Source organism: Sus scrofa, chromosome 6, assembly GCF_000003025.6.
Source record: "Sus scrofa isolate TJ Tabasco breed Duroc chromosome 6, Sscrofa11.1, whole genome shotgun sequence".
Lineage (NCBI taxonomy): Eukaryota > Metazoa > Chordata > Mammalia > Artiodactyla > Suidae > Sus > Sus scrofa.
Genome location: NC_010448.4, coordinates 168099587 through 168243765, shown reverse-complemented (window position 1 = coordinate 168243765; position 144179 = coordinate 168099587). Strand labels below are relative to the sequence as shown.

Sequence of the window (144179 nt, the reverse complement as noted above, 5' to 3'; positions counted from 1 at the left end):
AGACCAAATGAAAACATACTTTGGAAAGAGAGACGTATACCCAGTGTTCAGAGCAAGAACGACTTACAATAGCCACAGAACGCAGCAACCAAGTGTTCCATCAGCGGCGAATGGATCAAGAAGATGTGGTATCATACGATGAAAATTCTACCAACAATAAAAATGAGAAAGAAAATTCTTCCGTTTCCCAGCCGTGGGGAGGACCTGAGAAATAGTTATGCTTCGTGAGTAGATCAGACAAAGATAACCACTGTAGATTTTACTTATATGTAGAATCTAAAAAGAATATAAATTAAAGATATGCAAAAGAAGAAAGACTCGCAGATGTAGGAAAATGAACTTGTTTCCATGAGAAGCGGGGAAGGGCAAAATTCCGATTGGATAAGAAGATACAAACCACTATGATAAAATAGATAGAACAAAAGGATATTCGCAACAGCACAGGAAATGATAGCATTATCTTTGCAGTAATTTTATTGGAGATAACTGTAAAACGCTTGAAGTCACTATCTACGCTCTAAAACTAATATACTGGAAATCACTATACTTCAGTTTTTAAAAATCGTGAAAGGTTGCTTCAATCATTTTGGCAATGAGGACACTAATTATAGAAACTTCGTATGTGATTAAATCCCCAAAAGCCCACTAATTGCACCAGAGATTAAATGGGTGATGTAAAAAGTGGAACAACGACTTCTAGAAAGAAAGAAGTAGAAAAAAAAGAATAAAATGAGCCTGGCCGGTGGTGAGTCAAGTCAAGTTGCTAAGCCCCAAAGCACAAGCTCCACTGTTACCAGGCCCGCTTTGTTCATGCACCACCGGAGCAGTGACAGCGTGCTGGGGACAAGAAGCCACCTGTTACACAGGGAAAGACCAGCCCATACACTCAACCCTAAAATCCTTTCGGCTGAGGCCACGCTGGTGCCACTATGGAAAACAGATGAGCTCCCCCAAAATTAAAGTAAGAACTACCAAACCCTCAGATCCCACCCTTGAGTATTATCTGAAAATAAAAAAACACTAATAGAAAATAGTTCGCACCCCCATTCATGCACATGTTACAAAGCCAAGACATGGAACCACACAAGCAATAGATGAATAGGTAAAGCTGATTGGATATATAGGATATATACATACGCACACACAGATATCCATACATAATGGAACATATTCAGCCATTAAAAATGAAATCTTGCCATTTATGACAACATGGATGGACCTACATGGTACTATGCTAAGTGAAGCAAGTCAGATGGAGAAAGACGAATACTGTATAATCTCATTTGTAACGGGAACCAAAAGAAAATTGACAAACCTAACACTACAGAAGCACTTATAGGTGCAAGAACAAAAGAAGGCCGGAGGGAGAGGGTTGGGGAGGAGGAAAGAATGGGAGGGATTTAAGAGGCAAAACTTTCAGTTACCAAATAAGTAAGTTACAGTTATGAAATGACCAATGTGGGAAATGAAGTCAGTTACTATGTAAATCTCTGTGCAATGATATGTTGTAACTATGGTGATCATTTTGAAATGTATGTAAATATTGGTGCACTATGTTGTCTAATAGGAACCAAGGTAAAGTTGTGGGCCACTTATACTCCAAAAATAGAGAAAGAGATCAGGTTTGTGGTTACCAGAGGTGGGAGGGGAGAGGGAATTGGATAAGACAGTCAAAAGGTGCAAACTTCAAGGTCGCAAGGTAAATAAGCGCTCGGGTTGTAATGTACAACACAATAAATATAATAACATGCTTTATGTATATGTAAAGTTACTAAGAGAATAATTCCTAAGCGTTCTCATCAACAAGGAAAATGTTATTTCCATTTCTTTACTTTTGGACTCACGCCTTTGCTACATTATTCTTAAAGCTAGAACAAAAAAGTGATATCCTGATGCCATTATGGCACGATACTAAAGATGCCTTAGCATGCAGAAATGTTACATCCGACCAGCACAGCTTGTGCAGCCACACCAAATAGAGTGAAATAACCAGCTTGTCAGCCCTGCCCTGCTGGGACCCTCCTTGTCCTTGCAGGTAACCAACCGAGGGGGCCCCCAGATCACTCGTCACTATAGAGTTGCAGAGGGTCTGGAAATGTGCCAAGCTTGTTCATCATTATAAACCTGGGGATGAGACCATAGATGGTGCTGCGAAACTAATATATTTTGAGCCAATTATACTCAAAAAATTTTTTAAATAAAAAAAATCTTATGTTCTCATTAAAAAAAAAACAAGCAAAAGCCCAGAAAACGTTAGATCCAGAGGTTGTGTGACCATAAAAGGGAATTAAGCTGGAATTTCAGAGTGACGTGGTGGAGGTGGAAGAGGCTTGATCAGCCCCAACTTAACTTAGGGCTCTGTAATCCCCTCGCAGGACCTTCCCTTGCACAGGGAAAACCCCTAAACTGGGACACTGTGGAAACCACACTCCATGGATACCACTCTGCCTCTGGTCTCCTGGCAACATTTACTGAAAGATTATCCTTTAAGTTAATTGCACAGTGTAGCTTCTGTGAGATGGATCTCAGGGTTCATTTCTATGTAACTCCTTCAACGACATCCATTCTTTCATTCAACAAATAAGTGCAAAGTTGAAGGGTGTGCTGCATGCTGTTCCAGGTACTGGGGATACAGGCGCAGCAGCACTTACCCGCATGGAGCTTCCATGCCAGGGGGCCAGGGTCCATAGGCCTCCACTATAGGCAGCAGGAAAGGACAGTGCAGCAGGGCCTGATTCAAGTCCAGGTCCCTACAAGCCCAGGTCTTCCCCCTTCTCCACAGGCTTCTTTCTCATGCCTGCACCCTCCTCTCTAGGTCAGCCTGGAATGTGAAGACCACAGGGGCATGCGATGACATCACTCCACACGAGGCTAAAATGTGATCGCTGCAAGTATCACATCCACTGAGCAATGCTGGCAGTCCTTGTCTGGAATGCCCAAGGTGTGTGCCGCCCACATAAACAAAGAGATGTCAAAGCCTAGCTCTGACATATCCTATCCTGAGTCTCATATTTCTCCCTCCTGCCCAAGTTCGCTGATCAGACTCTTAATCCTGTAAACTAGTGGTAGAATTACAGTTAAAAATGGCAGACTAAAGGCCTACCATATCTCCTCGGAATCCAGACCCCAATTAAGGATAATCAATGAATTTGTAAAAGGTACAAATCCTCAACAGAGAAAACAGGAGAGAAGCATGAGCAACCAAGAAACTGGAAGACGTGTTTAGAAGCTGGAGGAACCACAAGGTGAGCCACTGGGGCACCACTAGGCAGAGAGCCCCACCTCCCAGAACTCTGGAGGGAGGTCAGGACACCGGACAGAGTGGGGTGGATGCAGGGTACTGAAATGGGCACTGGGAATAGGGCTGCAGAAAGTCTCAACCACACACCCCAGCACCAGCCATGTAACATCTGCCATGCTGGGGGCTTACTCTTGGAGAAGTGGGAGAAGCCCAGAACTCAGGGACACTAAATAAGACACAGGATAGGAGTGAGGTGTGAGACTGAAGACAATCAATAGACATCTGGGAAACGAAGGATGAACCCCTCAACCACACATGCTTCCTCCTTATCCTGGACTGAAGCTGGAGGGTTCCTTACATTAAAACACCTCTAAAGAAGAGACCCCTACATGGCACTGTTTGAAGAAAGAGCCAGGGAAAGAAAGAGCCAGGGAACCTCCAGCCTGGGGAACACTCAGAGGTGCCTGGGGTGTCACTTGCCCAGGAAAGGCAAGGATGCTCCATGCACCCGCCCTCATGCCCTCTGCTCTGTATCTCTTCCATCTGACTGTTACTGAGTTATGTTTTGAAGGGTGAAGCCCCTTCTGCTCAGGTCACTCTTGCTTTAGAACCTGGCAAGACTGAATGGAAGCCTAGAAACACAAGTGGACATCTAATGACCTCTCACCATAAATGCCTTTCTCCTGGCTCTTTGCTTGGGTGACTCTTTCTCATCCTCAGATATCAGCTAAATCCTATTCATCACCAAGACCTTACCTGTCAGCCCTTGGTAAGCAGGTTTCCCCCTCCACTTTTCTTTATCACAGTGCATGGTTTTCTGAGGGTTCTGCAACTTCATCTCGCAGTGACTAAACCTAATTTCTATTTCAACCTACCATTCCACGGTGGGTGGGAGGAATACTCTCAAGCTTCTTTTGGTTTCCCTCTCCCTCTCCCAGACTCTGAGCTCTGGAGAGCTTCCAAAGTGCTGAGGTACACAGTGAATGGGAGTGGGGGAGGTTTAGCTTGGTCCTCTGCGTCCGGCACTCACGGAGAGATCTCCCTCCCATGAGGCCATCATTCCCACAGGTCATTACGGCATCTACTTGGGTTGTGCTGGTATAATTTCATGACTGTAAATCTTTCCACGTACCTGTCTTGAGTCCACAGTGCCTGATAGTGGTTGGGCTTAACGGATGCTCAAGAAATACTGGAATTGAATTGACTCATCTCCAAGACAAGGCAATCAGTGAGGTCTGAAAGAAAGCTGGAAGCCCATGCTAACTCTGAGACTCTACGCCAGAGTTCTCAGCCAGCCTCATATGTCATTTAGGTCCCTTGAAAGAATAAAAGGCCCTGGTGTGTGTGCTGCCTCTTTTGGTTTACAAATGGGCAGTGCATACACAACTTTTTTAGTCTTCCCTGGTTCCCTTATTCATCTTAGGGTTCACAGAAGATTCACAAGTTTATTACCCTTGAGTTTCATGCACTCCACCCACCGTGACATAGAATTTTAGAGATACAGAGGTCCCGGAGACCATTCAGTTTGAGGCAGTCATTCCACAGATGAGTAAGATCCAGGGGAAGAAAGTAAATTGCCCAAAGCCCCAAAACAAGTTAGCATGGTTGGGACTAGAACCCAGGCCACTCAGGGTCAGGTTTCGGGGTCTTTCCACAAGACCGTGCAGAATACACCACGTCAGCCCCGTGAACCACACTGGTTCCACGCACCACGTCAGGTCTGTGGGTTAAACTGGTTCCATGCATTGGCTCAGGTTTTAATGGTGGCTACAGATCTGTATTGATGGCATGTACCACTATGATTGCCTACATCGCCTTGACCGTCAACGGTGTCCGCATACCATGTCACTTACAGTTACCATATACCCTATGGGTTACATGTATTCTATTGGTTCCAGTGCCACAGTGGTAGATTATATTGTCACCTTCATTACTGGCTGCTCTCACTGTGGAGGGAATACACACCCACACTCATCACCATGTGACCTGCATTCCTTTTCCATGGGAAGAAAACACGTGCTGCCCTTTTACCATCAGGCTTGACCATAGGACCTACTTTGGCCAAAAGGACGTGAGCAAAGAGTTGTGTGTCACTTCTGAGCAGAAGCTTTAAGAGTCTTCATGTATTTTGGTCACTGCTCCTTTCTCTCTGTCCCAAGACTGCCATGTTCCAGACAGGGCCTCCTCCTTCAGGCTGCATCCAAGAATCCAATGGCAGAAAGCTACCTACGACTGACATAGAACATGAGCGATACATGAACTTTCGCTGTGTAAGCCACTGAGGCTATGGAGTTGTTCCTCAGTGCACACAATATAGCAAGTTGATCAAGACAGCCGTGTTGGTTCCATGGACCACCTTTGTTCCACTGGCCAAGCGCTACGGTGGTTCAAATGTATGCTGTCCCCCTTTCACAGGACTGGATGTTCTACCCCAGGCCCCTCCTGTCTCCCAGTTCACCAGGCCACTCTACCCCTTCCCATCACTTTGAAGAAAGCCCCCTTGATGTCCTTGTTCCTCAGACTGTAGACCACGGGGTTGAGCAGGGCCGTGAAGACATTGTAAAAGAGTGAGATCTGCTTGTCTCGCTCAGGGGAGTAGCTGGAGTTGGGCCTCATGTAGATGTAGGTGGCTGGAGCATAGAAGAATGTGACCACCGTCAGGTGGGAAGCACAGGTAGAGAAAGCCTTGCAGCGGGCCTGCGTGGACTTGATCTTGAGAATGGCCTGGACAATGCTGATGTAGGAAGCCAGAATGAGGGAGAGGGGACAACAACCATGAAGACGCTGATGACCAGGTCCACCATCGCAATGAGGTGGGTGTCCGTGCAAGCCAAGCTTCGCACTGAGGGACCTTCGCAGAAGTAGTGGTTGACCACGTTGGGCCCACAGTATGGCAGCCGCATGGTGGAAAAAGTATGGATCAGAGAGGAGAAGAAACCGCAGGCCCAGGTCCCAGCAGCCAGCCGTGTACACAGGCCCCAGCTGAGGAGGACAGTGTAATGCAGGGGGTAGCAAATGGCCACATACCGATCATACGCCATGACCACAAACAAAAGGCACTCGGTCAGACCCAAGGCACCAAACACATACATTTGTAGCCAGCAGCCAGCAAAGGCGATGGTCTGAGATTGAGCGAGAAGATGCACCAACATCTGGGGCACGGTGGTGGTGACACAGCCCACATCCAGCAGGGAGAGGATGCAGAGGAAAAAGTACATGGGCGTGTGGAGATTCACGTCCAGACATATCAGGATGACGATGAGCCCATTGCCAAGGACTGAGCTCAGGTAGAGGAGAAGAAAGGCAATGAAGAGGATCCTGTTGGACATGGGGTCACAGGAAAAGCCACGCAGGATAAATTCAGAAACCCAGCTTTGGTTCTGCCCTGGAGGCATCCACATGGCTGGCCTATGAGAGAGTCACATTCGTTTAAATGTCATCTAACGTTCATAGTCCAGTAAGGGCTGGAGGCAGACAGGCTAGGGTTCTAATTCTGGGCCCACCGCTCACCTACTACTGTGGATCAGCTACTTCTCTGAGCCTCGGTCTCCTCATCCATAAAACGTGGCTAAGAGTATTCACCTCTCAGGGTTTCTATGGAGTTGGGGCAATGTATGTGAAGCGTCGTACACAAGGCCTTCAAACACCAAAGAGCAGGAAAATGCTCATATACAGTCTCCCCCCTCTTATTCCCCACCCCTCAGTGGACAAACAGGTCACTCGTGTGTCTAGCAACAATCAGTCACCACATCAGCACCTGCCCGCAAACCTGCAGAGGTGGCCTTCCCCTCTGCCGTGGAGTTTGTCCGAGGATGCTACAAACACCTCCTCACCCTGTAAGCATTTCTCCTCAGCAGCTGACAGTGTGAAGCATTATCAGTAAGGGGCGACAGAGGGGCATTGTGAGGATTGCAGCAGGAAGGCACTTGCGCTGGGTCTTCAGTCCTCTTGGCCTGAGAGCCAATGGGCTGTGTAGAAGGGCAGTAGACCCATCACACTGACCTCAGTGGACCAACCACAGTCACACTCAGACCACACCCACTCTTGCCACCTCGTGGCCACTTCTATGCGAGCTCTGGCTTGTGCTCTTCCCCGACCACCAGCCACCACCAATACTCCCCCCCCGCCCCCACCGCAAACCATGTTTGAAAAAGTCTGAGCTCCGTCTTTTTTTGGGAGGGGTGGGAGGGGAGAGCGTGTCAGGACTGGGGAGATGTAGGGAGGGAAGTACTTCCTAAATCCTTAGTCCCTTCAATGTGTGTGCTGTTCTTCAACCATGAGGCAGTAGCTGCCTTCCCTCCCCCACCTCACTTGCTACCTCTGGATCTGTTAGAGTTCTTTTTCTTTTTTTCTTCTCCTTTTAGCAGTTATCCACTTTTCACTAGTTAGCAATTCTGTATATTAATCTTCTCCATCTACATTACTGGTGTGTTCTGTGTCCTGCCAGGATCCTGACCAATACAGATGCTAAATCTATGGGGGAAGGAATAGATAAGGAACAGAATGTTACATAGTTACAAGCTATCCATCCATAAAGTAATTAGAAATTACAGAAGTAAATAGTAGCTATCAGCAGAGAAACTGGACAACATCTTAACTGAGTCAATGAACATTACCAACAAGGAACAGGTGGACCCAACGTGTTTCCATAGTGAAATCCTAACAATGTATCACCTATATATTATTTCAGGCAAAAAATGCAAAGTCTGAATCTAATCATGAGGAAACATCAAAGACACCTAAACTGAGGAGTATTCTGTAAAGTAACTACCTTCTAATCTTCAAAAAATGTCTATATGAAAAACAAGCAAAGGCTAAGAATCTACAAGAGACGCAAGGAGACTGAAAAAAATATACCAACCAAAGTAAGATATAATCCGGGGGGGGGGATATTATAAAAGACATTCATCTGACGATTCCTAAAACTAGAATATGAGTTAGATTAGTTTAGACAAGTGTGTCCGTATTAAATTTCCTGAATTTGATAACTGCTATAGAAGAGAATTACCTTATTCTCTTAAGTCTTAAGAACAATTTTCTGACCTATTAAAGGGTAAAGGAACATGATATTTGTAAATTATTCTGAAATAGTTCTGGAAATTATAATAACAATTATGCTAAAAATAATAAATCTAGGTATGGAACATATAGGATTTCTCTGTAATATTCTTTCCGCTTTTCTGAGGGTTTTTCAGTTATTTCCAAAAGAAGTTTTTGAAAAATATTTTTAATGTGAAATAAACACTTTTTCAGACAAACAAAAGTGAGATTGTTTCAGGGGAATTCTCCAGGCAGCAAGAAAGTGACAGAAACACAAAAATGCAAAAGGAATGAAGAGACCCTCATGGAAAGGATAAGTATAAATAACGAATGAAAGCCATTAATAGAGTTTTATGGGACTTAAGTGAAAAACAAAAGATTATGGCAACAATAGAATAAGAAATGCAGCGTGATCTAAATAAAGTCAGTATTCTAAATATTTAGCATACTTGGAAAAGCGCTAAAAATGATCACTTGCAGTAGACTGTGACAGGCCAAAGATACACGTTATAATATCCAGGAAAATCAATAAAAGAATAAAAAATGTATAGCCAACAACCTGAAACAGGAGAAAATGAACTAAAAAATGTTCATTAATCTAAAATAACGCTCTTTTGAAAGAGGAAAAAAGTCGAACATAAGATAGTCAAATGGGAGTTCCCGTCGTGAATCCGACTAGGAACCATGAGGTTGCGGGTTCCATACCTGGCCTCGTGCAGTGGGTTAACGATCCAGCATTGCCGTGAGCTGTGGTGTAGGTCACAGACACGGGCTCAGATCCCACATTGCTGTGTCTGTGGTGCAGGCTGGTGGCTACAGCTCTGACTCAACCCCTAGCCTGGGAACCTCCATATGCTGTGTGGCTGCGGCCCTAGAAAATGCAAAAAGACAAAAAAAAAAAAAAAAAAAAAGTCAGATGAATAGAAAATAAGTGGAGAGATGGTATGAACTTATATAGGTAATTACTTTAAATGCAAAAGGACTAAATATTCTAATAAAAGTCATATTTTCAAATGAGTTTTTTTAAAAACCCTACATATTATTCACAAGAAACACCCCTTACTCATGCTGCAATATATGAATACATCAAATCAATACACTGTTTACTCACACTTACCCAATGTTACATCAATTATATCTCAACAAACTTTGGGGAAAAAAGAAATACACTTTTATGTAAGGTCATAGACATGCTAGGGGAAAAATACACCATTTAAATACTAACCAAAAGAAACAGTGTAGCTTCATGAAACATTTGTCAGAACTGACCATATGCTGCATCATAAATGTAAGCTCAAGAAAGTCCAAGGGATGCAAGTCATTTAGTGTATACTCTCTAAACTACTAAACTGGCTAGAAATCCATTTCAAAATAAATATAATGGGGAAGTACCCAACTCCTTTGAAATTAGCATACACTTCTAAATAATTTATGGGACAAATTAAAATAAAAATGGAAATTAGTATATATTAAAGTAAGTGTTGATAAAATAAACATTATAAGTGCTTAGGGGGAAATTTAAAGCCTTAAATGTGTATATTAGAATACAAAAAGGCTAAAAATTAATCAACTGAACTTTCACCTCAAGAAGCTAGAAAAGGAGCTACAAAACACACCCCAAAAGGTGTGGAAGGAAATAAATCATGAAGATAAGCACAAAAAACAATGAAATGGTAGACAAACTTATAATGGAGAAAAATCAACAGAGCCAAAAATTCATTCTCTGAAATAGCATATAATCCTTAGCAAGTCCTTAGCAAGACTGATAACGAAAAATAACACCTGAAACTAATACAATGTTGTAAATCATAAAAGAAGAAAAAAAAAAGAAAGAAAAAGAAAGAAAACACAAATTACCAACATCAGGAATGAAAAGGGGGACATTCCTATAGATCCTATAGCCATTTAAAAGCTGATTTAAAAATTACAAACACTTTATACCAATAAATTTGACAATTAAACAAAATGAACAAATACCTTAGAAAACAGAAATTACCAAAACTGACAAATAAGAACTAAAAGTCAGAAGAGTCTACTGTCTTTCCAAAAAAAATTGAATCTATAAATTAAAACTTTCCTAGAAAGAAAACTCTAGGCCCAGACAGCTTTACTGGTGAATTCCTCCAACGTTTATGAGAGGAATAATTCCAATGGTAACAAACCCTTTCTAAGCATAGAAAAAGAAGGAACATTTCCCAACTCATTTTATGAGACCAGCATAAAATCAAAACCAGAAAGGAACAAAATTACAAGAAGGAAAACTCATAAGTGAATCTCTTTCATAGGCATTATTGCAAAGCTCCTTAACAATATATTAATGATATATTTTAAAAGATAATACGTCACAATCAAATTGGGTTATGACAATAATTCAAGGCTGGTTTAGCACTGGATAAGTAAACAATGTAATTCATCTGATTAATGGAAGTAAGGGAGAAAACATATGATTAACTTAAACAGAAAAAGCATCTGTTAAAAAATCAACAGTGAAGATTAGAAATAATCCTCCCAGTCCAGGAGAAATAGAAGGGAACTTTCCTAATGTGATAAATATTATCCCCAATAAAAGAAGAAGCAACCTACAGCAGGTGTCATACTACATGGTGAAATACTGATAACTTACTCCCTAACACTGAAAGTGAAGCAAAAATGTTCACTATTGCCAAGTCTAGTAGTCCTAGCCAGTGAAATAAGTCAAGAGGAAGAAATAAAAGGCCAAAGGGTTAGGAAGGAAGATACAAAACTGTTGTTATTTGCAGAACACCTGATTGTATAGGTAGAAAATTTGAAAGAACTTAAAGACAAACTGGTCTTGTTAATTAAGGACACCAAACTCCAACATATTTCTCTATACCAGCAACTAGAAACAATTCATAAGAGGATTTTTAAAAACCAAACATGCAGCAATAACTCTAATAAACTGTGTGTGGGAAACATTACTTAGAGAAATTAATGGAGACCAAATAAATGGAGGAACATGCCATGTTCATACATGGGTTGGGCAATTCGACATTGCAGAGACCTGAAACTGATTTACAGACTCAATACGATTCCAGTCAAAACCCTGGTGGTTTTTTTCCTATATAAACTGACAAGCTGGTTATAATACTTATAAGGAAATTTTGAAGAAAGGAGCCAAAGCTAGAGGACTTACCAGATATTAGGACTCACTATAAAGCACTATAGTTAACAAGTATGAAATTAGCATAACAGCAAAAAAGTAGATCAATGGAGGAGAATAAAGTCTAGAACAGACCTGTGAATATGTAGTCACCTAACTTCTGACAAAATTGATCCCCTAATGCAATGGGAAAGCATGTTCTTTTCAATAAATTCTGCTGGATCTTGTGGCTATTCACACAGGGAAAAATAATTTTAATCCTACCTCAACACAGTACACAAAAGTCAATCACAGATATTTTATAGATTTAAGTGGTAAAGACAGAATAACAACATTTTGAGAAGCAAACACAGAAAACTATTTGTCACCTTGTAATAGGCATAGATTTCTTAAACAGGAAAGAAAAAGCACCAGCCATAGAGAAACACAAATGATAAACTATATGGTTATATATAAATTACATACACAGATAATTATATATAATGACATAATTATATACACAGATGACATTAAAATGAAGAATTTAAAATTTGTATCCAGAATAAAGAACTCTTACAAATTAACAAAGTAACAAAGACTGCCCAAGAGAATAATGGGCAAAATCTTTTAAAAGACACGTCACAAAAGAGGCAGCTAAATGTCGTTAATCAAGTGAAAAGGCATTCAACATCATTAATCAGCCAGGAATTACAAATTAAGACCACAGCACACCACCACTCCACACACCAGAATGGGTCAAGTGAAATATACGTGGTATTGGCAAGAGTAACTGGAACTTTCTTACACTGATGATGAGAGACTAAATTTGCACAATCCCTCTGGAGAACTTTTGATGGCATCTCTTAAAGTTGAACACATGCACTCCACATTTCTCAGCAATCCTATGCCTAACTATATCCCCATTTACTTATATACACACACATATGTGTGTATAAGAAGGAAAGACATGCACAAAAATATTCAAAACACTAGTCAAAATAACCCCAAACAGGGGACTGCCCAAGTTTCAATCAACAGTATAATGGATTTAAGGAAAAAAACAAACTGTGGTATGTTTGTATAGAAGTTACCTTCGATGAGGGTAAGAAACTCGGGGGAGACATCAGGCCATCCTCGACCTCACCACCCCACCCCACCTCCTCACCTGACCGATGGACCACCTGCATGTCCCTCAAAGCCACCCCTTCCTTTGCCCTGGATCAGGAGCCCATTGTTTCTCACCCACAATCCCACACAAGCCCCTCCTTAGTCTCCCTGCCTCTGCACTTTTCCTTGAAGGCATTCTCCATATGGGCCACTGCAAGTGATTGCTCAAAACACGACCCTGGTCCTGCCTGTCTGCTGTTTAAAACCCTTTAAGAGTTCCCTCAAGTCCCAGCCCAAGAGGTTGGATGTACAGTGATGTACGGTGGGACCTCACTGTTTATCCGATCAAATGTAGTAGGACACGATGGAAGACAGTGTGATGAAAAGAGTACACACACACACACAAACACACAACATGACTAGGTCACTATGCTGAAATTGATATAACACTATAAATCAACTATAACAGAAAGTAAAAGAAGAAAAACAAGGACTTCCCAGTGCCCAATCACTTTAGACAGATGCACAGACCATTCCTAAAGGATCTGCCCCCAAAGGCTTTTCAGCCTCAGTGCCCAGCTCTGTCTCCCACCCCATCTTTTTCACATACGCATAATCTCCATATGAGTATGCCCAGTTTTGTGCATATCCTTACCTCTGTCACACCTTCAGAGCTTTGCTCAGGTCTCTAGCATAGAAGAGCACCAGTGCCTGCATCCCCACTGCCCACACATGCTCTGTTACACATCCAACTTTATTCCCAGCTGAGGACTCAGCTCAGCGATCACCCCCACCAGGAAGCCTTCCCAGGTCTATCCTACCATCTCCCACTCCTACATCTTGACTAGATGCTTTCTCTCTCTATGTCTCATAGCCCCTAGTGCCTATTGGTAAGCTATAACCCTAGTAATCCTAGAGGGCTCTGATATAAAGTTTAAGAACTAATATCTCAGGAGAACGTTCTCCCCCTCATGTTAACTTCATTTCATCTTAACTATCTATATCTACATAGATGCAGTTAGAATATCTGTAATAAAGTATGGACATAGGAGTGAGTTTATAACCTTCTTTCAGGGTGGCTCTGCGGCACAATGGACTTGTAGGTTTATAACCTTCTTTTCAGTAGTAACAATAGCTAATGAACAATTTCTGCAGGCCAGGCATCGCCACTCATCCTCACAACATCTCACCGAGGTAAGCACCATTACTTCCATTTTTGCAGAGGAAAATCAACTAGAGCACAGAGAGAGCAAATGATTCGCTCCAAACTGTAATTTACATGATGGACCCAGGATCTGAACCAAGGCAGGTTGGCTTTGGAGCCAACTCTTAATCATTACCTTCTTCGGCTCAGGCAAATAAGCTCTAAGTGGAACGGGTAAAGAATGCCGCCTTCCTCCACCTGCACCTCAGTTGAGCTTGTTGAGGTTTGGCACGAGACACTATAGAATCGTGACCTCATGAGGTACAGCCACCAGACAAGACAGGATCAGGCCCCTTCTAGGACAAAGGACTAAAGTGGCAGCCACAGACTCTTTCGCGTGATAACGTTTCCTCTGCATGCTCCCATCACTTGGTCGTGAGAAGCCATGGGGTTGCCCCGGAAGCAGAGGAAATGGATGGGAGGTGACATAGGCAGTGATCGCCATTCTGGAACCAGCAAGTCTTTCTAAAGGCCTCTCTCTCTGAGTCGACCTTGCTTTCAGTGGGAATGGGGATGCTATTTAGCCGGGGGCAGGGGAGGGGGAGTCTCCTAAGATTCCATTAGCCCAGAAGTTTCTGTCTTAATTTGCAATAGCCCAGGCCTCTAGCGAGCAGGGGTGGTGGGTCCTAATTAGTGCAGTCACTGATGTCACTGCTGAAGGCTTCCTCCCGGCATAACCATCATTGTCCTCTCATGATGTCTCTTAGCTGGACCTGGACACCTTGAGTTCAGGAAATGTTATTATTCATTGGCTGTTTTTAGCTCCTAGAACACGGCTTGGCACAGAGGAATGATCAATATACACTGATGAAACGAATAAACAGAAGAAGGACGGAGGTCTAGGAAGAAGGAATGGGAGGGGACCGAGGTGTGGGGCGGTAAGGAAAGGAGTGCGGAGGGAGGAAAGGGGGCTAGAGGGATGTTGGGACGTAAGCCTGGAGAGGACCCCGTGACCAGGTGACCTGGCTTCCTTTGACCTCCAGCCCCGTAGATGTCTGGATTCTGCATCTCGCCCCAAACCCAAAGACCATCTCACCGCTCAGGTATCCACAGAGACAAGTCATGGGGAGACAGTCACTTGTTCTTAAAGGAAAGAGACTGAATAGGAAGTGCCCACGGCACCTGAGCCCCAGGAGCCAGGATTCCAGACAACCCAATCTCGAGAAAAGCACTAGGTTTCTGAGAGGTCGGAGGCAGAACCCCGTGCCTTCTCTCCATCGTGCAGCCCTCTGCACCCGGCCAGGCCAGCCCTGGCTCCTGAAGACCTTGCCTGTCAGGTCCTCCGGTGCAGATGGAGAGAGCCTTGGCCATCCCCAGCTTCTCCCATTGGGCCAAGCTGCAGAGGCTTTATGGTCCTGCCTCCTTACCAGGTTTCCTGGGAGAGCGGGGGAAGGGCCGCCCCCTTGCTTCCTGCCACCACCGTCCCTGTCCCTGGTGGGGATGCCAAGATGAATTCCCTGAATGTTGTCAACAAGAACCCCACAGGAAGATGCCCTTGGGGACAGAGCAAGAGCAAACCACACCCAGGCTGGGGAGGCGAAGTCACCTGTCTTCTCTTCCAGCTTACTGGGGCATAGGACCAGCCCAGGAGAGAGGCAGTTGGCACCTGGTCACCCTGTGGAAAGGTCAAGAACTGAAGGCCACATGCTGATGCCCCTCGTACCCCCCAGACGCCCCCTTGCTATTTAAACCCCGTTTGAGTCACACCTCTATTCCTTACTGAGCTACCTTGGGCACATCAAATCCTTCCATTTCCCACCAGAAAACACCTTGGACATGATGATGACGATAAGCTGACCACGGAACACCAACCTTATACAGATGTTGAGCCAGGTCCTAGCAAGCAGCACCTGGAAAGTAAGTATCAGCTGCAGGTTAACATGCAAGGAAGCTGAGGCCCAGTGGACACAGAAACTTGCCCAAGGGCTCCCATCTACTAAAGGCAGAGCCTGAATTTTTTTTTCTTCTGCTTTTTAGGGCTACACTCATGCCATATGGAGGTGCCCAGGCTAGGGGTCGAATGGGAGCTACAGCTGCTGGCCTATGCCACAGCGATAGCAAGGCAGAATCCAAGCCACGTCTGCAGTCTACACCACAGCTCACAGCAATGCCAGATCCCTAACCCACTGAGTGAGGCCAGGGATCGACCCTGCATCTTCATGGATACCAGTCAGGTTCGCTTCCAGTGTGCCACAACAGGAATTCCCCAGAACCTGAATTTGAATCAAGAGCTATCACCTTCTAGGGCCTGCTCTCTTTAACTCTGATTTTCGGCCTCAGTTTTCTCCCCTGTAAAATGGTAACTATAGTATCTTAATCCCTCCAACCTTCCGGGTTGCTGGGAGAATTCAGTGAGGTAATGTGTTGAGAGCCCAGCGCAGGTCCTGGCCACGCCGTCCGTGGTTGTGAGTTCCCGTGTCTGCTTTCTGTCCGGGCCTGCGTTCCGCTTCCATTCAGGCAAAGGCGGTCTCTCCTGTCAGCCACAGGTCACCCGAGCCAACCACTTTGCAGAAACGTTGTGAGGTGGTGTTCAATGAGGTCATTCGCAAAGAGAAAGTTTGTAACTATAGTGAAATTACTTATGTTAATTAAAAACAAGGGTCAAGGAAGCTTGAAGGCATTATGCTAAGTGGAATAAGCTAGGCAGAGAAAGCCAAACACCGCAGGATCTCACTTACAAGTGGGATCTAAAACCACCGAATGCAAAGCAACAGCACAGAGAGTAGCGTGTAGCTGCGCGGGGCTGGGGGTGGGAAAGCAGAGAGAGGCTGGTGCCAGGGTACAAACTCTCAGGTACAAGACAGCACCTCTGGGGATCGGGTGCACAGCGTGGTGACGACAGCTAACAACACGGCAACTCACGAGGTGCCGTGAGAGCAAAGCTTCAACCTTCTCACCAACAGCAGCAGCAAGATGGCAATTATGTGACGGGGAGAACAAGTAAACGAACTTTGTTGGGGTAACTCTTTCACGACACATACCGGTATCAGTTCATCACATTGTGTACCTTGAACTTACCGCAATGTTACAGTAATGAACATTGTTAATTAAGTCTCAATAATTTGGGGTGAGAGAGAAAAGAAAAATCAGTTTATAAAGTGCAAAACAAAACCCAAAGCTCAAAATTCTTCACACCCTCATCGTTCTACTACTACAATGCATGCGCCTGTTCTCCGTGTTCTGGAAGTTGTTTGCATCTGCTGCGTTTGTACTGTGAAAATACTTTGAAAATGATGTGCTCTGTAGGTCTCTGAGCCACGCTGGGTTCGGTGACTTTATGTTCCCTTGAAATTTGGCCATTATGGGGATATTGACCCAAAACAGAAATCAGCAAACAATACAAATCCGAACTCCTTCCCCCTCCAGGACTGCTTGTTAAACATTTACATTGAAAACCCTAAGGACTCAACCCAACACTACTTGAACTGATTAATAAATTCAGCAAAGTGGCAGGCTATAAGATTAACATTCAAAAGTCAGTCACATTTCTGTATACCAGCAATGAAATATTAGAAGAGGAATACAAAAATACAATACCCTTTAAAATTGCACCTCACAAAATCAAATACCTCTGAATACACCTGACCAAGGAGGTAAAGGACCTATATGCCGAGAACTATAAAACTTTAATCAAAGAAATCAAAGAAGATGTAAAGAAGTGGAAAGATATTCCATGTTCCTGGATTGAGAAAATCAATATTGTAAAAATGGCCATACTACCCAAAGCAATCTACTGATTCAATGCAATCCCTATCAAATTACCCATGACATTTTCCGCAGTACCAGAACAAACAACCCAAACATTTATATGGAACCACAAAAGACCCAGAATCGCCAAAGCAATCCTGAGAAGCAAAAACCAAGCAGGAGGCATAACTCTCCCAGACTTCAAGAAATACTACAAAGCCACAGTCATCAAAACAGTGTGGTACTGGTACCAAAACAGACAGACAGACCAATGGAACAGAATAGAGAATCCGGAAATAAACCCTGACACCTATGGTCAATTAATCTTTGACAAGGGAAGCAAGAACATAAAATGGGAAAAAGAAAGTCTATTCAGCAAGCATTGCTGGGAAACCTGGACGGCTGCATGCAAAGAAATGAAACTAGAACACACCCTCACACCATGCACCAAAATAAACTCCAAATGGCTGAAAGACTTAAATATACGACAGGACACCATCAAACTCCTAGAAGAGAACATAGGCAAAACACTCTCTGACATCAACATCAGGAATATTTTCTCAGGTCAGTCTCCCAAAGCAATAGAAATTAGAGCAAAATTAAACCCATGGGACCTCATCAAACTGAAAAGCTTTTGCACAGCAAAGGAAACCAAAAAGAAAACAAAAAGACAACTTTCAGAATGGGAGAAAATAGTTTCAAATGATGCAACTGATAAGGGCTTAATCTCTAGAATATATAAACAACTTATACAACCCAACAGCAAAAAAGCCAATCAATTAATGGAAAAATGGGCAAAAGACCTGAATAGACATTTCTCCAAAGAAGATATACAGATGGCCAACAAACACATGAAAAAAATGCTCAACGTCACTGATTATAAGAGAAATGCAAATCAAAACTACCATGAGATACCACCTCACACCAGTCAGAATGGCCATCATTAATAAAGCCACAAATAACAAGTGCTGGAGGGGCTGTGGAGAAAAGGGAACCCTCCTGCACTGCTGGTGGGAATGGAAACTGGTACAGCCACTATGGAGAACAATTTGGAGATACCTTAGAAATCTATACATAGAACTTCCATATGACCCCGCAATCCCACTCTTGGGCATCTATCAGGACAAAACTCTCCTTAAAAGAGACACGTGCACCCGCATGTTCATTGCAGCACTATTCACAATAGCCACGACATGGAAACAACCCAAATGTCCATCGACAGATGATTGGATTCGGAAGAGGTGGTGTGGTATATATACACAATGGAATACTACTCAGCCATAAAAAAGAATGACATAATGCCATTTGAAGCAACATGGATGGAACTAGAGAATCTCATACTGAGTGAAATGAGCCAGAAAGACAAAGACAAATACCATATGATATCACTTATAACTGGAATCTAATATCCAGCACAAATGAACATCTCCTCAGAAAAGAAAATCATGGACTTGGAGAAGAGACGAGTGGCTGCCTGATGGGAGGGGGAGGGAGTGGGAGGGATCGGGAGCTTGGGCTTATCAGACACAACTTAGAATAGATTTACAAGGAGATCCTGCTGAATAGCATTGAGAACTATGTCTAGATACTCATGTTGCAACAGAACAAAGGGTGGGGAAAAAATGTAATTGTAATGTATACATGTAAGGATAACCTGACCCCCTTGCTGTACAGTGGGAAAATAAAAAAAAATATTAAAAAAAAAAAACAAAAAGCATTTACCAGCACAGGCATTTCCATTGTGGCTCAGCAGGTTAAGAACCCAAGAAAGTGTCTGTGAGGATGTGGGCTCGATCCCTGGCCATGCTCAGTGGACGCAGGATCCAGTGTTGCCCCAAGCTATGGCACAGGTGGCAGGTGCGGCCTTGGCATGTGCCAGCAGCTGATTTGACCCCTAGCCTGGGAACTTCCATGTGCCACAGGTGTGGGATACAAAGGGAAAAAAATTGAAAGAAAAAATGTACCAGCACACCACTGCTTCCAGTCCTGAGTCCTGAGAACTTCGACAGCTCAGAACAACCTAATGCTGGAGGCATCCTGCTCAAATGTTGGGGGAGCCTGCAATGAACCCTCATCCAGGAGAAGCCCAGCCCAGCAGCTCAGTCCCTCTCAGCCCTGTTCTCCTTGCCCTAACCCAGAGAGAGTGACAGAGCCCCTGGCACTTGCCTCTGGACCCTCGCCAGCCCCCTCGCAAACCTCAGCAGGGCCGGCCAGGGTTGAGGGCTTCTGAGGCAAAACACACAGCAGAGCAGCTCTGCCGTCAGGGAGCTCCCAGGCCCCACAGGCTCCCACCTCTAGGGACAAAGGCCAAGGGCACTCAAAGCCTACTTTGTACAGGCCTTGGGAGGCAGAGGTTTGACAGGTGAGAAAACAGCATCAGAAAGGGTATGAACTTGTCCAGGGTCACAGGCTGAAAACAGGAGGAACCCAGGAGCAAATGGAGGCCACTGCTACCCCCACCAGGCCGTGTCTTCCGAGGCAAGTTTCCACCTCCCGAAAATGAGGAAAATGAGAACGACTCTTACTTCTCTAGCAGGTTCTGATAAAGATGTAGAGATGGCACGCATGGGTGTTGGAGCCCAAGGCTTAGCACAGCGTAACCACTTAATAAAGGTAAATCGCATGCCTGCGTCTACTTCATGATGCCCGCTCTCCGACTCCCTCAAATTGCACTTTGCAGGGAGGGGACACATCCCCTCCCTCATGGCATCTCTGGGGCTTGATCCAGTGCGTCCCTGAACTTCCTCCAGGGAGAGGAGCACCCAGGGATTCCATCTGGGTACTTCATGGTCCCTTGGGAGGGGCAGGGCCAGGGGACTTGGATCCCAAGGCTCCCTCCAACCCTCAGCTCTTTCTCAGACTCAGCTCCAGCCTCAGAGGACAGCTCTGTGGAAATATGCTCCTGTACACACCTCCCTCTACACACACATCCTTCTGGACCAGCTCAGCGGGCCCAGAGATCCAGGGAGGAGGCAGGAGTCTGGGCCCAGGACTCAGGACAGAGGAAAACTCGTCAGCCCCTTTCTTCGGAACCATGACAGAAACGATAACCATCCTGTGCTCTGAGCCAAGGCCCTGACTCCTCTCGCACAGGTTACCGGCCCGCACTTCAGCTCTGAAGAGGCTCTCCCGGCAGGATCCATCTGCCCCCTAGACGCGGGAAGAGACCGTGGCCCAGGGAGACGCAGTGGCTTGCCCACAGCCAGAGCAATCTAGAATCACAGATAGGATGAAACTTGGGCCCCCTCGATGTTTTAAATGACAGAATTAAAGCGTGCCAAGCCTAGTCCTGCCCTTCGTATTCCAGATACATGGTATGTGACCAGAAAGGGATCAGTGGTTTGGCCGAGACCACGCTGCTGGATAATGATAGAGCCAGCACCAGAACCCTGCACTCGCCTCTTGGGCTGGGTCGACAATGTCATGTGCTTCAGTGCTGGAGGCTAAACTGACGGCCGCGCCAGAACACTAACTGAGGCGTTCCCACTGTGACTTAGTGGGTTAAGAACCTGACATAGTGGCCGTGAGCATGCAGGCTCAATCCCTGGCCTCACTTAGTGGGTTAAGGATCCAGTGTTGCTGCAAGCTGTGGCACAGGTCTCAGATGAAGCTCGGATTCAGGGTTGCCATGGCTGTGGTGTAGGCCAGCCCTGAGGCTCTGATTGAACCCTCAGCCCAGAACTTCCATATGCCACACATGCAGCCCTAAAAAGAAAGAGAAAGAACTCTAACGGAAATCCTTCCTGCTGGCGTGATCGCCACTGGGGTTGGGCCAGCTGAGGAGTCGACATGAGGTAGAAGACTGGACTCTGGATGCTGAATCTGAGCCACACGGGCGCGCAGGCCTCAAGGAGAAGAGGGAGGGCTGTCAGTAGGGGAAAAGCTGGGCCTGCCCCAACCCTAACAACAGGGGACTCTGTAATTGGCTCCAGGCTGAGAAGGCCTCTGGGAGGGACTCTGCGGGAATTAGCTCTCATTTGCTAAGACAGGCGCCCTAGAGGGTCTTCTGGGTCTGTGTCTGGGGAGGGAGCTGAGGGCAGTGGTGGGAGGTGGCGACAGTACTGACGGTCAAGAGCATCCTAAGGGTCCTTCAGGACGGCCGCACATAGCGAGTCCTTCTTGTACGTTTTCCCCCCACGTCTTCCCGGCACTCCTGGGAGGGAGGTGTTGTGGTTCCTGTTTTCCAAATGGTGACAATGATGGCGACAGATACTCACTGAGCCCTTGTCATGGGCCAAGTCCTGAGGGAGTCACTGGTGCTGGTTTTGGTCACGTCACTGCTCTCCAAGTCAGAAGAGCCTTCACGGTCAACATGTCCAGGTCCCTTCTCTGATTTTTTGCAGCATGGAAATTAAAACTCAGAGAAGGGATGTCACTGGGTTTCATGAGTTAGTGCCGATGGCTAGAACCTAGAAGTCCTGTCTCCCAGACACAGAACCCTGCCGTTGACCCCAGGCTCGATTCTCTGCTCTGTTCTCTAGGAACCTGGAGAAAGAACTGTCCATCTGCCCAGTAATAAGGAATTGCAGGTTTCTTTTCATGCATGCCCTCAGCATCTTGATTCCTGGATGTTTGTGTCCCCCCAGGCTGTAAATCCTGTGTGAACCAGTGAAAGGACACATAGGTCAGACAGACTAAGAGGACAGCAATAATAATGATAACAAAAATGATGATGATGCTGCAATGACAACAACGGCAAAATCCTATGGGTGGGGCTTATTATTTGCTTTACTTACAACAACCCGTTTAACATTCAGAACCTCCCTATGAGTTACTATCCAAAATCTATAGACAGCTCATACGACTCACTATCAAAAAAACAAGCAACCCAATCAAAAAGGAGCAGCTCTGAGTAGACATTTTTCCAAAGAACACATACAGACAGCTAGTGGGCACAGGAAAAGATGCTCAATCATCACTAATTGTCAGAGAAATGAAAATCAAAACATCAACAAGGTACCACCTCACACCTGTCAGAATGGATATCACCAAAAAGTCTACAAATAACAAGTGTTGGAGACAATATGGAGAAAAGGGAACCCTTGCACACCGTTGGTGGGATGGAAACTGGTGCATCCACTACGAGAAACAGTCTGGAGGCTCCTCAAAAACTAAAAATAGACCTACCGTATGAGTCAGCAATTCCAGTCCTTGGTATATCTCCAGACCAAATGAAAACACTACTTTGAAGAGAGACGTATACCCAGTGTTCAGAGCAGAACTACTTACAATAGCCAAGACACGGCAGCAACCAAGTGTCCATCAGCAGGCGAATGGATCAAGAAGATGTGGTGTATACATACGATGAAATGTTACTCAACCATAAAAAATGAGAATGAAATTCTTCCGTTTGCAGCCGTGGGGATGGACCTGGAGAATATTATGCTTCGTGAAGTAAGTCAGACAAAGATAAACACTGTATGATTTTACTTATATGTAGAATCTAAAAAAGAATATAAATTAAAGGATATGCAAAAGAGAAATAGACTCGCAGATGTAGAAAATGAACTTGTTTTCCATGGAGAAGCGGGGGAAGGGCAAATTCGCGATTTGGGATTAAGAGATACAAACCACTATGTATAAAATAGATAAGTAACAAGGATATATCGCACAGCACAGGAAATGATAGCCATTATCTTTCAGTAATTTTTATTGGAGTATAATCTGTAAAACGCTGAATCACTATGCTTTACGCTCTAAACTAATATACTGGAAATCAACTATACTTCAGTTTTTAAAATTTCTGTGAACTAGTGTTGTCTTCATCATTTTGCAGATGAGGACACTAAGTTATAGAAACTTCGTAATGTGATTAAATCTCCCAAAGCCACTAATTGGCAGCCTAGGATTTTTAAATGGGTGATGTAAAAAGTGGAACAACGAACTGTCTAGAAAGAAAGAAGAGAAAAAAAGAATAAATTGAGCCTGGCCTGGTTGGTGAGTCAAAGTGCAAGTTGCTAAGCCCCAAAGCACAAGCTCCACCTGTTACCAGGGCCGCTTTGTTCATGCACCCACCGAGCAGTGACAGCGTGGCTGGGGACAGAAGCCAGCTGGTTTACACAGGACAGACCAGCCCATACACTCAACCGCTAAAATCCTTTTCGGCTGAGGCCACGCCCTGGTGAGCGTGCACAGGAATATCATCACCGTCTTCGCTAAGTCAAAGAAGACTCCTCAGCTCTCTTCCCCAGACCTTGTTCTCGCCAGTTTTTCTAATCATGTTCCTTCAAGTCTCTGGCCATCCAGCCAAACCATTGGCCACAGTCCATCAATTATATAGATTCTTGGAGATCATGCAGTGGCCAATAGGCACATGAAAAGATGCTCAACCTCACCAATTATTAGAGAAATTCAAATCAAAACTGCAAGGAGGTACCACCTCGCACTGCTCAGATTGGCTGTCCCTAACAAGTCTGCAAATAACAGATGCTAGAGAGGGTTCGGAGTACAGGGAATCCTTCTGTACTGTTGGTGGGAATGTAAACTGGTACAAACACTATGGAAAGCCATGTGGAGCTTACTCAGAAAACTAAATACAGAACTACTATATGATCTAGCAATCCCGCTTCTGGGCACATATCCAGACAAAACTTACATTCAAAAAGATACATGCACCCCTACGTTCAGTGCAGCACTATGCTCAATAGCCAAGACATGGAAACAACCTAAATGTCCGTCGACAGATGGACAGTTAAGATGATGTGGTATATATATATACAATGGAATATTACTCAGCCATAAAAAGAATGAAATAATGCCATCTGCAGCAATGTGGATGCAACTAGAAATTCTCATACAAAGGGAAGTAGGTCAGAAAGAGAAATACAAATACCATGTGATATCACTTATATGTGGCATCTAATATATGGCACAGATGAAGCTATCTGCAAAACAGATACAGGCTCACAGACATAGAGAACAGACTTGTGGTTATGTGTGAGTGGGATGGACTGGGAGTTTGGGGTTAGTAGATGCAAACTGTTACATTTAGAATGGATAAGCAATGAGGTCCTACTATATAGCACAGGGAACTGTATCAGGTCTCTTGCAATGGAAAATGATGGAAGATAATACGAAAAAAAAGAATGTATATACATGTATGGCATATAAAAGAATGTGGGTTGCTTTGCTCTATAGCAGAAATTGGGAAACACTGTAAAGTAATTACACTTTAATTTTAAGAGTGAAAACAATGAAAGCAAAAAACATAGATTCTTACCTCTGGTCATTTTTCCTTCTAGATAAATGGACAGCCAAGCTCCCTACTTGGTGTTCTGCCTCCTAGAAGGATTTCTCTTCAGCACTGTCCTTCGAGGATGTCCAGGGAAGGAGCTGTAATATGATCGTACAGCTGTCGACTTCCAGGTGGTGCTTGCATATCCTGCAGGGCCGTCTGTAAACCAGACCTGACTTTTCTCTTCCTCATCAGCCGACCATAGGGAGGGAACTCCCCACGAGAGGGTAGGTGCAGACTATGGGGGTCATGTATCAGGAACAAGGAATTTGGGCCACTTCCTCATGTAACCTGTGTGCCTTCACGGACTGATGAGTCCAGTCTGTGCACATACCACTTCCGTTTGACCATGGAGTTAGTGCAACCACGTGAGCCAACTTCGTCTCTCGGCAAGTCAGGCAACATCAAGTTGATGATGAGAGTTCAAGTCGCATGGTATTTTCATAGCTTATGGTTAAGTGTTCTGTCGCAACCAAATGCTATTTCTCAAAATGAGGCTGGTTGTCCTCAGAGAATAGCAAGATTTCCTCCAATATCCTAAGGGTCTGTGCTGGGATTCACCTATACGTGCTGCCAAAGTCTCCAAACAACACCTCCACCTGCTGCTGACACTTCAAGATCCATCAGATCTGCTGGGTCACAGGGTCCAAATGCAAGAGCAGCCTGGACCTGAAGAACCGTCTCTTTTTTTTTTTTTTCCAGGCTTTATATAACACTAGAGGCTTTTCCTGTCACTCAGTAAATACACCAGAATGGCACACCCAAAGGAGGAATATGTTCCATCCATCCGAAAACCAAACCCATGTATAACCTCCATCCCTGCCACCAGTACACATCACCCTTTTCTTAGCGCAGGAAGGGGCCAGATGCAACAACTTATCCTTCACTTTAGAAGGGATAGCTCAACCTGCCCGCCACCACTGGACCCCTAGAAATTTCACTGGAGTGGAAGTCCTCTATATTTTTGTCGGATTCATTTTCCTCTTCTGACATGCAAATGTCTCACATAATGCCTAGCATAGTGGCAACTTCCTGCTCACCAGGTTCAAGCGCATCACAGTATCAATGCAGTAGACTAGCGTGACATCTTTTGGAAATGGAAAGGCCATCAAGATGCCTGAGACAAAATAATGACCTAGGGCAGAGTGTAAACAGTGAAAGAGAACAGTGAAAAGTGCATTACTGACATTACCAGCTGAAAGCAAACTACTTCTGGGGTCCTTACTAAGAAGTATTGGGAAAAAAGCATTTGCTAGATTGATGGCTACATACCAGGTACAAGAGAGTAGGTTCATTTGCTCAAGCATCCAAATCACATCTGGAAACACAGCTGCAATTGGAGTCACCACCTGGCGAAGCTTACGAGAATCAGCTGTCATTCTCCAAGATCCATCTGTTTTCTGAAAAAGCATAATAGGTGAGCTGAATGGGAATACGGTGCAATCATCACCCCTGCATCCTTCAAGCCTTGACGGCAGAAATCTATAATCCCTCCGGGAATGCGGTATTGCTTTTGGTTTGCTATTTTATATTAGGGGAAATTCTGATGGCTTCTCATTGGCCTTTCCTACCATAATAGCCCTGACGTCACAGGCCAGGGGTCCAATGGGGCTCTGCTGGCTCCTGAATGTCTACCCCAATTGTGCATTCTAGAGCTGGAGAGATAACCACAGATGGGGCTCAAGGGCGCACGTGCACGGAAGGTCAGCCAGACCCAAGGTAACTGCATGAACTACTAACCTCCATAAGCCCTACTCTGACTGGTGGGTCACAGTGACATGTGGGGTCTCTAGCAATTAGGGTCAGCTCAGGACCAGTATCCAGGAATGCCTGAAATCCTGATTATGTCCTTTTCCCCAATGCAGTCACCCTGGTAGAATTCCCACACCCAGTCCTTCCTTGCTGGCACAGTCCTCGTGGCACAATCATATGCTCGGGGAAGAGACCTCCTCCCTAGCCCCCCGGGCTGAATCCTGATTGGCCAAAGGCCAGTAGTGGTGTTCTTCCTTTTGCCATCAGCTGGTTTTGACAGGCATGCGATCTGATTCCAACTTGTGGGAAGACTGCTAGGGGCCTCTGGGAAAGGCTCTCCTCACTTGTAAAAAGAAACACATGAGGAAAAAAAAGTCCTCTTCTGTTCGATGGCATCATGTGGGCACATGGTGCCCACGACTGGTTCAATCATCATGTGGGCACAAAGAGTCACATGTGATCACCAGTATTCTGAGATTGGCAGCTAGGAAGTTGGGCCAAGGGATTTTTTTATGAATGTAAGTTTAAAACTGTATATCATTTCAACCAAGTCTTCCCCATAGGATGTGCCTTGCCCTACCCCTGAGAGTTAATACGTCTGAGTTCCTGTAAGGGTATATATGATTGTAATTACAATTTTTTCTTTCAACTTCACTGATATAACTGGCATACAGCACTGTGCAAGTTTAAGATGTAGAGCATAATGATCTGACTCACATGCCTCGTGAAATGATGACCACAATAAGTTTGGTGAGCATCCATCATCTCATACACATACAAAATTAAAGAAATAGAAAACTAAGTATTTTTCCCTGTGATGAGAACTCTTCAGATTTATTCTACTAACAACTTTCACATATAACGCAGAGCGGTGTTGATTATGTTTCTCACGTTGTACACGACATCCCTAGTACTCATTTCTCTTATAACTGGAATTGTCTACATTTTAACTGCCTTCATCCAATCCCCCCTTCCACCCCATCTCTGGCAACTGCACATCTGATCTCTTTTTTCTGAGTTTTTGTGCTTTTGAAGTATAATTTACCCACAAAACTATATTCATTTCTAGTACCCAATACAGTGATTTGATATTTGTATACATTGCAAAATGTTAAGTCTATTTATCACCTGTCACCCTACAAAGATATTACATCATTATTGACTACATTCTCTACACTATGCATCTCATACCCATGACTCATTTATTTTGTAACTAAAATTCTGTACCTTTCAATCTCCTTCACCTGTTTCTCTCCTTCCCCAGCTCCCTCCTTTGGAAACCAACCATTTGTTCTCTGAGTCCACCCCTCCGTTTCTGCTGAGTTACGTTGGTTCATTTGTTTTGCCTTTTAGATTCCACAAATGAGTGAACTCATGAAGCATTTGTCTTTCCTTATCTAGCTTCTTTCACCCTGCATAATACCTTCCAGGTCTATCCATGCTATTGCAAATGCAGTATTTCGTTATTTTATGGCTCAGCGATATTCCACTGTGTATGAGATCACATTTCCTTTATCTACGCATCTGCTGATGGGAACTTAGGTGGCTCCTGTATCTCAGCCATTGGAAATAACATTGCAGTCAACACTGAGGTGCATATATGGTTTCTTCTTGGGGTTTCTGTTTTCTTTTAGATAAAATGCCCAGAAGCAGAATTGCTAGATCACAGAATAGTTCTATTTCTAAATGTCTGAGGAACCTCCATACTGTTTTCCACAGTGGCTGCACCAATTTACATCCCCACCGACAGGGCACGAGTGTTCCCTTTTTTCCACGCCCTTGCCAATATTTGCTATTTGCTTTCCTTTTGATAATAGCCACTCTGACAGGCATGAGGTAGCATCTCATTGTGGTTTGGATTTGCATTTCCCTGATAACTAGTGATGTTTAGTGTCTATTCAGATGACTGTTGGCCATCTAAATGTCTTCTTTGGAAAAATATCTATTCAGGTCCTCCGTCCATTTTTAATTGTTTGTTTTTTTTGATGCTGAGTTATACGAGTTCTTTATATATTATAGATGTTAATCTCTTATCAGATATATCATTTGCAAATATCCTCTCCCATTCAGTAAGTGATTTTTTTCATTTTGTTGACAGTCTCCCTCACTGTCAAAGCACAAGTTTTTAGTTTGAGGTAGTCCATTTGTTTATTTTTGCTTTTTGTTTTCCTTGCCTGAGGAGACATATCCCAAAAATGATTACTCCTCCTTGCCTGCCTGCTTGCATCTCTCACAAGCATCCTATCTTAATAAATCTATTTCTTGCCTATCAAAAAAAGCATACTTTTTATAGTTTCAGGTCTTACATTTAAGTCTTTAGTCCATTTCTAATTTATTTTTGTATGTGGTGTGAGAAAGTTTGATTCCATTTCATGTAGCTGTTCAGTTTTTCCAACACCATTCCAGTACCAGTGGGGCTATCCCATTACATACTCTCAACACATTTATTGTGGATTAATTGCCCATATAAGTGGGTTATTTCTGGGTTTTTATTCTGTTCAATTTATCTATGTGTCTGTTTTTATGCCAGTATAATACTACTTTGATATACCATACCTCTGTAGTATAGTCAAAATCAGGGATCATTATACCCCCAGTTTAGAACAGACTTATGGTTGCCAAGGGGGAGAGGGAAGGGGAGGGAATGGGATGGACTGGGATTTGGAGGCTAATATATGCAAACTATTGCATTTGGAGTGGATAAGCAATGAGGTCCTGCTGTATACTGGATGGAATTACATCCAATCACTTGTGATGGAATATTATAGAACAAAATATGAGAGAAAGAATATATATACCTGGGTCACTTTGCCGTACAGGAGAAATTCACAGAAAATTGTAACTCAACTGTAATAAAAAATTTTTCTAAAAGTTTTTTAAAAAATTATTTTGGCTATTTTGGGTCTTCCATGTTTCCACCCAAATTTTGGAATTATTTGCTCTGTTTCTGCGAAAAATTGCCATTGGTCTTATGACAGGGATTGCATTGACTCTGTAGATTGTCTTGCAGTATGTCATTGCAGTATGGTCATTTTAACAGTATTAATTCTAATCCATGAACGTGCTGCATCTTTCCATCTGTGTCATCGTCAATTTCATCTCTTTAATTAGATTTATTCCTAGATATTTTTATTTTGATGCAATTGTAAATGGGATTGTTTTCTTAATATTTCTTTCTGATAGTTCATTGTTAGTTTATAGAAATGCAACAGATCTCTGTATATTAATTTTGTATCCTGCAACTTTACCTGTAAACAGTGACAGTGTTACTTCTTCTTTTCCAATTTGGATTCCTTTTAGTTTTTTTTCTTATCTGATTGCTGTGGCTTGGACTCCAAATACTATGTTGAATTAAAGTGGCAAGTGTTGGCATCTTTGTCTACTGAGGAAAGCTTTCAACATTTCACTGTTGACTATGATGTTAGCTATAGGCTTGTCATATATGGCCTCTTATTGAGCTATTTTACACCAATATTAACTTCATTGAGAGTTTTTATCATAAATTGAATTTTGAATTTTTTCCAAAGATTTTTCTGCATCTATTGAGATGCTCATATGATTTTTAATCTTTTATTTGCTAATGTGGTACATCACATCAAGTGATTTGTGGACACTGAGCCACCCTTGCATCCCTGGGATAAATCCCAGCTCATCGTGGCATATGATTCTTTTAATGTACTGTTTAATTTGGGTTGCTAAAATTTTGTTGAGAATTTTTGCATCTATGTTCACCAGTGATATTGGCCTGTAATTTTCTTTTTTTATGGTATCTTTGTCTGGTTTTGGTATCAGGATGATGCTGCCCTTGTAGAATAAGTTCAAAAGCATTCCTTCCTCAGCAATTTTTTTGAATGGTTTGAGTACCACAGGTGTTAACTCTTCTCTGAATGTTTGGAAGAATTGACCAGTGAAGTCATTTGATCCTAGAGTTTTGTTTGTTGGGGATTTTTCATCACTGACTCAATTTCCTTACTGGTAATTGGCCAGTTCATATTTTCTATTTCTTCCTGATTCAGTGTTGGAGATCGTACATTTATAGGAATTGGTCAATACCTTATAGGTTGTCTATTTTATTGGCATTTAATTGCTTGTAGTAATTTCTTATAATCCTTCACAGACCAATTTAATGAAAATATAGTCCTATTCCTGATTTTCCTCTACGACACATTTGTCTTAAGTCAAGTGTTCATATATATATGAATCTGTTTCTGGAATCTATTGTATGCCGTTCACCTATTTGTCTATGTTTGCACCAGTATTACACTACCTTAATGACCATACTTTTTTAATAAGTTCTGATTTTGACAGGGAAAGTGTTCTGACCAATTCTTGGCTATTCTTGGTCCTTTGTATAGCCATACAAATAACTTTTCAAATTCCCCCAAAAATGCATTAGGATTTTTTTTTGTCTTTTGTCTTTCTCGGGCTGTACCTGCGGCATATGGAGGTTCCCAGGCTAGGGGTCTAGTAAGAGCTGTTGTTGCCGGCCTATGCCAGAGCCACAGCAATGACAGATCCAAGCTGCGTCTGTGACCTACATCACAGCCCTCAGCAATACTGTATCCTTAACCCACTGAGCGAGGCCAGGGCTTGATCCCACAACCTCATGGTTCCTAGTCGGATTCGTTTCTGCTGCGCCAAGATGGGAACTCCATGTTAGGATTTTGATCCGCATCTGAAGAGACTGATAGGATGAGGACGAGGTTTACAAAATGCAGATAGAAGTGAGATAAACAGTGTCTGTACATGGCTGAAAACACTGTCACAGAAAAGGAGTCTCGTAAGGAACCGAGCTCACCTTCAAGCTGAATGTTGCTTGGCCATCACCTTGAATTCTCCATGTCAACTCGGTAAAACGTCTGGGAATCCACATTCCTGGCAATTCTGAAGTGTACCCATATCCGTTCCAATAATAGAGAAACCACCTTCCCAGGATGAGATACCAAATCATCAGATCTGATTGGGCGTGGCTGGAGTGTTGGTGAGGGACAGAGCCTAAAGGTCTATAAGGAAGGGCTTGAAGGGGGAGTGGGAATAAAGGATTAACACCATAGGGGAGCAAGACAAACAGGGCTGCAGGTGGATGGTCTAGACGGGAAAGGGGAAAAGCTGGACATGGAAGTTATGAAGGTAGGGTGGAAGGAAAGAAAGAAATTAGTCAGAGGAGGAAAATGGGCATGGCTGAAGTCTGAAGGAGGTGGGTAGAGCTTGGGGCTAGTCTGAGGGCTGAAAGATTGAGCAGACAGGGAAGGAAGGTGTGTTGGACCATGAGAGCAAGAAGGAACAGAGAGAGGAGGTGGAGGTTAGGGTTGAGATGTGGAAATTGGAGGTATCTTTCTTGTCATTTTTCCAACTGGCATATAGTTAGTTACCTATCTGGTGAAAATGAGAAATTGGAAGCTCACACCTGCTACAGTAGTTATCTGACACATGACCATTTGAAACACCCCATGTCAGAATGCCCATTATGGAGCATATATATTCCTCCCTCTGGAGCCAACAAGGCGGCCCTATCATTCAGAGCAACGGTCCCAGTTTCTAGGTTGAGAAGTGGTGATAGTGAAAGGCAAAGAGAAGGAATGGAGTCCAATAGCAGTCCTTATTCCTTGGCATAACACACAGTTTTGCCCCAGCATACAGACACTGATCCAAAGCCTAGGGGAGCGGCGAAGGTTGGGGTCAAGGGGAATGGATCTGAAGCAGAGATGGCCAGAGTGGGGAGAAGTCAATGCTTCCATCTATTTAACTTGTTACATTTCTAAAGCTCTTTTGCATCATTCACGTCCCTCCGCAAAGATGAGGTACTCAGAAGAGATATTATGTCCATTTTACCAATATTGCTGATGAAGGCCAGACAGGGAACTGTCTAAGCAGGCAGTAGGTGACAAGGCAGGTACAACTAGAACGTGGGCCAAAAGTCACAGAGGAAGGGGCATGCAGGAGGGAGCACAAAATGACACGGAGCCCTGACAAGTCAGCATGACTCCCTCCACATTTCTGGTCAAGATCCCACATGGTACTTCATATCTGAAGTTTATAGCATAGATTTCCTCTTGATCCCTGCGGTCCATGAATATTTTGAATGACCCTTATCTGGAAGCAGAAACACAGGGCCAAATCGGATAGGAGGGTCGGCCACTCCTGAATGCCTAATGACTAGCTTGGGACGTTCCTGTCCACTACCTGAGAGGTCCAATGCCATGGCAGATGATTTAGGAGGCCACTGCATCCTCTCTTCTTCCTCTGGCTGTTTTTAAAATCACTTCTCCCTTTTTATCCGTCCAGATGCCTTATATCGCCACTCAAATCATAAGCCCACTTGGTTCCCTGTTATGTCCTGTATTCTTCCCACCATCGTATTTTGATTTTCTCCCTTGACCCCCCAATACCTTTGACTCCCCTGTTTCACACACCTTTTCTTTGTACCCTCTGGACGTCCATCCTCATGGCTAGAAAACCTCCCTATTTCCTTAGACTGCTTCTTCATTGACTGTGATTGGCATGTGAAATGGAGGGTGGTCTTGTGGTATTGAGCCTTTATCCCGTGGCACTGGATGCTATCTCTGAGTGGAATGACAGAACGCCCAGGTGGCGTTGAAGCACTGCTTGGTGATGTGGAGAATCCCTCTCCACCCACCCCTACACACAAACATTGGAATTTGGTGATCAGAACAATTGACTGTGAAGTAAATGTCAAGAGGCATGGAGAACAGAATTTTAAAATCCAGCATATGTCTAATAAGAGTACAAAAGGAGAAACTAGAGAGAATGCAGAAGAGGAAATAGTTGAAGTATTAACAAATGAGCTTCTTTTACAAATCAATCATTAGACAAGAACACACAATGAATTCTTTAAAAAAAAAAGCAAATCTACATCTGGATATAACAGAGTGAATTGTAAACATGAAAGAGAAAGAGATCTTAAAATCCATAGAAGAGAATAGACAGGTTGTTCATAAAAATTCAACTAAAAGGAGAATTCTTATTGAAAAAGAGAATACAGTTGAATGTTATATTCTAATTGCTAAGAAAAAAGAACTATATTAATTTAGCATTTCATACCCAGCCAAATTCTCATTCAAGAGCAATTACTAGGACAGGGATCAAGATGGCAGAATAGGATGTGGAGCTCACCTCGCCCCAGAAACATATAGGAAATACATCTACATGGGGAGCAATTCTCACGGAAAACTAACTGGAAACTATGAGAAGAACCTCATACAACCAAAGCTGCAAGGAAGATCACATAACCAGGTATGACCAAAAAGAAAAAGGAAGGAAAAAGTCATCCGGTCTGGACCTGCACACCTCGGAGGGATCTGCTAGGAAGAGCAAGGCCACAGGAGTGGGTCCTTCCCTCTGGGGAGTAAGCATGGTGAACCACAATCTGGGCATCCAGTCATGGGGTCCTGCGCAGAGGGGACAAGTTCCCCTGACTGCTGGGGAATCCTCTAAGACAGAAGGGCTGGAGAAGCCTAGGCTCTCCTCGTGAGGAGAGCGTTCATGCTGGCTTGCTAAAAACAATGGCAGAGAGACCCTTACACTGGTGGTTGCTACCTTACCATACTTCTCAGCCTGAAGGAGCCAACACTCTGGGCCCATTCAGTATACTCTACAGCTTTGTGCAAGATCAGGGCAAAGACTTGGTCCAGCTACACAGAGAAAGACCAGGGTCCCTGATGTATGCTAGAGAAAGAGCTACAGAGAATATTGTCAGTGCATGCATGGGGGTGGTTGAATCTATCCAGGAAGACACTGTCAGCTCATGCATGGGAAAGTGCCATTAAAACATGCAGTGGCTAAGCACCGAGTCCTTGGCAAATAGAATGGGGCAGGCATGTGCAGTGATTCATTTCCCAGTAAGATGCCCCAGCTCTGCCCACTCCATGCCTGGACTTAGCACTAGATCTGGGGCAGACAGGTCCTTGAAGATGTCGGTCCCAGAGGCAACCCAGATCTCAGGTGATAGCACAGCTGCATCGATTCCTGCAACCACAATGCCCCAACCACCAGCCCCAGCTACAGCCTACTCCAAATCACAGCTTTGCACTCGATCTGTGATGAACACAGCAGAGAAAGGGATGGGACTTTTTCCTCCTTCTGAGTGGAACCATGGGCTCCTACGTAGGCAGGGCATATGTCTGTTGTGACCAAACAGGCCTCCCTTGCTTCAGCAATCATCTCGTTTGGGGCAGAGCATACACTCAAGAGCAATGGGGACTGACCACACCTGGCTGTCAGGGCTTCTCCTCTATCAACTGGGAGCGAACCCCAGCCCTGACAGGGTTGTAATAGCCATGGAGCAGAGAGGAAGCCCCACTTCACATCCAGCACAACCTCTAGACACTACAACGCCAACAACACAGCCAATCAAGGGGATAATGGCCAGCACACTCGGAGGAAAGACGTGGCTGGCATCCATACCAAACCAGCCCTTTTACCAAAAATACTGGACACACAGTCTACACAGGGATACTCCCACATAAAAATACTGCTTCGAGACCACAGTAAATAACTGTTTCTCCTAAATTCATGGAGACAAAGAAAGTGAAGTAAAATGCAAAGGCAGAGGGTCTACTCCCAATTAAAAGCACACCAAAAAATCCCCTGAAAGAACCGATAATGAAGCAGACCGCACCAGTCTACTAGAACCTGAGTTCAAAAAGAAGGAAATAAAAATGCTAACTGGATTAAGAAAGATTATTGATAGAAACAGATACAGATAGAGCACTGTAGTAAGGAACAAGAAACTATAAAGATGAAACAATCCAAAATAGACAATTCAATGTCAAGATAAAAACAAATCTAGAAGCAAGGAGTAGCAGATGAAAGGTCACCGAAGAATGGATAAGTGATCTGAAACATAGGATAATGGAAACCAGCCAATCAGAATAGCAGACAGAAAGACAAATGAAAGCAACATAGGAGAATTGTGGAATAATATAAAGCATGCCAACCTACACATAACAGGGCTTCATGAAGAAGAAAAAGAGAGAGAATGGGATCAAAGATGATGTATGTGAAGAAATGCTGGCTGAAAAAGTCCCCAAACCTAAAGAAGGAAAGACATTCAGATACAGGGAGTACAGAGGGTCCCAAAAAGATGAACCCAAACAGACCCATACATATCCCAACAGACCCAAGACATGTCATAGTTAAAATGGGAAAAGTTAAAGAAAGGATTCTAAAGGCAGCAAGGGAAAAACAAAAATTCAGTCACAAAGGAAGCCCTATAAGGTGATCAGCTGATTTCTTTGAAGAAATTTTACAGGCCAGAAGGAAGTGGTATGATATATTCAAAGTCCTGTAAGGGGAAATGTTCAGTTCAGGATATCCTACCCAGCAGGACTGTCACTTAGAATAGAAGGAGAGATAGAGAATTTCTCAGAAAAGCAAAAACTAAAAGAATTCAGTAATGTTACACCTACCCTAAAAGAAATTTTGGAGGGTTGTCTCTAAATAGAAAAGAAGCAAGAATCTATAGGAAAGGGAAAGTCACAAAAGGAAAGGAAAATTTATAAAAGGGCTGAGATTACTTAAATAAGCCAGTACATAGATTTTAAAAAATAAAAAGTCCTCAAAACAATCATAAATACAATAATCAGTAAAAGGATAAACATGAAGAGAGAAAGTAGGAAATCAAACCCCACAAATTTGCAGGAAGGCAGTAAAAAATATATCTCTTGGAATGATTTAAACTTGTATGATTATCGGTTTAAAGTAAGTACATACAGTTGTAGGTCAACATTCTTCAACTCTCTGGTAACCACAAATCCAAAACATACCACAGAGTAAGATAGGCTTGAGCATGTATTGTACAATATGGCCAATCTAGCCAATATTTTGTAACAACCGTAAGTGGAAAATTATCCTTATATATAAATTGAAAATTTTCAATTACCAAAAAAGCATACAACAGATTCACAAAAACCCAAAAGAGGAATTCAAACATACTACAAAAGAAAACATCAAACCACAAAAAGAAAAGCAAAAAGAAGAGAAAGAAAAAAGAAATAACAACTGGAAAACAAGGTTTAAAATGGCAATAAGCACATACCTATAAATAATTACTTTAAATATTACTGGATTAAATTCTCCAATCAAAAGCACAGAATGGCATATCAGATTCAAATATCCAAGAAAGGAGTTCCGGTCATGGCTCAGGGGGTAACGAATCCGACTTGGAACCATGGGGTTGTGGGTTCAATCCCTCACCTTGCTCAGTGGGTTAAGGATCTGGCATTGCCATGAGCTGTAGTATAGGGAGCAGATGTGGCTCAGATCCCATGTTGCTGTGGCTGTGGTGTAGGCCTGTGGCTACAGCTCTGATTAGACCACTAGCCTGGGAACCTCCATACGCCAAGGGAGCGGCCCAAGAAATGGCAAAAAAAAAAAAAAGACAAAACTAAACAAACAAAACGTCAAGAAAGTACAATATACTACCTACAAGACACTCCCTTCAGGGCAAAAGACATACAAAGCATGAAAGAGAGGGGATGGAAAAAGACAGTTCATGAAAATGGAAATGACAAGAAAGCAGGGATAGCAATACTCATATCAGACAAAACATACTGTAAAACAAAGCCATAAAGAAAGAAAAAGAGGGGCATTATATAATAATAAAGGGATCAATACAAGAAGAGTATATTACAGTCACTAACTTACATATGCACTCAATATAGGAGAATATAATTATGCAAAACAAACACTAACAGACATAAAAGGAGAAATGGACAAAAACGTAATAATAGTAAGAGATTTTAATGCCCCCATTATCATCACCAGAGATGATCCAGGCAGAAAATCAATAAGCCGAAAGATGTCCTACATGACACAATAAACCAGTGGGAATATATATATATATATATATATATATATATATATATATATATATATGGACTTGATATATACATAGGACACTGCATTGAAAGAAAATGAGAGACATTCTTTTCAAGCACACATGTAACATTCTCTAGGATAAACCACATATTCAATCCGAAAACAAAATCAACAAATTTAAAAGGATACAAATCAATCCAAACATCTTTTAGATCACCATGATATTAAACTAGAAATCAGCCACAAAAAGAAAAACAGTAATAAAACAAACACATGGAGACTAAAGAACAAGTTATTGGAAAGTGAAGGAGTCAATGATGTAATCAGAGAAGAAATCAGAAAATACCGCTAGACAATGAAAACACAACCTTACAAGATCTGTGAGAGGCCGAAAAAACAATTCTAAGAGGGAAGTTTCTAATGACAAACTTCTCCAGGAAATAAGAAAAATCTCAAACAACCTAACCTACTACCTAAAAAAATTAGAAAAAGAGAACAAAACCCAAAGTTTACAGAACAAATGAAATAATAAAGATCAGAGATGAAATAAATAAAATAGAGATGAAAAAAATCAGTGTAAGATAACACTAAAAGCTAGTTCTGGTATTTTGAGAAAACCAAAATCAACACACTTCAAGCCAGGCTCACCAAGAAGAAAAGACAGAAGACTCAAATAAAATAAGATAGGAAAGCAGAGAAGTGACAGATGATACCACAGAAATGCAAAAAATCATAAGAGAATACAATAAACAGTTACATGATAACAAATTGGACAACCTAGAAGAAGTGGACAAGTGTGTAGAAAAATACAGTCTACTGAAACTGAGTCAAGAAGAAATAAATCATTTGAACAGACTCACCACCAGAAGTGAAATAGAATCTTTAGTAATAATAATAATAATAATAATAATAATACTCTGCAAAGGTCTAAGACCAGATGGCTATGTACACAGAAGAACTTTATACCTCTCCTCAAATTGCTCCAAAAACTTGAAGAGGCGAGAACACTCCCAAATTCATTCTATGAAGCCACCATCACCCTTATACCAATACCAGACCAACAAACCAAAAGAAAGAAAGAAAGAAAGAAAGAGAGAGAGAGAGAGAGAGAGAGAGAGGGAGGGAGGGAGGGAGGGAGGAAGGAAATAACAAGGCAACACCTCTGATGAATGTAGATGAAAAGAAAGTAATAAAATTCTAGGAACACAATCTAACAATAAATAAATAGGATCACACACCATGATCAAGTTGGATTCATTCCACTGTCACAAATATAGTTCAACATATACATTAATCAATGTGATATAGCACATTAACAAAAGGAAAGATAACAACGCCACATGATTATTTCAATAGATACAGAAAAACCTTTTGACAAAATTCAACATCCGTTCATGATGAAAACTCTCACCAATGTGGGTAAAGAGGTAACATATTTCAATATATTGAAAGTCATATATGACAAACCCACTGCCAACGTGATACTTTACAGTTAAAAGATGAAGGCCGTCCCACTAAATTCAGGAAAGATGAAGATGCCCACTATCACCACTTCTATTTAATACAGTATTGGAAGTTCTAGGCTCAGCAATCAGTCAAGAAAAGGAAATAAATGGTATCCAAACTAGAATGGACGATTAAAACTTTAACTATTTGCAGATGACATGATACTCTGTTTCAAGAACATGATAAAGTCTCCATGCAAAATCTACTAGAAATAATACATGAATTCCACAAAGTAGCAAGATAGAAGATTACCATACACAAATCTGTTGCATTTCTTTACAAGAATAACAAAATGCCAGAAACAGAAAGTTTAAAAAAAAAACCCATTTAAAATCCCATTAAAAAAAAAAAAGCTTACCAGGAGTTCCAGTTGTGGCTCAGCAGGTTACATATCTGACTAGTATCTATAAGGAGGCAAGTTCGATTCCTGGCCTCGCTCAGTGGGTTAAGGATCCAGCATTGCCCTGAGCTGTGGTGTAGGCTGCAGCTGCAGCTGGGATCCTATGTTGTTGTTGCTATGATATAGGTTGGCAACTGAAGCTCTGCTTCTACCCCAAGCTTGGTAACTTCCATATGCTGCAGGTGCGGTCCTATAAAACCAACAAACAAAAACAAATAGAAAGAAAAAGCAGGGAAAGAAAGAAAAAGAGGAGAAAGAAAGAAAAGAAAGAAAGAAAGAAAGAAAGAAAGAAAGAAAGAGAGAGAGAGAGAGAGAGAGAAAGGAAGGAAGGAAGGAAAGAAGGAAGGAAATAGAAAAAAAATCCAGGCTATTGGACTGGAAGAATTGCTATTGTTAAAATAGCCATACTACCCAAAGAAATCTTCAGATTTAATGTAATCCCCATTAAAAAAAAAAGTCATTTTTCACAGAACTAGAACAAATAATCCTAAAATTCATATGGAACTACACAAGACCCCAAATTGCCAAATCAATCTTGGGGAAAAAATAACAAAGCTTGAGGTATCATAGTCCCAGATTCTGAATGTACTACAAAGCTACAGTACCCCCAAAGATCATGGTGTTGGCACAAAGACAGACATAGATCAATGGAACAGAATAGAGAGGCCAGAAGTAAACTCAGGAACTTATGGTCAATTAATCTATGACAAAGGAGGCAAGAATATACAATGGAGACGTGACAGGCTCATCAGTATGTGGTGTGGGGAAAAACCAGACAGCTACATGTAAATCAATGAAAGGAGAGCATTCCTTCACATCACATACAAAAATACTCAAAATCGTTTAAAGACCTAAATACAAGACTTGACACCATAAAACTTCTACAAGAGAACATAGACAAAATATTCTCTGACATAAATTATAGCAATATTTTCTTAGATGAGTCTTCTAGGAAAAATAAAAGCAAAAATATACAAATGGGGCTCAATCAAAGAAAAGTTTTTACAAAGCAAAGGAAACCATAAAAACATGAAAAGACAACCCATGGAATGGAAGAAAATATCTGTGAATGATTTGGCCAATAGAGGTTAATATCAAAAATATACAAGCAGCTCATACAACTCCATGTCAAAACAAACAAACAAACAAACGAACCCAAAACAACCCAATCAAAAAATGGGCAGAAGACCTATAACAGGCATTTTTCCAAAGAAGATATACAGATGGCCAACAAGCACATGAAAAGATGCTAAACATCACTAATTATTAGAGCAACAAAACTTAAAACCACAATGAGGGAGGGGATTAAGATGGCGGAATAGAAGGACTGGAGCCCAACTGCTCTCCTAAAAAAAAAAAAAGTTACAACCAAATGCTGAGCAATCTGCAATCAAATGGACTGGAAACTTTCAAAAAGATATCCCACACAAGAAGACAAAGAGGAGGCCACATCAAGAGGTAGGAGGGGTAACTACGTGATATAAGCAACTCTATACCTCTCAGGTGGGAAGCCCAGCAGACTCGAAAGTAACTGGTTCACAGAGAATCACATACAGGAGTGAGAGTTCTGAGCCCCACATCAAACTCCCACATGTGGGGATCTGGCACTGGGAGAAAGAGCCCCCAGAGCAACTGGCATTGAAGTCCACTGGAGCTTGTGCACAGGAGCTCCACGGGACTGGGGGAAATGGAGCTTAAAAGGCACACACAGATGTTCATGTGTACTGGGTCCCAGGGCAAAGCAAATTCTCCATAGGAACCTGGGTCAAACCTGACTGCAGTTCTTGGAGGACCTTCTGAGAAAACAGGGGTGAATGTGGCTTGTTGTGGGGGAAGGACATTGAAAGCAAAGCTCTCAGAAAGATTCAGCCGAGTGCCTCTCTCTGGAGGTGGCCATTTTGGGAAAATATGGCCCCACTCATCAGCGCTGAGAAGCCCCAGGCCAAACAACAATCCAGGTGCGATCACAGCCCTGCCCATCAGTAAAAAGGCTGCCTAAAGACCCCCCAGGCACACAGCCTACAGCAGAACGCAGGAGGTGGAAGAATGTGTAAGGTGAGATGGAGGAGAGATTAGTGGAAATCACAGACACAGAACAGAAAAGAGAAAAAACATTGAAAACAAATGAAGAGAGTCTCAGAGAACTCTGGGACGACGTGAAACACACCAACATCTGTATTATAGGGGTGCCAGAAGGAGAAGAGAGAGAGAAGGGGACAGAAAACATATTCCAAGAGATAATAGCCAAAAACTTCCCTAACATGGGAAAGGAACCACTCACTGAAATCCAGGAAGTGCAACGAGTACCATGTAAAATAAACCCAAGGAGGAACCCCCTGAGACACACACTAATCAAACTGACCAAAATGAAAGACAAAGAGAAAATCTTGAAAGCAGCTAGGGAAAAGAAACAAATAACATACAAGGGAACCCCAATAAGGTTATTGGCAGATTTTTCAGCAGAAACTCTGCGGGCCAGAAGGGAGTGGCATGATATACTTCACGTGATGAAAGGGAAAAACCTCCAACCAAGATTACTCTACCCAGCAAGGCTCTCATTCAGATTTGAAGGAGAAATCAAAACCTTCACAGGTAAGCAAAAGCTAAGAGAATTCAGCAACACTAAACCAGCATTATGAAAAATACTAAAGGAACATCTCTAGGCAGCAAAGAAAAGGCCTCAGCCAGAAACAAAAATGCCACAAATGACAAGGCTCACCAGTAAAGGTATCTATAGAGTAAAGATATGAAATCATCCACGCACAATTATGCCATCAAAATCAGAAATCGTGAGAAGAGGTGGGTACAAATACAGGACACTGGAGATGAACTTGCAATTAAGAGAACAACAACTTAAAACTATCTCATATATATAGAGAGAGAGTCTTATATCAAAACCTCAGAATAACTGCAAACCAAAAATCTACAATTGGCACACAAACAAATAGGAAAAATCAACTCAAATACAACACTAAAGCTAGTCATCGAACCACAAGAGGAGAGAACAAGAGAAGGGAAGAAAGAAGAGCAACAAAAACAAAACCAAAGCAATTAATAAAATGGCCTTAAGAACATACATATCAATAATTACCTTAAATGTTAATGGACTAAATGCCCCAACCAAAAGACATAGACTGGCCAAATGGATATGAAACCAAGACCCATATATATGCTGCCTTCAAGAGACCCACTTCAATTCTAAGGACACATAAAAATTGAAGGTGCAAGGATGGAAGAAAATATTCTACTATGCTACTAAACAACCAATGGATCACTGAGGAAATCAAAGAGGAAATTTAAAAATACCTAGAAGCAAATGACAACAAAGATACAACACTCCAAAACTTACGGGATACAGCAAAAGCCATTCTAAGAGGAATTCTAAGAGGAATAAAAAAAAAAAGCTGGAATAGCAATACTCATATCAGACAAAGGAGACTTTAAAATGAAGAATATTTTAAGGGATAAGGAAGGTCGCTACATAATGATCAAAGGATAAATCCAAGAAGATATAACAATTTTAAATATCTCTGCACCCAACTTAGCTTCACCACAATATATAAGGCAACTGCTAACAACCTTAAAAGGACAAATCGACAATAACACAATCATAGTGGGGGACTTTAACACCCCACTTACAGCAATGGACACATCAACCAGACAGAAAATCAATAAGGAAACACAGGCCCTGAATGAAGCATTAGACCAGATGGACTTAATAGATATTTATAGGACATTCCATCCAAAAGCAAGAGAATACACATTCTTCTCAAGTGCACATGGAACATTCTCTAAGACTGATCACATCCTGGGCTACAAATCCAACCTCAGTAACTTTAAGAAAATTGAAATCATATCAAGCATCATTTCCAACCACAATGCTATACAACTGGAAATCAACAACAAGAAAAAAACTGCAAAAAACACAAACTTGGAGAGACTAAACAACATGCTGCTAAACAACCAATGGATAACTGAGGAGATCAAAGATGAAATAAAATACCTAGAAGCAAATGACAACAAAGATACGACACTCCAAAACTTACGGGATATGGCAAAAGCCATTCTAAGAGAAAAGTTTATAGCAATACAAGCCCACCTCAGGAAACAAGAAAAAGCTCAAATAAACAAGCTAACTTTGCACCTAAAGCAGCTAGAGAGAGAAGAACAGGCAAGACCTAAAGTTAGTAGAAGGAAAGAAATCATACAGATCAGAGCAGACAGAAATCAATGAAATAGAAACAAAGAAAACCATAGAAAGGATCACTGAAATGAAAAGCTGGTTCTTTGAAAAGATCAACAAAATTGATAAACCCTTAGCCAGACTTCTCAAGATAAAAAGAGAGAGGACTCAAATCAATAAAATTAGAAAGGAAAAAGGAGAAGTAACAACAGACATCACAGAAATACAAAGGATCATAAGAGACTACTACATGCAACTATACGCCAATAAAATGGAAAACCTAGAAGAAATGGACAAATTCTTAGAAAAGTACAATCTTCCAACACCAAACCAAGATGAAATACAAAAGATGAATAGACCAATCCCAAGTACTGAAATTGAAATTGTGATGAAAAACTTCTAACAAACAAACGTCCAGGGCCAGATGGCTTCACAGGAGAATTCTATCAAACATTTAGAGAACAGCTAACACCTATCCTTCTGAAACTATTTCAAAAAAATGCAGAGGAGGGGATACTCCCAAATTCATTCTATGAGGCCACCATCACCCTGATACCAAAACCATGCACAGATACCACAAAAAAAGAAAACTACAGGCCAATTTCACTGATGAACATAGATGCAAAAGTCCTCAACAAAATACTAGCAAACCGCATCCAACAATCCATTAAAAGGACTGTACATCATGATCAAGTGGGATTTATCCCAGGGATACAAGGGTTCTTCAATATCCACAAATCCATCAGTGTGATACACCACATTAACAAACTGAAGAATAAAAACCATATGATCCTCTCAATAGACATGGAAAAAGCCTTTGACAAGATCCAACACCCATTTCTGATAAAATCCTTCAGAAAGTGGGCATAGTGGGAACATGCCTCAACATAATAAAGGCCATTTTGACAAACTCAGAGCTAACATCATTCTCAATGGTGAAAAGCTGAAAGGATTCCTGCTGAGATCAGGAACAAGACAAGGATGTTCGCTCTCGCCACTACTCTTCAACAGAGTTCTGGAAGTCCTAGCCACAGCTATCAGAGAGGTAAAAGAAATAAAAGGAATCCAAATTGGAAAGAAAGAAGTAAAACTGTCACTATTTGCAGATGACATGATACTATACCTATAGAATCCTAAAGACTCTACCAGAAAACTGTTAGAGCTCATCAATGAATTTGGCAACGCCCCAGGTTACAAAATTAACACACAGAAATTGACGGCATTTCTATACACTAACAATGAGAGATCAGAAAGAGAAATTAGGGAAGCAACCCCATTTACCATCGCATCCAAAAGAATAAAATACCTAGAAGTAAACCTATCTAAACAGACAAAATACCTGTGCTCAGAAAACTATAAGACACTGATGAAAGAAATCAAAGATGACACAAATAGAAAGACATACCATGCTCTTGGATAGGAAGAGTCAATATTATCAAAATGACTATCCTACCCAAGGCAATCTACAGATTCAATGCAATCCCTGTCAAATTACCAAGGACAGTTTTCACAGAACTCAAACAAAATATTTTAAAGTTTGTTTGGAAGCACAAAAGACCCAGAATAGCCAAAGACATCCTGAAAAACAAAAATGGAGCTGGAGGAATCAGGCTCCCTGATTTCAGACTATACTACAAAGCTACAGTCATCAAAACTATATGGTCCTGGCACAAAGGCAGAAATCTAGATCAGTGGAACAGGATAGAAAGCCCAGAATTAAACCCACACATCTACAGCCAACTAATATATGACAAAGGAGGCAAGAATATACAATGGAGAAAAGAAAGCCCCTTCAATAATCGGTGCTGGGAAAACTGGACAGCCACATGGAAAAGAATGAAATTAGAACACTCCCTAACACCATACACAAAAATAAACTCCAAATGGATCAACGACCTAGATATAAGACCAGACACTACAAAACTCTTTGAGGAAAACATAGCCCAAACACTCTCTGACAGAAACAACAGCAACATCTTCTCAGATCCACCTCTTAGAGTATTGACAATAAAAACAAAAATAAACAAATGGGACCTAATCAAACTTCAAAGTTTCTGCACAGCAAAGGAAACCCTAAACAAAACTAAAAGACAATACACAGAATGAGAGAAAATCATTGCAAATGAATCAGCTGACAAGGGATTAATGTCCAAAATTTATAAATACCTTCTGCAGCTCCATTCCAAAAAAACCAACAACCCCATCAAAAAATGGGCAGAAGATCAAAACAGACAGTTCCCCAAAGAAAACATACAGATGGCCAAAAAGCACATGAAAAGATGTTCAACATCACTCATTATTAGAGAAATGCAAATGAAACCACTTTGAGGTACCACCTTACACCAGCCAGAATGGCCATCATCCAAAAGTCTACAAACCATAAATGCTGGAGAGGGTGTGGAGAAAAAGGAACCCTATTACACTGTTGGTGGGATTGTAAATTGGTGCAACCACTGTGGAAAACAGTATGGAGATTTCTCAGAAAACTAAACATAGAACTCCCATTTGATCTAGCAATCCCACTCCTGGGCATCTCTCCAGAGAAAACCATGACTCTCAAAGACACATGTACTCCAATGTTCATTGCAGCACTATGTACAATAGCCAAGACATGGAAACAATCTAAATGCCCATCAACAGAGGAGTGTATCAACATATACACAATGGAATATTACTCAGCCATTAAAAGGAATAAAATACTGGCATTTTTAGCAACATGGATGGACCTAGAAATTATCATGCTAAGTGAAGTCAGTCAGACAATGAAATACCAACACCAAATGCTTTCACTGACATTTGGAATATAAAGAAAGGACACAACAACCTTCTTTGCAGAACAGATGCTGACTCACAGACTTTGAAATACTATGGGTTCCAAAGGAAACAGTTTGGGGTGTGGGGGGATGTGCTGGGGTTGTGGGATGGAAATCCTATAAAATTGGATTTTGACAATCATTATACAAGTATAAATGTAATAAATTCATTGAGTAATAAAAATAAAAATAAAAAATGTAAGGATTGATAATATTAAAATGTTATATATTAAAATAAAAAAACTTTTGGTTAATAAAAGACAGTCTAAGAGTGAGTAAAAACAAACTACAGAGAGGAAAAGGATGTTTTAGGATGGAGTTAGTAGTTGCAAACTATTGCATTTGGAGTGGATAAGTAATGAGATCCTGCTGTATAGCCCAGGGAGCAATAGCCAATCATTTGTCTTTTGGAACATGATGGAGGATAATATGAGAAAAAGAATGTATATATATGTATGTGTAACTGGGTCACTTTGCTCACAGCAGAAATTGACTGAAAACTGTAAATCAACTATAGTAAATAATAAAATTTTTTGTAATTTAAAAAAAAAGAATTATAATAGAAAAATGGCTCCTATCCATCATATATAAAGAACTCCTACGGATCAATGAAACAGATCAATAGTCCAGTAGAAAAATGGCAGAAGACTTGAAATGGCACTTCACAAAGAAGGAGATCAAAATGACCAATAAAAATACAAAAAGGTTCTCAATTTCAATGATATTCAGGGAAATGCACATTGAAACTATTAATATACCAGACTCTTTAGAATGGCTAAAATTATAGGTTGTCAATACAAAATGCTGATAAGGATGTGGGACAAATGGAACTTGTACATTGATGCTGGAAATCTAAATTGGTATAACCACTCGAAAATGTTTGACACAGTCCATTAAATTTGAATTTGCACATACATGAGCCAGCAGTTTCATTGACTATCTATATTTACAAGAGGAATGTTTATACATGGGCCAAAAAAAGAAGAAATGTATATGCTGTGTAAAGAAGATGTGGTACATATATACAACAGAATATTACTCAGCCATAAAAAGAATGAAATAATGCCATTTGCAGCAACATGGATGCATCTAGAGATCATCATTCTAAGTGAAATTAGGCAATGAAAAACAAACATCATATGATATGACCTATATGTGGAATCTAAAAAAGGATACAAATGAACTTATTGCAGAACAGAGACAGACTCACAGACTTGAAAACAAACTGATGGTTACTACTGGGGACAAGTGGTGGTGGTGGGGAGGGGGGGACTGGAGTTTGGGTTTGGCACATGCACGTTATGATATATGGAATGACTGGCCAACAGGGACCTGCGATATAGCACAGGGAACTCTACCCAATATTCTGTGGTAATCTATATGATAAAGAATCTGAAAAAGAATAGATGTGTATATATGTATAATAACTGAATCGCTTTGTTGTACAGCAGAAATTATCACAACATTGTAAATCAACTATACTTCAACAAAACTTTTAAAAACAGGAAAAAAAAGAAATGCTCATAGCAGCATTATTTCTAATAGATCCATACTGAAAGCAACCCAATATCTATTAACAGCATAATGGAAAAACAAATGCATATTCATACACTGGGATATTCTACAGCTATAAATAGCATATAAATAACAAAAATGCACAAAATGATATGAATGATATTAATAAATCTGGTATCATAAAATAGAGCAAATGAAGACAGACCAAAGAATGCATGCTGTGTGATTAAAGTTATGAAAAGTTCAAAAGAAGGTAAAGCTAATTTATGGCATTTTAGGTCAGAATAAGATTTTCCTTTGGGTATTACGGAGAGGTTAGTAATTTTAAGAGGTATTGGGCAGGAGTTTTTGCCTGCTAGTAATGTTAAAGATGCCCAAATTATTTTTGAGACAAATTTGTCATTCCTGATTAAACATCTTAGCAACCTATGAATAAAACTTATTTTCTTAGCATAATGGTTAATATCTATTTCTAACAGCCAATCGTATTTCTGTTAAAGTTTTGGCAAAAGAAGTCCAGAGGCATTCCAGATTGTCTATACCAGCAGAATCCAATTCAAATTAATCCTACATATTGAACTAGTACAGACTGCCTTTATACATGGATTAAACTATTACAAATTTCTCCATGTAATCTCAAATTGATCTAAATAAATTTAAAGTGTTTCAAACTGTCTATTTACACATATCTGACCTTTAAAGTAGTGGTATTATCCTGTCCCATTTTTAAATTGGGATATTTGCTTTATTGCAGTGGTCTAGAACCAAACCTGCAATACCTCCGAGGTATGTGTTCATTATAGCTTACATTCATTCATTCACTTAAGTGTAATGGATTTACTACATTAGTTTCAGGTGTAGAGTGTAGTGATTCAGAATTTTTATAGACTGTACTCCATTAAAAGTTATTATAATGGCTATAATTCCCTCATATATCCTTTCTGGTTATCTATTTTTAAAAATGGCTGCACCCACAGCACATGGAAGTTCCTGGGCCAGGGATTGAATCTGAGGCACAGGTGCAATCCACGCCACAGCTGCAGCAATGCCAGATTCTTTAAACCACTCCATGCTGGGGATCTAACTTGCACCTCCACAGCAACCTGAGCTGATGCAGTCAGATTCTTAACCCACTGTGCCACAGTGGGAACTCCCTACTTATCTATTTTATACATAGTAGCTTGTATCTCTTAACCCATGCCCCTAATTTGCGGCTCCTCTCTTCCCTCTCCTCACTGGTAACTACTAGTTTACTTTCTGTATCTGTGAGTCTGTTGCTATTTGGCTATACACATTTAGTTGTATTATTTTTTAGATTCCACATTTAAGTGATATTATACAGTATTTGTCTTTCTCTGACTTATTTCATCAAGCATATTCTCTAGGTCCACCCATGTTGCTGCAAATGGCAATATTTCATTCTTTTTTATTGTCGAGCAACATTTCATTATATATGTCTTCTTTATCCATTCATCTGTCGATGGACACTTAGGTTGCTTCCACATTGTAAGCAGTGCTGTTATGCACATTGGGGTACATGTATCTTTTCAAATTAGTGCTTTGGTTTTCCTCAGGATATATACTACAGAATTGCTGAGTCTATTTTTAGTTTTTTGAAAGCCTCCATACTGTTTTCCAGAGTGGCTGCATCAATTTACATTCCCACCAACAGTGTGTGAGGGCGCCCTTTCTCTACATGCTCTCCAGCGTCTGTTACTTGTGGACTTCTTTTTTTTTTTTTTTTTTTTTTTATTGTCTTTTTGCCATTTCCAGGGCCCCTCCTGTGGCATATGGAGGTTCCCAGGCTAGGGGTCAAATCGGAGCTGTAGCCACCAGCCTACACCAGAGCCACAGCAAAGCGGGATCCGAGCTGCGTCTGTGACCTACACCACAGCTCACGGCAACGCTGGATGCTTAACCCACTGAGCAAGGGCAGGGACCGAACCCGCAACCTCATGGTTCCTAGTCGGATTCGTTAACCACTGCGCCACGACGGGAACTCCACTTGCAGACTTCTTGATGATAGCCACTCTGACAGATGTAAAGTGATTATCTCATTTTTTTTTGATTTGCATTTCTCTAATAATTAGTGATGTTGAGCATCTTTTCATTTGCCCATTAGCCATCTGGATGTCTTCTTTGGAAAAATGTCAGTTCAGGTCTTCTGCCCAATTTTTAATCAGGTTTTTTAAAGTAATAAATTGTATGAGCAGTTTACATATTTAGGATATTAAACCCTGTCATTTATATCATTTGCAAATATTTTCTCCTATTTCAATTAGCTGTCTTTTTTTTTTTTCCAATGATTTCCTTTGCTTGGCAAAACCTTTAACTTTAATTAGGTCCCATTTAAAAATTTTTCCATTAATTTCTTTTGCCTTAGGAGACAGATCAAAAAATATTTTGCCATGATTACTGTCAAATAGTGTTCTGCCAATGTTATTTTCTAGGAGTTTTATAGTTTCAGGTCTTATATTTAGGTCTTTAATCCATCTTGAGTTTATTTTGTATATGATGTGGGAAAATGTTCCAATCTCATTCTTTAACATGTAGCTGTTCAGTTTTCCCAGAACCACTTACTGAAGAGACTACCTGTTCTCCATTGTACACTCTTGCCCCTTTTGTCGTAGGATTATTGGCCACAGGTGCATGAGTTTATTCCTGGGCTCTCTATACTGCTCCATAGATCCAAGTGTCTGTCTTTGTGCCAGTAACAGGCTTTTTTTGTTTTTTGTTTTTTGTTTAATGTAGCTATGTAGTATTATTAGAAGCCTGAAAAGTGATACCTTCAGTTTTGTTCTTTTTTCAAGATTCCTTGCCAATTTGGGGTTTCTCATGGTTCCATATGAATTTTGGGATTATCCGTTCTAGTTCTGTGAAAAATGTCATGGGTATTTTGATAGAGAATGCATTAAATTCATAGATTGCTTTGAGTAGTATGGCTGTTTTAACAATATTAATTCTTCCAAATCTAGAGCATGGAATATCTTTCCATTTCTTTGTATTAGCTTCAATTTCCTTTATCAATGTTTTATAGTATTTGGAGTATAGATCTTCCACCTCCTTGGTTAAATTTATTTCTAGTTTTTAAAATTCTTTTTGATGTGATTTTAAATGGTATTTTAAACTTTTTATTTCTATTTTATTAATATATAGAAAAACAACAGATTTATCTATATTAATCTTGTATCCTGAAACTTTGCAGAATTCATTCATTATTTCTAATAATTCTAGGGTGGAGACTTTAGAATTTTCTATGTAAAGTATCATATCACCATCTGCAAATAGTGACAGTTTTAATTCTTCCCTTGTAATTCATATTCCTATTTCTTTTTCTTTTCTGATTGCTCACACTAGAACTTCCATTATTATGCTAAATAGAAGTGGTGAGAGTGGGCATTCTTGTCTTATTCCTGAATTTAGAGGAAAGGCTTTCAGTTTTTCACAACTAAGGCGTTAGCTGTGAGTTTGTCATAAATGGCCCTAATTATGTTGAGATGTATTCCCTCTATACACACTTTGATGTGAGTTTTTATCATGGATGGATATTGAATTTTGTTGAAGCTTATTCTGCATCTATTTATATGATCATGTGATTTTTTTTCATCTTTCCTGTTAATACGGTGTTTCAAATTGATTTTTGAATATTGAACCATCCTTGCATCCTTGGACTAAATCCCACTTGATCATGGTGTATGATCCTTTCTATATATTGTTGGATTGAGGTTGCTAATATTTTGCTATGGATTTTTGCATCTACATTCATCAGAGATATTAGCCTGTAATTTCCTTTTTTTCATAGTGTCTTTAACTATTTTTGGTATTAGGGTAATAGCTTCATAGAATGAATTTAGGAGTCTTCTGTCCTCTTCGACTTTTTTGGAATTGTTTTAGAAGGATAGATGTTAGTTCTTCATATGTTTGGAGACTTCTCCTGTGAAGCTGTCCCGTCCTGAACTTTTATATGCTGGGATATTTTTAAATTACAAATTAAGTTTCACTAACTGTGATTAGTCTATTGAAATTGTCTATTTCTTCTTAAGTTTTCGCAAGTGCATGGTTCTAGAAATTTGTTCATTTCTTCTAGGATTGTTTGTTCAATTTATTGGCATATAACTGTTTTTAGTCTTCTCTTTTGATGTTCTTGTATCTCGGTGGTATCAGTTGTTATTTTTCCTCTTCCATTTCTTTTTTTTTGTTTGTTTGTTTGTTTTTGTTTGTTCGTTTGCGTCCAATTTCTTCCTTTTGAGCCTGGCTAAGTGTTTATCAAATTTATTTTTTCAAAAAATCAGTTCTTGGAGTTCCCATTGTGGTGCAGCAGAAATGAATCTGACTAGTATCCATGAAGTTGTGGGTTTGATACCTGGCCTCACTCAGTGGGTTGGGGATCAGGCATTGCTATGAGCTGTGGTGTACATTGCAGATGCAGCTCAGATCCTGTGTTGCTGTGGCTGTGGCATAGGCTGGTAGCTGTAGCTCTGATTGGAATCCCAGCCTGGGGACTTCCATGTGATGCAGGTGCAGCCCTTAAAAAAAAATCAGCTATTGATTCATTGATCTTTTATGGGTTTTTTTTTTTTTTGGCTCTATTTGGTTTCATATCTGATCTTTACTGTTTCTTTCCTTCTTCTGACTTTTGTCTTTATTTTTCTCTTTCTAACGCTTTCAGGTGATAGGTTAGGGTGTTTGAAACTTTTATTTTTTCTTAAGGAAGGCCTGTATCACTATGAACTTCTCTCTTAGAACTGCTTTTGCTGCATCCCATAGATTTTGGAGTGTTATGTTTCCATTTTCATTTATCTTGAAGTATTTTCCAGTTTCCTCTTTGGTATCTTCATTGATCCATTGTTTTTTAAGCAGCATGTTTTTAGTTACCATGGGTTTATTTTTTCCCCATTACTCTCTGTGTAATTGATTTCTAGTTTCATACTGTTGTGATCAGAAAAAGTTCTTGATAAACTTTGTTCAGGCTTGTTTTTTTGGCCGAGCGTGTGATCTATCCTGGAGAATGTTCCATGTGCACGTGAAAAGTGCTGTTTTGGGATATAATATCCTGTATTAAGCCCAACAAGTCTCTCTTGTCACTCAACAATACTTTTTTAAATTGATTTTTATGTCTGGATTATCTGTCCATTGACAGATGGACAGTGGGGTAATAAAGCCCCCTACTATTATTGTATTATGATCAATTTCTCTATTTATGTCTGTTAGTTTTTGCTTTATAAATTTGGGTGCTTCTACATTTGATGCCTATATGTTAACAAGTATAATATCCTTTTCTTGTATCGATCCCTTCATCATTATTTTCAATGCCTTTGTCTTTTGTTATAGCCTTTGTTTTAGAGTCTATTTTGATTGATATGAGTACCACTACCCTTGTTTTCCTGTTTCAGTTTGCATGAAATATCTTCCTCTGTCCCCTCACTTTCATTCTCTGTGTGGTGTTAACTCTGAAATGAGTCACTTGGAGGCAGCATATAAAAGTGTCTTTTTAAAAATCCAATCAGCTACCCTATGCCTTTTGATTGGAGCATTTATTCCAAGTAATTATTGATAGGTTTGTATTTATTTATTCTTTAGTACTTGTTTTCTGGTTGTTTTTGTATAGTTTTTTCTCTTCATTATTCCTCTTTTTGCTTCTTCCCTTATGGTCTGATGATCTTATTTAGTAGTATGCTTGGGTTCCTTTTTTATAATTTGTGTATGTGTAGTTTAGGTTTTTGATTTGTATTACCATGGGGTTCATAGATATTGACCTGTAACTTTATATATTTGTTTTAATCTGGTAGTCATTTGAGTTCAAATTCATTCTAAAAGATCTATGTATTTACTCCCCTCCCCCATATTTTGTGTTTCTGATGTCTCACTTTACATCTTCATGTTAATAATTTGCTGTTTATCATCATTATTGTTGTCTTTTATAATTTTTTAGTCCTTTAATCTTTATACTGGCTTATTTAATTGGTTGATCCTCATTCTTTATTATATATTTGCCTTTCCTAGTAGGATTTTCCCCTTTTCTATAGATTCTTGCTCCTTTTCCACATAGAGAAGACCCTTTAACATTTAAGTTAGGTTTAACACTTTTTAAAGTTAGGTTTAATATTGATGAACTTTTTTTTTTTTTTTTTTTTTGCTTTTTTAGGACATCTGCAGCATATGGAAGTCTCCAGGATAAGGGTAGAATTGGAGCTACAGCTGCCAGCCTATGCCACAGCCACAGCAATGTGGGATCTGAGCTGAGTCTGTGAACTGCACCACAGCTCACAGCAATGCCGGATCCTTAACCCACTGAGGGAGGCCAGGGATTGAACCTACATCCTCATGGATCCTAGTCGGATTCATTTCCACTGCTCCACAGCATGAGCACCTGATGAACTCTTTTAGTTTTTGCTTGTCTGAGAATTTCTTTCTCTTTCCTTATATTCTAAATGATATTCTTGCTGAGTATTCTTGCTGATAGATATTCTTGCTATGTTGCATGTTTATTCTCTTTCATCACTTTGTATCATATTACTCTCTTCTGACCTGCAAAGTTTTCACAGAAAAATCAGCTGATAGTCCATGAGGGTTCCCTTCTATATGACTTTTTGTTTTTCTCTTGCTGACTTTAGAATCCTCTCTTTAAATTTTTCTGTTTTAATTGTGATATGTCTTGGTACGGCTCTGCTCTGGGTTCATTTGGTTTGGAACCTTAGTGCTCTCTAAACCTGGATATCTATTACCTTTTTTAGATCTGGGAAGTTTTCAGCCATAATTTCCTCAAATATATATTTGATCCCTTCTTTCTCTCTTCTCCTTCTGGGACTCTTGTGATAAGAATGTTGGTTCTCTTAACATTATTCCAAAGGTCTCTTAAATTGCTTTCGTTTTTAAAAAAATTTAAAAATTGTCTATTTGCTATTCTGATTGGGTGATTTCCATTATTCTACCTTCTAGGTCACTTATGTGCTCTTCCATATCACTTAGTCTGCATTCATTCCTTCTGTTGTGATTTTACTTCACCGAGTTCTTCATTTCTGATTGTATCTTTTTATATTAGAAAATATAAAATCTTATCAAGGAAGTGAAAGACTTGTATGCTGAGAACTATAAAACATTAATAAAGGAAACTGAAGATGATTCAAAGAAAAGGAAAGATAGTCCATGCTCTCGGATTGGGAGAGTTAACTCTCTTTAAAGGGCCATACTACCCAAAGCAATCTACAGATTCAATGCAATCCCTATCAAATTACTCATGAAATATTTCACAGAATTAGAACTAATCCTAAAATTTATATGGAACCATAAAAGACTCAGAATTGTCAAAGCAATCCTGAGAGAAAATAACAAAATAGGAGGCATAACCCTCCTAGACTTCAGACGGTACAATACAGTAATCAAAACTGCATGATATTGGCATGAAACAGACATATGGATCAATGGAACAGAACAGAGAGCCCAGAAAAAATACCTCTGGTCAATTATTCTTTGACAATGAATGCAGGAATATATGATGGAGGAGTTCTCTTCGTGGCTCAGTGGTTAACGAACCCAACTAGGAATGATGAGGTTGTGGGTTCAACCCCTGGCCTTGCTCAGTGGGTTAAGGATCTGGCATTGCCATGAGCTGTGGTGTAGGTCACAGACCCGGCTCAGATCTGGCATTGCTGTGGTTGTGGTATAGGCCAGCGGCTACAGCTCCGATTAGACCCCTAGCCTGGGAACCTCCATATGCCACAGGAGCAGCCCTAGAAAAGGCAAAAAGACAAAAAAAAAAAAAAGAATATACAATGGAGAAAAGACTGTCTCTCTAGCAAGTGGTGTTGGGAAAGTTGGACAGCCTCATACATATCAATGAAATTAGAACCCACCATCACACCATACAAAAAAATAAATAAATAAACCCAAGATGGCCTAAATATTTAAATATAAGACATGACACCATAAGGCTCCTAGAAGACAACATATGCAAAACATTCTTTGACATAAATTTTACCAATGCTTTCTTAAGTCAGTCTCCCAAGGCAATAGAAATAAAAACAAAAATAAACAAATGGGACCTAATCAAACTTACAAGTTTTTCACAGCAAAAGAAACCATAAATAATATGAAAAGACAACCTGCAGAATGGGAGAAAATATTTTCAAATGATGTGACCGATAAGGGCTTAATTTCCAAAATACATAAGCAGCTCATACAACTCAATAATAAAAAAAAAAAAACCAATTGAAAGATGGGCAGAAGATTTAAATGGACGTTTCTCCAAAGAAGACATACAGAAGATCAATAGACACATGAAAAGATGCTCAGCATTGCTAATTATTAGAGAAATGCACATTAAAACCACAACGAAGTACCCCCATCAGTCAGAATGGCCATCATTAAAAAATCTACAAAGGGAGTTCCCGTCATGGCGCAGTGGTTAATGAATCTGACTAGGAACCATGAGGTTGCGGGTTCTATCCCTGCCCTTGCTCAGTGGGTTAACGATCCGGCGTTGCCGTGAGCTGTGGTGTAGGTTGCAGACGCAGCTCGGATCCCGCGTTGCTGTGGCTCTGGCGTAGGCCGGTGGCTACAGCTCCGATTGGACTCCTAGCCTGGGAACCTCCATATGCTGCGGGAGCGGCCCAAGAAATGACAAAAAAAAAAAAAAAAAAAAAATCTACAAATAAACAAGTGCTAGAGGGAACGTGGGGGAAAGAGAGCTCTCTTACACTGTTGGTGGGAATGTGAATTCATATAGTGACTATGGAAAACATTACGGCGGTTTCTCAAAGAACTAAAAATAGAGTTGCTATATGACTCATCAATCCAACTCGTGGACATATATCTGGAGAAAGCCATAATTTAGAAAGATACAGACACCTCTATATTCACAGCAGCACTAGTTACAATAGCCAAGTTACATGGAAACAACCTAAATATCCATCAACAGATGAATGGATTAAGACGATGTGGTTTATATATATATTCCATATATACAATGGAATACTACTAAGCCATAAAAAAAACCAAAATAATGCCATTTGCAGCAACATGGATGGACATAGAGATTATCATACTAAGGGGAGTCAGAAAGACAAATACCATATGATGTCACTTATTTTGGAATCTAAAGTATGACACAAATGAACATACCTATGAAATGGAAACAGACTCACAGATATAGAGAAGAGACCTGTGGTTGCCAAGGAGGAAGGGATGGTGGAGGGAAGGATTGGGAATTTGAGTTTAGCAGATGTAAATATTGTATATAGAATGAATAAACAACAAGGTCCTACTATAAGGCGTAGGGAAATATATTCAATATCCTGTGATAAACCATAATGGAAAAGAATATGACATATGTATATGTCATTGTGCCCTACAGCTGAAATTAACACGTTGTAAATCAATAAAATTTTTAAAAAATAAAAAAAGAGATCATACTAAGTGAAGTAAGTCAGAGAAAGACAAATATCATATGATATCACTTTTTTTTTTTTTTTGTCTTCTTGCCATTTCTTGGGCCGCTCCCGTGGCATATGGAGGTTCCCAGGCTAGGGGTCAAATCGGAGCTGTAGCCACCGGCTTATGCCAGAGCCACAGCAACTCAGGATCTGAGCCACGTCTGCAACCTACACCACAGCTCACGGCAACGCCGGATCCTTAACCCACTGAGCAAGGGCAGGGATCGAACCCACAACTTCATGGTTCCTAGTTGGATTCATTATCCACTGAACCACGACGGGAACTCCGTATGATATCACTTACATGTGGAATCTAATAAAAATTGAACAAAGGAATTTATCTAAAAAACAGAAACAAACTAACAAATTTCAAAACCAATCTAATGGTTATCATAGGTGGAACCAATGGGAGGAAGGAAGAATTGGGAGGGTGGGAATAACACATCCACACAACTGTATAAAAGATGGTTAATGAGAACCTACTGTATAGCACGGGAAAATCTACTCAACAGTTTGCAATAACCTATATGGAAAAAAGGATGGCTACATTTATAGGTATGACTGATTCACTTTGCTGTACATCTGAAACTAAAACTACACTGTAATCATCTATACTTCAATAAAATTAAATATAAAAATTAAAAGGAAATATAATTTCATGTTTCTTATACTATAAAATATAATTCCTTGTTAAAGTATTCCCTGTGTACATTGAATATTTTTCCTAATTCAGTTAACATTTTTATTACCAATGCTTTGACTTCTTTATCTGGCAAATTGTTTATTCCCATTTCACGTTTTCAGGGTTTTTCCTCTTGCCCTTTCTATTGAGAGTAGTTCCTTTGCTTCATTTTGCCTGACTCTTTCTGTGTCTCTGAATTTGGGTGAAACAGTACCTTTTGAAGTCATTAAGGCATTTTCTTAGGTAGATGCATCCCACGCACAGACTGTGTGCCATGCCCAATGCTTTTGATGGAAAAGCTGGATTTGACGTAGATGCAACCTACCTCTTTCCTCAGGGTGTGCTGATAACTATCACCTTTGTAGGGTAGGGCTGGAGATGGAGGGTCTAGAGCTGGCACTGGGTGTGAAGGGCGACTTCTCTGCTCAGCATCTGTCACTACCCTATGAGGGGGAGAGTCTGATCCCAAGTTTCTACCCAGTGAGGGTTGGGCCTGAGCTTTGCTCTGTTCCATTTAAGTGTTTTCTGCTCTCCCCACAGTGGGGCCCTTGCTCCAGGAGGTAGAATGCTGAAGCAGGTGGGGCCAGTACACAGACCGAGGTCCAATGTGCTGCCTGTGCAGGTGCCCTGGTCTCCACTCAGACTCAGCCTTGGATGCAAGTCCCTTTTATTCCTCACAGCCAATCACTGCCCCCAGAAATTGCAGTTCCTGCCCTGTTGTGGATCTGCTATGCAGATGAGAAAGGGCCCACAAGTACTCTCAGTGTGTCCTGGGAAGGAGCTGTGGTGGAGAAGCCACTGTCAGAGGCCTGGGCTGCTTCTGAGGCCCCACTCAAGTGTGTGCCAACATAGCTGCCATCCCACCCAGGCTCCACCCTGACCAGGTGGCCTTTGTGTCCCATGGTTGAGTCTTTTCCCCATTTGTGGCCAGCCCAGGTCCATTACTGTGCTGTGAAGTGGAGTGAGGAGAGTCAGAGCATTCTCTCAGCTTGATCTACAACACATGGCAAGGTGGTCCTTAGAAACCTGGCAGCTGCTAGAGCAGACCTCTCTCTGTCCTGCCTGGAGGGGTAGCCAGTGCACACATGCACCTCTCAAGTGGAGTCCAACCTTCCCACAGCCTTTCTGCTTGTCCCAGCAGTTCCCCCAATTACAAAATCACTATCTAACCTTTAAAGTGGAGACTATTATTCCCTTTTCACAGGTAAAGAGATAGGCTCAGAGAGGTAATACAAAACAGAAAAAAATGAATTAAATATTGAAGCTTTTAGAGTCAGCCTAGTTCCATTACTTACTATGAACCTAGGCATATGTTACTTAACCTCTCTAAACCTCGTTTTGAAAAGGGGTGAAATAACAACCTGTCTTACAGAAAAAGTTATGAAGAGTAAGATACTATATACCGAGTATTTAGCCCAATACTAAGCATGAAACACTCAATAATATTTGCTATTATTATTACTACAATCTATGTCATTAGTCAGGGTGGAACAGACTATTCCATGGTAAGAGACAACTCCTGAATATCAGTGACTTAACACAACAAAGCTTTGTTTCTTGCTTATATCCCAGGCCAGAAGAGCCAGAATGCTTTCCTTGGCAGCTCCCCTGCAATGAAGACTTGAGAGTCAGGCTACTTCCCTCTGGCAAATCTACCCTCTCAGAGACTGTCAACATCCAATCATACATATAGAGGAATGCGCAGAAAATTCATAACACTCTGTCACGTTGTCCCCACCTAATCACAAGAAGCCTGGGAAATGCCCGGGAAGCAGAAACTCTGGGATGAACACATAGCATCGTCTCTGTACCTCTGTACTTCTGTCCTGAGGGAGCAGCAAGGGTTATTGGCCTGCCACCTACTGCTTGTTCTTGTGTAGAAAGGTGAGCCCACTGTTCCCCTGATATCTGATATTTCAAGAGAGGGCAGGAGAAAGAGGAGAGAAAATACGTCAATGGCAGATTAAATCGAATCGACCACTAGGTACCAGATCGTATCCAGTCCCACTCCTTCTTAGACACACAGGGGAGCTAAAGCCCAAAGGTAAAAGGAGTTGTCAAAACACAGCAGTGATAGACAGACGCAGAATTACAGCCCAAGCCCTTGCCTGGGCTCTTTGCCCTGCAAGAGCACAGCAAGTCCACGCCCTCCCTCCCACTTGTTCCTGGGTTTGGCCCTCTTACTAGAAGAGCCTGTGAAGGGCTACAGTAGAAAGCCTGGCTCAATGGGACTGTGGTGCCAATACTGTGGGCAGTGAGCCCCAGGGCCATGTCTCACGGCCAGGCCCCCACCTGGGCCTTCCTCACTTTTATGAGCAATTTACATTTCTTATTTAGGAAGTGCCTGTTCCTGGGTTGCCTGTCACTGCCATGGAGGAATTCTGCACTATTCTTGAAAAGAGCTGTTTTAAGAGTGTGCCTGTATTACATGAATCTTAAGGCCTCGATGTTAAGAACTATTGACTATTTTGACCCCAGGGGAAACAAACCTTGGGAAACAGAGAGGGTGGGTGGGGAGTGGGAGAGACACAGCACTCCAACCCATAATCCTTCCAAAAGGCACTTTCACTGGGCTCCACAGCCCCCGAGGGAATCTGGTGGTCATGGGTAACCTGGTTGAGAGGGGACTCCTGAGGTATTCTGAGTTCAAGTCCGACATGTTCCACAGAAGAAAGATGGATCACAGCACTTAGAGGGCTGGGTTATTTCCATTCATCTTATCCTGCCCAACTCAGGATGGTTTGGAAATCTGATCCCACAGGCCCCCCGAAGCTCACATTGCCTCAGAGATGGTTCAGGCCTTGCTGCTCTGCCCACATCTCCTCCATTAGATTCTGTCTCTGGACCTGAGTGATACCCACTGAAGAGGGGAAGGACCTCTTTCTCAGCCTGCCCATTCCTGTGGCTCCACTGTAAAAGGCTTTTGCCCCCAAAACCCCTGCCCTCGGCCCAGTGGCCCACCCAGGTCCTGCAGCTCCCAACTCTGTCCAGAAGGTCATCCATGAAGTCACGATGGAGGATGTGCTGCTTTCTCTTTTTGGTTCCTTAAGCCTAAGACACAGAGTCAAATGTTCTCATCTCTACCCATCTGCTGAAAGCATCACTATGAAAAGAACCAATTGTACAATTAATAGCCTCCTTCACCCTCAAACATTCTCCAAGGCTTTATTTTGTATGAAGAATTGTTCTTGGAGTCACATCTAAGCTCTCATGCTTACTTGCATCATATTCTGCTCTGAGAGTTCTACACTGTCTGTTCTTAGATTCTTCTACTAAATGGGTCTTGTCAGTGACAAGTTCAGTTTTGGACATGTACCAAATGGATTTTGGGGTGGATAAGAATTGATTTGAATTCTCTGTTGTCAGCACTTTGTTCTCAACAAAATTCATGGATATGAAAACGTATCAGCTTCTAAAAAAGTGTTTTAATGGAGCAGGAGAGCTCCTTGCAGGCTGGGGAGGTACGTAACGATGTGCTCAGCTTACAGAGGGCACCAAATCAGTGTTTGCTGACCAAATGAATAAAATAATAAAATTAACTGCAAGGGGTTGGTCAGACTGACTCGAGTCATTGCTCTGTGAGTCCACGGGAATCTGCTCAGGACATAGGTCAGCACTCGGCAATGACCCCACATTGTCAGGATGTCCTCAGGCTTTCAGATTCCCTCAGATACTTGTAGCTCAAAGCTCCTGGCCGTGCTTCCTGAAACCTCCTCAGATGAGAAGAGGGGGCTAGAGGTGCCTCTGTTTCTGTGGGCTTCATACATCCCTTTAAGTGATTAGTGGCTGAATGATAAGCTGGGAGGGGGTGTGGGGGTGTCACAGGTGAAAGTGGTGAATCTGTGCCTCTCAACTTGAAATGCCCTCTCGGAACAGACGTTAGTCTAACTCCCACTCTCCCCTGGCCATTGGGGGCCCAGTGTGAGCACCCACCTGCACCAGGTGCCCAGTGAGCTTCAGGGCAGCAGAGGGGAAGTGGCAGCCCTTCTATCGTGTGGGCTGGGTGACAGGCTAGAGAAGAGGAGGGGTCCCACAGCTCCCGTCAGGAGTTTCAGGGGTCCTGGAGTTCCCAGTGGACATTAGAAAATCAGATTTCTCTCCCTGCTCTTGCTCTCTTTCCATTAACAACCAAACTTACTGAAAGTCTGGTCTGCACGTACATATCCATTTCCTTCCACCTACCCGGTTCCGAATTCCTTACAATTTAGCTTCCACTGCATCATATATTGAAACTGTCTTCATGAACATAAGACATTTACTTATCACCAAAGCCCGATGCCCTGCTCAGCCCTCATCTTCTGGGCTTTCCTAGCACCTGCGCAGTGACCTAGGCACCTACTTCCCTAGAAGGCCCTGAGCACCTGTGCTGCCTGGAGCTCTGTCTCCTATGTGAAATCAACTCCCCCTGCTCTACTAGGACAGTGAGGGCTATGGGAAGCCTTTCCTGGCTGCTCTAGGCTGGGTGGACCTCAATTTGCCCACAGCCTGGGCTTCCTTTTTATGGGCACATGCATCACAAATTAGAATGAAGCCCAGAGACTGAGGACCTTGTGTGTCCTCACATCTGTCTCCTGGTGCTTGGAAAGGTGCCTGGCACATAGTAGTGAATGAATGGTATTGCCTCTCAGTTCTCCTCCAGATGGTGAGGTCCCAGAGGGAAGCGGCCACGTCTGATGCTCCTACCACAGGCCACAGCATGGAGCCCAGCCTGTGGTTGAGGCAAAGATAGGCATTTGTTGAAGGAATGAGTGAGCAACCTTCTCAGTGTCCTGCTGGGTTCTCATCTTGTCTCATTCTTGAAATTAGGAAATCGGGGCGGGGGGGGCGGCTGGACAGAAGATGATGGAGTAGTAGGACATGAGACTCACCCACTACCAATAAAACACATTGAAAATCTATCTACATGTGGAACTATTCACATAGAAAATTTCTTGAATGCTGACAAAAGACCTCAGGATACTAATAGAGCAAGGAAAACATGAAACTGGGTAGCACAAAAGAAAGAACAAAGAAGAAAAAAGAGGACCTGAGAAACAAAGCAGGATGGGACCTGTGCCCCAGGATGGAGCTGAAAAAAGGGACTCTCCTGCACTCTGGGAAGTCCCCCCACGGGGGAGGAGACTAGCTGGGACAGAAAAGGAACTTTAGAGTATCATAGGAGGATGGAGCCATCAGTGTGAAACAGTTACAATGGAAACTGTCCTCCACAAATGGTCGGTGTTACTGCCCTTCACGTCCCAACTATATGCTGGTGTGGGCAGCGGTCAGGAACTGAAACTCCAGCTTTGGAGATCAGACTCAGAGAGCTGGGGCTGGCTACATAGGGACAAAACAGAATGGCTGCATGGAAATAGCCTGGAGGGACTGGAGTCTAGGGTGACCACATTTGAGGGTATAACCTGAGGAAACCCAGTTAGACTTGGAGGCTAGGCACCATTGTCTGGGGGTGCAAGATCTACCACTACAGCCTTGCAGGAAACCAACTGCTCCAGCTCCAGGAGCCACTTGGGTGCAGCTGCTGCCTAGCAACAGCTGGGGAGCAGCCCGTGCCCTTAAGGCTACAGAGAATGCAACGTGGGTCGGAATGACCCAGGAGTAGCACAAGCTCTAAGACTCTTGCCAGTGGCCAATCTGGAGACCACAAAAGCAGTGTATGTTCCCTGGCTGGTTAGGAGCCATGAGTGGCACAGTGGGTGGGCAGAGTGACTGTGGAAACAGTACAAACAGCCCCGAGAGTCACAAACTGCCAGGCAGATGGGTGGAGTGATTTTGGGAATAGACAAGTTCTGTGATCCTTGCTGCAGACAGGCAGGAGACCACCAAAGTGGTATATTTGTGTGGCTGGCCAAAAGAGCCTTGAGAGGTGCACTGGTGTATGTTCTGCTCTGTGGCAGCTGTAGAGAGCACTCCTCCCATCTGCCCAGCAAGGAGAGGGACTTCAGGAATGGCTCACATGCTGCAGCTGCAGAAAGAGCCTTTTAGCAACAGTTAGGGATAAGTTCCCACCCTTGGGGCTACAGAGACTGCTCCCTAGAGTGGCCAAAGGGAGTGACTATGGAAGAGTACCTTCCCCTGCAGCTACAGAGAGCAGTCCCAAGAGCCTCCCTGGCAAGGGGATGGATTACAGTTGCTGACATTTCCACCTACAGGAAGTGGTCCTGAGAGCTACCTGGTAGTGGGAGGTATCACAGGAGCAAATGCTGCCCTTGCTGCTACAAAGTAATCCCCTGCCACCTCCCTCATGGACCCCATTCCTAGCAGCCACATGGCTTTAAGAGAGGTAGCATGACACCACTGCTCTTGTCACATGCTCGGGTGAGCTGCTATCATCCCTGAGAACTCTAGGGCTGGGCTCCAGATGCTGCATCTACATACCTGCTGTCAAGAGATGATAAACATAGAAAGTTAGACAATATGAGAGAACAAATAAATAACTTTCAGACAAAAAAATATGACAAAAAACACACAAAAACAACAAATGAAGAAGAGATAGGCAATCTATCTGGAAAAGAATTCAGGGTTTTGATAATAAAGATGACCCAAGATATCAGAAAAAGAATGGAGATACAGATGGAGAAATTACAAGAAATGTTTAATGAAGAACTAGAGGATTTAAAGGGTGAGCAAACTAAGATGAATAGCACAGTATCCAAAATGAAAAATACATTAGGAGGAATCAATAGCAGGATAACGGAAGCAGAAAAACAAATAAGTGAGGTGGAAAACAGTGGTGGAAATCACTGCTACAGAAAAAATAAAGAAAAAAGAATGGAAAGAACTGAGGAAAGTCTATGAGACATCTGGGACAACATTAAACATACCGACATTCACATCATAGGGGTTTCAGATGGAGAAGAGAGAACGAAAGGGCCAGAGAAAATACTCAAAGAGAATATAGCTAAAAATTTCCCTAATATGGGAAAGGAAACACTCAAGGTGAGGAATTAGAATCCCATACATGATAAACCCAAGGAGAAACACAGTGAAACACATAGTAATCAAACTGACAAAAATTACAAATAAAAAATATGAAAAGCCATAAGGGAAAAGCAACAAATAACAAACAAGGAAACCCCCATAAGGATAACAGCTGATCTCTCAGCAGAAACTCTGCAAGCTAGAATGGAGTGACAAGATATATTTGAGGTGATGAAAGGGAGAAACCTAGGACTAAGAATACTCTACCCAGCAAAGCTCTCATTTAGACTTGATGGAGAGATCAAAAGCTTTTCAGACAAGCAAAAGATAAGAGAATTCAGCACCTTCAAACCAGATCTACAGCAACGACTAAAGGAACTTCTCTAAGTAGAAAAGAAAAAGCCACAGTAAGAAACAAGAAAATTACAAATAAGAGAGCTCACTGGTAAAGGCATTATAAAAGGTAATATAAAAGTAGGAAATCATTCATTGACAGATAGGATATCAAAGCCAGTAAGCATGGGAAGAGGAGAAGACAAATGCAGGACATTGAAAATGCATTTGAAATTAAGATACCAGCAACCAAAAACAACTCTGTACATATATAGTTGGTTATATCAAATCTAATGGGAACTACAAAAGACATGCACATAAAAAAGAAAAAGCAATCAAAACACAACACTAAAGAGAGTCAGCAAATCACAAAAAAGACAACAAAAGAAGAAAGGAAGAAAAAAAAAAAAGACCCAAGACAGCAATCCAAAACAATTAAGAAAATGGCAATAAGTACATACTTATCCACAATTACATTGAATATAAATGGATAGAATGCTCCAAATGCAAGACACAGACTGGCTGAGTGAATACAAAAACAAGACCCAAATATATGCTGTTTAAGAGACCCACTTTAGGAGTTCCCATTGTGGCTCAGTGGTTAATGAATCTGAATAGGAACCATGAGGTTGTGGTTTTGATCCCTGGCCCTGCTCAGTGGGTTAAGGATCCAGCATTGCCGTGAACTGTGGTGTAGGTTGCAGACATGGCTCGGATCCCGTGTTGCTGTGGCTCTGGCGTAGGCCAGCAGCTGCAGCTCTGATTCGACACCTAGCCCACAAACCTCCACATGCCACGGGAGTAGCCGAAGTGGCAAAAAAAAAAAAAAAAAAAAAAAAAAGAGAGAGAGAGACCCACCTCAGACCTAAGGACACATACAGACTGAAAGTGAGGGGATGGAAGAAGGTATTTTATACAAATGGAAGTCAAAGGAGAGTGGGAGTAGCAATACTCATATCAGAAAAAATAGACTTTAACATTAAGAAGGTCATAAGAGACAGAGAAGTTTACTACATAATGATCAAAGGATCAATCCAAGAAGAAGAGGTAACATATGTAATTAAATATGCATCCAACATAAAACACCACATATATATAAGGCAACTGCTAACAGACATAAAAGGAGCAAGTCAACAGCAACACAGTAATAGTGGGGGACTATAAAACCCCACTTATATCAATAAACAGATCAGACAGAAAATCAACAAGGAAACACAGGCCTTAAATGGCACCCTAGATAGATACACTTAACTAATATTCATAGAACATTCCACCCCAAAGCAGCAGAATATATATTCTTCTCAACTGCACTTGGAACATTCTCCAGGACAGATCAAACCTTGGGCCACATATCAAGCCTTGGTAAATTTTTAAAAATTGAAATTATTTCAAGCATTTTCTCCAACTACAATGCTATGAGACTAGAAATAAACTACAGGAGAGGTCTAAGATGGCAGAGCAGCAGGATGTAAGGCTCACCTACTCCCATGAGTACACTGAAAATACAACTACATGTGGAATTATTTGTGCAGAAAATTTGTGAAAAACTGACAAAAGACATCAAGATTATGATAAAACAAGGAAACATTACCAAACCAGCTATGACATTAGAAAGAAGAAAGAAGAACAACTAGATAAAAAGAAACAAGAAGAAATGAGGTAGGACCTGCCATCCCAGGAGGGAGCTGGAGAGAGGAATAACTCCTGCACCCCAGGTAGTTCCCCTGCAAGCAACAAGATCAGCCAAAAACAGGAAGAAACCTAGACAAATGGTGTGAAGCAGTTAAAAAGGAGACATTCCTCCACAAACAGTCAATACTGTGTGCAACTGTAGGCGGGTGCCAGCAGGTGTTGGGAACCAAAATTTTGGCCTTAGAGATCAGACCCAAAGAGGGAGCAGGGCTGGATACATATGGAAAAAACTGGGGTTGGCCATGTGGGAAAAGCCTGGAGGGACTAGAGTATAGGGTGACAACCATGGAGAGCATCTAAGTGGAGGCAACCTGGTCAGGCTTAGAGACTAGACACCATTGTCTGGAGGTGCTGGAAGGAAGGGGTGGGATCCACCACTACAGCCTTGCTCCCTGAGCCACTTTCTCAAGCTGCAGAACATTTCCTGCCTCAGCTAGAGGAACCACTTGGCAGTAGCATCTGCTTAGCCACAGCTGGGAAGCAGCCCTGCATGTAGGGTTACAGACTTCTTAGAGCAGGTGGAGCAACTGCCTGGGGGAATAACATGAGTTCCAAGTTCCTGCTGGGGGCGGGGGGGGCCTGTGCCAGTGGAGCCCAATCTGTGCCAGAGGTGCTTCCAGCAGTGGTGGTGGCACCCATCCCCCAAGAGATCAGGGAAAACATAGGTGTCTCAACTCTGTTCAGAGAATCTGCAGAGGCTCGTGCCAGCAGTGCCTGATCAGTGCCAGAAGAGCTGCTGGTAGTAGTGCCCATTCCTTAAGAGGGCTGCTTATGCCCACTCCCTGTGGATCAGGGAAAACACAGGCACCTTGGCTCTGCCCAGAGAATTTGCAGAGGCTCATGCCAGCGGCACACAGTCAGGGCCAGAAGAGCTGCTGGTGACACCACCCATTCCTGCAAGTGGGCTGCCTGTGCCTGCTCCCTGATGGAGCTGTGAACTGCCCCACAAGAGAAAAGCACAAGATATAGGGCCCCTGCCAGTGGCTCTGCAAAGGCTCACATCAGTGGCACTCATTCCGAACCAAGGGAGTTGGGGGAGGCCCATTAACTCACATTCTGATCTGCAGGGCTACAGAGAGCACTTCTACCAGCAGCAAGGCAGGGGGAGGGACCATCAGAAACACACTTCCTGCAGCTACAGAGAGAGCCTTTGAGCAACAATTAGGGAGAAGCCTCCTATCCCTGGAGCTTTAGAGAGAGATCCCCCTGGAGCTTTAGAGAGGGGCCAAGGAAGGGGAGTGATGGCAGAATAGTGGCACCTGCTCTTGTATTTATAGAGAGCAGTCCCTAGAGCCTTCCTGGCAAAGGGATAGGCAGCAAGAGAAACTGCTGACATTGCAAGCTATGAAAAATAGCCCTCAAAGCTACCTGCTAGCAGGAGGGCCTGTAAGAGACACTGATACCCCTGAAAGCTACAAAAGCAATCCTATAAATGGTGAAATACTGCCATCTGCCTCCTGGACACTATCCCTAACCATAGAAGACACCCAGCTACAGGAGAAATGTGACACCATCACTCCTAACATGTGCTCTGGGTACACGTAAATCACTACCACCTCTGAGAACTCTAGGACTGGGCATCTGCTTCAACATCTACATACCAACCGCCAATGGGACAATAAGCATAAAGGTAAGACACTACGAGATGATGAAGAAGCAGCTTTCAGAAAAAAAGAATAAGACAAAACCACAAAAAAAAAACTGCTAAATGATGAGGAGATAGGCAGTTTACCTGAAAAAGAATTCAGAGTGATGATTGTAAGGATGATTCAAGATCTTGGAAAAAGAATGGAGACACAGATGGAGAACTTAAAAGAAATGTTTAACAAAGAGCTAGAGGATTTAAAGAGCAAGATAATAGTGCAATAGCTGAAATGAAAAATAACCTAGAAGGAACCAACAGCAGACTAACTGAGGCAGCAGAATAAATAAGTGAGGTGGAAGACAGAGCAGTGGAAATCACTGCTATAGAAAAGAATAAAGAAAAAAGAATGAGGAGTTCCCATCGTGGATCAGTGGTTAACGAATCTGACTAGGAACCGTGAGGTGCGCGTTTGATCCCTGGCCTTGCTCAGTGGGTTAAGTATCTGGTGTTGCCGTGAGCTGTGGTGTAGGCTGCAGACATGGCTCGGATCCCACGTTGCTGTGGCTCTGGCGTAGGCCGGCGGCTACAGCTCTGATTAGACCCCTAGTCTGGGAACCTCCATATGCTGCAGGAGCAGCCCTAGAAAAGGCAAAAAGATTAAAAAACAAAAGAATGAAAACAAAAACTGAAGAGAATCTAAGAGACCTCTGGGACAACATTAAACATACCAACATTCTTATCATAGGGGTTCCAGAAAGAGAAGAGAGAAAGGGCCACATAAAATATTTGAAGAGATCATAACCAAAATTTTCCCAAATATGGGAAAGGAAACACTCAAGTGGAGGAAGAACAGAGAATTCCATTCAAAGTAAACCCAAGAAGAAATACAGCAAGACACATACTAAACAAACTGACAAAAATTAAGTTCAAAGAAAAAACAGCCTCAAGGGAAAGCAACAAATAACAAACAAGGGAACCCCATCAGGATAACAGCTGATCTTTCAGCAGAAATTCTACAAGCCAGAGGGGGTGTCAAAATATATTTAAGGTGAGGAAGAGGAGGAACCTAGAACCAAGATACTCTACCCAGCAAAGTTGTCATTTAGATTTGACGGAAATATGAAAAGCTTTTCAGACAAGCAAAAGCTAAAAGAATTCAGCACCTCCAAACCAGCTCTACATCAACTATTAAAAGAACGTCTATAAGCAGAAAAGGAGAAGCCACAATTATAAACAAGACGTTTACAAATGAAAAAACTCACTGGTAAAGGCAAAGATAATTTAAAAGTAGGAAATCACCCTGTGGCAAATAGGATATCTAAACTAGCAGGCATGAGAAGAGGAGAGGACAAATGCAGAACAGTGAAAATTCATTTGAAATTGAGACCAGCAAGCAGAAACAATTCTGTACACATATAAATGGATATATCAAGATATAATGGGAACCACAATTCAAATAACTATAATGGTCACACACACACACACACACACACAAGAAAAATCAAGCTGAATATAACACTAAAGATGGTCAGCAAATCGCAAGAGAAGACAACAAAAAGAGGAAGGGAAGAAAAAAGACCCAAAATAACAATCCAAAAAAATTAAGTAAATGACAATAAGTACATACTTATTCACAATTACATTGAATGTAAACAGATTAAATACTCCAACTAAAAGACAAAGACTGGTTGAATGGTTTTAAAAACAGGACCCATATATATATACTGTCCACAGAAGACCCACTTGAGATCTAAGGACACATACAGACTTAAAGTGAAGGGATGGAAGGAAATATTACATGACAATGGAAGAAAAGAAAACAGAAATAGCAATACTCATATCAGACAGAATAGATTTTAAAATAAAGGTCACAAGAGCAAAGAAGGACATTGCATAATGATGAAAGGACCAATACAAGAAGAAGAAATAACAATTGTAAATATATATGCACCCAACATAGGAGCAGCACAATATATAAGGCAACTACTAACATCCATAAAAGGGGAAAATAACAGTAACACCATAATAGTGGGGGACTTTAACACCCCACTTACAGAAAGGGACAAATCATCCAGACAGAAAATCAAAAGGAAACACAGGTCTTAAATGATACACTAGATCAAATAGACTTAACTGATATTTATAGGACTTTTCACCCTAAAGCAGCAGAATATACTTTCTTCTCAAATGCACACAGGACATTCTCCAGGATAGATCACATATTGGGCCATGGATCAAGCCTTGGTAAATTAGAAAAAAAAATGAAATTATTTCAAGTGTTTTCTCTGACCACAGTGCTATGAGACTAAAAATCAACTACAAGAAAAAAAAAAGCAAAAAACCCACAAACTCTTAGAAGCTAAATAATATGCTACTAAACAACCAATGGATCATTAAATAAATCAAAGAGGAAATTAAAAGGTACATACAGACAAATAACAATGAAGATACAACAATCCAAGACCTATGGGGCACTGCAAAAGCAGTTCTGAGAGGGAAGTTTATAGCAGTACAATCTTACCTCAGGAGCAAGAAAAAGCGCAAAAACTCAAACTTTACAACTTAAGTATATAGCAAAGGAAGAACAGACAAAGCCCAAAATTAGTAGAAGGAAAGAAATCATAAACATTAGAGAAACAAAGAAAATAATCAAGAAGATCGATGAAACCAAAAGTTTGTTATTTGAAAAGATCAACAAAATTGAAAAACCATTAGCCAGACTCATCAAGAAAAAAAGGGAGGGGGTTCATATCAATAAAATTAGAAATGAAAAAAGGAAAGTTACAACTGACACTGCAGAAATACAAAGGATCATGAGACTACTATGAGCAACTATATGCAAATAAAATAGACAATCTAGAAGAAATTTTCACAGAATTTTACAAAGGCACAACCTCCAAGGCTAAAAGAGGAAGAAACATAAAATATGAATAGACCAATCACAACTATACCAAAATTGAAAATGTGACTTCAAAATTTCCAACAAACAAAAGTCCAGGACCTTATGGTTTCACAGCTGAGTTCTACCAAACATTCAGAGAAGAGTTAATACCTATTCTTCTGAAACTCTTTCAAAAAATAGCGGAGGAAGGAACACTCTCAAGCTCATTCTATGAAGCCATCATTACACTGATACCAAAACCAGACAAAGATACCACAAAAAAAAGAAAATTACAGGCCCTGATGAACATAGATGCAAAAATCCTCAACAAAATATTAGCAAACTGCATGCAAATATACATTGAAAAGATTGTACACCATGATCAAGTAGGATTTATCCCAGGGATGCAAGGATTCTTCAATATCTGCAAATCTATCAATGTGATATGCCACATCAACAAACCGAAAAATAAAAACGATATGATCCTCTCAATAGAAACCATATGATCCTCTCAATAGATGCAGAAAACCATTCCTGATAACAACTCTCCAGAGAGTGGGCATAAAGGGGAACCCATCTCAATATAATAAAAGACATTTATGATAAACCCACAGCTAACATCATTCTCAATGGTGAAAAACAAAGCATTTTCAGTAAGACCAGGAATAAGACAAGGATATCATCTTCTACCAATGTTATTTGACATAGTTTTGGAAATCATAGCCATGTCAATCAAAGAAGGAAAAGAAATAAAAGGAATCCAAATTGGAAAAAAAGTAAAACTATCACTGTTTGCAGATGACATGATTCTACATCTAGAAAATCCTAAAGACACTACCAGAAAACTATTAGAGCTCATCAATGAATTTGGTAGCATCACAGAATAAAAAATTAATACACATAAATTAACTGCATTTATTATACTAACAATGAAAGAGCAGAAAGAGAAATTAGGGAAACCATCCCATTTACCATTGCATAAAAAAGAATAAAATACCTACAATAAACCTATCTAAAGAGACAAAAGACTTGTACTCTAAAAACTATAAGACACTGATGAAAGAAATCAAAGAAGACACAAATAGATGGGAAAATATACCATGCTGTTGGATTGGAAGAATCAACATAGTCAAAATGACAACACTACCTAAGGCAGTCTACAAATTCAATGCAATCTCTACCAAATTATCAAGGATGTTCTTCACAGAACTAGAACAAAATATTTTAAAATTTGTATGGAAACACAAAAGACCTCTAATAGCCAAAGCAATATTGAAAAGAAAAAAACAAAACTGGAGCAATCTGTCTCCCTGACTTTAGACTACTACAAAGCTACAGTCTCAAAACAGCATGGTAGTGACACAAAAACAGAAATATAGATCAATGGAACAGGATAGAAAGCTCAGAAATAAACCCAGACACCTATGGTCAATTAATCTATTACAAAGGAGTCAGGTACAAAAAGTGGAGAAAAGATAGTCTCTTCAACAAATGGTTCTGGGAAAACTGGACAAGTGCAGATAAGACAATGAAATTAGAACATTTCCTAACACCATACACAAAAATAAATTCAAAATTATTTAAAAACCTAAATGTAAGGCCAGATACTATAAAAATCCTGGAGGAAAACATAGGCAAAATGCTCTGTGACATAAATCACAGCAACATCTTGTTTGATCCACCTCCTAGAATGAAGCTAATAAAGACACAAATAAAGCAATGGGACCTAATTAAACTCAAAAGCTTCTGAGCAGCAAAGGAAACCATTAAGAAAATGAAAAGACAACCCACAGAGTAGGAGGCAATTTTTGCAAATAACTCAGCGGGCAAAGGTTTAATCTCCAAAATATACAAACAACTCATACAACTCACCATCAAAAAAAACAAACAACCCAATTGAAAAATGATCAGAAGACCTAAATAGACATTTCTCCAAAGAAGACATAGCACATGAAACAGACATAGCTAGTAGGTGCATAAAAAAATGCTCAACATTGCTAATTATTAGAGAAATGAAAATCAAAAATAACAATGAGGTACAGCCTCACACCAGTTAGAGTGGCCATCATTAACAAGACAACAAACAACAAATGCTGGAGAGGTTGTGGAGAAAAGGGAACCCTCCTTCACTGTTGATGGGGAATGTAAATTGGTGCAACCACTATGGAAAACAGTAAGGAAGTACCTCAGAAAATTAAATATAGAACTACCATATGACCCAGCAATCCCACTCCTAAGCATATATGCAGACAAACCTTTCATTGAAATAGATACATGCACCCACATGTTCATAGCAGTGCTATTCATAATAGCCAAGACATTGAAACAACCTAAATGCCCATCAACAGATGAATGGATTAGGAAGGTGTGGTACATATATACACAATGGAATACTACCTAGCCATAAAAAAGGACAAAACAATTCCATTTGCAGCAACATGGATGGAACTAGAGACTCTCATACTGAGTAAAGTAAGCCATAAAGAGAAAGACAGACACCATATGATATCACTTATATGTGGAGTCTAAAACATGGCACAAATGGTCTATCTACAAAACAGAAAATATCACAGACATGGAGGATAAACTTGTGTTTTCCTTAGTGGAGAGTGAGGGAGTGGAATGGATTGGGAGTCTGGGGTTAGTAGATGAAAACTGCTACATTTGGAGAAGATGGGCAATGGGATCCTGGTGTACAGCACAGGGAACTATATATCTAATCACCTGTGATGGAACATGATGGAGGATAATGTGAGAAAAAGGATGTGTGTGTGATATACACATATACATTATTGGGTTACTTTGCTGTACAGCAGAAATTGACAGAACATTGCAAATCAACTGTAATAATTTTTTTTTAAAAAAAGAAAAATAAACTGCAAGGGACAAAACAGGAAAAAACCCCACAAACTCCTGGAAGCTAAACAATATACTAATAAAGAACCAATGCATCATCAAAGAAATCAGAGGAAATAGAAAAAATACATAGAAAAAAAACGACGATGAAGATACAACAATCCAAAAGCTAAGGGAGTTTCTGAGAGGGAAGCAGTTCTGAGACGGAAGTTTATAGCAATACAATCTTATCTCAGGAACAAGAAAAAGCTCAAATAAACAACCTAACCTTACACCTAAAACATTTAGAAAAGACAAGACAGACAAAACTCAAAATTAGTAGAAGGAAAGAAATCATAAAGATCAGAGCAGAAATAAATGAAATAAAGAAAACAACAGAGAAGATAAATGAAACCAAAAGTTGGTTCTTTGAAAAGATCAACAAAATTGATAAACCTTTTGTCAGACTCATCAAGAAAAAAAGGGAGATGTTTCAAATCAATAATATGAGAAACAAAAAAGAAGTTACAACTAACACCACAGAAATACAAAGGATCATAAGAGACTACTATAAGCAACTATGTGCCAATAAAATGGACAGCCTAGAAGAAATGGACAGATTCTTACAAAGGTACAACCTACCAAGAAGAAATAAGAAATATGAATAGACCAATCATCACAAGTACTGAAATTGAAAATATGATTTAAAATCTTCCAAAAAGCAAAAGTCCAGGATCTCCTGGCTTCACAGGCGAATGCTATCAAACATTCAGAGAAGAGTTAGCACCTATTCTTCTGAAAGTCTTCCCAAAAATCACAGAGGAAGGGAAACTCCCAACTTATTCTATGAGGTCACCATCACCCTGACACCAAAACCAAAGTTACCACATAAAAAAAGTTATAGGTCAATGTCACAGATGAACATAGAGGCAAAAATCCTCAACAAAATGTTAGCAAACAGAATCTAACTATATATTTAAAGGGTCACACACCATGATCAAGTGGGATTTACCTTCAATATCTGCAAATCAATTGGTATAATATACATCAACAAACTGAAGAATAAACCAAACTGAAGAATAAAAACCATAAGATTATCTCAATGGATGCAGAAAAAGCTTTTGACAAAGTTCAACACCCACTTATGATAAAAACTCTCCAGAAAGTGGGTATAGAGGGAATCTACCTCAACATAATAAAAGCCATATATGACAAAACCACAGCTAACATCATTCTCAATGGTGAAAAAACTGAAAACATTTCTGCTAAGATCAGAAAAAGACAAGGATGTCCACTTTCACCACTATTATTCAACATAATTTTGGAAGCCCCAACCAGGGCCATCAGAGAAGAAATAAAAAGAGTCCAAATGGAAGAGAAGAGGTAAAACTACCAATGTTGGCAGATGACATGATTCTGTACATAGAAAATCCTAAAGACACTACCAAAAAAGAGTTCATCAATGAATTTGGTAAAGTCACAGGATACAGAATTAACACACAGAGATCAAGTGCATATCTATATACTAACAATGAAAGATCAGAACGAGAAATTAGGGAAACCATCCCATTTACCACTGCATCAAAAAGAATAAAATACCTTGGAATAAACATTCCTAAAGAGGCAAATACCTATACTCTGAAAAGTGTAAGATGCTGGTAAAGAAAGCAAAACACAAATACAAACAGATGGAAAGTTATACCAGGCTCTTAGATTGGAAGAATCATTACTGTTAAAATGACTGCTGGAGTTCCCGTCATGGCGCAGTGGTTAGTGAGTCTGACTAGGAACCATGAGGTTGCGGGTTCGGTCCCTGCCCTTGCTCAGTGGGTTGACGATCCAGCATTGCCGTGAGCTGTGGTGTGGGTTGCAGACGTGGCTCGGATCCCGTGTTGCTATGGCTCTGGCGTAGGCCAGCGGCTACACCTCTGATTAGACCCCCTAGACTGGGAACCTCCATATGCCACAGAAGCAGCCCAAAGAAATAGCAAAAAGACAAAAAAATAAAAAATAAAATGACTATGCTACCCAAGGAAATCTACAGATTCAATGCAATCTCTAACAGATTACTAAGGACATTCTTCACAGAACTAGGACAAAATATTTTAAAAATTGTATGGAAACACAAAAGACCCCAAAGAGCAAAAGCAATATTGGAAAAGAAAAATGGAAATGGAGGAATCAGGTTCCCTGACTTCAGACTCTACTACAAAGCTACAGTCATCAAAACAATATGGTACTGGAGTTCCCACTGTGGCTCAGTGGTAACTAACCTGACTAATATCCATGAGGATGAAGGTTCAATCCCTGCCTTGCTCAGTGGGTTAAGTATCCAGCACTGCTGTGAGCTGTGCTGTAGTTTGCAGATATGGCTTGGATCCTGTGTTGCTATGGCTGTGGCATAGGCCAGCAGCTTCAGCTCCAATTTGACCCCTAGCCTAGGAACTTCCACATGCCACAAGTGCAGTCCTAAAAAGGAAAAAACACAAAAAACAGTATGGTTCTGGCAAAACCCCCAGAAATATAGATCAATGGAAGAGTATCGAAAGCCCAGAAATAAACCCAAGCACCTATGGTCAATTCATCTATGACAAAGGAGGCAAGAACATGCAGTGGAAGAAAGTCTCTTCAATAAGTGGTGCTGGAAGAACTGGACAGCTACATATAAAAGAATGAAATTAGAACATTCTCTAACACCATACACAAAAATAAACTCAGAAGGAATTAAAAGACTTAAATGTAAGGCCAGATACTATAGAAATTCTAAAGGAAAACATAGGCAGAATGCTTTTTGACATAAATCACAGAATTTGATCCACCTCCTAGAATAATGACAATAAAAACAAAATAAACCAGTTGGACCTAACTAAAATTCAAAAGCTCTTGCACAGCAAAGGAAACCATTTTAAAAATGAAAAGACAACACACAGAATGGGAGAAAAATATTTGTGAACAATGCAACAGAAGTGCCTAATCTTCAAAATATACAAAGAGCTCTTACAACTCAACAACAACAAAAAAATAAACAACCAATGAAAAATGGGCAGAAGATTTAAATAGACGTTTCTCCAAAGAATACATATGGCTGGTCTGTAGGCACATGATGTTCAACATCACTAATTATTAGAGAAAAGCAAATCAAAACTAAAATAAAAGACCACCTCAAACTGGTCAGATTGGCCATCATTAACAAGTATACAAATGACAAATTCTGGAGAGGGTATGGAAGAAAGGGAAATCTCCTTCACTGTTGGTGGGAATGTAAATTGGTACAACCACTAAGAAAAACAGTATGGAAGTTCCTCAGAAGACTAAATATAGAACTGTCATATGATCCAGCAATCCCACTCCTGAGCAATATCCAGACAAAACTTTCATTCAAAAAGATACACCCCTAAGTTCATTGCAGCACTTTTTACAATAGCCAAGACATGAAAACAACCTAAATGTCCATCAACAGATGAATGGATTGGAGTTCCCGCTGTGGCTCAGTGGAAAAAAATCCGACTAGTATCCATGAGGATATGGGTTCAATCCCTCGCCTTGCTCAGTGGGTTAAGGATCTGGCATTGCTGTGAGCTGTGGTGTAGGCCACAGACACTGCTTGAATGGCTATGGTGTAGGCCAGCAGCTACAGCTCTGATTCGACCCCTAGCCTGGGAACTTCCCTATGCCTCAGGTGTGGCCCTAAAAATCAAGCAAATAAATAAATAAAAGAGATGAATGGATTAAGAAGATGTGGTACATATATATAATGGAATAGTACTTGGCCATAAAAAAGAACAAAATAATGCCATTTGCAGCAACACGGATACAACTAGAGATTCTCATACTAAAGGAAGTAAATCAGAAAGACAAATGCCCTATATCACTTATATGTGGAATCTAGAATGTGGCAGAAATCAACCTAGCCACAAAACAGAAACAGACTCAGAGACATAGAGAAAAGACTTGTGGTTGCCAAGGGGGAAGAGGGAAGAAGCAGAAGCATGGGGAATTTGCGGTTGGTAGATGCAAACTATTACACTTAGGATGGATAAGCAATGAGGTCTTACTGTACGGCACGAGGAATCGCTTGTGGTAGAACACGATGGAAGATAGTATGAGAAAAAGAATGTGTATGTGTATACAAAATATAAGCATGACTGGGTCACGATGCCGTACAGCAGAAGTTGACGCAACACTGTAAACCATCTATACTTAAATAAATAAATAAAATTAGGAAATGCTAAATTTTGTCCTCCGTCCTATGCTCTCCAAACCCCTTGTCAATGATTTTACGATTTCATATAATATGAGGGTATAGTGAAAACAACAGTAGTAAGGTAATGACAATAATTAATATTTAAAGGAGTAAAAAACAAAGCATCATGTATGTGCCAGATACAAGCCAAGCGCCATTGTAACCAAGCAGGGCCCTGTGGGGCTCCTGGGCACAAAAGCCTTTCTGTGTGGGGCCCCCCTCCCCCGCTCCATGTCTTGTTTTTAGGAAACAAGCCTCATTCAGCCTCTATGACCTTCCCTGAGTTCCAGGGGGCAGGTTCAAACCGTTACCGATCAGGGAAGGGAGGAGTTGCAAAGACAAGTGAGGAACAGCGAAAATAGTGCAGGCTTGGGGCAGCATCCTGGTTCCCTCTCAGAGGATACACACAATGAGGTAGGCATCTTATACACCTAAAAGGTATGTTCCGTGTGCTTCCTTTAGCAATGAATACTTTAAAATTGAACATCTTGGGGCCCTTCCTTACGCTTCTTTCTCGTTTAATTGCACCCTAAACACAGTCACCTGTAAGCTAAAATCAGGCACCCTAGAGCACACACCGCCTGTGGGTTAAAGATTGTTAGCACATGACGCTTTTCGGGAAGCTTCCTAGTTTTTCTAATCTATGATCAATATGCCCCTTCCCAAAGCACTGTTATTCTAGACAATAACCCAGAGGACCACCACCAGGATCAGGCTGAAATCTCCTGATGCCAGGTTCGATGACTAAGATTCCCCTCAAGAAGAAGAATGTGTTTGGGCCCCAATGCTGATTCTTATCTGAAACCCTGTTTTCTCCTTTTAGACCATAAAACTCCCTGCAATTCTTCCCCAATGGAGGGCACAGTCTTGAGCTTGCTGTGGCCTCTACTGCCTGGGGAAGCAATAAAAGCTATTTTTTTCTCCTTCACCCAAAACTCTGTCTCTGCGTTTCTATTTGGCAGCGGTGGACAGAGGTCAAGTTTCAGCAGCAGTGTGTGGTGTGTGTGTGTGTGTGTGTGCGCGCGCGCGTGTGTTCTCATGAATACACTATCTCACGCACAAGGTCTAAACCACATTTCCAACTGCTTCAATTTATCCTGGGCTCTGGTCAAAAGTCAGCACTCCTCAGCGAGGTCTCCCCTGGACACTGGCTCTAGAACAGACGCCCTCTTGCTCCCTGTGCCTTCCTGGCTTGATTTTCTTCACACCATTGGTCTCATCGGACAAGCTGTTCATATTTGTTTGCTTATTGATTGAGCTCTAAGGACAAGTCTTACTGTGGTTGCTTCCCTACTGTATCCCAGCCCTGAGCACAGAGCCCGAGACAGAGGAAACACTCAATAAACATCTGTTAAGTGAATAAACACACAAAAGAATGAATTACAGGCAAGTAAACTCACCGTGCTCCTTCCCCGACACCGCCTGCCTTGCTCTCACCCACCCCTCATCCTGGCGTCTTTTCCCGGCATGCAGCACACAGCCTGCGCATCCTCTCTGAGAGCTGCTCATCTCTGGGCTCCTGCATCTGCTCAGGGAACGTCCTATGGACTTAAGCTTTGCAAAGGCTCTCTGTGCTCCTCACTGCCGAGCCCTCACCTGAAAGCCTCAGAACTAACTCCTGATCGTGGCAAGGATAGCTACTAATGCATTTATCGAGCACAGGCAGTACACAGAGTGATTACATGGCTGTTGTTCCATTCTTTTGATAACCAGCAGGGATGCGCCATTATCTTACGAGTGTTCTAGATTCTGCAACCCATGTGAAGTCACTCAGCCAGTAAAAGTGAGTCAGGTCTAACTCATTCCATGGGTAATTAACCACTTCGCATCCAATGCCGCCAAATCACCCGCACCAGGCAACACAGGCAGGTTACTTTTCTGAAGCGTAATGCTTCTCCACGGACACAGGACGCCTGCCGAATTACACACACGCTCTCCAGGCTGGCGTTTGCCGCCTTTCACCATTCGCAGCTCCTCTCTCTCCCTTTAAGTGACTTCAGGCCCCTCCACTGGGCAACGGACCTCCCCCAAACACAGCACCTGCTCTCCATCACTGGTGACTTTGCCTAATTTGTCCCTTCCCCTTGGAATTCCTGACTCTTTCCTCCTGTCAAATGTCACCCACCCTCTACGACCCCTCCTCAAAGATTAGCCTCAAACACCTGAGGCCTTCCCGGTTCTTCCCCAAACAGATAAGCTCTCCCTCCACCGTCTGTGTCATTTCTTCCACGAACGTTCCTGGATGCTCGCACCAGGCAGTGTTCTCGACATGAGGTGTCAGAGACATCATAATCACACACGTTTATGGGAACACGGATCTTCAAAGAGAAAACCGAATTTGCCAAAGTCCTCTCCCAGGATTCAGAGCCAGATCTCCCTGATTCTAACCTCGATTCTGCCCAGCCCATCCTAAAACTCCCCGCAGGCAAATGTCTCAAGTCCCTTTCTGCTCAGCACCCCAGCCTCTCCCCATCCAACGCCCGCCCTGTCGGTGCCCTGCTGCCCCCGAACAAATGCCAGTCGGGCCCCAACTTTGCCCCTGCCTCCCCTCCTCACCCGGATTTCCCTGCTCTCACGGTACGACTCCTTGTCGTCCACCTTCTCGTACAGTAGAACCCTCCCTGGCCCGGCGGAACAGGCGAATCCCTTAGAATAGGCTGCAATGGCAAACACCTGGGGCGGGGACAGCTGGCTGCGGCTGCTGGCCATGTGACCTGCTCGCAGGAAGGGACTGGGGAAGTGAGCGTTGGAAACTGGATCAGGCTGGAAAAGGAAAACAGCACAGAGAGTTAACAGAGACAATTCCAAGGAGGTGAGTTCTGCTGGGGATGAGGAAGAGGGCCGTCCTTGGGTGTGGGAGAAACCAGCCAGTGTCAGAGGCTTTCCATGACCCACCTGCTCCCCTCTGGCTGGGAAGGCTGGCCCCTCCATGGAAGACGGAGGGCCACACATTTGGGTGGACATCTTGCGACCCTGGGCAGTCACTGCTATTATCTCACTTCTTTGGTTGTTTGGGGAAAAGTGGCTCGGAGGGGTTGAGTTCTAAATGAGTAAGCGGAAGAGCTGAATCTGAATCTAGGTTTCCATCCCCGTCCTTCCCACCTTCCTTTCCCACTGTTTTCTTTCCTTCTTTCCTTTCTTCCTCTCTCCCTCCCTTTCCAACCTCCTTCCTCCCTCCCCCTCTTCCTCCTTCATTCTTTCGTACATCGTTTACTGGAGTTACGCTGTGTTAACGACTCCATCAAACAGTGGTAGATGAGATTGACTCAGTTCATGCCCTGAGACGCCCAGAGCCTACAGGGCGTGTGATAAGCACTCTTAGGGGCTTCTGAGTAGGACAGAAGCTGCTGGTCAGAGGTGACAGGATGTTCTGAGGGCAGTCAGAGAGGAGGACCACCTGCCTGAGATGCGCAGAGGCTGAGGCTCCCAGCTGAGACCCAAGGACAAAGAGGAATAGTGACCAAGCCCAGAAGCAGGAGCGTGCATGTGGCACGTGGGGGAGAGAGGCGGGAGAGGATGCCCCAGATTAAAGGTGGGTCAGGGCAGGGGGACGTGTGGGCCAAGTTCAGGAGTTTGAGTTTCTTCTTGGAGCCCTGGACCCTCTGAAAGAGGGCGAACACAGCAAACTGAACGGCACAGGATCTTACTGAGAATTTCTCAACATCATCACGACCAAAAAGCAGTGTCATCATCACGGGGGTGGGGGAGTGAAAACTGGGTGACGCCAAAGTCATTGAGGAGGAAGAAATGAGGGAATAATCACAGCATCCAGGATGGGGTGAGAGTGTGCATGTGTGGGAAGAAGGCAATCAGGGAGAAACGCTGGAGCAGGTAACGTTCTGTTTCCTATCCTGTTGGTGAGTTCACAGATCTTCATTTCATTATAGTTCTTTAAATATTACCTACATGTAGTATACACTCTTCTGTATACACATATCACAATAATACATGTTAAGCACGAAAAAGAGTGGAAGAAGAGAGTAGGTGGTTAAGTTGCAGACATCATGTGTGTCATTAATGGGGCCAATGTGAGCAGAACCAAATGTTACATTGTACTCTTTGTGACTTGGGATAAAATCTCCAGTGTCTTCCTCATACATCATACATGGATTTGGAAGGTGCTGTAATGAAAGTGGTGTACTCTGGAAAACCGTTAGAGAAGTCGAAAAAGTGGCCCTGGTAATGACAAAGACAATGATATAAAAGATGCATGAAAAGAGACAAATGTATTTTAATTATATAACAGTAAAAAAAGTAGTTTAAAAATTTATTTTATTGAAGTTACACTGATTTATAAAGTTATATACTTTTTTCCTTTTTTTTTTTTTTTAAATTTCTTTATATATTTTTTCTACTGTACAGCATGGTCACCCAGTTACACATACATGTATACATTCTTTTTTCTCACATTAAGTGTTTCATCATAAGTGACTAGACAGAGTTCCCAGTGCTACACAGCAGGATCCCATTGCTAATCCATCCCAGAGACAACATTCTGCATCTATTTACCCCAAGCTCCCAGTCCCTCCCACTCCCTCCCCTTCCCCCTCCGCAACCACAAGTCTGTTCTCCAAGTCCATGATTTTTTTTCTGTGGAAATGTTCCTTTGTGCCATATATTAGATTCCAGGTACAAGTGATATCATATTGTCTTTCTCTTTCTCTTTCTGGTTTACTTGACTCAGGATGAGAGTCTCTAGTTCCATCCATGTTGCTGCAAATGACATTATTTTGTTCTTTTTATGGCCGAGCAGTATTCCATTGTGTATATATACCACATCTTCCTAATCCAATCGTCTGTCATTGGACATTTGGGTTGATTCTACGTCTTGGCGATTGTGAATAGTGCTGCAATGAACATGCAGGTGCATGTGTCTTTTTTAAGGTGAGTTTTGTCTGGATATATGCCCAAGAGTGGGATTGCTGGGTCATATGGTAGTTCTATGTATAATTTTCTAAGGTACCTCCATACTGTTCTCCATAGTGGTTATGCCAGCTGTACAACATTATATTTTTACTTCTGTTTACCCTATAACACATTCACTACCAAAAATTTGATTTCGCCATACAACTGATCTCTTTCACCCATTTCTTCCCCCTCCACTGCAGCTCACCCACAAAATCTGGCAACCACTATTCTGTTCTCCATATCTACATGTTGGTTTTGTTTATTTTTTATTGTTTATCAGTTTGTTACATTCCACATATGAGTGCCTTTGAGTCCTAATTTCATTCCTTTTATGATAGATGAAGGTTTAACATACACCCCCATCCGATTCCTTTTTCATCATCCTTCCAAATAGTTGTATCATGATTTTAGATAAGCCAGCAATCAGGGTCTAGATCATCATAGTTGTTAAAATACCAATCACTTTAGACCTAGATGGATAATAATAAATAAATAAATAATAATACTATAAAAAAATTATTCATGGTACAGCTTTTGGATTTTCCTTGAGTTAATTATCACCTTATCTTTTTCTATATGCCTAATTTTCCCTCTTTCTCCTATTTCTTCTTAAATTCTTTGCCATTTTATCCATCTTATAATTCTCCTTCTGTAACTTAGGTCTGTCCTATACCTGTCCCCTGTCTCTTTAGCTTCTATATTTGTTTTCCTGTCTTAACTTGTGCTTTCTCTCTCTTGCGTTTTCTGGTAGGAAAGGGAACGTGGGAAGTGAACTTTTTATCTCCCTCCATTTCTGCAGTTTGGCTGGTATGGATTTTCCCTGAGAATGTTGCAGACACTGCTTCTTTGTCCAGCAGCCTTCGTCCTTTCTTTTTTTTTTTTTTTGGCATTGAGAAGTCAGTGTCCTTCTCATTCTCATTCTTTCTATAGAGAACTGAGATTCCAGGTGACTCGCCTTTGTGTGGGCCTGTGTTCATTCTTGGATTAGGGGGTTTAGAAAGTTTCAGGCTCTTCAGTTCTGGAAATTTTTCTTTCTAAGCCGAATGGTCTCAATTGTCTGCTTGGTGATTACAGTGTTAGGAAAAAGCAGTCAAACATAACAAGAAGAATGGCGATATTTATACAAAGCACGCACTATATCCAGCATGTTTTGAGAACATTACCTACATGAACTTCTCAAAACAATCCTACGGGTGATGGTTTTCTGCAAAGTATGAGCTCTGACCCAGGTACTGAGAGACCCTCAAAATGTCTCTTCGCCAGAGAGGGGCTCTCCATGTGCCCTGGAAAGCACACTTCCATGGAAGTGCTGGATGGACAATGACCAGCCCCTGAATCCCATTCCAAAGGTCAGTTTTCCTTTATCCCGAGACTATGTTTCTTCAGATATGTTCGTGCTCTTGATTGAGATAAAGTCACTCATCTAGATCCCAGAGTCATCTTGTCCCGCCCACTAGAGTTGATTTAATAGGTCCAATCCTTATGTCTCAGTTACTCAAACAGCAAATATTAATACCCCTTGCTTGTGCCAGACCCTTTGCTAGGCCCTGGGGAAACAGAAATGAATTAGACACAGATCCTTCCTTGTCACTCTGTCCACAGTTGGGTCTCTTGATGTTTGACGATAGCCCACCTGCTGGAGCCACAGTCACGTCCCACCGAGGTACCTACTTTCACATGTTATCTCCCCTAACTATGAGTCAGTGATTCTTACTTGTCCATAGGGTGACAAGAGGGAATGGGGTGGAAGGACCACAGGTCTGGCCGTGGCCTTCTGTGCTCCAGTAGCCTCACTCAGGGGTGCTGCCCCAGCCTGTTAACTTGAGAAAAGCCCTCTTTACATCTTTGTTTCTAAGGCTGTAGATGATGGGGTTGAGAAAGGCAGAGATGACATTGTAGAACAAGGCCAGTTTCTTATCCCGCTCTGGGGAGGCATTGGCCCCAGGGTTCATGTACATGAACATGGCAGGTCCACAGAACATGGTGACCACAGTGATGTGGGAAGCACAGGTGGAGAAGGCCTTGAGTCGACCCTGAGCTGAGCGAATTCTCAATATGGTGGCAAAGATGCGGAAATAAGAGGCCAGAATGAAGGAAAGGGGTATCAGGAGGAGGATGAAGCCCAGGATGAAATCCACTCGGTCATTGAGGGATGTGTCTGCACAGGCCAGCTTCAGGACAGCAGGGACCTCACAGAAGAAGTGGTTGATTTCACTGGGGCCACAGAAGGGCAGGCGCATAGTGAAAACAGTGTAGACTAAGGAACAGCTGATACCCCATAGTCCACAAAAGGCACCATTGCCCCACACAGCCATGGGGTCATGATAACCTTGTACCTGAGTGGGTAGCAGATGGCCACATACCTGTCATAGGCCATGGCAGAGAACAGCCAGCCCTCTGTGATGCCCAACACCAGGAAGATGTACATCTGGGCCACACACCCAGCATAGGAGATTGTTTTCTTCTGGCAGACCAGATGCACCAACATCTGGGGCACAGTGGTGGTGACATAGCTCATGTCCAGCGTGGAGAGGACCTGAGGAAGAAGTACATGGGTGTGTGGAGGCGGGAGTCCAGGTGGATCAAGGTGACAATGAGTCCATTGCCCACAAGTGTAGAGAGGTAGAGGAAGAGGAAGATGTTGAAGAGGATTGCATTAATTTGGGAATCGCTGGAGAATCCCAGAAGGATGAACTCGGACACGGAGCTCTGGTTCTCCCAGGGGAAGTCTTGCATTCTCCAGCTACAGAAAGCAAAATTGACCTACGAGTGGCAGATTAGGATGCATATTCAAGTACCATGCTCACTCGGTTGCTGGCAAGGTCAGTGGTTATCTGAATACTACTTGAGATTAATATCGGTTGGAGATTGAGGTCTACCTAGGATGAGGCTAAATTAGGGGAGGGGAGGGAAAATTTTTGGAATTTTCTGTTTCTTAAGATTGATCTTTCATTGAGACCTCCAGGGTCTCACTCTGTTCCTTCTAGCAGCCCCAGCAAGGCTACCTACCTTCTTGCCCTTTAGAAGCTACTGTCACATGGTGCATTTCTTGAGGTTCTTCTCCTCTGGTCCTGGCCCCCGAGTGTGATGTTGAAGATTAAAACTTTCCCTCCCTCCTCCTAAAAATAATCACTCAAAACCCTTTCCTTTGGTGCTCTAAACTTCTCATCACTATAGACATACAGACAGGGCAAGTCAGAAATATGGGCAAGATATATATATATAACATTACACATTTTAAGAAAATTTTAGCCGGATCTGTGTTTCTTGACTCTTTGGGGTCTCTGGAAGTTTTCTCACATCTGGTTTTATTTTAGATGGAGTTGTTACCACTCTGCCTGTTCCTGGCCCTACTCACAACTGAAAAGTAGAGACTTCTGCTCAACCCTAAAACAATAATCAAGTCAGAATAACAGCTGTCTTTCTTGCTTAAAGGCAGATTTGATGTCTCTGAGTCCCTCTAGCTTAGTGGAAATAATCCTATCAGTGGTAACACATACTTCGGGGTCTCATTGTCTGCTAGAGCTGAGATTTATGACAGGCAGGGAGCTCCAGAGTTTAGTTCATATCTAAAAGTTAGGGCTCATTCCTTGTTTGTGGTGTCAGAGGAGGTGATGTGTTCTAGTGGAGAAGCATGGGACTTAGAAGACTGAAAGTCTTGGTATTTCAACTATGACCCTGTTCAAGTAATTTAATCTCCTTGAGCCTCATTTCTTTCTCTAAAATCTGCATTGTATCTTCCAGGAATGGTTCTTGTGAGAAGTAATATATAGTGTGTGTGGAGCACCTGGCATTGATACTAGCACAGGGTGGAAGCTCAACAATGTTCATCCCCATCAAATTCTTTCCGTCATGGTGTCATTCATCAAGTGGTAAAACACTGAAAGAGACAAGGACAAACACGGTGTAGTCCTAATCCTCAAGAAGTCTACGGTCTGGTTGGGTAAATAGAATAGAGACACGATGACATCCTAATTAGCACAATGATGGAAATATGTGCTGGCAGTTAAAGCTCTGTGCGAAGCACCAGAGTTACAGAAATAAAAATCTATGCCGTCAAAGAGCATTCCAAGGAAGGAGGCAGATAAACAAAGGATGGTACTCAAGTGATAAGTGCTGTGACAAGAGTAAATACCAGGAGCCATGGGAACCCATTAAAGGAGCTACTGCGCTAGCTTTTGGGAGCTAGACCTCTCCAAGAAGGGGACACATGATATTAAACATTAAAAGATGAACAGGAATTAACTAAGCAAAGAACTCAAGGAAGAGTGTTGCAAGCAGATGGGGTATCACGTGCAAAGGATCCTAACTCAGAGCTTTGTGCAACCAGGGAACACAAGTGATAAAGTCTGAAGGCAGGCTGGAGAAAGGGCATCGTAGACTTTGATGAGGAGCATGGCAAGTCTCAGATGAGTTTTAAGCAAAGAAGTAATTCACTGAGGTGTAGCTTTTAGAACTATCACTATCTGGGTGGAAGTTAAGAGAAGGCATTGGAGAAAGACCAGCTGGGAGGTATGGAAAAAGGCAGAAGCGTAACACTCCAGACAACAAAGAAGAGACGAGAGATTAAAGAGAAGTGTAGAAATTGAATCAATAGGGTAGGAGTTTCTGTCGTGGCTCAGTGGTAATGAACACGACTAGTATACAGGGGGACACTGGTTCGATCCCAGGCCTCAATCAGTAGGTTAAGGATCCAGCATTGCTCTGCGCTGTGGTGTAGGTCGCAGATGCGGCTTGGATCCCAAGTTGCTGGGGCTGTGGTATAGGCCAGCAGCTACAGCTTTGATTCAACCCCTAGCCTGGGAACCTCCATATGCCACAGCTGTGGCCCTAAAAAGACAAATAATAATAATAATAATAGGACTTGGTACCTTGGCACAGAAGATGAGGACGAGAAAGGATGAACCTGAAGTTTCAGACTTGAGAACCTGGATGGACAGTAATACCATTACTTGTAAGACAGAACCTAGGTGGAGGTGAAAGGAGGAGTGATGGAGTGGGGCAGGAAACAGCCAGAGGATAAGGATTGTCTGATACAGAGTTTGAAATATGGGGTATCCTTGAAAATCTGACCATCAGAGAGTTAGAGAGGCTTGGAGCTCAGGAAAGAGATCTAAGTGGAAGATTAAAATTTGGAAGGTAATTAGGCACGGAATGTATGAGAACACTCAGGAATAGTTCAGAGAGGGTACAGAGGCTCCAAAGATGTAACCTGGGAGGAATAACACTGGCAAGATCAGCAGAAGAAGAGATAGAACTTGAACAAGAGTGTCCAGGGGGCAGGGGAGCTTGACACCATAAATCCAGGAATCTAGCATCTTCAAGAGTGCATATGGTGCCAAATTCTATAGAAAGAGCAAGAGGAAATAAAACTGTTCAAAAAATGTCATGACATGGAGGTTGTTAGTGGCTTGGGTGTGGGAAATTTTTACGGAGTCATGAAGGCAGAAATCAGATATCAGCTGGTTGTGAGAAGTAAACTGGACTCTAAGGAGAGTGAGATGAGTGATATCTACGGCTGGGACATAAGGCTGAGGCAGCATTTTCTCTCATTTCTTCATTTTCTTAAGGTAGAAGAGGGTTCCGCATGCATTTTACACTGGGGCTGGAGGGAGGAAACCCAAAGAGAGGGAGAGAGAAGTAATTGTATGGTCTCTGAGGAAGCAGACAGTAACGGGACCAAGAACTCAAGTCATGAGAGGTGGCTTCCACAAGAGTAGAAATGAAAGGGAGGAGGTAAGAATAAGATGATACAGGATAACCATAACTACCAGAAACTTCAAGATCACATCCCCACTGACCAGCCAGTCTCATGTATTCTTTCTTCACATCTCATGTAGAGGGCGGGGAAGAAGATATGATATAGTGGTTGAAAATCAAATTTCAAGTCTCAACTGGATAGAACAAAAGCTGATGCCAACAAAAAGAAATTCATGTATCACAGATGTAAAACTCCCTGTCCCTTCCTTGTGCTCAAAAAGCCAACCATAGCAAGGTCAGCTGGAGCAGCAGTTCACTGGGAAATACATGAACTCTGCAAGTGGATCAGTGCAAGGAAACTTCTAACAAGTCACTGTGAGGGATGTCACCAAGAAATGATGCTGATAGATCACAGAGGTGTCATGGAATTACACCTGCAGTAGCCAGACCACACATGGGGCACCCCTCCCATTTCTGGGGCCATATTTTAAGAGGACGTAGGTAGTTTAAAAGAGGCTGTGAAGAAGGATATGGAAACAACATATGAGGAAGAGTTGGGGCAAATGGGGATGTTTGCCACGCAGAACGAAAGGTGAGGGGCATTCTGAAAGTTGAGGGCCAACTCTCTGAAAGGCTTTCATGAAGAAGAGACGAGATTTGTTCCGTGTGGTACCAAAAATTACACTAGGGAGTCAAGTCCCAGCAATTTACATTAGTGAGGGAAACCCACAGATAAGATCAACTGACTTGGTAGTGAACTTGCTGACCCCGCAAGAGGATCAAACAAAATGTCACTGTGACCAGTCCTGCTGGGGGGCGGAGAGGGCCCTGGTCCACTCTTCCTAGAAGAGTTGAAGACTTTTCTATCCCTCTGTGTTCTCCTGATACCTGATGTCCAGACGACTGCAGCAGTCTCTCAGTAAGTCTATCAGTAAGCATCCCTCTCCTAGTCCTTGCTATATACTTGGTAGCCAGAATACGGTAGAGAATTGAGGAAAAGAGGAAAGCACAGAGAGGAAAGGGATAGAAGGACCACAACAGGTGAACAGGAAGCTCCAAGCCCACTACGGGCCTCCTTTCTATCCATCCCAGGGCCTGGCCTTAGGCTGTTCTAGAGAGGAATGCTAGGGTTCCAGCATCCCATTTGGAAGCAGTTACATCACTCCCCTTCCCAAATGAGAGTATCACAGCTCTTCCCATTTCTTTTCTTTTTTTCTTTTTTTGGTCTTTTTGCCTTTTCTTGGGCTGTAGCCACTGGCCTACACTAGAGCCACAGAAACACAGGATCCAAGCCGCGTCTGCGACCCACACCACAGCTCATGGCAACACCAGAGCCTTAACCCATTAAGCAAGGCCAGGGATCAAAGCCGCAACCTCATGGTTCCTAGTCAGATTCGTTAACCACTGAGCCATTACAGGAACTCTGGCATTTCTAATGTCTTTATTCAGCTTCCAACTTCCATAACTTTGCATCCCTACCTTTATCTGTCCTTACCAGTATCTGGTCCTGTATCCTCTACGGGCTACAGAGGAGAGCCAAATACCTCAGGTCCATAGCAAGAGCCTTCATTTCCACTTTTCTCCCCATCAGCTGAGGAGCTCACTCAAAAGACAGAGAGGGTAAGAAAAAGACAAAGAGATAAATAGATCACTGTACAGAGAGATATCAGTGAACAGAAAAATACAGGTCAGGGAGCAGAGCAGATGCTCTGCTGGAGGGCCTCATAGAAAGAAGAGGAGGCAGGCAGGTGTCCAGTAAGACAGGTGGGGACAAGTGGGGAGCATCAGGCAGGGCTGGAGAGGCTGGGACATCATGGTTGAGGCCCCTGCTTCTGCATCCCCTCCTTACCTAGTGCTGGGCCCAGTGAGGGATGAGCAGGGGCCTGCTGGGTCTTCTTTTAGCTTTCCACTCCTGATCCTCAGGGAGGGCAAATCAGGCAGCTTCCTAATAAGCCTCCATCGTGGGGGAGTCTCCAGGTCCCACAGCAGCCTCCCAAGTTCCAAGCACATATCTCACTTCCCAGATGTTGAACAGCAACTAGAACAAGTGCATGGATTGAGAAGTGCAAGGGAGGAGGCCTGGGCAGGCAGGTCAGCGAAGGTTTCCATGGACCATAAGGAACTAGGGGTTTTAGGAGGAAGGGAATGAAGGGGAAGGCTCTGCTCTACTCTCAGTCCCCAGAACCTTGTTCCACCCTTCCATCATGCCTTCCTGGGTACTGGCCTGCCTTGTGTCCTGGCATCTTGGGGCCCCAAAAGACTGTGACTCCCTGCAGAGAAAGGCACATGCCCCCCAAACAACCGTGAGAGCCTTCATGTAACCTGGCTCAGGATGGAACAAATGATAATTATTCCATGTAAGAGCAAAGCTCTGAACTGTTAGAAGATGTGAGATCAAGTCCTGGTTCTGCCACTTACTAATGGTATAGTATAAGACAAGATACCAGCCTCCCTATACCCTAGTTTCCTCAGCAGTAAAATGAAGCAGTAATCGTACAGGTAATTGTGCAGATTAGTTATTACCTCTGTCAACTCCCATAATTACGTGTGTGTGTGTGTGTGTAAAACATTTAAGATCCACTCTTTCAGCAGCTTGCAGGTGTTAACTGCAATTGCCAGGCTGTGGATTGCATCCCCAGAACTTATGTGTTTTATGATCAGAACTGTACCTTTTGACGAACCTCTCTCCTCTTCTTGTGACCACCAGACCCTAGCAACCACCATTCTATCCTCTGTTTCTACGAGTTCCACTTTTTCAGATTTCACATATACGTGAGATTATACAGTATTTGTCGTTCTCTGTCTGACTTACTTCATTTAGTATATTCCCTCAAAGTCTATCCATGCTGTTGTAGATGGCAAGATTTCCTTCTTTTTTATGGCTGAATAATGTTCCATTGTGTATAGGATGCTAGTATCCTTGCATTCCTTTCTCTCACTGTATATACATAACTTCTTTATCCATCCATCTACTGGTGGGCATTTATGTTATTCCTGTGTCTTGGCTATTATGAATAATGCTGCAGTGAACATGGTAATGAAGAGACCTCTTTAAGTCCCTAATTCCATTTCCTTTGGATATATACCCAGAAGTTGAATTGCTAGATCATATGTAGTTTCTAAAAACATTTTTAGGCTCCTCCATATAGTTTTCCATAGTGGGTGGTACCAATTTATATTCCCATTAACAATACACAAGGGCTCCCTTTTTTCCCACAACCTTGCCAGCACTTGCTATTTCTTGTCTTTTTGATAACAGCCATTCTAACAGTTGTGAGGTGACATCTCACCTGGTTTGACTTTCATTTCTCTGTTAATTAGTAAAGTTAAGTATCTTTCAGGCACTCGTTTGTTATTTGTATATCCTCACTGGAAAAATGTATATTCAGTTCCTCTGCTCATTTTAAAATTGGACTCTTTGTTTTGGGGTTTTTTTTGTTTTTTGCTTTTTTTTTTTTGCTATTAAGTTGCAAATTTACATTTATATTTTGGATAGTAACCCCTTACAAGATACATGATTTCCAAATGTTTTCTCCCATTTTGCAGGTTGCCTTTTCATTTTGTTGTTTCCTTTGCTGTAAAGGAGATTTTTAGTTTGATTATAGTCCCACTTGTTTATTTTTCCTTTTGTTGCGTGTGCTTTTGGTGACAGATTTTAAAAAAAACCATTGTCAAGACCAATATCAAGGAGCTTACCTCTTATGTTTTCTTCTAGGATTTTTATGGTTTCATAAAGGTGATAAATATATTATAAATATATATAAATAATACTTATATAAATTATATTGTATAAATTATAATTTATATATGTAATTATATATAATAAACATATAATCATATGAATTATATATGTGTAATTATATATTATATATAATTTATATGTAAATTATATGTATTATAAATATATATAAATAATATTATAGTGGTAAAAAATTTGCCTTTAGTGTATTTCAGGTTAATTTTGTCACTAATGTAAAATAGGGTTTCACTTTCATTCTTTTGCATGTGATTATCCAGGGTTTACAGTATTATGTTTTGAAGAGACAATTCTTCCCCTTTAAGTATTTCTTGGCTCCCTTGTCAAATATTAGTTGACCATATATGCAAGGGTTTATTTCTGGTGTCTTGATTCTGTTCCATTGGTCTATGTATCTATTTTTATGCTAGTACCATATTGTTTTTATTACTATAGCTTTGTAGTATAGTTTTATATCATGATCTTTGTTTTTCTTCTCAGGATTGTTTTCCTATTCAGGGATTTAGTGGTTCTATAAAAATTTTAGTATTTTTTTCCTATTATTGTGAAAAATCCCTTTGGAATTTTGATGGAGATTGCATTCAACCTACATATGGTTTTGGGTAGTATGGATATTTTAACAATATAAATTCTTCTGATTCATGAATATGGAATTTTTTCTATTTTTTGTGTCTTCTTCAATTACTTTCATTAAAGTCTTACAGGTTTTAGTAAACAGATCTTACACCAATTTTAGAAAGATGATTAAATTATATTCCTAGCCAAATGCACTTGAAATAGCTTTACACAACCATATCTGAATGCATGTTAACAGATTTTATTGTCAAAGGGACTCAAGGGGACAAGATGAGGGTTGGGTCCTTTAAGATCTCTTTCAGCCTATGTGTTTCTGAGGTTGGAGTTGAGTGCTTAGCTGGTGGTGCTGAGAGTTCCAGGAGTAGAAAGAAACTTTCATCTGGGCTGAAAGTAGTTAGAAGACTTTCTCAGAAGAGACCCATGCGAGGTCCTAATGAACAAGTAAGGAGGCAGGCAAGAAGGAGGAGAGGGCCCTCCATGTATGGTAGCCTATGCAAGGGACTGTGTTGGGAGGTGGGGAAGTTGGGTGGGCCTGCTCTGAGAGCTCTAGGAAGGAAGGCCCATTTATTTTAGCATCTGAACTTCAATGCCCCTCAAATGGTCCCAGAGCACTTTCCTAACAAGTCCCCCAGGAAATACAATCAGAATGTCTTACTGACAATTCCATTTTTTTCTCCTTTTCCCCCAGGCTTCTCTCCTTAGAGGCTGTGGCCTTCAGTCAGGAATCCCTGGGACTGTAGACTCTTCCCTTCTCACATTACCATCCACGTCACTCTTAAACGTCAAATTCCTTTAATGCTTGGGGATTGTTAAGAATTCTCTAGACTGGAAATTCCCCTAAATTATTTTCTGGAGAAAGTTGCTAATGAGAAAAGAGCCCTCTTAGCATTAAGTAGTCTTCAGGGTTTTCTTAATATTCAGATGATTCTTAGTTTACAAATAAAACTTGTTTCCAAGCAGCAAAGAGCAATTGTAATATTTTGGTAAGAGAGACATGTAGGTAGAGAATTTAAAAGACTCGTCGTGTGTGGCCTTTTGTAATTTAATATTTGTCTGAATCCAGAGTGGATGGAAATTTGATTTACTTTGATTGCACTAGTTTAGGTCCTGGTTAATGTGACAGCTGATGTGATTGTGTGTGTGTGTGTGTGTGTGTGTGTGTGTGTGTGTGTGTGTGTGTGTGTGTTGAAGTTATGGCTCTCTTTGTAAGCATTAAATTACCATCATGAGTATCTGACCCATATATCTTGACCTCATAATAAGCCTGATCTTAACATTTGTAATTGATAAGTACAGACTAGTGTTAATAACTTAATGAATATTTTCTAAGACATCTGGCTTTGAAGGCAATGACTATCTAATGATTTTTTAAATTTTATTGGGGTATAGTTGATTTATAATGTTGTATTAGCTTTAGCTTTATAGCAAAGTGAATCAGTTATACATACACATATATCTATTATTTTCCCCATATAGATTATTACAGAACATTGAATAAACCTCCCTGTGCTATACAGTAGGTCCCTGTTAGTTATCTACCCTATATATAGGTAGTGTGCATGTGCCAACATCATCCTTCCAATTTATCCCCCACCTCAGTTTCCCTTTTGGTAATGCTAAATTTGACTTTGAAATCTTTGCATCTGTTTCTGTCCTATAAACAAGTTATTTTGTATAATTTTTATTAGATTCCACATATAAGTGCTATCATATGATATTTGTCTTTCTCTGACTGGTTTACTTCACTAAATATGATCATCTTTAGGTCCATCCATATTGCTTCAATTGGCATTATTTCATGCTTCTTTATGACTGAGTAGTATTCCATTGTGTATATGTACCATATCTTCTTTATCCAATCTTCTGTCAAAGGACATTTAGGTTGTTTCCATGTTTTGGCTATTGTAAATAGAGCTACAATGAAAATTAGGGTGCATGTATATTTTTGGATTATGGTTTTATCTAAATATATGCCTAGGAGTGCGATTGCTGGATCATATGGTAGTTCTATTTTTAGTTTTTGAGAAATCTCCATATCATTTTCCTTAGAGGAATCTCCATATTATTTTCCTTAGTGGTTATTTTCCTACATTCCATCAATAGCATAGGAGGGTTTCCTTTTCTCCACACCCTTCCAGCATTTAAGCATTTATTTTTTGTAGACTTTTTGATGATGGCCATTGTCACCAATAAGAGGTGATACCTCACTGTAGTTTTGATTTACACTTCTCTAATAATTAGAGATGTTGAGCATGTTTTCATGTGCTTTTTGGCCACCTGTCTGAATTTTAAAATTTGTATGGAAACACAAAAGCCCTCAAATAGCCAAAGCAATCTTAAAAAAGAAAAATGGAAATAGAGGAATCAGGCTCCCAGACTTCAGGCTATACTACAAAGCTACAGTCATCAAAACAGTGTGGCACTGGCACCAAAAAAAAAAAAAAAAAAACACAGAAATGTAGATCAGTGGAACAGGATAAAAAGCTCAGAGATAAATCCATGCACCTATGGTCAACTAAACCATGACAAAGAAGGCAAGAATATACAATGGGAAAAAGTCTCTTCAACAAGTGGTGCTGGGAAACTGGATGACCACATGTAAAAAATGAAATTAGAACATTCTGTAACACCATACACAAAAATAAACTCAAAATTGACTAAAGACCTAAACATAAAGCTGGATACTATAAAACTCCTAGAGGAAAACATAGATAGAACACTCTTTGACGTAAATCACTGCAATATCGTTTTGGATCCACCTCCTAGAATAATGAAAATAAAAACAAAAATAATCAAATGGGACCTAATTAAACGTAAAAGCCTCTGCACAGCAAAGGAAACCATAAAAGAAAAAGACAACCCACAGAATGGAAGAAAAAACTTTGCAAACAAAGCAACCAACAGGGGATTGATCTCCAAAACATACAAACATCTCATGCAGATTTCTATCAGAAAAAAACAGAAAACCCAAACAAAAAATAGAAGAAGATCTAATAATAATTTATATAATTACTTAAGGCCTGTTCGCATTTGAACTTAAAAATAATTTTATGGTGTAGCCAGACTCTGATATAATCATAATTTCCATTTGACAGGTAGGGGGCCTGCGTTTCAGAAAGATTAGGTCGTTTTTCCAAGAGCTCAACAAATTAAGTTAAGACTAAAATCCAGGGCTTGCCACTGTCCCTCTGTTTTCTCTTGTGGCAGAGGAAATTGAAGGGTAAGTCAACTGTGGAAACCAGGACACTTTTGTAAGTAAAAGTCTAGATTGCTGAAAGCCACAATGGGGTAGGTACCATGGAAATAAGAGAGGGACCCCCGAAAGTGAAGAAGAGTTGAAAGAAGAACTGGGGATATTGCAGAGCAGGAATATGGTGGGGGAGACTAGGAAAATCACTCAGCAAGCATTTATTAAGGAGCTAATACCCCTCTCCATGTGCTATTTGCTAGGCGATGAAATACTGGTTAAGGAAGATCTAAAGTATCCAACAGAGCTCTGACTTCATGGATCTGACCTGATAGTTGTGACTTAGAAGAATAATTCTAAGTGTTTGAATTTTCATCAGTACTATCCCATCCATTATCTCAGCTGAGCCTCAAAAATCTTGGCTGACTAATTGAGATATGGCATGATATAACAAACAGGTAAGAACCTGGGCTCTGGAGTTATGCTACCTGAGCTCAAATATCGGGTGTACTGCTTTCTAGCTGGGTGGAATCTTGTGCGTCTATTTCTTTATCTATATGAAGAGGATAATAATACCTACCTCTGGAATTATTATAGGAATTAAAGTACATATAAAGCACTCAGACAGTGGCTGTCATGTGGAAATCTATCAATGAAAATAGTTCTCATTTAGGCACAAGGCATATCATGAAACACATTTTACAGATTTAGAAATTAAATTTCAGAGAAGTGAGTTGATGTTTCCAAAGCCACAGAGGATCAATGACATCCTTAAGCCTTGGACGTATTTCTTTCTGAGTCCTTTCCTAATTTTTCCAGTGACCAAACTAAATGCAAAAGTGGTTTTTTCTAGATATCTCCCTTACCCTTGGAGGGAGGGTCCAATGACTTCAGTGACCATATGGATGTCATAGGCATTGCAGACAGTCCTACTCCATGCTTACTGAGCATCTTCACTCATTCCGACTAACTTGAGGAAAGCCCTCTTCACATCCTTGTTCCGAAGACTATAGATGATGGGGTTGAGAAAGGCAGAAATGACATTGTAGAACAGAGCCAACTTCTTATCACCTTCTGGGGAGGCTTCGGAGCCAGGCCTCATGTACATGACCATGCATGGAATACAAAACATGGTGACCACAGTGATATGTGAAGCACAAGTGGAGAAGGCCTTGATTCGCCCCTGGGTAGAGCGAATCTTTAGAATAGCCACAAAGATGCGAACATATGAGGCCAGAATGAGGGACAGTGGGATCAGGAGCAAGATGAAACCCAAGATAAAATCCACTTGGTCATTGAGGGTTGTATCTGCACAGGCCAACTTCAAGACAGCAGGAATTTCACAAAAGAAGTGATTGATCTCATTGGGGCCACAGTACGGCAGGTTCATTGCAAAGACTGTGTAGACAAGGGCACAGGTGATACCACAAAAGGCAGAGCTGACTGCCAAAAGTACACACAGGGTTTGGCTCATCTTGACCCCATAGTGGAGTGGGTAGCATATGGCAACATATCTGTCATAAGCCATGGCTGCAAAAATCCAGGTCTCAGTGATGCCCAAGGTCAGGAAAACATACATCTGGACCACACACCCAACATAAGAGATGGTCTTACTGTCACTTACTAGATGGATCAACATTTGGGGCACTGTGGTGGTGGCGTAGCTGAGATCCAGTAGAGAGAGGATGCTGAGGAAGAAGTACATGGGGGTGTGGAGGTGTGCATCCACTCTGATCAGGGTGACAATGAGCCCATTTCCCAGGACTGTAAGTAAGTAAAGAAAGAGGAAGAGGAAGAAAAGAATCCAGTTGGTTCTGGGACTTCTAGAGAAGCCTAGGAGGATAAACTCAGTTACAGAGCTGTGATTTTTCCAACCTCGGCTATGCATGGCCTTCCTTCTGGGGAAAGAAGAGGACATACTCCTAAACTCCTTGCAGTCGCAGTGAGAGAATTTCATGGGAGATCCATAGATGCAGGGACTGAATGCCTCTCAGAACCATGCAGTCAAACCAGACATCCACCTCCACGCCAGGGAATATTCTATCCAAATTAGCCTAGCATTACTCCAGGCACTTAGTAGAGAGTCTATAAATATTTTCAGTCTGTCTAAATAACTAGCTTTAATAAAATTCCAAAGCCCCTGTGGAAGAAATTGTACGTAGCAGATATCTTATTTTGAAGAAACACACATACACACACACACACACACACACACACACACACACACAAACACACACACCCCATTAACCAAAGTAAAGAAGCTAAAGAAATACAAAATGTTTTATAGTGTACCAAAAAGTGGAGTTCCCGTCGTGGCGCAGTGGTTAATGAATCCAACTAGGAACCATGAGGTTGTGGGTTCGATCCCTGCCCCGCGTTGCTGTGGCTCTGGCATAGGCTGGCAGCTACAGCTCCAATTAGACCCCTAGCCTGGGAACCTCCCATATGCTGCAGGAGTGGCCCAAGAAATGGCAAAAAGACAAATATATATATATATATATATATAAAATATATATATTTTATATATATATATATATAAAATACCAAAAAGTTCTAGAGCTCTCTGTATTTCCTGAAGTAATTCTTTCAAATGTCAAGACAGATAGGTGCTGCCAAGGACAAGGTAAATGTGAAAAAAAACAAAACCCCTGACTTCTTTCCTTTGCCTTCTTCCTCTTTGTACCTTTGAAAACCCACAGACCATAAACTTTCAGGAAAAGTTTCAAAGAAAATTTTATAGGGGGAAAGAAATCTTTCTCTTAGAACTTTTATTCCCTCACCCTCTCTGTTCCAGGCCTACCTGCAGTGGCTACAACTGTATTTATTTATAGTTAAATAAATACTGCCAGAGACTCAAGAATTGAAACCCAGAGAAAACTTCTGTGCATCTAGCATTTTTCAAAAAAAAAAAAAGAAGAAGAAGAGGCATATTCACCTGGAAATTAAGTTCCTGTGTGTCTGGAGGCTTTTCTTAAAAGCTAGTAAGGACTCCTCCACGGCCATGTTGCTTGCAGGGCAGAGCTGAGTAGGACGAGCGGGGGTAGGAATGGGTCCTCAGTGTGATTTAGACTCAATCCTCAATCCCACTGGGAGGCCTGGGCCGTAGAACATAAGACAGACCAGTCCTTCTCTCTTAATCCTTTTGCAACGGAACAGTAATGTCTAGATATGCCCCTTTTCCAGATCCCAAAGAAAGAGTAATTTATAAAATGGTACTCTCTGAAAATGTTTTAATTAATGCTATCATTAAATTATCACCATGACTCGTCGAGATCAGTACCACTGCTTTCATTTAATAAAATCATCCATCCAAGGTCAGACAGAGTAAATGGAGGAGCCAGGACTCAAACTCCTGGTCCGAAATGTATTTCTCGCACCAGCTTTTTTGCTGAAGGGTTTAGCAGGTCACCAGATACAAAATAGGTCCACTTTAGGCAAGAGAGAAACTGACCCGTGTGTCAACTCTTTTAGAGGGAAGAAAGTAGACATTGCACAGCATTGTAGAGAGAAATAGCAAGCTCTCCGTTTTTAGATGTTTTCAGGCCTAAGCTATAAGCCTATATATCATTCAGGGGTAACATCACTGCTTTGGATGTGAAATTACAATATCCTACATTAAAAGTCACTTTTGCCATAAATGTTCCAAAATTCCAAAATTCAGAGTTCCTATCATGGCTCAGTAGAAACGAATCCGACTAGGAACCATGAGGTTGTGGGTTCGATCCCTGGCCTCGCTCAGTGGGTTAAGGATCCGTCATTGCTGTGAGCTGTGGTGTAGGTCACAGACATGGTGCAGATCTGGTGTTGCTGTGGCTGTGGTATCGGCTGGCAGCTACAGCTCCGATTAGACCCCTAGCCTGGGAACATCCATATGCTGCGGGTGCAGACCTAAAAAGGACAAAAAGACCAAAAAAAAAATTAAAAATAAAGTAAAATAAAATAAAATTCCAAAATTCAATGACTCCAAAATTCAATGACACAAAGATTCAGAGAATCTGATTTTAGGAGCCATTTCTCACTATGTACACAAACTTGTAACAGAATCTAGAGTCAGAACAAAGAGATGTGGTACTAATGAAAACTTAGGAAGCCTGAAGTGGGAATACACTATTAGTCAACAGTAACGTAAACGTAAGATAATGTAATGTCTCTACCCTCTTACTTTTGCACAGAGGGAGCTCCCCTGAGAGCTACGACGGGTACCCACGTCAGGGGCTTACTCTCCTGCCTCCTGAGAAGGCCCCGCGTAGGCTTCCTCCAGAAAGAAGGAAAAGCCTGAGGAAAATGTCAGGCTACGAGCTGAGGAGACCACTGTTATAAAGCCTGCTTTATATCTTTGTTATGCTTTCCTGTTCAAAATTCGTTGTTTTTGTCTCCTCTGAGAGGGTGTTCTAAGAATGAAATTGGGACAATGTCAACAATTTAAGCAGCGACTGTATCTACACCAACAGGAGGACCATGCAAGGTCCAAGGCCGAGCGGGGACAGGAAACATCCAGAAGAGCATTTCGCTGAAGAAGAGCAAGAGCTTCTTCCCCGGCCGTGCCTGTTCTAGCCTTTCTTCCATCCAACCCAACCTATACACTGTCAGAGTGACTTTCGAAAAGGCAGAGCTGGCCACGCTCTTTCCCTGCTTAGAAGCCATTGAAAACTCCCCTTATCTATGAGCTAATGCCTAAATTCCTTCCCATGGTACTCGACGCCCTTTGGAATCCGACTCTTCTTCTTCTTCTTTTTTTTTTTTTTTTTTTTTTTTGGCTTTTTGCCTTTTCTTGGGCCGCTACTGTGGCATATGAAGGTTCCTAGGCTAGGGGTCGAATCGCAGCTATAGCCTCTGGCCTAAGCCAGAGCCACAGCGCGCAGGATCCGAGCCTCGTCTGCAACCCATACCACAGCTCATGGCAACGCCGGATCCTTAACCCAATGAGCAAGGGCAGGGATCGAACCTGCAACCTCGTGGTTCCCAGTCAGATACATTAACCACTGTGCCACCATGGGAACTCCCTGTAATCTGATTCTTACTTACCTGGCATTCTAGCTTTATTTCCTGTACTTCCACACATCTTGATAGCTAGGAATGGTTTTTGGTTGGAAAAAATTATTCACTTATGTCTGTGGCTACTTTGCCCTACCACAAGAGTTGAGAAGTTGTGGCAGAGACCATATATGTCCCACAAAACCTAAAATATTTACTATCTGGCCCTTTAGAGGAAGGGTTTGCTGACTCCAGCTGAAGACAAACCAACTCATTCACCATCCTATGAATATTCCAGATCCTTTCATAAATCTATTTTCCATGAGGCAGTATGTACCCAGGAGGCTGCAGAGTCTCTGCAGTCAAAGGAAATTTGGTTTGAATCCTGCTCTGCCACTTACCAACAGTACAACCCAGAGAAAGTTATTAATCTCACTAAACCTCCATTGTGTCGTCTCTAAAACTGGGAGAATAACATGCCTTGAAGGGTTCTGTGAAGACTCAATGATATTTTCGTTGTATGTAACACTATAGCAATAAGCTTCAGTTATCACTAGTATTATTAAGTCACTCTCCAGTTGAAATGCCCTTGTCTATTTTTCTCCTCTTGGTAAAATCCTAATCATGGACGTATTCTGTGGTTCCCACCCCCTTCTTCCTCTGGGCTCTGATATTATTCCCCATAGCTGTGCACTGCTTTATGGAATTCCTTAAAGATGGAGAACCATGTCTTACCTTTCCATCTCCAATTCATAGCACAGGGTATGAGTAAGGGCTAATAAATGTCAGATTAATGGCTTCAATGAAGTCAGGCCAATGATATAAGACTGAGTTTGTTGCAAGAACGGATTCCCGGTCCACTGGGAATCCCCAGTTTCCTCCGTCACCTTCTCTTTCAAAATTACTATCAAGGTCTTCTTTGATGACTTCTACCTGGATTACCCACTCCTGGACAACCAAAATCCTCTTCTTGGCAATTTGTGAAATGAAATAAAGTTAGACGGAAAAACGGGAGAAATGAAATCAAGAACAAGTGGATATTCCTTGTATTACCTTCCTCGAATGAGCTGCTCTTCAAGCCTTAGTTTGTGCCGCTTGGCATGTCATTAGGTGGGGATGATTTCATTAGGCACTCACCATGGGCCAATTACTTTACATCCAAGATAGAAGAATGACGAAGAGCGCGGCACCAGAATCAGATCTGAGTCCAAGTTCTGTCTGCGTTGCTAATTAGCAGAGTGATCTTGGGAGAGTTGTCTAAATTGTGTGTCATTCTCTTCCAGAAACCAGTGATAATATTAGTGCTTATCTCGAAATGTTGTCCTGATGGTTAACTGAAGCAGCACATACAAAGTTGCTTAACACTATGCCTGCAGAGTAGTTAGCGCTCAAAGGCCTCCTTGGAGGTCATTCTCCAACGACCTCCCTTCACCGGACTCTGCTGCGTCTGCACCATCTGCAGGTGACACTGTGCCAGAGCTATGGCTGACAGCAATCTGCGGAGAGCACCCTTCGCAGGCTTCTGGTCTTTGTCCTTCATGTTCCTAACCTATCCTTCCACCCTGACCCCAGGCCTAGTACCCATGCCTCCTCCACCCAGATCCCACAACTGCCTTGGGCGGCTCTAATATCCACCTACTGGCCTATAAGAGAGTCCTATTTTAGCTTCTCCCCAGAAGCTGCTGCATCTCAGCAGCTCCCTGGGAGATACTTGGTTGGTGTATTAATGAGGCCCTTGGGTATCGAGGATCAAAGACTCCCTAAGGGTGCAGCCAAATAGATCCCAGTGGCACCTCAGGAGACTTCTAGTTGTGTGGGATACCATTACTCAGAGAAAGTTCAGTAAGGAGGGAGCAATTATGATAGAGAAAGAAGGGCTGCCCGTGTCCCAAAGGAAACCTTAAAATTTTGGGGAACTAGAGCTAAGGAGTGGGGAAGTTGGACCCTTACCTCAGGCCTCTATGTTGGGGCCCCTAGGTGAGTACCTAGTCAGCTAATACCAGGACCCAAGTCTTAGCTGCTCTGCTAGTCTTATCTGAACTTTACTTAGGCCTCCATAGAAAAAGAATGTCAGAACTGGAAAGCTCTTAGGTGTTGCCTACCCGAACTCCCATTTTAGAGGTGGGAAAACTGAGCTCAGTGCTCAGAAATAACTGCAAGGTCACTAGGACTCAGAGCCAGGTATTCTGACCCCACTTTGTCATGTTACCCCATCTCTCCAGTTACTGATGGATCTCACTTAAGGCAAGCCTACGTTTGGCCTCTTTCCATTTGTGTATCTGCCCTACTTGCTTTTAGCTCTCCTTGAAAAATCACTTCCCATCTTTGTCCTCACAAACTAAAGCACAAAGTGAGTGTTGAGCAAGCTGTGTGTTGGATAGGAGTAGTGGTTGGCAAAGGAGAGATGAGCCTGGAGAAACTATGAGGGCCAGATCATGGAGGTTCTTGCAGGCTAGCCTGAAGAGTTTATAGTACATCCTGAGGGTATCAAGTATCCACTGCAATTTATTATTCAAGAGAGTGATGTGGTTTAGTGGCTCGTGAGAGCTGATGGTGCTCAGCTCCTTCCAACTCTGTGCTCAGTGATGTCACATTGGTAGCTTGAAATCGGTCATGGCGGGAGTGTTTACACCAAAGAAACTGGCACACAAAACAAACTGGAGTTCTTTATTTTCACCAGAGAGCTGACTTAAATATTGACCAGCACGCCATTGGTCAGAGTAGTGTTTTCGAAAGATTGGTGGCCAGTTTGGCTTAAGACTAGAAGGAGGAAGGTCAGTTGGAGTCTACTAAGAGTTCAAGTGAGAGGTTATTAGGCTTTGTTGGCCAGGTATAGTGGGAATGGAAAAAAGGGGACAGATTGGAGAGGATTAATGGGGTTTTGTGGTGACTAATCGGATGTAGGGCATTAGTCCCTTTGGACTGTTGGGTTGTACCATTTATTGAAACCTAAAGCCCATTAGGGCAGCAGGTTGGAAGTGAATGGTGATGAGTCTCCTTTTGGACATGTTAAGTTTAAGCTGCCTTAAGATATTAAGTTGCATGTCATTCAAGCAGGTGGTTGCAGGTGTATATTCATCAGTTTTAACATTATAGAAGGCTAATGTTTACTATACTGAATCCCAATAACGGAATTGGAATGAACTGCTTAATGGCTTAGGACTTTAGAATTTCCTTCCATCTTATCTTTTCTCACCCCTATCGCATATATCCCTTCTTTCTATGATGCTGGATATGTTAGGAAATCCCTATTCCAACCCCAAGGATTCAGCTGCTCTGTAATAAAAAATTTTATTTATACGTAGACACAATGGCTGTCTTCTCAGACAATCCATTTTTCAGAGCTATTTGCACTTTCTGCCTCTCCAAGAAGAGACCTCAGTTTACCTGCCAAGGTTTAGGTTGACCTCTCCTAAGGAACTTCTCATCTAGTTCCATAGCGTCTGCCAGCGAGCCAAGGAAAAGGTAAAATTTTGAGCAAGAAGCATCAAATAGAGCCGAATACTACAGTTAGAATAAAGACTTTTAAGCTGAAGGGAATCATACCACATCATAAAAGAATATTTCACATCAATTGAAGGTATTTGATGCTAATACTCTGCCTTCACACTAACTCACATGGATGCAGTTATTTCTAGATCTCGATGCTAATTCTTGTAATAGAGGAAATCTCAAAAACCAAATTGAATCAGGCTATAGACAGTTTCAGTCTTCTGCCAAATCATTTTTTTCATAGGCTCTCCTTTATATGCATTCTTCTTGACCTTGAGTCCTTGAAAAGTTCTTAAGTATAAGACAAGACACCATCAAACTCCTGGAAGAGAACGTAACACAGGCAAAACATTCTCTGACATCAACCTTACAAAGGTTTTCTCAGGTCAGTCTCCCAAAGCAACAGAAATAAAAGCAAAAATAAACCAATGGGATCTAATCAAACTGACAAGCTTTTGCACAGCAAAGGAAACCAAAAAGACAACTTACAGAATGAGAGAAAATAGTGTCAAATGATGCAACTGACGAGGGCCTAATCTCTAAAATACACAAACGACTTATACAACTCAACAGAAAAAAAGCCAACAACACAATGGAAAAATGGGCAAGAGACCTGAATAGACATTTCTCCAAGGAAGATATACAGATGGCCAACAAGCACTTGAAACAATGCTCAACACCCCTGATTGTTAGAGAAATGCAGATAAAAACTACCATTAGATACCACCTCATACCAGTCAGAATGGCCATCATTAATAAGTCCACAAATAACAAATGCTGGAGGGGGTGTGGAGAAAAGGGACCCCTCCTGCACTGTTGGTGGGAATGTAAGCTGGTACAACCACCATGGAAAACGGTATGGAGGCACCTTAGAAAACTGTACATAGAACTACCGTATGACCCAGCAATCCCACTCTTGGACATATATCCAGACAAAACTCTCCTTAAAAAAGACACATGCACCTGCATGTTCATTGCAGCACTATTCACAATCGCCAAGACGTAGAATCAACCCAAATGTCCAATGATAGATGATTGGATCAGGAAGATGTGGTGTATATACACAATGGAATACTGCTCGGCCATAAAAAGAACAAAATAATGTCATTTGCAGCAACATGGATGGAACTAGAGACTCTCATCCTGAGTCAAGTAAACCAGAAAGAGAAAGACAAAGACAATATTGTAACACTTGTATCTGGAATCTAATATATGGCACAAAGGAAACTTTAAACAGAGACGGAAATCATGGACTTGGAGAACAGAATTGTGGTTGCCAAGGGGGAAGGGGAGGGACTGGGAGCTTGGGGTAAATAGGTGCAGAATGTTGCTTTCGGGATGGATTAGCAATGGGATCCTGATGTGTAGCACTGGGAACTCTGTCTAGTCACTTATGATGGAACATGTAATAGGAGAAAAAAGAATGTATACATGTAAGTGTAACTGGGTCATCATGCTGTGCAAGAGAAAAAAAAACATATATATATAATAAATAAACCCCAAAAAAGTTATGTTAATGATTTATGCACAGAAATGGTCCTTATGCCACTACTTGGGGGAAAAGAGAAAAAGGAGGCAGAGGAGGATGGCTGGTTATCAGCTAGAATACAATCCTTTGCAGAGATATTCAGGGCATGGGGACATGCTCATGATATTCTGTGAGAAAAGTAGGGGACCCTAAGAGACTAAGACGATACGCTCAGGGAGTTGAAGGGTTAAAAAAATTGGCAGGGCGAGGAGGAGGGTGAGGAGGGAGGGAGGGAGGGACCTGCCAAACATCACAAACTTTCCATCTGGGACTCCCAGGGAACTGCAAGGGTAAACCAGAAATATACCAATAAGTAAAAGGCTAAAGCACAGCGTCGAGTCAGTTCAGTGCCTCAATAACTTAAGGAGATTTTTCTCACTGCCCAAACTGCCCGCTAGAAGAAACGTTAATCCATTCTGAAGGAATATAGCCTCACCAGGGCCTCTACACATTTTACAGTATCTAAAATTTAATCAAAAATTGCCAGGCAAAAATAATATATAAAAATCTATTTGGCGTTCCCATTGTGGCTCAGCACAAACCTGACTAGTATCCATGAGGATATGGTTCGGTCCCTGGCCTCACTCAGTGGGTTAAGGATCCAGGGTTGCCATGAGCTGTGGTGTAGTTTGTAGACATGACTCTTATCCTTGTGGCTGTGGCCATGGCTGTGGCTGTGGCTGGCAGCTGTAGCTCCGATTCAACCCCTAGCCTGGGAACTTCTATATGCTGCAAGTGCAGCCCTAAAAAGCAAAAACAAAACCAAAAAAAAATTGCTCAAAATCGAGAGAAAACTTAAAACAATAGAAATGGACCTATAGGAAATCTAGGTAATGGTGCAATCAGACCTAAATTTTAAAATAACTGTGATTAAATAATAAGATGGAGAATGTCAGTGGTGCCTTGGAAACTAAAAAATAATAAAATTGAAATTTTAGTATTAAAAAGATAGTAATTGTAGTAAAGAATTTATTCCCGGGTTTCACAGTAGCTTAGACCAAACTGAATAGAAAATTAGTAAACTGGAAATCAGGTCAAAAGGAAATATACAAACTGAAGTGTAGTAAGTAAAATTATGGAAAATACACGTGGAAGAGACATATAGGTCACACAGAAAGGCTATAGAACAGAATTTATATATGATCTCAATTGGGTAAAGCAGTACGCAGAGACGTGAAGCAGTGAATAAAGATACTAACCCTGAGGGGTGATGCTTCGAGGTATACTTTAGTCACTTCCAATTTTTCTGCCTTTCCCTCTCAAATTTATCCATGCATACCATAGCATTTCTCAAAACATTTTTGGAAAGTACTTGTTTCTTTGGCTAATAAATGTTGCACAAAGAAACAGTTCTGTGATCCAACAAGTTTGGAAAATATTGTGTTAAATATTTTTAACACAGTCAGTGTAGGTATTTTCTTTGTTTTGTTTTGTTTTTTGGTTATTGTTGTTCATTTATCTATTTGTTCATGGTTACTGGACTTCTCAGAGTCTTCATGGAAAGCAATGTTTCTGAGCCTATTTGAGCAAGAAATCTTTTTGTCACAGAATGTTTCATAGGACCAGAGTTCCAGGTAACAGTCCTTGGAAAATATTTGTTTAGAGGGGAGAAAGAAACCTAATATCTTTGACAGGTGCCAGGCCCTATCTGTCACATCTACTGTCCCCTGCCTGGACCTGTGTTCCAGCCATTCTGCCCATTCTCCAAAACCTCCAAATCTCAGGCTGAAACACCCCACCTCGGCTCCCTATCCTTTTCATCAATTATCAAACTTCTACTCATGCTTCCAAGATCCAACAGAAATATGGTCTCTGCTGTGGAGCCTGGCCCACCTCCTCGTTGCTCCTTCAGTGTTTTGAATATGTTTCCAGAAGTACCTTATAGCATCCTTGTCTTAGTACTTGCCTCTTCCTCACCAGACTAGGACTTGGATTATTTATGCCTGTATCTACAGGACCTAGCATTAGGCCTGATTTATACAGTAAGCATCAATGAATGTTTGATGAATGAATAAATGATGCCAACAACATAGGCATACTTTCTTTTCTCCAACAAGACAACAGATTTTTTTTCTTTTAAGGGTCACACCCATGGCATATGGAAGTTCCCAGGCTAGGGGTTGAATAGGAGTTGCAGCTGCCAGCTTACACCACAGCCACAGCTACACTGGATCTGAGTTCCATCTATGACCTATGCTGTAAGTTGCGGCAATGCCAGATTCTTAACCCACTGAGCAAGGGCAGGGATCAAACCTGCATCCTCATGGATACTAGTCAGGTTCTTAACCCACTGAGCCACAGTGGGAACTTCCAACAGATATTTTTGATGTCGTCTTTATTTCTTCCTGCTATAAAGACAATATTTGCTGATTGTAGAAATTTTTTAAAGTAGAGGAAATTATAATTAAAAATTACTTATCATCTTACTACTCAGAGATATCCAACGTTAACCTGTTAAGGTATATCCTTCCAGGCTTTTAAAAATGAATGTATGCATATTTTATAAAAACTGGACTGCCTTTATACACTCAATTTTATACCTGGAGTTTTTTCCACCTAACATTATATCATACTTTTCAATGTAATTAAATACTACTTCAAAACATGAAGTATTGGTTGCATGGTATTTCATAAAGTTGACATATATGTAATAGCTATTTCCAATTATCCTTTGATGAATATATTTGAACATAAAACTTGGTCGCTTCCAGGATTTGTTGTTAGGACAAAAGTCCTAGAAGTGAAATTTCTGGATCTGAGTATAAAAACATTGTGAAAGTTCATGATAAACATTGTTATATGCTTTCTATTTGTTGGTATTTTTATTAAATAAATCTTATGTGTAAAATTCTTAAAACCTTATTGGCACATAAATGTTTAATAAATAGAGCCGTAATTATTAGTTTTATTGCTCTTCATTTAACATGCATATGGGGTAACTGCTCTGTGGAAGGCACTGCTCTGGGAAGGTAGAACTAATGATGTTCTTTTCAGCAATGAATTGAGTGTCGGTCTTACTGCATCCTTCCCAGTATTGAGTATTACTGTTTTTCTAAACTTTGCTAGTTTGATGGTAAAAATGTTATTCCAGTGGCTCAACTCATATTTATTAATAACAAAAGCAAACAATTTTTCCATATAGTTATAGCTTGACAACATCTATTTCATCTCCTCCCCTTTTTGTACCTGCCACTATTTCTTACATATAGCTAGTCTGAATCCATCAATCCTCCCACTCACTGGCTTTATTTTCCCTCTCTAGTTTTTCCAGTGGTGTGTTCACTCCTTCATGCACTAAAATATCCATTGAAGGCCACTATGGAAGAAGCGTAGGGTGAGATCCTAGGGATACAGCCCTCAGCTGGACATTCATGGTCGCTGCCTTTTGGAACTTGCTGTCTATACAGAGAACTCATGTTTAAATGCATGCCTTCACTGTCATAGGAGAGAAGCACAGGGTTCTTTGGAAGGCTAACTCACTCTGGAGGCTCAAAGAAAGGCCTCTCTGAGGAGCTTCAGTTTAAGCCAGAGCTGACGGATTAGCAGGAAATCAACAGCATAACAGGATGGGATGGAGGTGGAGTGCAGTGCAAGGGGTGGAGAGAAGGAATGGCCTACATAGAAGCCCTGAAATGGAAAATAGTGTGGCACATGCAAGGTAAATACAGAAGCCAGACTACATAGGGTGAGGGGAAGAGGAGCAGAGTGAACTGAGATGAGTCTGGAAAGGTCAGTGGCGCATGTTCACACCTGGCCTCAGCCATCCCAGCTTCTCTCTAGTCTGCATGTCTGAAACACGCACGCAATGGCCTGTAAGATAATGCAATATCACTCACTCCTTTATCCTCCCTTCGCCAGGAATCCTGTGATGTCGGTGCCCTGTCCATCCCCAGATAACCTAATACCATGTGTGACGTTTCCAGAGGGTAAGGCTCCTTTCTCAAGAGTCAGCCACAGGTCATCCCCAAAGCCCATTCCCTCCATCTCAGTAAAAGATCCTAATGGCTCAGATACTCTTCTTTGGTTAACCACTGAGACTCAAGACCAAAACAGAATGAAAAGTCTAAAGTGCCTGGAAGACATTTCATGACAGGTCTGCCACCAAGGACTTGAATAAAGTTGAGATTTGGGGCTAAGGGAGGGGGGGTGTACGGTTGCTACCGGGTCATGTGAGTGAGTGTCCAGGTCACTGACTGCATAATGAGTCCTGTTCTCTTGTCCTCCAGCTCCTCTTCCATGGCTTCATCCTGGAGCCCTGCCCCAGCCCATCACCTTGAGAAAAGCCTTCTTCACGTCCTTGTTCCGGAGGCTGTAGATGATGGGGTTGAGGAAGGCAGAGATGACATTGTAGAACAGGGCTAACATCTTGTCCTCTTCCGGGGAGGCCTCTGAGCCAGGCTTCATGTACATGACCATGGCTGGCACACAGAACATGGTCACCACGGTGATGTGGGAGGCACAGGTGGAGAAGGCCTTCCGCCGCCCGTGGGCGGAACGAATCCTCCCGACGGCAATGAAGATGTTGATATAAACGACAAGGATCAGGGAGAGCGGAACCAGGATGACACTAAAGCCAAGAATGAAGTCTACCTGGTCATTGAGTGAGGTGTCCGCACAAGCCAGCTTCAAGACTGCAGGGACCTCACAGAAGAAGTGGTTGATCTTGTTGGGGCCACAGTAGGGCAGGCGCATGGCAAAGACAGTGTAAACGAGAGCAGAGATGATACCCCAGAGTCCACAGAATATGACCAGTACCCAACACAGCCATGGGCTCATGATGACCTTGTACCTGAGTGGGTGGCAGATGGCCACATACCTGTCTATAGACATGATGGCAAACAGCCAGGACTCAGTGATGCCAAGCACCAAGAAAATGTACATTTGAGCTACACAGCTGGCAAAAGAAATGGTCGTCTTTTGGCTGGCCATATGTGCCAACATCTGGGGCATAGTTGTAGTGGTATAGCCCAGATCCAACATGGAAAGTACGCCAATAAAGAAGTACATGGGTATGTGGAGGTGCGAGTCCAGGAAGATGAGACTGGTGATTAAGCTGTTGCCCAGAATTATCAACAGGTAGGTTATCAGGAAGGCTGAGAAGAACAGAGGAGTGGTCCCAGGGCTGAAGGAGAAGCCCAGAAGGATGAATTCAGTCACAGAGGACTGGTTGGACCCTTGCATTGTGTTCTGCTTCTAAATGAAAAAGAAAGGACCCATTCAGACAGAGAACTAGGAAAGCTATCCCCTACTGAGCGTTACTAATAGGGCTAGGATAGTGGTTATTGCCCAGTTGTCATGAAACACCATGATCTCCCTCGACATGGAAGGTCATTTCACCTGCTCTTACCCACTGCCACCTCTCCTAGGACATTTATGAAGAGGAAAAGGCACCCACATTGCCTCTGGCCGACCAGGAATTACCCGTTTTAGCCTCGGTCTCCTCATCTGTGAAACGAAAGCACTGGCCTAGGTGTTTTCTGTCAGGCCTTCGCATCCCAATCTCCTTTAGTAAAAGGCAGCCAGGCGCTCAGAGATAAACATCAGCATACAGACCCTATGCAGTTCGTCAAATTGCAGTGGGACAACCTATTTGGTCCTCTCGAAGATGTCAATTAACTTTTCCACTTTAATTTTACCGTCAGTTTGCCCCAGGCCAGGATAGCGCTCTGACCACCCACTTTCCCATCACAGACTAGGGAGCGTTAGAAGGGACACTGAGCTCTAAGTCCTGGCTTTACGGTTTACTAAGTGAAGGACCTTCAGTAAGCCCTTTGCCCCGCCCCCTACTCCTTTGAGACTACTTTCTTGGGTATAAAATGTGGATAATTGTCTCTTTGTTACAAGTTTGCTACTAGGATTGAACGATGCATGGAAAGCTTAAATTTTTTGGCATGAAAAGCTTCATATGGAAAACCTGAGTGATAGATGCATAATAAATGTTAGTAGCATTTCTGGATGGTTCTCCATATATAGGACTGAGATTCAGATCCAAGCTATGCAAGCAAACATCCCAAGAATTACTTCACTATACTTGATGCCCTCAATCAATTTTCATTCTCCCAAATGTCTGTGCTGTTACTTCTCCCCGTAAAAGCCAGCATTTCATTAACTCTTTTGGTGTCTGACTCTTGGTTCTTTTTCAACTTAACCTCCCAGAGCCTCCATTTCTTCATGGAAACAGGGAGAGGACAGCTTCACTGAAGAGATATTATGTGCATCCTTGATATTTAGGAAATGGGGAGCAACCTGGATGCTGTCAATATTATTCCTTCTCCGAGAGCCAATTTACCTGACCCAACCTGTTACTGAGTCCAAGCTCATAGTGCTTGCCACACGACAAGGCAATTGAACGACAAGGTTTTGGGGCAACAAATAGAAACTTCATTAGGAAAGACAGCAGATAGAGAAGACAACAGACTAATGTCTTAAAGAACCATCTTCTCCAAGTTAGAATTTCGGCTTCTTTATACCAAAGGGGAGGAGGTAAACTCCTGCTTCTAGCCAGGAGGGGATGTGTTATTTTCTTCCATCCTGCAGTCTCGCACAGGTGGGCCTGCTCAGATGTTCCCTGTGAGCTAAGCAGAAGTGTTTTATTACTTGGAAGGCAGGGTTCCCAGAGGTGAGCTATTTGTCTAATTTAAGCTTATGGGCAATATCCCTTTAGTGATTAACTTGTAATGGGATACGAAGGACATTCCCTTTTACAAACCAACTTGTTCTCCAACCTGTTCATTCTCCTCTGGACGTCAGGAAGGAGTCTTCACAAGAACCTGTATCTCCATTCTATACCTCAGAGGGTTTCTTGACTTTGGCCAAAGGGCTGCACAGAGTTTGAACATCTTATGTGCTGTGCACTTTTCTAGGACCTTCACAGATGTGATTCAATAGGCAAATTCCTATGATTAAATCCCTACCTTTCACCAAAGGGTCTTTGTAGGTCTCAGTGTGCCCTCAGATTGGCCTCAGTTTCTGCATAAAGTGTTATGGTATTGGGGCAGGTGATCCGGAAAGGATACGAAGTGCATGGCAGCGTGGAAAGGGCATGGGGTTTGGAGACAGTGGTTCTGCTGAATTCTGGCTCTGGCTTTACTTGCTATGTCACCTCGGGTTGTTAGCTTACTTCCTAGACTTCGGTTTCCTCAACTAAAAAAAAAAAAAACAGGAATAAAAATACTGACATTTCAAGCCTTCTTCCTGAGAAAAATACCAAATATGAGATATTCTTGGGGCCAAGAGTGGGGAAAATGCCCTACCGTTTCTAACTTCATTTTTTACACTTATCCAGCGAATGCACTTGCTCTTTAAGAGTCTAATGTTGAGCCATCAGGGGAGGCTGGGGGAAGCTGGAACCCAGTCTGTAACCCAGCAAAGTATGCGCAAGGATGCTATTTCACACCTAGGACTTTGGGTTGGAGACTTGGGCTCCTTGAACTCCTGGGTCCTCATCATCCTGCCCCTGACGCTCTTGAGGGTAAAACATTTCCTGGGGAAAAGTTGCCCGACTCTCAGGAATAGGAACTAGAAACCCCATGTGAGGGATAACGAAGGGCAGCATCATTTTCTACCATGTGAACCGTGCCTCTGTGCCTACATTTGGGCCAAAATTATAGAATTCAGGTTTGGGGTTGTACCTTACAATGGACTGTGGCATTCGTTCTCTCTTTGAGGCTCATGATGACTCTGAGAAGTAAAGGATATGGATCAGAACTTCCATCTCACAGATGGAGAATCTGAGTCTCAGAGTAGAAATGTACTGGAGAAACCGAATCTCACTCATTCTTTTCTAACAACAAGGTTTCCCTGGGGCAGAAAATTCTCAGCTACACAGAACTCAACTAAAGTCCTCAATATGCAGAAATGTTTTCTGTCCTTGATTCTCAGTGGGGGAATGGCAATCATGAGAGCAAAGAATCCTGTGTTGGACTTAATTTAATACTATGGCTATATGGGTATAGATGTGCACGCACACACTGAGTAATCAATGGCAGCTCTAAGATCACTGCAGACACAGCAGTCGGAAACTTGGGACAATAAAGGTATTGTTGAAAAGGTGGCTCTTTTCTCATCCCCCCTGCATCCCATCTGTTCCCAGGTTCCACTGCTGCCACCTCCAAAATGCCTCTCACCCCCATTCTTCCCTCTCCAATCCCACTGCCACTGTTCTGTCCAGACACTCAGTATCTTCCTCTCAAACGGGCTTCATCTCAGTCCTCCAGCTGGATCCTGACCCAGTTCATTCTCTCCCCTGGCCTTCAGAGGGCTCTTGCTAAAACAAAAATCTGACTGTGCCACTCCTGCAGTCCTTCAGTGGCTCCCTTGTCTTTTGGGGAAAAGCCTAAGAGAGTTAGACTAGTGTAACCCGGCTTTGCTCCTTAAAGCCAGACTCGGCTTTGGTTGCCAGACTCCATGGCAGGTCAGACACTGTAGGGAGATCTTTAGCTGCTGCAAGGGCTGAAACAGAGCATTACAGTGGCCTGAGATGCCAGATGCTGAGAGAAGACCTAGGCAGGAGATGTATCCTAGGTCACAGTGGGAGTTTATTGCAGAGTTGAAACTAGGACCAGAACTCCAGGCTGCCAGCTGACCAGATCCTTGGGCTCTGTCTTAGCTCAAGGCAAGCCCAAGCTAACTTGGAAGTCCTACAGGTCAGACACAGCCACCATGAGAAGCTTAGCTTCACTGTGCATAATTTTATTATTTCCCAGTATAACCTTCTTATTTTATACAGAGCATGGCACATAGCAAGCCCTGAAATATGCTTACTGAATGATCTACAGACCAGGAGACCCCGGGAAGCCAGAAAAAAAAGAGAAAGGAAAGAACACAGACATTCTCTCTCTCCGTAACTTTTCTTTCCTGTTCCTCAGAGATCTGCAGAGAATTACCTGTGTGTGGAGGTCACGAGTCCCCAGGAGAAATCAAGGCACAAATTGACTGAAGGAGGAAGATTGGGAGAGTTGGCACCAAGCATTCTGAATCTCCTGCCCCAGCTAATACTAACAACAATAATAATAATGCAATATTTTATATAATATATAATAATAATTATAACAGCTTACTATGTGCTTGGTGCTGTAGTATGTGCTTTACACGCCTTATTTTATTGTATTTTATTTTACTCCCATAACTGGGGTGGTAGTTGAAAGATGTGATGATAAATAAGGCAGCTTCCATCAGAATGGACACCTTCCACAAGAAACAAGAAAAGCTATATCGGAATGGCTACATATTGAACATGAGCCCTGCACAAAGCAACCCTGTGAGGTGGGCATTATTACTATACCCATTTTTTCTCATGTTATTTTTATTTTTTTAATTTCTTTTTATTTTTTAAATTTTTTTGTCTTTTGCCTTTTGAGGGCCACACCTGTGGCATATGGAAATTCCCAGGCTAGGGGTCTAATTGGAACTACAGCTGCCAGCCTACACCACAGCTCACAGCAATGCGGGCTCTTTAACCCACTGAGCAAGGCCAGGGATCAAACCTGCAACCTCATGGTTCCTAGTCGGAGTCATTGCTGCTGAGCCATGATGAGAACTCCTCTCATGCTATTTTTATTTGTTATTAAAGTTTAGTTGATTTACAATGTGTTAATTTCTACTATATAGCAAAGTGATTCATATATATATGTGAATATATATGGTCATATATGTGTGAATATATATATTCTTTTAAATATTCTTTTCCATCATGGTTAATTATAGGATATCGACTATAGAGCCCTATGTTATACAGCAGAACCTTGTTGTTATCCATTCTATATGTAATAGTGTGCATCTGCTAACCCCAAACATACCCATTTTACAGATAAGGAAAGAGTCACACAACTTGCCCAGGGTCACAGCTGCAGCCAACTCCAGAGCCTGTGCTTAAAACCACTAGGCAAAAGCTGCCTCTCTGAGCATCCCTGACAAGAAGGTGGTTGGACTGACCTGCTTGAACTCGGGTCTTTCCTTTCTCCCCCACCACTTACTCACTCACTTGCCCTTTCATTTCCTGCCTCCTCCAGGGTAGAAGCTGAAGTGAAAGGGGCAGAAGAAGCAGAAGTTGTGGCCAAAACATCAGAGCAAGTGAAGCTGGAGCAGGCAGCTGATCAGACCAAGCAGATGTGGGGAGGCAACAGTGTCAGGCTGCTGGTGCCCCCTCTGCGCACAGTGACACAGTCTGGCTCTCCCTGAGCCTGCATGTCCCCTCTGACCTCCACACCATGGCTCCTTCCCAGCGAGCTGCCTGAGGGGAGTGGCCATCGTGATGGGAAGTCAGAGGCCAGGCAAGGTGCCAGAGCTGGCCCTTTTCCATATGCCCTTCCCCTGCTGTGTCCAGCAGCTCCTGGAGTCCTCAGTGCTGTCTGTAAAGAGGAGGAAGTGCTGGCTCTGGGGCACAGGGTAACCAGGGCATAGCCTTCTCTGAGGGCCTGGGGTCTGCTATGTCAGGGGATGGATGGGGTGAGCCAGGGGAGCCTGGCAGGATCCTGAGATCCTGGGAGACTGAGGATAGAGCAGGTGTAAAGAGGGATCTAGGGTGGAGCTCCCCATCTAAGAGCAGCAAGGATGGACTAGGGCACAGACCAGAGACCCAGACCAGGAGGAACAGAGGCACAGAGGCAGACCAGGAAGGATCAACATACACAAATGGACACACAAGGAGACAGGCAGCAAAGAGTATCACTAGACTAGAAAAGGTTGGAAACCAAAAACAGAATCCAGGGGTCAGAGAGGCCCCAGGAGCCTGGGCCCAGAGAGCAGGCATTGGCTCTGATGGGCCCCTAGTGAATGGGCCGGGACTGCTCCCACCTTCACTCATCACTCCTGCCAGAGCACAGCCCGTGTGGATGCCTGAAACATGCAGCCTCCCCAGACACTGCAGGCAGATGCTGCCTTCAGAGTAAGACTCTGTCCCCGCCCTGGTCTTTGCCTTTCGGCCAAGGAGGGTTACCCTTGTCCCTCCCCCCAGATCTTGTGTCTGGAAGGGGCCTGAGTCATCTATGGCTGATACTCAGCTGAAAATATGGTTGGGCCCAAGTCCAGAGCAAGCAGCCACAGAAGACTCAGGCCCCTTCCAGACCCACAGGGCATCAAAGTTTTGGGCAACAAATAGCAACTTGATTAGGAAAGACAGCAGATAGAGAAGATGGCAGACTAACGTCTTAAAGAACCATCTTCTCCAAGTTAGAATTTCGGCTTCCTTTATACCAAAGGGGAGGAGGTAAAGTCCTGCTTCTAGCCGGGAGGGGATGTGTTATTTTCTTCCTTCCTGCAGTCTCTCACAGGTGGGCCTGCTCAGGATGTTCCCTATGAGCTAAGCAGAGTAAGACTCTGCCCCAGTCTTGCTTTGATATGCTCCATGTCGCAGGTCCCTCTGTGAGCCCTCAGTGACACCCCACAGATCCGTTCTGGGCAGCATGAGAGACTCACCAAACCTAGGAACTGGAGGCAGTCCAGAAGAACACAGCCCCTACCAGGGAACACATCTTCTCTGCAGCCTCCCCGGCAAAGGGTGCTCCAACGCCTATTCACATGCTCCCCTGGGACAGGAGGCTCATTACCTCTCAAGGCAGCTTGGGTAGACTTGACTCTGCCCTTCATAAAATCCTTTCTCGTACTGAGCTAAAAGTAAGTTCTGGTCCTTTATGACATCAGTGATATGTTCTCTAAAGCACTCCTCTGCCCCACACCCTGCCCCTCCACTCTCCCACCTCTCCTCTGTCCTCCAGGGTCCCCAGTCTGCGTGACGATGCAATAGGCCCTACCTGCCTTGCCTTTCCTTATGAGGATGTTTGGGGCTGTCTGGGTCACCCTCTCTCCCTTGATAAGCCCTCATGCCCTGGTCCTGCCTGTTTTCCTTTAGCAGGATTGCTACTCCCATCTCGTGCTTCTAATGCCAGGCAGCAGCCCCGTCAGGCTTTCCACTGACAGCCCAGGGAGAGTCCCACCCTTCTGCTCAGCAGCAAAGGTCTCCCAAGGACAACCTCTGGGGAAGCAACTGGAGCACAGAAGGCCCAGGGATTTGTCATAAGACTTGGTCACCGTGACCTGGCCAAGCCATTTAGTTTCCCATAGGCTTAGCTTCCTCTCTGTAAAATGGAGCTCTGTTCCCTATATCATAACAATACTTCCTAGTGGGTTTGTTCATTTTGAGTAGTCATTATGGGCCAGACATTTGATGTCTACCAAATCCATGCAGCATTATTATCTTCATTCTATAGATACCAAAATGGAATCTCAGAGCACCAAGTAGTCTGAGTGGAGCTGGGATTATGCATGCAGTTTTGTCTGACCACACAGGCTGTGCTCCTAACCAGAGCTGAACCCAGTGTCGTGATCCGGCAGAAGCCAGACCAGAGGCAGAGAACCATGCAGCCTCCTGGCTGGGAAGGACAGTCACATATGGAGTAGGAAGTCACTGGCTGATTCACTTTAGACACAGCTGAGGAATGTCTGTGAAATATTCATTTATTTAAAGTGTAGAGTAACTGTGAGTTAAGGGAGGTCCGTTTCCCTTAACTCCACTTTCTCTCAGCCTGAATACAAATGTCTTGTTTGCAAAAGAACAAGCCATCTTGACACCACAGGAAAAGGCTCAGAGAATCACAGGGGTCCTTCCACAAACATTATCCATCATGAACTAATACAAATAGCTGCTTACCTCAGGACTTCTTGTGAAAAAATTAACTCCTGCAGAGGAATTGTAAATGCCTAAGGCTAATTCAGGCAGGAAGGTGCAATACGCTATGTTTATGAAGATTAAATGTCTTAAGGCGGGTAGAGCACTTTGACAGTACCGGGGATATGGAAAAATGTTCAAAAACATTAACTGCTTTTCTGTTGGGATAAAAACAAATCTGTTTTTCTAGATAAGATTCTAGAAATTCTGGGCAACAACAAAAATTAACTCCTGCATATCTAGACCACTGTTAGCTGGGCTTCCTGGATTTTGCAGCAAATCCTAATGTATTAAGTATTCTGCCTTTTGAAAACTCAACATTATACAATAAGCATCTTACCCCAATCTCAAACCTCCAGCCTTGAGAACTGTGAGAAATAAGTATTTGTTATTTAAACCACTGAGTCCGCGTCTTCTGTTACAGCATGTCTTGCATGTAGGTCTTTAATCCATCTTGAGTTTATTTAGTGTGTGGTGTGAAATGTTCTAGTCTCATTCTTGTACACGTAGCTGTCTAGTTTTCCCAGAACCATTTACTGAAGACTGTCTTTTGTTCATTATACATTCTTGCCTCCTTTGTCATAAATTTATTGACTATAGGTATGTGGGTTTATTTCTGGGCTTTCTATTCTGCTGCATTGATCTGTGTGTCTGTTTTCGTGCCAGCACCAGGCTGTTTTGATGACTGTCACTTTGTGGTATAACGTGAAGCCAGAAAGTGTGAGACTTCCAGTTTTTTTCTTTTTCTTTCCCCAAACCCAAGATTACTTTGGCAATCCAGGGTCTTTCGCGGTTCCACATAAATTTTATAATTATTTACCTCAATTAAAAATTGTTTTAAAGATCTACGACTATACTGTACAACATTTACTGCATGTGTCCTGAGTAAGCCTACCCCAGATCAGGTAATGACCGGGCTCACAGTCTCCTAATCTAGGAAACCAAACAATGTCCAAACTTAGACACATTTCGAGAGTGAAAGAGAGTGTTTTAAAGAATTACAGGAGTTGAGTGATCTGCAATAGGCATAAACCATAACAGTTCCATGAAAACTGGAATACGAGATCACCCGACCCAATCCTATCTTTGGCTGTCCTAAAATCTCCCCACAGTTGGGACCAAGTGCTGTAGCTTATACTAGTCAGCTCTAAAACTCTGCGTTGCCTGGATGAATGTGCTACATCTCTGGGGACCTAAGCAGTCCAGTCCTTTGCTTTGAGCATCCAGTCCTGCTTGACCACTGGCTTGTCCAACTTCAAATTCTAGTTATGCCACAGGATATCTTTGGTTTTGCCTGTCCTTTAAGATGATGTGCTCTTTCTGGGACTCCTCACAGTTACCAGGACTCAACCAGCTCTGTGCTCAGTTCCCATCCAGTGGCTCAGGCCATGCTCCTGCAGACAAACACCCTTTGACCTCTAAGTATCACTTGATCTGGATTCTTCATCGCTGACCTCTACCAAGGTAAAAGTATTCTCCATTGGCCTTAAGTCCCCCAGGGCCCAAGCTGGACTTCACCTTGCCCTGAATTTGACCTTCATCACCACATCCTTCAGGATTTGAATTCTACCTTGCATGGCTGGACCATCTCTCATAGTTGGTCAGTGATTTCCATTCATGAGACAGACTCCTTTCCAGTGAGCCCTACAGCACTTAATTAGGCCATGTGCGTCTGCTGCCTTTCTCGCCTAGAATTCCAAAAGGACCCAAGATGTACCTTGTTGGGAAACATGTCCTTTAAGTGGGTCCAAAGGAAGAGTGTGCATCTGTCTTGGCCTTTGACCACCTGGCTCCTACACTTAACCATTCAGATATTCTAAAATTTGACTACATACACCCTGTAAAATAGTATTGCACTCTGGACATAGAAATGCTGCAGTAGGAGTTCCCATCATGGCTCAGCGGAAACAAATCTAACATCCAAGAAGACGCAGGTTCAATCCTTGGCCTCGCTCAGTGGGTTAAGGATCTGGTATTGCCGCGAGCTGTGGTGTAGTTTGCCAGTGTGGCTCGGATCTGGCATTGCTGTGGCTGTGGTATAGGCCAGTGGCTACAACTCTGATTTGACCCCTAGCCTAGGAACCTCCGTATGTCATGGGTGAGGACCTAAAAAGATGAAAAGAAAAGAAAAGAAAAGAAAAGCTGCAGTAGAATTACTTGAAATCTAGATCCAGGTTCAAATTCAGACTCTTCAATTTATTTCCTGTGTAATGTGAACAAGCCACTTAATTTCCTCCAACTATTTGGGCCTCCTGAGCTATCAAATGGCTTACCAACCTTGTGAGGATTAATTATGCTATGTGTAACACCCGGTGATAAGAATAAGTGTTCAATAGCAGGTGGTTGTTACTACAGTAATAGGTTTGGTAACAGTTATACTACAATGAGGTGTATGGCCTTGAGTAATAGTAGGTTTCAATAAATGGTAGTTACAAGGACACTAATAAATATTAGCAGCATTTATATTATCTATATCCAAGCCTTAGTTTTATCTCTGCCAGAAAAGTGGCCTTGGATAAGATGCTTAAGGATATAAAATGCAAACTAAAGTTCTTCAGAAGGAAACAAAGCACATCTTATTATATCATCACTGAGTCACACAGGATATGGCCACTCAGCCATAAGACTCCTCCCTCCTCTAATTCCCAGTAGGAAGGAATTTCAGTCCCCAAATGGAAACTGCAGAAGGATGCCCAGCTCACTAGCTCTAGGGGTTGAGCCCAAAATGTCTTGGAGGAATTAAGCTTTCTGTCTGTGCCCTCCATCCTGCCCAGGGGCTCTGTGTTGCACTTACCAGCATGGACATGGGATTTTTAGGGCTTTGGGGGGAATGGAAGTCTACTCTCCAACCCCATTCTGATGCAAAAAGGTCTCCTGGGTCTGCAAGCAGAAGCAGGAAGCCTCTCCCCCCAGGGCTGCTCTACAACTGACAAACTTAAGAGAGGCACAGATGGCTCTAGTAGGGCCACCTTGCAAAGAAGAGGGGAGAATTGCTTTCTACTGTACTGCATGAGACCAAGAGAAACCAGGCTGATGCTGCCACAGGAGTGAAGGAGGCTTTGAAAACAGGATGCTGGTCATTTGTAGGTGGGGCTGAGTGAGGGGTGGGGGAATTTCCTTCCCGGGGTACCATCAAGAATGGGCAAGGGAACCCCTCTCTTCTCTTTTCTACCCTATGACCTGGCGGAGGAGAGGGGGGCACCTGCCCTCACTGAGCAGGAGCAGAACTTCCAGTGCACCACCAGGGCCGTTTCCAGGCTTGCAAAGTTCCCCTCAGGAGCACATCCCACCCCTATACCCAGAATACGTCCTTGGGCTCCCTGATGGACCTCTTACTAGGGATCCTCTTTCTTCTTCTCTAGCAGAAGACAGAGGCTGGGAAGGGACAAGGAAGGGTTGGCGAGTGGAGAAAGGAGAGCAGATGTGAATACGGAATTTTCTGAGTGAGAGGGATTGACGTAATCATTCTTCATGAGTGTCTTTGCAAAGGACAGTAGCAAATAGTGGTTAAGCATCTGGCAGGCTATGCAGCCAGTGACTCCAGATTCAAGCCTCGAACTGCCACTCATCAGCTTGGAGGAAGGCAGAGCAGAATCTGCTCTCTAAGCAGAGAAAACTGGTACTAGAGCAGGGCTCTGAAAGAAATCTTCTGGTCCCAACTAGACACTGTGGAGAGACAGAGCTAACAGACATAGCCTCTGCCTACAGCCTGGTGGGAAGACGGTACACAAAACCCACAAGAATAGACTGGCTTGGTAAGGAGGGCAAAACCCAAGCTGGGCTTTGAAGGTTGGTGAGATATGGAGAAGTAGAAAGGATTATGGGAGATACTCCAACACATGAACAGTTCTGGGGAAGAGTGGTAGAGATTTGCATGGCGTTTATGGTAGATACTGAGAAACGTAGTTTGGGAGATCTGTGGGTCAGAGAGAAAGGGCACCCCGGCTGCCCAGACTAGGATCTTTTGGTGGCCAAGCTGTTAGCATCATGGCTCAGAACTCTCACTGAGGTCATGACACATCACACAGACTTGAAAAGTGGTTAGAACCGGATGGGAAAGGTCTCAAGTTATATTCTAAAGAGGCATGAGAATGGGCATGAGAGATGACATGGTATCTGCTGGCGGGTGGACCAGGAAGGCAGGCCAGTAAGAGGCTACTGAGAAAGTCCAGGTCTGGGGTGTGGATTAGTACGAAGGAGGATGGAGGCACCTCCTCATTCTCAGCCCTCATCGTCCTGGCTTCAGGGTTTGCCACTTACACTGCTAACCAGTCCTTGTCTCCCTCCCTCTCTCTCTCTCTGTTTGTCATGAGTTCAATTTTAATTTTTTGTATATATTTATTTTTTATTATAGGTCATTTACAGTTTTGTGTCCATTTCTGCTATACAGCATAGTGATCCAGTCATACACACACACACACATATTTCTTTCTCTCATATTATTATCTCCATCATCCAGACAACGCTTGTCTCTTGAATGTGTCTCCTCTCAACGTCCAAGACTCTGAGCCTCCCTTCATAAACTTTCCTGATCTGGATCACTTTTCTTCTTCATCCCTAAAGCTCAGCACAAAAATGTCATCCCATCCTCTTTTGCTCTTAGCCTCAGATAACTTCTCCGTCCCCAGACCTCCACGTTCTTCTTGCTGGAATAAGACCTTGTTTGCTTGAAGTCTTGTTTTCAGCCTTGTACCCTGGAACCTAGATGCCTGAAAGTGTGACAACAGTGCCTCCTGAATAGGCAGGTCACCATGCAGAGCCTCAGCAAGGAGAACCGCAGCTCTGTGTCCGAGTTCATCCTCCTTGGCTTCTCCACTGAGTCTCAGGTCAGAATGGCTCTGTTCACTTTTTTCCTCCTTCTCTACCTCATCACACTTGTGGGCAACGGGCTCATCGTCGCCCTGACCTACTTGGATGCACGCCTCCACACACCCATGTACTTCCTTCTCAGTACCCTCTCCTTGGTGGACGTGAGCTATGTCTCCACCACTGTGCCCCAGATGTTGGTTAACCTGGTGTATCCGAGGAGGACCATCTCCTGGGGAGCTTGTGTGGCCCAGATGTTCATATTCCTGGTCCTAGGCATTGCTGAGTGTGTCCTCTATGCTGCTATGGCCTATGACAGGTATATAGCCATTTGCTTCCCCCTCCGCTATACCCTCCTCTTGAGCGGTCCCATTTGTGTCAAGATGGTCACAGCCTGTTGTTCCATCGGCATAGCTGGGGCCCTGATCTACACTGTCTTCACCATGCGTCTGCCCTATTGTGGCCCCTACAAGATAAACCACTTCTTCTGTGAGGTCCCTGCTGTCCTGAAGCTGGCCTGCGCAGACACATCCCTCAATGACCGGTTGGACTTCATCCTGGGTTTCATCCTGCTTTTGGTCCCACTCTCCTGCATCCTGGCCTCTTACATCTGCATCTTTGCCTCCATCTTAAGAATCCGTTCATCCCAGGGGAGACTCAAGTCCTTCTCCACGTGTGCTTCCCACATCACGGTGGTCACCATGTTCTATGGGCCAGCCATGGTCATGTACATGAGGCCAGGCTCCTGGTATGACCCAGAGAGGGACAAGAAGCTAGCCCTTTTCTACAATGTTGTCTCTGCCTTCCTCAACCCCATCATCTACAGTCTGCGGAACAAGCGTGTAAAGAGGGCCTTTCTGAAAGTACTTGGTGACAGAGGGACAGCTCCATGACCCAGCATGTTTCAGAGTTGTCAAAATCATGAGCAGACTTGATGGGGCTCATGTGGTATCATACATGTATATTGGTTCTGACCAATCTGAGCCTTTCTGAGGCTGTGAGCTACCCAGAAAGGGTGAAGCCACCCCTACACTGAAAATCTTCTCATTGATTGGAAAATCTTCAGCTGCCACCACCCAACGACTCAGTTGAGTACTGAAGGCAAAGGATTTCTTTCACAATAACTATGTCCTTATGGTTCAAAGCTATTGCTTTTTTGTTTTTCCTGGGTTCTCTCATCTCTGGAATTTTATGTCAATTCAATATAATCAGAGCCAAATGTTTAACACACACACATATTTTCTACAGCATAAAGGACTAGGGGTGAAGATGACATAAACAGTAGACAGATTATGCAGAAACAGTCTTGCTTTACTGCCTGACTTGCACTCACAAGTAATATCAACATTGCTTTACACTTGGTACTACGAAATCTAAGCTAGAATTATTTTAGATGCGTCTGTGTAACAATATGGCTAATAACCTGGTCCGAACTCAGCTTGCGAAATTAACTCTTACCTGGTTTTACATTTCAAGTCTCACTTTTGAGAAAGTACATATTTCATTAAAAACATGTGTATATATCTCTCTGCATTTCTCTACGTATATCTATATAACAAGAGCGTCAGTCAGAGATGCACAGAAAGAAATGACAGAAGAGAGTATAACAAAGAGGAGTTCCTGCTGTGGTGCAGTGGGTTAAAAGATCTGGCATTGCCACAGCTGCAGCGTAAGTCACAGCCACAGCCCAGATTCAGTCCTTGGCCTGGGAACTTGCATACGTCGCAGGCACAGCCATTCAAAAAAAGAAAAAGAACATTAAAAAGACCCCATTTTCTCACACCCAAAATAAGCACATTAATATTTTGTCATATTTAGTTTGCATCTTTTTCCCCTTTTTTAAAAAAGGAAAATATAATTACAGATAAAGTTAAAGTGTTCTTTGAATATTTCCAACTGCTCTGAATCAGTCACTACCATTAAACTGAAATCTATTCAGTATGTTTTTAAGCTTTTGCTTCCATACAATTGTATCCATAAGTAATACATAGACTTGTTTTTGTATGAAATTAAACTTTTATAGTGGTGTCATGGTATTTGTTAACACATTAGGTCTCTGACATCTATCTGTTTGATGGTTATAGGCCCAACTCACCGTCTTTAACAGGTCTTTTATGTACCACATCTCATTTATCCAATTCTGGATATTGAACATTTGTTTATTTCCGATTTTTCACTATTTAAACAATTCTGCAACAAATGTCTTTGGACATTCCTTCATATATATTAGTATTTACGCATAGCAGTGAGTTTGGCAGATGTTAGAATCCAAGAACTTTCAAACGTACTAGATCCTCCTAAGCTATTTTTCCAAGTAGTCATACCAGTCTATACCTTCCGTTCTCATCAACACTTGCTCATGTTATCTGTCGTAACCATTCTGAAGTTCCTCTCTCATCGATAGAAAGTGTTCAAGTTTACTGTTAATTTATAATTCTCTGGTGACTAGTGAATTTAACATCTTTTCCGAAGATTGTTGGTACCATTGCGTGATGAAGTCAGCCCTGGAGGTAGACTTCTAGGTTCTAACCTCAGATTTACTAACTCAGTGATGCCGGGCAAGGTACCTAACTTCTCTGAGTCTCAAATTCCTCATCTTTTAACGGGAAGAAAATACTGTAGACCTCAGAGGGTTGTTGGAAGGATTAAATGAGATGATATATGTAAAGCATTTATCATAATGGAAAACAAATAGTACATGCACAGTGCGTATGAGATGTTACATACCTTTTCCTAATTTGCAGCTTATTGTATATTTTGGATACTATTCTTTGTCTGCTGTATGCACTGACGATCTCTTCTGTCAGTTTATTACTTGTTTGCTTTATTGCAAGAGCAGTGTATGTTTGTTCTTAAAATTTTATAACAGATGCAAAAAACACCCATTACCTTAGACTTGGAGGTAACTGCAGTTAACATTGCAGCATCTAAAATTTTTTAATTGCTTTTATTAAATTTTTTTGGCCACACCCACAGCATATGGAAGTTCCTGGGCCAGGGACTGAATCCAAGCCACAGCTGCAGCCTCTACCACAGCTGCAGCAACACTGGATCCTTAACCTACTGCGCCACAGCGGGAATTCCACTTTTATTCATATTTTAAGGAAAATACTATAGCTCTTAAATGACTTATTATCTCGTTCTATAATTTTTAAATTTAATTACACTGTATGTATTCTTCCATAACTTGATTTATTCACTCAATATAGTTTTTAGCATTTTTCCACGTTGATTTGTTTTCACTGCTAAAAAGTAATCCTTTCACTTTTTGGATGAATAGACTACAATAATCTTTTAATGAATAGAATATTCATGAGTTTATGAGTCTTTTCCTTATGGTTTCTCTTAAATGAACATATGTCAAAGATTTCGCTGAGCTGCAAGAGGGGAGACCAGGGAGGTGAACAAGCTTCAGCACGGAAGGGCTTTGGCAGCGGAACAGAGGAGCTGAGACTAACTTCGGCACATGGGAACCAGTGAAGGGTCTGGAGCAAGGTAGGAGCAAAGAGCTGCAGGCTAGAGAGACAGAACGATGGCTGTATCAGCTAAGCAGATGCTTATTGGCCAGTGAGCCTGTTGCTGAAATCAGGCCCTGCCCCTTGAGAAGGAAGATAGGGGATCACAGACCTGGAAACCCTGGTTGCTTGGGGCGGGCAGCCAGGGAGAAGGCATTCCAGGCTGGGCCAGGGGAGTGCTGGAAAAGAAACAGACCTCCAGAGGTATGAGGAGGCCCTTGGGGTGGGGGCTTCCCTGTGGAGCAGGCAAAGGCCTGCAGCCCTGAGGGTCTCAGAGGGGGCCAAAGCCAGATTTAGCTGGGCCTGGACACCACCAAACCCTGAGCTCCCCTCGAGTGAAGGAAGAGGCCTCCAGGTCCTAGTTAGTGCTGCAATGGACTCCATGCTGGAGCCAGAATCAGGATAGTGGGGAGCAGGAGAGAGTGACCATCACCCAGGAGGAAGAGCTCAGCCCTCAGTGTGGCCAAAGGAGTGACCAGTAAGGGGACAAGGAAGGGACATCATCCGGGGAATGCAGGGCACAGTAACGCTCTAGGGCCTGGCCCTGGCTTCCCACCACCCTATCGTGCAGGGAGGCAGGCTAGAATGAGCCGGCTGGCCCAGCCTAGGGAGCCCACCTGTCCCAGAAGCCAGGCTCTTGGGCTCAGCTCTCATCAGCCTCTTCCCTGTACCGCTCCTGACTTCCAGCCCAAGTCACAGTCTGGCTCCTGTGGGGAAATATTGGGCCAAGTGCCAAATGTTAAATCCTGCCCACAAGGACTGTCTGTGGGCAGGTGACCTTATTATGCTCAGAAAGGATGGAGCCTGAAGCTTCTTTAGCCCTCCAGGCAAGACTGAACTCCTCCCTACTCTTTGGCCAGAGATATCAAAGGAGAACGAAGTCTTCGCTGCTGCCTCACTCTCCAAATTGTAGGATACATGTTCCTTCTGTTACCCCCTTGGTGCTATAGTCCTTGCATGGGAGAGGCCACAGTGGGAGCCTGCGTGAGAAAAGCGTCTCTCCAAGTGATCTGAAACGACAGAACCCACCTAAGCCCCAAGAGGCCTCTGGGCAGTTTCAGACCTCCATGGGCACCCTTCTTTATAAGATACATATTAAAGTGTACCATATCCCACAGCAAATGTAATTAATACATCACTTCTGATGAGACTATGTAAGAGTTATTGAGTCACCACTGACGAACTGATAAAATGGTATCGTTAATAGTCATTTAACTATTCACTAATTTTTATTCGGTGGGGTCCCTAGTTTTGAGCCAATAATCTTTTCCACATCTCTGTCTGCAGACATGTCTGAAAGCTCCAGGGCCCTGGACACGTTGCCTGCAGTGCCTTTTTCTCAGCTTTGCTGAACTATAGTTGATTGACAATGTTGTGATAATTTCTGCTGCACAGCACCGTGATTCAGTTCCACATATACACATACCCATTCCCATATAGGTTATCACAGAATATTAGGCAGAGTTCCCAGTGCCACACAGCAGGTCCCCACTGACCATCCAGTCCATGTCCAACGGTGTGCATCTGCCAATCCCAGGCTCCCAATCCACCTCTCTCTCCCACCTTTCCCCTTTGATAACCAGAAATTTGTTTTCAAAGTCTGTGAGTTTGTTTCGGTTTTGTAAATAAGTTCATTTGTATCATTTTTTAAGATTTCACATATAAGTGACATCATATGCTCTTTGTCTTTCTCTCTCTGACTTAACTCCACTTCGTATGAGAATCTCTAGGTTCATCCATGTTACTGGAAATGGCCTTATTTCATTTCTTTTATGGCTGAGTAATATTCCACTATATATCTGTACCACATCTTCCTTAGCCATTCTTCTGTGGCTGGACATAGGTTGCTTCCATTCTTAGCTATTGTAGATAGTGCTGCAATGAACATTGGGGTGCATGTATGTTTTTGAGTTATGTTTTTCTGTGGATATATGCCTAGGAGTGGGATTGCTAGATCATGCTTAAGTTTTCTGAGGAACCTTCCTACTGTTTTCCATAGCGACTGTACCGATTTACATTCCCATGAACAGTGTAGGAGAGTTTCTTCTCACTACACCCTCTCCAGCATGTACTGTTTGTAGGCTTTTTGTGAAGTGATGCTTCATGGTAGTTTTGATTTGCATCTTTCTAATAATTAGTGGTGTTGAGCATCTTTTCATGTGCTTTTTGGCCCTCTATATGTCTTCTTTGGAGAAGTGTCTCTTTAGATTTCCTGCCCATTTTTTGATTGTGTTGTTCGGTTTTTTTGATACTGAGTTGCATGTGTTGTTTGCATATTTTGGAGATTAGTCTCTTGTCAGTTGCTTTCTTTGCAGATTTTCTTCCATTCTGTGGGTTTTCTTTTCATTTTTTTTAAGATTTCCTTTGCCATACAAAAACTTTTAAGTTTAATTAGGTCCTATTTTTTTATTTTTGTTTTTATTATCATTGCTCTAGGAGAGAGATCATAAAAAAATATTGTTGCAATTTATGTCAAAGAGTGACCTGCCTACATTTTCCTCTAAGATTTTTATATTATCCAGACTTATGGTTTAGGTCTTTAATATATTTTGAGGGTTTTTTTGTGTATGGTGTTAAAAGAATGTTCTAATTTCATTCTTTTACATGTAGCTGTCCAGTTTTCCCAGCACCATTTGTTGACGAGACTGTCTTTTTTTCCAGTGTATATTCTTACCTCCTTCATCAAAGATTAATTGCCCATAGGTGTGTGGGTTTATTTCTGGGCTTTCTACCCTATTCCATTGATCTATATTTCTGGTTTTGTGCCAGCACCTTACTATTTTGATGACTGTAGCTTTGTAGTATAGTCTGAGCCCAGGGAGCCTGATTCCTCCAGCTCCATTTTTCTTTCTCAAGATTGCTTTTGCTATTCAGGGTCTTTATGTTTCCATACAAATTTTAAAAGTTTTTGTTCAAATTCTGTGAAAAATGCCATTGGTAGTTTGATAGGGATTGCATTGAATCTGCACATTGCCTTGGGTAGTGTAGCCATTTTGAAAATATTGATTCTTCCAATCCAAGAACATGGCATATCTTTCCATCTGTTTGGTCATCTTCAACTTCTTTCATCAGCACCTTTTAGTTTTCAGAGTATAGTTCTTTTGCCCCTTTAGGTAGATTGTCTTAGGTATTTTATTCTTTTTGATGTGATGGAAAATGTGATTGCTGCCCTAATTTTTCTTTCAGATCTTTCTTTTTTTTTTTTTTTTTTTTTTGCCTTTTAGGGCTGCACCCTTGGCATATGGAGGTTATGGAGGTTCCCAGGCTAGGGATCTAATTAGAGCTGTAGCCACCAGCCTACACCAGAGCACAGCAATGCCAGATATGAGCCGGTCTTCGACCTACAACACAGCTCATGGCAACGCCAGATCCTTAACCCACTAAGCGAGGCCAGAGATCAAACCCACAAACTCATGTTTCCTAGTTGGATTCAGTTCTGCTGTGCCACGATAGAAACTCCTTGATCTTTCATTATTGATGCCTACAGTTTCTAATGAATGAAACAGCCCTGGGGATGCCACTGGCAGGAGGAGAGGACAAGTTCATGGACTTCATCACCCCAGACCTCCCACAGTGCCTCATTTTTTCCCTGGGGAAGGAGGAGCAGCTGAGAAAAGACCTTCCCTTGGGGTCCTGCCTGAGTCCCAGGACATGCCCCCTCCCCGGCATCCACACTCCTGTTCCCGGCTGAGCCTTACATTCTCCCAGCCCAACCTGGGCCTCCAGAAGAGCCTGGCCTGAGCATCCTTAGAGACTGATGATTCTGAGTAGTAGCCTGGTGATTCTTCCCTGGCAGAAAAGCAGTTACAGGAACAGTCTTGGCTAGAGCCCTGGGACCTTGCGCCACACAGGAGTGGCCCCCTGAGTCGGAGGGAACTGTGCCCACAACCCTCTTCCCTGCAAGGTTATAAGCTCAAGACAGCAGTGCCCCCAACCATTCCAGGGAGCAAGCCTGGTGGCTGGCTACTCCCCATGCCCAGCCTTTGACGGAGCTCTGTGTAGGTGCCCAGCCTAGTTCACAGTTCCTGCTCACCTCTGTTTCATTGCTCATGTCTGTGTGGGTGTGTATATGGGTGCTTGGCTCTGCTTTTTTCTCTCTCCGTATCCATCCACACCTTTCTGTCTTTGAGTCTGTTTTTATCTGTTTCTGCCTCTCTTTCTCTTTCTTACTTTCCATCCCTCTTGATCTGTCTCCTGCTGCTGCTGTTTCTTCTTGCTGTCTCTGTGTTTCTCTGCCTCCAGAGTTTTTGTCCCATGTCTCCAGTTGTCTCTCTGAGTCTATGGATCTGATGTTCTCTGACTGGGTCTTCAGCTCACTCTGTGCCTTCCTTTCCCTCTTTCGCTCTGCATGTGGCTCATGCTACCTCTGAATCTGCCTGCAGCACAGTCCCTCTCCAGTCACCCCTGCTTCTCTCCTCTTCTCCTTTGCCTTCTCTTCTCTTCTCCTTTGCGGCCTCACTGACTCACAAGGCTCTTCCTCTTGCAGTGTTTCTCTGGGTCTCCCCTTGAATCTGGTTCCCACCACCCCCCCTCCACTCTCAGTGAATCTCCCTCACCTTCCTGCTCCCTCAGCCTCCACCCCTGTCCGGCTCTCCCTTGTCCGAAGTCACCCCATCGTCCTGCTCTTGGCCCCTCTTCCAGTTCTTTCTCTCTCTCCTGGAGACTGGCTTGCCCCTGCCTCTCGCCACCTGCCCCGTTGGACTCCCTCTGTCTCTCTCTTTCTCTTTCTGCTCTCTTCCAGCTCTTTGCTGCTCAGCCCTGCCTCTTTCTCACAGCCCTCACTCGTCCAGCTTCCCAGCACATTCCCTCCTGGCTTCTCCTTGGTCTCCTGGCCTCGTTCTCCTTTTGGATCTTCACCTCATTTTGTCCCTCTGACTCTACCATTGGGTCTCCAGTCTTTTGTTCTCTTCTTACACAAAGAGAAAAAGAAACATTTTCCCAAATTCTTTCTCTTTCTGAGCCCCCTCCTTCTCCTCCTGTTCATGTCAATTGCACTCTCTCCTCGTCTGTGCCCCCCAGATTCTAGTTCTCTGTGCTTCTCTCTGCCTCCTTTCTACTTGTGTTTGGGCCTCTCCCTCCCTTCTGGGAGCTCTCTGTCTTTATCCATCATTCTCTCTGCATTTGTTGCTTTCTGGTTTTATCTGTTTTTCTGGGTCATTCTTAGCCCCATGCAAGTCTGTGCTGATCTGGGGGAGGGTATGTGTGGGGGGGGGGCTGGAGAAAGGGGAAGGGAAGAGAAAACAGATATCTTCAAAACTTGACAGAATTATATATTACTGCAATCAACCTCCTTTTCTTCTTTTCTTTTCTTTTAACAGATAAGAAACGATTACCTGCTCAGAGTCACGGCAGTAAATGACAAAAGTGAAAATTCAAAACTCTCTTGAGACATTTATCTTCTAGCCTATGCTGTAGAGAGTAGATATGTGAGGGGGAGATAAATATAAGGCCCAAGGTGAAAAAGAAAACCAATTTTCTCTGAAATCTATTATATCCTAACAAGGCTGGCACTCCTAGCTCCACTCCCAGGCAATTTGGGGACCAGAAGCTCATCTCTACCAGGACCTTACAATCGCACAATCAAGTTCTCCCTTCTCATTGCTAACAGGTCATCATCAAACCTGGCTGTGGCAGAGTCAGAAGCTGAAATTCAGAGAATCCAAGAAACTGGTCCTTAAAACACACAGCAAGCCGGCCAAGGAAGGTAAGGGTAGAAACCAGTCCCAAACGCCACTCTGGACAAAGTCACAAATTCACCAAGGGCAAGGAATTGTGGGGGAGCCAGAGGCCTGTGACCCCCATCACCTCTGCTTCCTCTGCCTCCCGCTGCAGGTCCAAGCTGGAGGTGAGAACTGGGAAGCCTCTCATAACCAGAGACCGTGTTCAAGGATCTCCATCTTTCAGGACCTATCTCCTAACCAAACGCTTTAACCTCAACCAATAAATGCGCTTGCATTAAACTCCATAAGCTGATTCCCAAGTACTGGCCGGTGAAGGAGACAGGGGACAACGGGAGAAGCCTTCCTTCCACTCTCCCCTGGCCTTTTCTAGGTCCGATGTATCCGTCTCCATTTCTGATCTTCCTCTCTCATATCCACCCTTTACCTAATTAGTTTGAATGGAGAAGCCAGCCCCTACAAATTCTGTCTTCACTTGAACTTTATTCCGTATTACAAAAGGTATTCATGTCTATTGTAGAAAATTTAGAAAGTTCAATTGTTCAAAAGTTCAAAGTGCAGCCCAAATTCTCAGGCTCCCCCCCAGAACTTCTGAATCAAAACTCAGGATGTGAGGCATAGTAGCATATGACAAGCTCTCCTGGTGATTCTGATGCTGAGTGAAGTTAGAAAGCACTGAGTCAGAGGAACTGGAGTTTGTAGCTGGCTGCCCAGGTGACAGGAGTAAGGCATCCCAGAGCAAGGAAACAAGAGGAGATGGGAGGCGGTTCCAGGAAGGAGACGAGACTCTAGTCCCATGATAGCTGGCAGGAGACCAGAGAGGGGCTGCCGAGATACCTTAGGGACTTTGTGATATTAAACGTTCAACTTTTAAATAGTTTTCTGTTCTGCCCTGCATTGTAAGTCATCTTCATTTTACCCATACCTTCAGGAAAGTCTTACGAATAGCATCCTTGTGTTGGTGAGGGTCAAGGAGGAAGAGAAAAGGGATGGATACTGAAGAGGTCAGTACCTACACAAGGGAGGTAACAATGGGATCAAGCGTTCAGGGAAGGGATTTTAGAGCAAAGTGACCAAGGATGCACAAGAAACCCTCAGAAATACTGGGGAAACACAGAGCAGCTCAGCTAAGGAGCTGTCTTGATTTACTTGCTCATTAGAGGGAAAAGGGTCAACACTAGAATGCTGAAGGACTTGGAATGAACTCAAAGGCATGTCTCTGTTCCACCATAAAATACTCACCCATTCATTTTCTCCTAGGTGGCTTTACAGTTTTATTTTTCTTATTTAATTCTTTAACATATTTTTTTGGCCATGCCCATGACACATGGAAGTTCCTGGGCCAGGGTCTGGACCTGCACCAGAGCAGTGACAATGCCAGACCCTTAACCCTCTAGGCCACCAGGGAACTCCACTCTTTAAAGTATTTAGAATTTATCCTGGTACCAGAGACGGGATTAAGATGGCAGAATAGAAGGACTGGAGCTCAATTTCTCTCATAGAATTTATCCTAGGAGACTACGTGAAATCGCTTTTTCTACTGATATTATCTCTAGCTCTTCATGACCCCTCTGATTTATAACAAATACTAATCATTTGGTTAAAAAATGTGTTGAATCAATGACATAATTAATGAACACCAATAAAGTAACTTCTGTTGTCCCATAAAAAAACAGAAAAATGGATGAATAATAATAATTTTTTTAAAAAGGCTGTCTCAGGAAAAGGAGAAACAGAACACAGCCTACAACACTTCCCTGACTTGTCTTCACCCTTTCATCGCAATGACCGTCAACTAAATCCTGAAGCAAACCTCAACACCACTCAAACTACTGTGGGGACGTATCTAGGAGTGCCCATCTGCTAACCCAAACTTCCCGTTAGGAAACATGAATGAGACATGCGTGAAAATTCCCTGGCACAGAAACCCAATAAATTGCATATCCCCCAAACTCTCTGAACAGGCAGATCGCAATGCAGGAACTCAACCAGTCCATCGTGACGGAATTCATCCTGCTGGGCTTTGCCTCCGACCCCAGGACCGACCCTCTGCTCTTCGTCTTCTTTCTAGTCTTTTACCTGCTTATCCTTGTGAGCAACAGCCTCCTAATCACCCTCATCCACCAGGACTCACACCTCCACACGCCCATGTACTTCTTCATCAGCGTCCTCTCCATGCTAGACGTCTGCTACACCACCACGACCGTGCCCCAGATGCTCGTGCACATTCTCAGCAGGAAGAGAGCCATCTCCTTTGCCAGATGTGTGGCCCAGATGTACCTCTTCCTCCTCTTTGGGGTTACCGAGTCCTGGCTTTTCTCCATCATGTCCGTGGACAGGTACTTGGCCATCTGCCACCCTCTCCGCTATAAGGTCATCATGAGCCGCTGGGTGTGCCTCCTCATGGTGGGCATCTGTGCAGCGTATGGTGTGGTGGGTGGCCTGTCCTATACCTTCTTTGCCATGCGCCTGCCCTATTGTGGCCCTAATGAAATTGACCATTACTTTTGTGAGGTGCCTGCGGTCCTGAAGCTGGCTTGTGCAGACACCTCCCTCAATGACTTGGTGGACTTCCTCACGGGCTTCAATGTCATTGTGGTCCCCCTCTCCCTGGTTGCCATCGTCTATGCCAACATCTTTGCCACCATCATGAAGATCCGCTCAGCCCAAGGGCGGCTCAAGGCCTTCTCCACCTGTACCTCCCACATCGCAGTGGTCACCATGTTTGCGGCTCCGTGCGTCGTCATGTACATGAGCCCTGGCTCTGACTCCCTGTCGAACAGTGGCAAGAAAATGGCCCTTTTCTATAACATTGCCACAGCCTTCCTCAACCCTGTCGTCTACAGTCTGAGGAACAAGGATGTGAAAAGGGCTTTCCTCAAACTGACAGGACAAGGCAAGGCCCCAGAATGACTCTTTAAAGATGAAAATCTGGGGAGCCGTACAAGGCAGGACTCACACTCACCAACTCCTTGAGGACTCCTCCATGAGACCTGGAAGAGACTGACTGCATAAGACCAGCTCTTCGCCCGGACCCGGTGGGAGAGGTCAGGATGCTTGGACATCAGCAGTGCTGTGGCGGAGTGCTTTGAGACAAAGATGATAGTGAAGGTCCCACACAGGGGTCAAGAGCCCAGACGCTAGTGCCAGACAGACCAAGATAAGAGACGGTTTTATCAATTCCTAGGAAAGTGAATGCTTGCAGGTCATTTAACTACTCTAAGGTTTGTATCTTTTCCTCACAGGGTAATTGTAATGATTAAATGAGATGATACATGGAAACAGCCTAGTACAGAGCTTGGCATATAGTAATCTTTTAACATGTAATCAGGGTGTGTTTGGGGGGGTTGTGGGGGTTTTTTTTTGTTTTTTATTTTGTGTCTGCATCTGCAGCATGTGGAAGTTCCTGGGGAAGGGATCGAATCTGCACCAGAGCAACAACCCAAGCTGCCGCACTGACAAAGCTGGATCCTTAACCCAGTGCACCGCAAGGGAACCTATCAAATGTCAGTTTTAATTTTTATTACTCCTGCATGAATTATCAATCCTTAATCAGCCATGATCCTCCTGGGCTGTGGAAGTGCCTATGGCGGGCAGGGGTGGGGATGTTGGGGTGGGGAGAGTGGAAGGAGAAACTCAGAAACTGTAAAGTGGAAAATCTTAAGTTGAAGAAGAGATTTGAGAAGGAAGAAGTGAACCCTTCTCTACTCATCTATGAAGTTACCTTAGAAAGGGGAAACATTTTGTTTTATGACCATTTTTCTGTTCTTTTGTGTTTTTATATCTCTTGATTTCCCTTTTTCCCTTGTTTCTAATAAAGTCCATTTTTGAAAACTACAGCCTCTCTTGGGTGATCTCAAGAAAAAAAGACTCTGTCCACTTAAGAGTGCGGGAAATTAGAGAGGAGAGGGTGGATAAAATGTTACCCCCAGATACAAAATTTAGAGAGCCCAGAGACTCTCTAAGAGAAAGGGATTAGAAATTCAAAGAGAAGGATTTTTCCCTGTTTCCTCTTGCTTAGAGGGACCTTCCCCGAAACTGTTTATTTCTCATAGCATCTTTACAAATGTGAATTGTTTTCTCCCAGGCTTTACCAATCTGCAGGTTATGTTACAGGGCATCACCAGTATTTACTGACTGCTTGCTGCCACAGAACTTCAGTACCCAACACAGCAATTCCCATGAGGTTCTAGAGGCGCGTCCCATAAGCTGACATGCAGCCTCTTTGGGCTCTTCTTTCCCAACTCCTTCCTGATGTGTACCCTGCCTAAGAAACTCCTTGCAAAAAACAACAAAAAACAAAAAAATCCGCCAGGCTGGCCAAAAAAATAGAGCATGAGCGTCTGTGCCCTCCATGAGAGGCTAGAGCCCATGCCAAGGGTGCAGGTTCACAGTGTCCCCAAAGGTCCTGTGCCACCCCACCATCAGGAGCCAGAGTGTTACCTAAATAACGAAGCAAAGTTAAAGGCAAATGACAGGCAAAACACAGGGCATATAATTGCAACACATTTACAGATGTGAATAAAATCATTAACACATAAAGGGCTCTTACAAATTGGTAAGAAAAATACAAACACTCCAGAAAATTGGCAACAGATATGAACAGTTCATTGTTAAAAATCCAAATAAAGGAGTTCCGCTGTGGCTCAGTGGGTTAAGGACCTGGCATTGTCACTGCAGCGGCTTAGGGCCATACGTTTGATCCCAGGCCGGGGAACTTCTGCATGCCCTGGGTGTGGCCAAAAAAGAACAAAAATCCAAATAATCAATAAATAGATGATAAAATCAGACCACAGTAGGCACCAAAGTAATGCAAATTAAAATATCAAGGCGATACCACTTTTCCACATTTAGAAACTGCCAAAGAGCTTTTAAACAACAGAGTCAGAGGTGGCCAGAATACAACAAAACATGAATTTTCATCTATTGCTGGCGGAAATACAGATTGACCTAAAAAGCACATTCATCTTTCACACAACCAACTATTACCAAGTAATAGTAATCAGTCTAGGCCTTGTTATATGGCAGCCAGGACTTTCCCAAAGTCCAGGCAGTGGTCAGAGCACCTTAGAAAAAAGTATTTATTTCTATGCAGTCAACCACGTTCACATTCTAGGTTTTAACAGCTCAGTTTGAACAAGTGGTCCAACAGAAAGTAAGCCACCTGAAAGCAGAAAAGCCAGAAAAGCATATTTCAACTCAGTCTCAGAGGGACTCATGCTCAGCAGCAGGCTACCAGGAAAGCTCCCATCTTTACCAAGTAGCGATTATTTTAGGCATAACGGAGTTATTTTAAGAACTGGACCTTATCCAACCATGGGGAAAAAAAACATAAACCAAGTTGACCATACCACAATCCAGCCACCATTATGCCAAAACATCTTTATTATGTGTTTTTCATTAGGGTTTTCTCTTTAACCCAGGAATTTTTGAGAAGTAGGGTTCTTTAGCATTGCTTATTAAATTTTATTGAGTACAGTTAATTTACAATGTTGTGTTAATTTCAGGTATACAGCAAAGTGAATCGGGTTGTACAGGTTATTACAGACTATTGAGTATATTTCTCCATGCTATACAGTAGCTCCTTGCTATCTGTTTTATATACAGTAGTATGTCTGCATTAATCCAAACTCCTAATTTATCCCTTCCCCTCACATTCGCCTTTTAGCAACCATAAATTTGATTTTGAGACCTGTGAGTCTGTTTCTGTTTTGCAAATAAGTTGATTTGGAGAAGTAATTTTTTTAAATTCCAAATGTGGGGAGGGACTTTTGTTTCTGATATGATTGAGCAACACGTATTACCTTCTATGGCTCAACTTAAGATCTAGGCTGGTGACCATGATTTTCTTCTCCTGACAGCCGTTCCGTAGGATTACCCTTGGCCGTACCTCATCTGGATGGGTGCTTCAAGCCTGCACTCCACAGGCTCTGGGTGCTTGAAGTCCTTTTCTTCTTTTTAGAGAATGTTTTTGAAATGTATTTTTATTGAAATATATTGGACATATAACTTCTCATTAACCACTGAGCCATGAAGGGAACTCCGTGAGTATATAGTTTTGAAAGTAAGTGAAGTCAGTGTTGGAAGGAAGAAAGAGCGGTCAAGCACGCCAAACACCGCTTGTGGTCCCTGCACCAAGGACTGAGCAGTGACCACTGCAGTTAACAGCAGGAAGGTCATCACCACCTCCGCACAGGTCGTGGTGAAGGAAGTGTTAGTGTGTTAATCAGAGTGAAACCTGACTGGTGAGTTTCAGAGAAAACTGTAGGACAGAAATCAGAAACTGCATGGACAACTTTTTCTAAGAAATTGCATCCAGAGGAGAGCAAAGCAATGGATGGTAGACGGCAGGAAAATGAGGATTTAAAAGAGTTACTTTTCTTTGAGACAAGACAGTAAAATATTAGTGCTCTATTCCCTTTTCCTTGCTGCCAGTTCGGATAACTATGTGGTTCTCTTTTTTATTCTCCTCGACAAAACTAAGTTAGAGCTTACAAATAAGGAGGCCAGAGCCGAATTCAGGTTTTCTCAAGATAATTACAGAAAGTGCCAGATAGCTGACTCACTACAGATGACCAATGAAGTCACAGAGACAAGAGAATGTGGTATCTCTTGAAGCCCTGGAGCCAGACTGTGTCAGGAAAGTCCAGGTTTCTCCTCTTGGGTTTTTGTTTTGTTTTTTTAAGCTTTATTCACTCCTGAGCTTAATTTTTAAATTTTTAATATTATTTAGCATGTCCTTGCAGTACTGGCTAAATCATTGTTCTCAAACTTAAAAGTGCGTAGGAATCATCTGAAGAAGCTTTTCAAACGAAATTTTGATTTTAGAGTAGGAGTGCCAAGATTCCGCACTTCCTAAGAACTCCCGATGAGGCTGGTGATACTAGCAGACCCCTCCTTGAGTAGCAAGAGTCTAATTCACAAGGGAGAAGCTTCGTATGAACCGATGACCCCGTATTCTGGTATTCACACCCAAGGTAATCCTCTCCCCTTGAATTTGGCCTGAACCTAATAGTTCACTTCTCATGAATACCCTCAAAGTGATGGGAACTCACGTTCAATATTAGGTTACAAAAGACCCTGGCTTCCTCTCTGCTCACAATCTCTCTCTTGCTCTTGCTTGCTCATGCTGATGAAGCCAACTGCCACATGACAAGCTGCTCTAAGGAGAAGACCTCATGGAAGGAACTGACGGATGCATATACAACAGTCAGGAAGGAAGTGAGAACTTCAGTCCAACAGCCTAACAGGAACCGAATCCTGGCAATCCTGAATCCTGGGGAAGTAGATCCTTCCCCAGTTGAGTCTTGGCTCCAGTGGTTACCTTACTGCAGTCCTATAATAGCCCCTAATCCAGAGGAGCCAGCTCAACATCATTCAAATACCTGACCCACAGAAACTGCAAAAAGTAAATGTTTTAAGACACAGCATTTGGGGGGGGAGGGTAATTTGTTACACAGCAATCAATGACCAATACAGAGGAATTGCAAAGATCAGGGATGAGGTTTATAATGATCCTAATTATGGTGATAGTTTCACAGATATTACAGAACTCATCAAATTATGCTTTAAATACCTACAGTTGATTGTATGTCAGAGTACTCCAGTAAAGTCAAAAATGCATTATGAAAGTCTTGGTGGGAGGAGATTTTCATCCAATTACTAGGAGATTCTATTCCCCCCTACAAATATCTCTTCACAAAAACAGCGCTCCCTTCTTTAGTGACATGAGGGGTTTTGTGCCCTAAATTCATCCTCTCCTAATAGTACTAAGGGAAAACTGACCTGTATTACTTCTGGAACTCTGTTTCATATGATCAGTATTGGTTTTTCTTAAATTGCTTTTCTTTCAGAACTTATCAACTACTGATTAAGCTATAACTGGGTCATTGATCTGAAAATCTAGAAGTCACCTTGTACCCATCAACTTAAACTTATTCATGAGTCTTGAGCTCAGGCATTCAGGACCACATTCATGTAGTAATAAGAAAGGTGAACACTGGAATTCCCTGGTGGCTCAGCAGGTTAAGGATCCGGCATTGTTGCTGCTGTGGCATGGGTTTGATCCCTGACCTGGATACTTCTGCATGCCATGGGCATGGCCAAACAAAAGAAAAAGATGCATATATGAGACTTGCCTTCATGGAGTCCACTGTCTGCTGTCTTTGTATTTGAGGCACACCCATGGCCACAGCCCTCTGGATGGCCTCATGCTTAATCTCACCGAATCTAACGCATTAATATATCATGTGTGCCCATTTGATGTTGAAAAGCATTTGGATGGAGAAGTCATGTAGGCCGTGTCCTGGGTTTGCTGCTGGTGCCCATGCTTCTTTGACTTCTTGCTGGCGCATTACCCCAGCCTGTCGCTTTGAGGAAGGCCCCCTTCACATCTTTGTTCCTAAGGCTGTAGATGATGGGGTTGAGGAAGGCAGAGATGACATTGTAGAACAGAGCCAGCTTCTTGTCCTCTTCTGGGGAAGCCTCAGAGCCGGGTCTCATGTACATGACCATGCATGGAACAGAGAACATCGTGACCACAGTAATGTGGGAGGCACAGGTGGAAAAGGCCTTGAGTCGCCCTTGGGATGAGCGGATTCTCAAGACGGCAGTAAATATATTGATGTAGACAATGACGATGAGGGAAAGTGGGACCAACAGAAGGATGAAGCCCAAGATGAAGTCCACCCGGTCATTGAGAGATGTGTCTGCACAGGCCAACTTCAAGACTGCAGGTACTTCACAGAAGAAGTGATTTATCTCATTAGGTCCACAATAGGGAAGAACCATAGCAGAGACAGTGTATATTAGGGCACAACTAATACCCCAGAATCCACAGAAGGCTACCATTGACCCACACAGCAAAGGGCTCATGATGACTTTATACCTGAGGGGATGGCAAATGGCCACATACCTGTCATAAGCCATGATTGCAAAAAGCCAAGACTCAGTAATTCCTAGCATCAGGAAGATATACATTTGGGCCACACATCCAACGTAGGAAATGGTCTTTTTCTTGCAAACCAGATGCACCAGCATCTGGGGCACCGTGGTGGTGACATAGCCCATATCCAGAATGGAGAGGACACTAAGAAAAAAATACATGGGTGTGTGGAGGCGGGAGTCCATGCGTATCAAGGTGAAAATGAGCCCATTGCCAGAAAGGGTGATGAGATAGAGGAAAAGGAAGACACTGAACAGAATAACATTTATCTCTGTGTTACTAGAGAATCCTAAAAGAATGAACTCAGCAAGGGAGCTGTGGTTTCTCAAGAGGAAGTCCTGCATTCTTTTCCTGGTGTAGAGAAATAATAGAGCCATGACTCAGAAAGTGAAATCTCCAAATTCAAATCCCCCAGCTGCTCATATATTAGGAGTGCCAGATGCCAGTAGCAGAGCCTGCCTATCAGGACACTTGCAAAGCTGAGGACCATATTTTTACAAAGAACTTCCATTTGATGTGAAACAGCATGTTAATATTGTATTATTTAATCCTGGTTTATGCTAAGATCCCAAATAAATTCTGCATTTCAAAATGGAGAACTTGCAAAAGGAGTGTCTAAAACTGTTTCTTGCCCTTCATGAATATGCACAGTTCATGCAGCTTATAAAAAAGATTTCAAAGTGGAATGAATGAGATATTTGAGGATATAGCGTTTTCTGTGAGTTTCATATCAAATGGGGATGTCTGCCCCTCCTTTGAAGCTTCTCCCCAAATAGGCTTCAGTGGAAGCACCTGAATAGCTTAATGAATGCTCCAGAACTTTAGAGAGATGGTTGTTAGATATCTGACTCAAGCCTGTATTATCAGGAAAAGAAGTGTTCTTTGGAAATAAATTATGGGGAGTCCATGGAGAGTCACAGTTATGTGTTTCTACGAGCCACAGGTGGGTGATATATGAGGGGGGTGGGGGGGCAGGATGAGGGAAATGATTAAAAGGAAAAAAGAAAAGCTAAAAGAGAAAAGAAAAGAAGAAAGGAAGGGAGGCAGAGAAGGAAGGAAACCACCAAACTAGGATACTATATAATCGATGAATATATCGTTCAGAAATGAAAACTGTTTGCTCTCAAAAACATAACTTTCTTTCTCTCTCTCTCTCTCTCTCTCTCTCTCTCTCTCTCTCTCTCTCTCTTTTTTTTTTTTTTTTTTTTTTTTTTTTTTTTTTGCTTTTTAAAGCTGCAATTGTGCTGTATAGAAGTTCTCATGCTAGGGGTTGACAGAGCTACAGCTGCTGCGACCTATACCACAGCTCAAGGAAACACCGGATCCTTAACCCACTAGCCAGGGATCAAACCATTATCCTCATAGATACTAGTTGGGTTTGTAACCCACCGAGCCACAACAGGAACTCCAAATAAATAAATGATTACCAAAATGCTCAGAATGAAAGAAATATTAAAGAACTCCTTTAGGCTAAAGGCAACTATAGGAGAAGTGCAGAAAAGGAAATGCCACTCAGAGGAAGCATCATGTGTGAAGTTATGAAATGTGAGCTAAGCCAGAGAGTGATGGGAGATGGGGCTGGAGAGGTAAGCAAGATAGACCATGGGGGACCTATACGCCCTGCAGAAGAGGCTAAAGAGAGTGGACTCTATGGGCAGGAAGACAAGGATCAGTTAAATGACACTGACATTCAGATACATCTGGGAACAATCACTCTGACTGTAATGTGGAGACCAAATTGGAAGTGAAAGATGCCAAATGCCACAATAATTCAGGAAGGAAAGACTGAAAAGTGGGAATAAAAGCAGATTACTGACATGAAAAGTAGGTATTAGACAAGAGTCTTTAGGCGGGATCAATGGATCTAGGTAAGTGATTAAAGAGTGGAGAGAAAGAAAGAGGAGTCGAGGATGAGTTCCAGGTTTGGTTAAACGGGCAGGTGATGACGCCATTCCCTGAGCTAAGAAACGTGGGAGGGGGAAGTGTGGGAAGGAGGTGAGGAGTGAACGCACTTTGGACTCGCTTTGGTCTCAGGGGCTTGTGGGAGTCCTCGCACCTGTTGTAATGATGGGTCAAACGCTAAAGAGAACCCTAGAGAAAGGAATCGAGTATCATCAGTTCTTCTGGAGGAAATGAAGGTATCAGCAGGGATGATGATGATACCACTCAGAGAAAGGGCGCAGAGGTGGAAAAGAGCTGGAACCAGAACCTTGAAAATCTCCAAAATGT

The 144179-nt window shown here is 42.4% G+C and overlaps 5 protein-coding genes, 1 long non-coding RNA gene and 2 pseudogenes across 6 annotated transcripts; 2 read left to right on the top strand and 6 right to left on the bottom strand.

Moving 5' to 3' along the window:
* LOC100523072 lies at positions 3858-15338 on the bottom strand (annotated as a pseudogene).
* Positions 24457-80925, bottom strand: LOC110261246. The gene is made up of 3 exons (XR_002345242.1): positions 79622-80925; positions 25886-26013; positions 24457-25748 (listed from the first exon to the last, which is right to left on the bottom strand). It is a non-coding gene; the product is annotated as an uncharacterized LOC110261246 (long non-coding RNA).
* LOC100524204 lies at positions 84920-85865 on the bottom strand (annotated as a pseudogene).
* LOC100737983 (olfactory receptor 2D3-like) lies at positions 97290-98237 on the bottom strand. Its single transcript, XM_003482113.2, has one exon. The coding sequence runs from the start codon at positions 98235-98237 to the stop codon at positions 97290-97292; it is 948 nt and encodes a 315-aa protein (XP_003482161.2).
* On the bottom strand, positions 110586-111524 carry LOC100737941 (olfactory receptor 2A12-like). The gene has a single exon (XM_021097630.1). It carries the CDS (start codon positions 111522-111524, stop codon positions 110586-110588), a length of 939 nt encoding a protein of 312 aa, XP_020953289.1.
* On the top strand, positions 123759-124706 carry LOC100522147 (olfactory receptor 2A12-like). Its single transcript, XM_003128091.2, has one exon. The coding sequence runs from the start codon at positions 123759-123761 to the stop codon at positions 124704-124706; it is 948 nt and encodes a 315-aa protein (XP_003128139.1).
* Positions 134981-135919, top strand: LOC100521977 (olfactory receptor 2D2-like). Its single transcript, XM_003128090.2, has one exon. It carries the CDS (start codon positions 134981-134983, stop codon positions 135917-135919), a length of 939 nt encoding a protein of 312 aa, XP_003128138.2.
* Positions 141296-142294, bottom strand: LOC100521802 (olfactory receptor 2A12-like). The gene has a single exon (XM_003128089.3). It carries the CDS (start codon positions 142292-142294, stop codon positions 141296-141298), a length of 999 nt encoding a protein of 332 aa, XP_003128137.3.

Bases quoted from the DNA above. Each gene is read 5' to 3' on its own strand.
- LOC100737983 (XM_003482113.2), bottom strand. From the start codon at position 98,237: ATGCATAGCCGAGGTTGGAAAAATCACAGCTCTGTAACTGAGTTTATC.
- LOC100737941 (XM_021097630.1), bottom strand. From the start codon at position 111,524: ATGCAAGGGTCCAACCAGTCCTCTGTGACTGAATTCATCCTTCTGGGC.
- LOC100522147 (XM_003128091.2), top strand. From the start codon at position 123,759: ATGCAGAGCCTCAGCAAGGAGAACCGCAGCTCTGTGTCCGAGTTCATC.
- LOC100521977 (XM_003128090.2), top strand. From the start codon at position 134,981: ATGCAGGAACTCAACCAGTCCATCGTGACGGAATTCATCCTGCTGGGC.
- LOC100521802 (XM_003128089.3), bottom strand. From the start codon at position 142,294: ATGCAGGACTTCCTCTTGAGAAACCACAGCTCCCTTGCTGAGTTCATT.